This window comes from Apus apus, chromosome Z (assembly GCF_020740795.1).
Source record: "Apus apus isolate bApuApu2 chromosome Z, bApuApu2.pri.cur, whole genome shotgun sequence".
In the NCBI taxonomy this organism is placed as follows: domain Eukaryota; kingdom Metazoa; phylum Chordata; class Aves; order Apodiformes; family Apodidae; genus Apus; species Apus apus.
Genome location: NC_067312.1, coordinates 54,152,429 through 54,296,607, shown reverse-complemented (window position 1 = coordinate 54,296,607; position 144,179 = coordinate 54,152,429). Strand labels below are relative to the sequence as shown.

The window sequence follows — 144,179 nt, the reverse complement described above, 5'->3', positions numbered from 1 at the left end:
GAGCCAACCAGAAGAAAATGGGGAAAAAAAATTGTAGGAAGAGGTAATTGCAAGGTGCATGAGGGAGAGCAGATGCAGCCTGAAAGCCTTTTCAAACTTGAGAGGTTGTGTTTAGGTTATAGCACTGCATGTCTTCTGCTGATCTCTCCGATCACAGAATCCTTTTGGTAGTGGGCAAGGTTTGCTTGTGCAGACCCTGGTGTAGTGCAAAAGTTGGAGAGTTGGGGGGGCATCAGCAGGAGAGATTAGTGAGAGAGGAGCAAGTAAGAGAAATAGATTGCTCTGCTACATCCCTCCAGCACAACCAGGTCTTGGTACCCAGCAGGAGCTTTATAGTCTGAAAATGTGTAAAGGTTACTTTGGGAGGGCAAAAGCCTCACAGCTGTCTACCCAGAGGAAGATTGTGACTTTTGGAGAAGGATTTGGATTTCTTTTTAAAATTTGTATTGAGATGGTTTAATTTTCTCAATTAATTACTTGGGGTAAACAAGTTTTTTTTATTTTATTTGTCTTTGCAAGTGGGGAAAACCACTTCAAACACCAGAAAGCTTAGATTAAACATCACAGGTTTTGGGAGAGGTCTTCAAGCTCAGGCTTTTTGCAGTGAGCCTGGTATACACCATGGCAGTTACTGAACCCACACAGTCATCTCCACATCAGAAGGAAACAGGAGACAGCAGCTGAGAACAGAGGGAGAGGAACAATTAATCAGTTCCCCAAAGAAACAGAAAATATTCTTTCCAGTTTTTCCAGTTTTTATAGAAGCCTTTCCAAATCTATTTCAATCATGTCAATACATTTTGCCATCCTGCTGCAGTCAAGCCAGGCAATCTGATGTCTGATCCTCTTGTGCAAAATACCAACATAGTCTAAAAAAAGAGAACAGCAAAGCCAAATAACTTGGCAGTTTCTGTTTGGTGCTCTAAAGATGCTGAAATCTTTGAAAAACATTGAAAAAAACCCACTTGCATAAGAAAAACATCTTTAGGAGTATGGTTCCCTGACCTCCACTTTTACCTTGGCTGTAGTGGGAAGATGTAAATACTCAGTCAGCCTTGGATAAGGATGATGCCTCCATTACATCTACCTTTGCATCACAAAACTAGAAGGACAATGAATTATATGTCCAGTGGCTTCATATTATTTCAGTGTAACCAAACACATTCAGAGGTTATCTGTGCTGCCACAAGAAAAATAAGAGCTTGGTGGTTTTGTTGTTTCTTCCTTTAGAGTTCAAGCTCCTTCTTCTGCAAAATTGTTGCTACCAAGTTACTGCAGGGGATGCCAGGCCTGACATAGCACCAGCTGCTTCAAGATGGAGTTGTCCCCTCCCTTGGGCACCAGTAACGAATGCACTGAAGCCTCGTGCATCTTTTCAAAGTTGTAAGGTGCATAGGAAGATCTCCTTAAGCCACAGAGACTGTCCTCAAGGCTTATTAGGAATGTGTGCTGAAGGGCATCTTAAAGTGGAGACTGCCTTCCCCATTGTTACCAGTCAGCCCAGTTAGAGTAGCATTAAATACAGATAACTCAATTACTATTAGCTGGGCTGTTGCAGACATTGTGGAGTTCCCCTTCACTTTTAACCAAACTAAACGTTCCTTGAATTACAGGCAGTGGAGAACCTGAGCTACACTGGGGCTGTGCAAGCTGCTTGGCTTAACCCTCTGTTCTTAGGTATGCAAGTTGCAGTTTTTAATTAAGAAAAACAAACAAAACAAACACAAAACAAACAAACAAAAAAAGGCCAAGAGGGTGGCTTGGTTTTGATAATGGTGACTGCAAACTGAAACTTAAGAATGAGCACTCTAAATTCCAACCAGTGCAAATCATAGCTTTTCCTGTCCTGTCTCGAGTGCATTAACAATTGTGTATGTTTTTATCCCTCCATTTTTACAAGTTTATGAGGTTTGTTCCTGTAAGTGAGTCTGTATGGCAACATAAGGGCAAGCTTGTTTTTACTATTTCCTGTAAAGCTTAAAGAAATTATTCGCTGATCTGCAAAGCAAAATAAAGCCCCTTTTGGAACCTCTGGTACAAATCAACATGACCAGCCCCGCAATAATCTTATCAGGCTGTCATTGTACTTTGCACAAGCAAAGAGGGACAGCTGGCATTTATTTTTAAACTTAGAAATGATCATGAGAGATGGAAGTGCTTTGGGAGGAATTAGTCATGGTACACAATGATGATCTTTGTTAATGAAGCTCCAAACAAGCTTCTACCCAGAAGGAGCAAATAATGAGGTGCAGAAATGTTTACAAGCCCATTGAGGATTAATTATGAAGAGCCTCTAGTAAAAGAACTGGAGGAGTCTGCAGCATTGGAAGAGCAGTATTTATACCAGGGACAATGTTGAAATACCAGGCGGGCAGAGCACACACCAGCAGGAGCTCAGCTCTTTGGAGGATTGCTGTTGATGGCTGTAAAAGTCTTGCATTCCCCCAAGTGACCTCTTTTGCTGCCTTTTGAGGAGCAGGAAGAAAGAATGCAAGCTTGTGGTTGAAGTTACCTGTGACTGGTAAATCTCTGCCATTTATTCTGTGACAATATCACTTGTGATCCCATTGTGTCCCCCAGTGCCAACACCAATGCACGAATCCATGGCTTAATGAGCAACTGCAAACCCACAGTAAAAGGTTTCTTCCTGAGAGTTGCCCACTCCCACCCCTGCTGCTCAGTGATCCAGAAATCAAACCACCTGTGAGACTCCAGCAGCCCCAACAGGGACGTTATGAAGAAGTGCTGTCTGCACGTGGATCCCCACTGGTCACAGATGCACGTGGGTGGTTGTTTCTGAATAGCAGAGGGGTCCCCCCTTACACAGGCATCACAGAGGCCTACAAGGTGTTCACACCCAGAAGGTGAAAACTATTAAAAAAACCCATAGGATCTCATGCCCTGGGCTCACAGTGACAGATGGAAGATCTTCCCAGGGGACTTCTGGCTTACAAGGGACAGCACATTGCAGAGGCAAAAGGCAGTAGACCTTGGACATTTGGTTGCTGCTAAATCACTGCACGTAACTACAGACTCTCAAGCCTGGTACAGCTGTGAAGGCTCATGGATGCAGGGATCCCTCAATGTCAGCCCTGTTTGTGGTTTTGAGGAAAACTCAGAAGCTGTGTGACATGCAAGGAAATGCATAGATTTCTGTGCTACTTGCTGCTTCAAGATTTGAGGTACTGAGCCTCATTTGGCTGGCAGAGACACACAACATTAAAATTCCCTGTCCTGGATTTCTTCCCCAGGAACAAACCCTTCCTGAAGTCTACAGGAGTTTTGTCCAAGGGCTGACCATAGGTCTGAAACACAACTCCCAGGAATTGCCAAGTCCCATGCCCAGTTCTCAGACCTCTCTAGCAGTGATATAAGAAGCCAGACACAGCTCTGCCCTGTGCGGGGGTTGGATCCTGGGCAGGGGAGGCAGGGGAGCACCATGTCCTCTGCAACTCCTGGCCTTACAATCAACACTCATCTTTCCTGTCCTGCTGTTGCAAAGGATCTGCCAGCACCAGAGCCAAGCTGAGACTGCCAATGACCTGAGGTTTTTTTCCTCCTGTCCTCTGTGAAGCCCCTCGCATTTCCTAGGCAGGAATGATCATGGTATGCAGGTGACCCCTTGGTCTTGCAGCATGGTCTCCTGCTGTGCCCCACACCCGTGGCCCTCCCTGCTCTTCAACAGTTTTATGACTTCAGTTTTAGGGCTGTACAGGCAGAAACACAGCCAGGGTGCCGAGGGCACTGATTACTGCCTTCTCTGCTAAACATAGAGGAGGATTGTGAAGAAGATGGAGCCATACTCCTTCCAGCAGTACACAGAAAAGCCAACTCAAAAAATTGCAGCAAAAGAAATTCTGGAGAGGCACAAAGGTAAAATAATTTTCCATGAGGACAGTGAAGCACAATACTGAGAAAGGCTGTGCAATTTCCCTCCTTCGGAGCTTTCAGGTCTGGGCAGAATAAAACCAGATGAACCTGACCTGGCACTGAAGGTAACCCAGCTTCGTACAGAAGGCTGGTAGAGAGCTTCTTAGTGATCCCCTTCTGCCCAAACTAGACTGTGTCTGCAGTTTTTCCTTCCTGAAATTCTGAGTAGCTGCAATAATTCCTCACAAGATCTCTCAGACCAGGAGAAAGACTTGTTAGGAATGTTGTGTTTAAACTAGAAATGCCAGCTTGCAGCAGATTTGCTTCTTCAGGAGAAGGAAGAAAATTTCCAGTTTCCCAAAGTTTTTGGGGCCATTTCCATAGAATACAGCATAGTCCAGATGCTTTTAGCTTATTTTGGGTAGAGTTCTGGTCCAAGCAGGGTCATTTTTGCAAAAATGCTTGCCTAGATTCTGCAGAAACTGATTTGCTTTGTCCTTTTGTTTTTTCTTCTCCCCCTTCCCCCCCCCCCCCCTTTCAGATTTCTGAAGAGATTTCCATACAGAGGGGCTGGGGCAGGGTGACAGGACCCCCATGCACTTGGGGCAGGAGCAGTGTGCAGGGCAGGCAGAGCCTGGCAGCAAGCTGGTGAGGTGGGAGCAGCTCCATGCCCTGGCATGTGGCAAGCTGGAGGTCACCAAAAGCTTTTCTCCCTACACAGACAGCACTGGGAGGTGATACCATCCCCCGTCCTTGTAGAATTCCAAACTTCAGCTGGATGAAGCCCTTGTCTGATCTCCCATCTGACCCTGCTTGGAGCAGGAGATTGGTCTAGAGACCTCCCAAGGTTCCTTCTCCTCCCTGCTACTTTTGTTTTATTTTGGTTTGGTTTTTTTTGTTTGTTTGGTTTTTTTTTGCAAGTCTCTGGAGAGGATCATTACATAGATACAGAAGATATGTCAGCCTTATCAAAAGGCTGGGGTGGACATTTATCCTTTTCAAAGACCTTGTTCTTCCTGTGTTTTGTCAGATGCTCACAAAGAACAGTAAGCTGAGGAAAACAAGCCTCTAAACAAGCCTCTAAACTGTGGTGTCCTTCTCAATTCAAGTCTGGTTTCTTTTGAATGTCATTGTAATCCTATACTCCTAGTTCACTGGACATCTGGAAGCATATAGAAGCAATGGCTTACACAGATGGAATTCTATCTTTTTTTCAGAAATATGCAAAAAGTTCACACATTAAAAAAGAAAAAAAAGGAAAAAAAAAAAGAGAGACCAAAAAAGTGCCATTTGCAACTTCCTATAGGAAAACTGCATCTGGACTTTTTTAGCTTGTAAGAATAGTTCCTTTCTCCAAGGCAACAAAGTTATTTTCACCTTTCTAGTTAATTAAATTTTTCTTTGCCTTTTTCCCCATAGGATTTTATGCAGAAAGTCCATCTTGCTGTAAATACAGTTCTACGTGTACAATTTTTTTTTGCACAACTGCCAAAGATGCAACAGCAAATTACTGGAGCTCTACAAGTGTTTTAAGATTACTTTCAGGAAGTGATCACATTGTTATCATGGCCTTTGTCAGAGAGGTCTTTGGGGAGTTCTCAGAGCTTGACTCAAAGAGAGAGGGAGAGCATCCCAGCCCGCTGATACACTCACAGCTGCTCTTCCCATCTGAAAAGTATTAAGTGGCTCTTTCTGTTGGCATGTTTGCCATTTTTTAAAAGATGTTTGTTTTGCATAGCTCAGAAGCTGAATCAGAGAAAAGTAAAAGACCAGGGAGGGTTTTTGCCTGGACATGGGGCCTACATGTTTCCCAAGGATATCTCAGGCTCTGTCCCATGCACTGCCTCTCTGCTTCCAGCACCACCACACCCAGACCCTGCACAGCCCAGGTGGTGGGGGCAAAACTATTGTCATCTTCCAGGGATGCAGACACTGTGCAGCCACCAAGACACAGTGACTTTGCCTCCTGATGTGGGAGCTCAGAGCTGCCCATGCCCTCTCATGACGTATTTAGCAGCATTACCATGAGTGCCCTCAGTGGTGTGATGTCCTGGTTCAGTCCTCCTAGGTACTTTCCACAAGTCACACTGTTTACTCCTGAGATTAAGCATGAGCACATGCCAGTCCCTCGACAGCAAAACGTGATCAAAAAGTGCATGCACAGTTTGTGTCAGGAACAAAGCTAGAAATCCCGAAAAATCAGCTGAGTTAGCCAACATCTGCTGTGCTGCTGGGTGCTGGAAATAACACTGCTGAAACAAATGCAGCCCAGGGCATCAGCTGGTGTGGGATGGAAGCAGAAGACAACTACAATGACAGGATGCACCACTGGCGGGCAAGATGTTGAGCCAATGCTTTTCAAAGGTGCAGCCATTGCAATCTTGTCTGTGCATTAGGAAATGAAAAAGAAAAGGCCATTTAATGTAGAAACATAAAAATTGCTGAGACAGCTCACTCCCCACCCTGGGGGAATAGCAGCAGCGCTGAGATGCTGGTGGGACACAGGAACATCAGAAGTCAAGGGAAAGCCAGAGAGGCAAAACCAAATGCATCCCTCCAAGCCTAGGCTCTCATGCTGTGACTGCAGACTGCTGCTGAACTGGCACAGAATAGTTCTTATATATTAAATACAGGCGTAGGGACGTCAACCCACCAGGAACAGGAGAGCATCTCCAGACAAGGAGCTGGGTGCTGACAGCACACAGCTGTGGCTCAAGAGCTCCTAAGCCCCTCATGACTTTGCTGCCTGGCCATACTTACAATTCATATTTATTTTATTCTTACGTAATGTAATACTAAACAATGAAGGTTAAACAGCAGATCTGCTGACTCTCCCCCTGCAGCCAGTTCAATTAAATAGGAAACCAGGGAAATTTTCCAGCTATTTACAGAGCTAAGAGAAAAAAGCTCCACAAGGTAAATTAGTTACTTCACATATTTTATGCTAATGCTTGCTCTGCTGACAGGTGATAATTTGTTAGCCTTTTAATATAAACAGCACTGAAAAGCTATCAGAAGGAGTACTACAACTGCCTCAGCAATTATTTATGCTTTAAATCTCCATAATTTCTGCAGAGGGCAAGTTTTGTTTTATCTTGATTACTCAATGAGTGCCTTAAGGTTTGCCTAATCTCCATATTAATTCCAGTTCCTGTAAAGAGATGATGTAGATTTTTATTACTCTAAACCTAACATAGGGACTGCAGCTCTGAAGGTTGGAAAAGCTTCTTTGATATTTGCTGGGACTTTCCATTTCACACAAGGGACAAAACATGAATTCGGCTGTTAACACTCCCATTTAAGGCAAAAGCTTGTTACAGGACTCTCAACAGCTTGTTCTAGCATAAGAAGTTACTTTCTGGTGAGCAGCCGCAGACTTCAAGCTGTCTTGAACATGAGCAACTTTCTTTTCTTCTCAGCGTGTTTCTCTCCTTAACCTCACAAGACACGTGGCTGAATCACTTGACTGTCTGCAGACTGGACAGGCTGTCCAAAGTACAGCGTGACGTACTTTCAAAGATGCCTCTCGTGGGAGCAAAATGCTCATCCTTAGATCACTCAATGCTGGACGTTGTTTGGAAACCTGCTGGCAAAGGCAAACCAGTCTTGCAGCAGGGGCTGCCCCCTCTTGGCTCGCCAGTGGGTTGTACAGCTTACACGTTTATACGCGCTGCAGAGCCCAGCTTGAGCCTCGGCTGAAGCTCTGTTGTGTGAGCCAGAACTGCCTGGAAATCTGGGGTTTGATTGGGGCTACTCCCTAAACTCGCACTGAGCAAATTTCCCTCATTTTTTTGTTGAACTTTATCTCCCCAGAGAGTGAAAATCTAGTCATTGCCTTATTTTATGCTGGTTATCATTAGATTATTTAGCAGAAAAAATTATGCTTTGTATACTCTTTATAAAATACCTGTCAATAATTAATTAATACATTGTCAAATAATTTAATTTATCTAATTTATCTAATACAAGAAATAACCCAAACACCACACAAACTGCACAGCAACAAGGATAGACTTTTTTTTTTTTTTAAATCTTAAATTCAGCTGTGTGCCTTGGCAGCAGAGTTCCTCACACAGGGCACCGATTCACATCCTATCTCCTGCAGGAGATAACCGGCTCAGATACCAGGAGATACCAGATCAGCTCTGGATCATCAGGGCTTCTTGAGCCCTGCTTGTGGAAAGGCCTGTCTCATATCTTAATTCTGATTTCTGAAGTTCTCTCAGTTGTTAAAGATTCACAGAATCATGGAATAGTTTGGGTTGGAAGAGACCTTTAAAGGCCGTCTAGTCCAACCTCCCTGCCATGGTCAGGGACATCTTCAACTCCACCAAGTTGCTCAGAGCCCATCCAACCTGGCCTTGAACACTTCCAGAGAGAGGGCTTCAACCACCTTGCTGGGCAATTTGTTCCAGTGTGTCTCCAGCCTTACTGTAAAAAACTTATTTCTTCTATCTAGTCTGAATCTTCCTTCTTTTAGCTTAAAACCATTACCCCTTGTCATACCTCTACAGGTCGTATTAAAAATCCACGTAATTCTTACAATTCTTATAATTCTTATACCCTCCAGGCACTGGAAGTCTGGTCTCCCCACAGGCTTCCCTTCTCCAGGCTGAACAGCCCCAACTTTCCCAGCCTGTCTTCATAGCAGAGATGCTCCAGCCCTCGGATCATCTTCATGGTTCTCCTCTGGACTCACTCCAACAGCTCCATGTCCCTTGTTTGTTGAGGGCTCCACAACTGGACACAGGTGGGGTCTCACGAGAGTGGAGCAGAGGGAGATAATCACCTGCCTTGACCTGCTGGCCACACTTCTTTTGATTCATCCCAGGACACAACTGGCTTTCTGAACTGTGAGTGTACATTTCTGGCTCATGTTAAGCTTCTGCAATACCTCCAAGTCATTCCCCTCAGGGCTGCTCTCAATCCCTCCATCCCCAGTCTGTATTGATGCTGGGAGTTGCCCTCACATGTGTAGGACCTTGCGCCTGGCCTCGTTGAATCTCATGATGTTCACATGGGCCCACTTCTTGAATCATCCAGGTCCCCCTGGATGGCATCCTGTCCCTCATGCATGTCAAATACACCACTCAGCTTGGTGTCATCAAGCTGATGACTTAAATCCCAATAGTTTGCTGAACCTACGTTGAGTACAGCTACACGTTCTGTTCTGCTAAGCTGTTGATAATGCTGTCCTGCATTGTTTTTGGTGTTACCTGTGTAATACTGTGGGGCTTATTAAAACAGTTAAGAAGAATAATAGGTGTCAAAAACCATGTGTGCCACTCCTTTGTGAGCAAGCAGGGAAACACTTTATGTTTACATTTTGCCTTGCTCTAAAAAGTTATATTTATTCAAGCCTGTGGGTTTTCCCTCCTGCAGCTAACTCCCAGGTGTGCCCCTTGCTTCTTGCCCCAGGGGTGGTTGTGCCCTAAGCTCCAGAATCTTCTGTTTCTCACCATATTAAAATGCCCGTGCTGGTGAGTGCCTCTCTGTCATCATGAAAACTGCAACCAGCAAACTCTTCCACAACCTGACACTACAAGGAATTAAGATGATTTACATACTGTTTGCTTTGGATGGATGTTTCACAGAGGAGAAAAAAGGCCAAAAAAGAGTGCTGAATTTCCTCATGCCTCTTAGTTGAAAAAATCACCTTGCTGGATTCTCCCTGACTGAATTTCCCTCCTCCTCCCTGGCCAGGTGCCTTTATCTTAGTGCATGTGAAGAGCTGTTAGTCCCTGGTGCCACACATCCCCTCTGGCAAGTTCTAAGTTGTGCCAAACATGCGTGTGCTCTGCTGAGGCCAGGGGGAAGGCAGCAGTGATGCAGCACAGTGCTGCACCCCTCTGCCCACCCAGGTGAGGTCCTAGCATTGGCTTTGGAAGCGGGGAGGGAGCAGCGGTGGTTGTTTGCAGGGTTGCAGCACAGACCACTTTAGCTGAGGTTGGGATGCTGCCCACCAGGTCCACACTCATGGAAACACCAAGCATGCCCCCCTCCCAACACCCTGAGCAAATAGCACCAGCTTCCCTTCTGCAGGGAGTCTCTAAATGCCTCTCACTGGGCCTGCAGAACAGCAGGAATGAAAACTGAAGTGTTCCATATGTCCAGTGTTTTATATATCTGACTTTTGTTCCTAGAGATCACACGGGAAAGGTGCTACAGGAAGAACCACAGGAGATGACAGCAGATGACAAGCCATAGAAATCTTCAGGTAGTGATGTGCCAGGAACAATGGCTCAAACCAGCTCACATAATCACATGACAGGAGAATTAGTTTTAAAAAAATAGTTCTAGAGTGAACAGAAATTAAAAAACAAGCTGACCATATGCCTGCTCTCCAGTCCTGTCCTGGGACTGTTCTCCCTATGCCTCACTGCTGCAGACCTGGGTTTTCCACCTGCAGGGTGGGGAACTCCTAATGGTTGGGTTTTTTTGGTGGTTTTGTTTTATTTGTTTGGGGTTGTTTGTTTTGTTTGGTTTGGTTTGGTTTTGGTTTTTCTGTTCTGAAGCTAAATATCAAAAACATGAGCAAAAATTATCCCTTCCTGGCCATTTGTTAGTGTTTCTTATCATATTGGGGCACTTGACACAGTCTGGCTCTGATCTCATCCTGTTTTTCCCAGGCTTGCTGCAAGCCCACTTCTCCCTGGGTGAGTTTCCAAGGGCTCTACCCTTGGAAGCCTCACAGCATCACTCTGTCAGCTCTTCTGCCTCGTGGGCAGCACAGCACCATAATAAAAGCTGGACATGCCCACACACACAAAAAAAGAAGATGCAGGCAGATGTGCTTTTAACAGAGGAGTCTCTGGCAGCCTGCGCAATGCTGCCAAAACAGAGAGTGCTGTTGGAATTTGTGACCTGTCAGGAGCAGTGCTGGGGCAGCTAAACCCTCTCTCACTCATTGTCCTTCACGTCTAGGTACAAGCTTCCAAGACTTCCTGCAACACAGGCCCTTGGCTTCTGTTCAAGCCTTGGGTCAGCTGAGGCACTCACACTCAGTTGTGATCCTGTCCCTGACCCCATGTCCTGCCTTGCTGCCCCCTAAATGTACTCACCATTCCAAAACTTCCTACAGCTCCCTTATTGGACAGTTGCTGAGAAAAAGTCAACGTGTGGCCAGGGGGGCTCTTCCCTTCGAGGGAGGCTCTCGTTTTCAGTTTGCTCTTTTGGCTGCCCTGGGTGACCAACCTGGGACCAGCTATGGTCTGGGACCTGGCTGCAGCAGGACCTGGCTGCTGCAAAGCTGCAAAGCTGCAGAAGTAACAGTAGTTTTCCAGCTACCCTGGAAAAACCCGGGGAACACTCAGCAAGTCACACAATTTTTAGAGAAACTGCTAGGGAAGTTTGAATTAATATAATTATTGAGATTCAAACAAACCAGCAGTTTACGTATCTTCTTTTTAATTTCTTTTAATAAGCTCATTTCTTGTTTCTGTTCAATACTGTCAGCTCTTACTTTTGCAGTAAAACTTGTTATCTTACTGCGTGCTAGCAGACACCAAGTATGTAGCTAAGAACACAGATATTTGGGGCCTGAAAGGCACCCAGAAAACACACATTTAAAGCCTTGCTCCTGATAAACACTGACCAGCTCCTTTTCTGAGCCATTTTAGGCTTTTGCTAACCCCCTGGGATACCACATCCATTAGCCCATGACCTTCTTTGCTGATAAATCACAAATTACATACACTGGTCAATGTACACCAAGGCAGGCAGGGTCACCTTCTGTGTGCAAAGCACCATGCACCCTGTGAAATCCCTTTCCCTGAAACAAGCCAACCCAACAGGTTGGCTGTGGCTGATGCTCACCTGCTCCTGCCTGCCCATGGCAAACCCCGGCCTCAATGGATGGCAGGTATTTCTGTACCCTGGATGCATGAAGATCCACATGAAGCTGGGGGCCTATCTTCAGTTTTGCAGATGTAAATCCAAAGTTCTTATGTCACAGGCACAGGAGCTAGCCCTGAACTGGAAACGGGAATAGGTGTAGCTGCTTTTACCACCATTTTGATGTTTTTTTCCTCCTGTGGTTAAATAAATCCTCTTTTCAGTTGCACCACTGCCTGCAGGTGCTCCCATTCATTGAGCCTTGTAGCTTAGGAGCTACACTAATGTATGGATCGTTGGGCTAACAATTCATAAACAAGTCTGGATAATATCTAGTGCAAATGGGTGACTCACAAGGGGTTATAAAAGCAACCCAGTCTTGAATTGCTTTGAGGCACTATCTTTGTCAGAGATGACCCATGGAGAGCTGTGTTCATAGCTCAGCCCTGAGTTGTCCATAAGCCAGAGACCAAACAGGGTGGTGCTGCATCTAAGAGCCAAAACCTGAGCTGAGCCTTGAAATCCCTCAACAAACACCATGCCCTGAGTCTCAGTCCAAACCACTGTTTGGTTGCCTCAGCAAGTAAAATAAAGAGAAGCTGGAGGGTTTTAGTTTCAGCTTCAGCTGACAACACCCAAATGATCACAAAGTCAGCAAAAGAGAAGTAAAAAGTAAAGCATACAGAAGTAAACCTCACCCATGGATGAATAAAGAAAGATGAGGGGAAACTGCATTACACCATTACAAGATAAACATCCCAGACAGTATAATCTGCTCAGGCATTGTCTTGACCCCAGTCTCGTAAATGAGGCATTAAACCCCCTAGGATCTGGGCTGGGAACTGGGAGTCACTTCTTCAACTACACAGCTGGCCTGTGTGCAGACCCTTCACCCCTTGGCTGGGACACCAGCCAAGGTCACTTCTCTGGGATTGAGAGCCCTTACCTGGAGGGGAAAGCAAATATCTTGCATGCTGTAATTTTGTAACTGTGGGCGATTAACTAACACACCTATAATATTCAGTATGCTTTATGGGTTGGAATAGTGTGCTTCGTGAATCTTCACAGGTTGTAATAGTGTTTTCTTGCTTTTAAGTTGCAATAGTGCATTCTTCCATTGCATCCATGAAAACCTGCAGCAGCGATGGGTTCAACATGCAAGTGCACTTCAAATACATTGTATGCTTGAACCTTGCAGTCAGTTCTCTCTCTGTGTCAATGAGGCAGAAGATGAACACGATTTGCTAGGGCACTGACACTGCCCTGGATCTCCCTGGGACACAGAGTTTATTTCCAGCCACAGGCCCAAAGAGGCTCTGTTCTGCTTCGCCTTACGAGAGCCATGGGTGAACAGTTTGGCTTTGCACAGCTCAGGAGAACAGGACCTTTGGCAAACACCACACAATATAACTGTGAGAGGACTCCTGAGGAAAACTCCTTGCAGAGCTGATTCATGTGCTCAAGGGCAGAGAGTGAAAATGGAATTGCTGAAGGGTGCTCATGTGGAAAGCAGATGTGTGAAACGCAGGCTCTTCCAGGATGCTTTTGCTGTGGCTTGCTTTTCTGCTTCAAAAGGTTTCTCTGCCCTCACAATCTGAGCAAGGGAGACTCTGCAGCCCTACAAAGAACCTCCTGTTTGTATTACCCATGATATTGCACAGGACTCTCCATCCCTTGCCAGCTTCACTGCACCCTCTGGGGCTTTGCAGGGGAAGGAGCCCACAAAGCTGTTCTTGGAGCTCTTTCCTATCCAGAATCCTTATTTCTCCTTGATGCCCAAATATGGTCTGCAGCTTGAATCAATGCCAGTTCAGACCTTTGCTCTGATACAGGAAACATGTGATGGTGCACAAGCTGGCTTCATGTGTGCTGTGTGGCTGAGATTTACATTAACTTGTGGGCATGGTGGCACTTGATGGTATGCTAAAGATGGAGAGGTCCCATTCAGGATCTCCAAAACCATGTCTCCCTGCTTTTATCTTTTCTTGCACTCCTAGGACCATTTTACTTCAAAGACATCCTGGCCCGGGGAGTATTTTCCCTAAGATAAAGGACTTTTTGTAAAGCTGAGTTCAGTTTCACACAGTGCAGGAGCCCAACCCACAGAAGGGAAGGGACACCACTGTAAGCAGAGCTGTGCCTGGCTGGTGGCATGAGCTCCCTTCCCGTTTTTAGTCTGCTTCATTGAATTCATACCTTCCCTGTGATGAACAGAATGGTGTGACATTCAGCCACAAATCAGGGGAACAAAGGCTGCAGTCAGCAGAGGGAATCACATGAGAGGGATTTCCAGAGATGACCAGTTCTGTTGCCAGATACAAGTTAATGTGGGCTGAGTTCTGAAAAAAATTCAACACAAAAGGTCCAAACAAACCAAACTCATACTGTGTTTTGTTTTTGTTTACTGAAGTGGAGTTAGCAACTTCTGTGTGATGCTGGATGAACTGATGGAAGATGTGACAAGTGTGCTCTTAGCCTGGATGTTGCAGAAAGACTGGCTGCAGTTTGAAGAGGACCAAGCCTCCTACCCTCCTGATGACTTTAGCTAAAACCCTCTTTCCCCCGTGGCCAGTATTACACAGTCTGGTTGTCTGCAGATCCATCAGATAGGCTCACCCAGTGGTATTTCCTGAACCAAACTGAATCAGATTTACCATAGCAATTAAAAATAAAGAAATAATTAAACAAACAAATAAATTTTTATGGACACACTGACCCTCTTCCAGCAGAGCTACTTTGCATCAAGGCTGATGGGGGTCATCAGGCTCTACTGGCCTTCATGAGTATTTCCAGGCATTCTTACCATGTGAAGAAAGTGTAAGACCCTCCTGCGAGTCTTCTGGGATACATTTTTGGACCTGAAAGTTCACTGAGGCAGCACCTCTCAAGGGAAAAGCATGATTTCTGGCCACAGGACCTATGCAAGCATCTGTCTTCAAATAAATGCTTAATGAGTCTTCATTTCTGCACAGCATAGCTTGTGGCTACTAATAGGGTTTTCCTGAAATGTTCCCTTTGCTGGATGCATGAAACTTGATGATCTCTCCATGTTTCTAAATGGCAAAACATATGCCTGTGGAACGAGCCTGTTTCCTAATCCAGAGGGTCTGAAGTGCTGCTTTTGACAGACTTTTGTGCCACATACCCTGCTTCAAGCCTGCTTCCTATTTTGGAGTTCACCCACTGCAGTCAGTGGGCTCATCAGCCTGCTTGTATTGTTGTCAAACCTGCAGCACTGAAAAAGATGACATTCATATTCCCAAGCTAGTATTTGCTCTGTGAAAAACAATATATACACAGGATTGCCTCAACCCTGCCAGAGTCTCAGTGGAAGAACAATCATAATCACTCATGTTGCACTGAGGAGGTATGGAGACAGTGAGGCTACAACACCTACCCTAAGGAAGTGAGAGCTGAAGACTCAGTGACTGCTCTGCTGGCACAGGACTCACAAGTATCTATTTCTACTATGTGCCTTTAAAATCATCATAGAATCATAGAATGGGTTGAGTTAGAAAAGACCTTAAAGATCATCTAGTTCCAGCTCCCCTGCATGAGTAGGGACACCTCCCAGTAGATCAGGTTGCTCAAGGACCCATCAAACCTGGCCTTGAAGACCTCCAGGGAGGAGGCACCCACAACCTCCCCAGGCAACCTGTGCCAGTATCTCACCACCCTCACAGGAAAGAACTTTTTCCTAATGTCCAACCTGAATCTCCTCTCTAAGCTTCAAACCATTGGCCCATGTCCTGTCACCACACACCCTCATAAGAAGTCCATCCCCAGCTTTCCAGTAGGCCCACTTTATGTACTGGAAGGCCACTATAAGGTCTCCTCAAAGTCTTTTCTTCTCCAGGATGAACAATTCCAACTCTCTCAGCCTGTCTTCATAGGAGAGGTGCTTCAGCCGCCTCATCATCTTCATGGCCCTCCTCTGGACTCGCTCCAAGAACTCCATGTCCTTCTCATGTTGAGGACTTTAGAACTGGACACAGTACTCCAGGTGTGGTCTCATGAGTGCCGAGTAGAGGGGCAGAATCTCCTCCCTGGCCCTGCTGGCCATGCTTCTTTCGATGCAGCCCAGGACACAGTTGGCTTTCTGGGCTGCAAGTCCACCTCGCTGGCTCATGTTGAGCTTTTCGTCAACCAACACCTCTAGGTCCTTCTCCTCAAGGCTGTTCCCAATCCATTCTCCACTCAGCCTGTATTTGTGCTTGGGATTGCCCCTACTCAGGTGCAGGACCTTGCACTTGGCCTTGTTGAACTTCATGCAGTTTGTAAAAGCCCATCTCTCAAGCCTGCCAAGGTCCCTCTGCATGGCATCCCTTCCCTCCAGCCTGTCAATCTCACCACACACTTTGGTATCTTGCAGCCTTGCTGAGGGTGCATCAATCCCACTGTCCATGTAGCCAACAAAGATGTCAAACAGCACTGGTCGCATTACCAACCCTTGGGGAACACCACTCGTTACAGGTCTCCACCTGGACATCGAGCCATTGATCACCACTCTCTGAGAGTGACCATCCAGCCAGTTCCTTATCCACCGAGTGGTTCATCCATCCTTCATCCACATCCTTCCAATTTTGAGGCCAGGATATCATGTGGGACAGTACTGAAGGCTTTGCACAAGTCCAGGTAGATCACATCAGTTGCTCTTACCTGGTCCATGATGCTTTCTAACAGTAAAGTGTTTTGAGTTCTTCAGGAAAAAGATGTTCTATCAAGAACAGGTAAAGAAGGCAGGAATAGATTGTCAGGGGAGGAGTAAGATAGTTATCTACATTCAGAACCAGAGATAAGCTGGAGGAAAGGGATGCCACCCAGAGGGACCTTGACAGGCTTGAGAGGTGGGCTGGTGCAAACTGCATGAAGGTCAACAAAGCCACATGCAAGGTCCTGCACCTGGGTTGAAGCAATCCCACACATAAATACAGGTTGGGAGGAGTAAGGATTGTAGACAGCCCAGAGGAGCACTTGGAGGTAGTGGTGGACCAGGTGTTTAACATGAGCCATCAATGTGCACTTGCAGCCCAGAAAGCCAGCTGTATGCTGGGCTGCATCAAAAGAAGCAGAGCCAGCTGGTTGAGAGAGCTGATTCTCCCCCTCTACTCTGCTCTGGTGAGACCCCACCGGCAGTACTGTGTCCAGTTCTGGAGTCCCCAACATAAGAAGGACATGGAACTCCTTGAGTGTGTCCAGAGGAGAGTCAGAAAGATGATCAGTGGGCTGGAGCACCTCCCCTTTGAAGACAGGCTGAGGAAGTTGGAGTTGTTCAGCCTAGAGAAGAGGAGGCTCCATGGTGATCGTATAGCAACTTTTCAGTATCTGAAGGGGGCCTACAAGACAGCTGGGGTAGGGCTTATTACGTGTGTGTGGTGAGAGAACAATAGGCAATGGTTTGAAGCTTAAAGAGGGGAGATTCAGGTTGGACATTAGGAAAAAGTTCTTTCCTGTGAGGGTGGTGAGACTCTGGCACAGGTTGCCCAGGGAGGTTGTAGAAGCCCCCTCCCTGGAGGTATTCAAGGCCAGTTTGGATGGGGCCTTGAGCAACCTGATTTAGTAGGAGGTGTTCCTACCCAGGCAGAGGGGTTGGAACTAGATGATCTTTAACGTCTTTTCCAACCCAAGCCATTCTATGATTTGTTGCACATTTCATTTGCTGATCCATTGATTAAAATTCTGCTGGTGAAGATTATCTCAAAAGTATCTGGTAACTGTTTCTACCATTAGAAAAGATCAATAGCCATGAGTCTTCAGACACAGACTGAGAGTCCCACTGAGAAATGCAAAGGTTAGATACAGTAAACCCTATGATTGCAGTATTTCTTATATTTGGTGGCAAGCACCCTAAGAGTCAGCAAGGAACTGTGACAAAGCCAGATCCAATGACTGGCAGCAGAGGAAGAAATTTCTTTGCAAAATTCCAACTGCAAAAGCCAATTACTTTTGGGATGGTGTTCCAAAGCAGTTTGGGATAGTCTGCCTCTTCACTGTACCTTTAAAATATAAACTCTCTCTAGGATTTTTTCTTAGATCAATTATTTATTATGAAGAATCGGTGAGGTTTTGTTGGTGTCAGAATGCAAGAAAAGTATTGAGATTACATTAACATGCACTTCTTTTTCTGTCTTTGGTTTTCCTGCTGATGTTGAAATCTTTACGGATGTAATTTTTAACTTAAGAAACAAAAATAAGTGATGTAAATCACCTCTTGACAACACAATGGGGTAGAGGAACAAACAGACCTAAATCCAGGTACTAGAAACTTTAGCGGGCTGGTTGCCCAAGAAGTTTGCCCATACTGCATGAATCAGCAAAAATGTGCCCTTTAGGTCAACTTGACTAATTACAATATCAAAAGCACAAATCCAGAAGCTAAGATACTCACCTCTGCTTGAAGACCCTCACCCACTGAGCTTGCACAGTAAAATCAAAAGATACTATAGCTTTAAATGAAGACAGAGATACCCTACACCAGTCAGCTTTATGACAGGGGATTGTAAGAACCAGTGAGAAACTAGTGAACAATGAATATGCTAAACACTTTAATTTACAAAGTGTATTGTATGATTGTTTCAAGGCTGTGTGTGCTGGCTTTGTGGGAATACCCTCTAGCATCCCTTTCTGCACAGAACTGCTAGCAAATTGCTGGTGCCTCGACACTGTGTGTTACTGGCTTGCACAACGGTAAACAAACCCTGTCTTGGGACAACACTGCTGCTGGACAGAAAGTTCTGAATTTGAAGTGTATCCATGAACCTTTTCTGCCTTGATTTTAAATCCAAGAGGAACAGTGCAAAAGAGCCAATGCCACAGCAAGCACACGTTAAATCTCTACCTCACGCAGGAAGACCTGTTAATACAACATATTTCCTAGGGCTTTAACTGATAATTTTTTTCTTTTCCAACAGAACAGAGTCATCACTTTTCCCCTCCCTACAAAGAGGAAAATGCAATCATATGCTCCTACAGGATGTTGACTCCATGGGGAAAAAGACAAAGGCAAATAAATGTAACTTATAATAGAGGAGAAAATGAATACAAGATAAAAGGGTATTGAAGTGGAAGTCAAAGAATGGTCTTTTGCTTAAGGATGTCATAGGCAGGAAGAGAAAGATTTATATCCATTTTGAAGGCTGCTTATTTACTTGGAAAACCTAGGGCTGATTATAGCCATTTGTACTTGCGGATGGCTGGAAAGAAGCCTGCTGCTTCTGCAGTTTCAAGACTTTTATCTATAGCCTGTGATTTCCCAGCAGGCAGTAGCCAGATTTCTACAGCTGTAAGAAAGGCTAAGACTAAAGTGGAAAGAGCAACCTCTAATGCAGTGCCTGAGAGATCAAGGCACCTGCAGACTCAGTATAGTTCCTGGAAAGAACATGCAAAACATGAAAATGTGGTGTGAAGAGAATGGTTTTAGAGACTACCTTTAAAACTCCACTGTGAAATTCTGAGACTCAAAGGCACGTAACTGAATGACTCTAGTAATTGTATTCCTTCAAATTTAAGATCTTCTACACTGCTCAGTTCATTACAGCATACCTACATAAACCTGTCTGCTTCCTCTATTCGTATGATCACCAAGATTTGGCGTGTAAACTTTCTATCCGCTGCAAGTTCCTTGGATGTTTTTTGTGCTGTGCCCATCTTTCCCAGAACACTGGGAAAACATGTTCCTTGAGGAAGCCTGAGTCCACCTGTCACCTCCTTCTGCTTACATGTCATCACTCTGGACTAGCAGCTATTGTATAAGGCCTGCTTAAGGGATGTAAAATCCCTTGCATTGGCATTTTTTTTCTCTTCAATTCACAGAGATGAGCTCAGGAAATGTCACTGCTCTTTTCTAGTGAAAATAACTGCTGTGGTTCTCTATGACAGCCACCTTCAGCTCCACTGGTTTTCCAATGCTCATAACAAGCTTTAACAGACTGCAAGTAAGTGTTGAAAATAACAATTGCTCTACAATTGTTCAAATGTATCGGCAGTGAACACATGCTGAAAGAGTTCAGATAACATGCAGATCTGCGAACACTGGGCTCACCCAGCCTGGTTTTCCTTGCATTTGTACCTTGTGATTCACCTGAATTTCTAACAGAACTTGAGCATTGCAGTTAAATGAGCTCAGATCTTAGCAGAAACTGGTGACTAATCACTTAGTAAGCAGCAAAAGATTTTCATTGCTGTTTGCCTTCAAAAGACAGAAAGAACTGATTTTGCAATGGATTCTTTTGTACTGCATGTTTCCTACAGCATGGACAGAGCATCTGTAACTTTGTTTACTTGTGCAGTGGATTCTCTGGTGTCTGACAACAACAAAGGCTGGATTCTAGTCTGTCTCAACTGCCTGCTTTCAAAAAACTCACAACTTGACAACTTTGTGATTACTGTTAATCTTGAATGTGCCTATGTGCAAAGACATTTTTATGGAAAAATGGTGAGAGTTTGTAACAGGCTTGTTTCTTTAGAAAACAGTAAAACTGTGGAACAGGTACTTGCAGCTAGTAATGCAGAAGGAACGTTCAATTAACATAAATGATCTTGGACAAAGACAGACTGATCCCAAGCATACACGAGGGTGTTGGAGGGGAAGGTGCTGATCTTCTCTCTCTGGTGACCAGTGACAGGACACAAGGAAACAGAATGAAGCTGCATCAGAGAAAGTTCAGATTTGATATTGGGAAAGTTCAAGGAGCATGTAGACAATGCTCTCAGCCCTATGATTTCATTTTAGGTACTCTTGCCAGTAGCAGAGAGTTGGACTTGATGATCCACATGGGTCCCTTCCAACTTGAGATACTCTATAATTCTAAATATTTACTGACATGTCATTCACAGGAAAGCATACCTTAACAATGGAAAGGGATAGAGAAGTTAATTCAGGGCAAGTGCTCCAGCTTCTTCGAGACCACAAAGCTAAGGTTTTAAAAAGGGACTGGAAGGCTTAAAAAAAACACAAACCAACCAAACAAAAAACCAACCAAACAAAAAACCAACCAACCAAAAAAAGCACCAAATATCTAGAGAGTGAGGACCAGCATTGTGAAATAATATCTCTTTTAGGTATAGCAATTTCCACAACACACTGTATCAAAGCACTTCAAACAATTTTCAGCAGGCCTTTACTCCTATGGAGAAGAATATCCTGACTGCAAAGCCTTTACCCAGACAGAAAGAGCATTTCAGGATATGACTAAAACAGGAAGCAATTACTCAATACTCAAGGCAGACTTATGAGTAAAGTATCTGGGAAGGGAAATTCTAGGTAACAGATCAAATGGCTGGAGGCAAAAGTATTTCACTATCATACTGATTTATTATTATGTGCTGAGACATGTTTAGGATAAATTTAAAGGTGAGTGACAGCTAAATAGGATTAATCTGCATAACCTCTCATATTAAAGTAGTATTCTTGCTTGCTGAACTCTGGGTTCATCCCCCTTGTCATTACAAAATCATTGTCATTTAAGCCTTACCTTGTCACTCTAAATGCAATCCCTTTTCAATGCATGAACTCTGCCTTTGTTTTGAGGGGTGAACCTGGACAAAAACAGAACTGGTGTTTGCATTAAGTTCTATTATCTGTTAAGAAATACTTGTTATACCTGTCACAAAGAGCATGGCTTTTCATTGCAAAATACACAGAGTCAATGCACAAAAATGTGTTCAAACAGTCTGGTCTGTTTGAAAAACATTTATCAGTCCTGCTGTGGTAATTATCAGGATATGGGATGAAAAAAAACAAACTCCGAGGAGCCCCAGCAGAAAGAAGAAGAGATGAAGAGGCTCCTAACCTAACTCAAACTATCCTATTTAATATCAAATGCTGTTAGACTGACCAACTTTTTACAAAAGAAAAAAATATAGGATGAAATTTGATCTTTGAACAAGAAAGAGAATCACCACAAAGGCAGCTTGCAGCTGCAAAATTCCTGTTTACCTTACTTCACACCATCCTCCTGTGTAGACATAGAGTGGAACAAGTAACTCTGCTGCTGAAGAGTCTTTGGATACTGCTGTGGCCATACTAGGAAACATTCTCACAGTTACTGCTTTCAATCTTATCACAAAAAGCACAATGTGTTTGTCTTTCTGGTATTCTCTTTCTGAAGACAGTTAAAACATAAGTTAAAACATAAGCACAGGTTCTAAACTAATGTAAATATGTTATCATTGCACTATATTGAGAAAGAACAATGTTAAGTGGCATCCAGGGTGACCCCCTGGATTATTTCATAACTTCAAGCGAGTTTCATTGAAATCTGGGGCAGAAAGCTGAATTCTTCAGACTATGTGGATGTATGCCAAATTTTGAGCCTGTTTTACTGTAATAAAAACAAACATCTGGCAGATTAAAGCCATGAAGAATGAGAGGAGCAAGGTAGTATTTAAGAGAACTGGAAGGATCCAGATTTCATTTAATCACAAAACACTCAAATTCTGAAACATGCTACATGATTGCATAATAATAATTTTATTCATTTTCTGGTATGAGACCAGCTTACAGCAAAAATGCAGAACTGCTGTTGAACAACTATTTCACTGCCTTTCAGCAGATATTTACAATTGCTACTCATCTGGATATCCACAGTCACCTGGCTCTGGTTTTGTGCGTCTGAATCAATATTCCACACTATGGGAAAGGACTGGCCACATGGTACATGTGGAAATAAGATAGCTAGAATGGGACAGAATTCACAGGAATGCAAAACCAAATGGACCTTTCTAACATTTCATTAGCCAAGGAGCAAATCGAGTAGGTCATTCGACACAGCTAAAAGGGAAAGCTGAGAACTGGTTCACATCACACCTATGTTCTTGTTATGTTAGGTTTTATCTAATGTATTGGCATGGCTGATTTGTGCCCATTAGCTTAAAACACCTTCACCAGACTACTCCAGGCCATTTTGCTCTCTTTTCACCTTTCCTAGGATGGCTGCAAGGGACACTTCTATATGAGCAGTGATCAAAGGCAAGCTAGAACATTCCAGGCTAAATGGCTCACAAAAATGTGGGCCTTTGGAAATTGCCTTCTATGAAGAACTGCCTTTATAATCCTTTCTCTGTCGCTTTCCAGCCTATTCATATATTCAGCCCGTTTTCTCCTGTGCTATTGGTTGTTACTAGGGAGAACAGACCACCTCCCCCCAGCCTCCTTTCAGGCAGTTCTAGAGAGCGATAAGGTCTCCCCTCAGCCTCTTTTTCTCCAGACTAAACAACCCCAGTTCCCTCAGCCTCTCCTCATAGAGCTTGTTCTCCAGACCCTTCACCAGCTTTGTTGCCCTTCTCTGGACTCGCTCCAGCACCTCCATGTCTTTCTTGTAGTGGGGGGCCCAAAACTGCCCACAGGATTTGAGGTGCAGCCTCACCAGTACTGAGAACAGGGTCACAATCACTTCCCTACTCCTGCTGGCCACACTGTTCCTGATACAAGCCAGGATGCCATTGGCCTCCTTGGCCACCTGGGCACACTGCTGGCTCATGTTCAGCCAGCTGCTGATCAACACCCTCAGGTCTTTCTCTTCTGGGCAGCTTTACAGCCACTCTTCCCCAAGCCTGTAGCATTGCATGGGGTTGTTGTGACCCCATTTCACTTCTTAAGTTAAATGGAAGAAACAGAATAAAGTGTATCTATACACACAAAACACAGTGCATACAGTTTTTCACATGGAGATCCAAGGACACCAGGGCACATAAAACATGAACTGTAACTGAAATACATTAATTGTTCTGCCTTGAGGTGGGAAAACAGCAGGAAAAAGCCATTCTTATTCAGCTGTGAGACTGCAGGAAGAAAAGCAGTATTTCTGGGGAAAAAAACACCCACACTTGGAACAGTGAAAAGAAAAACGCACTTTCAGAGCAAGGCCCACTTTTTTGTAATGGTAAAGGTGCCATTTTTGTTAACCTCAAAATGGAAATAGCTTCATAACAGCCATACCACAAATACTGTCATCACGCTCTGTCTCCTCAGACCTTCCTGCTGCCAGAGGCAAAAGGAACAAGTGTCTGTGCTCTCCAGTGTAATTTCTCCTGCTGCCAGGAACTGCAGTTACAGAGGTGCTTTGCAATGTTGACACTCATTCCTTTCATCTAGAGCTCAGCACTGAGATCACCAGCTGATTTCACAGTGTCCTCGGAATGTCATCCAAAGGCACCAGCTTTGTCCTTTAAAGCAATTGCAATGGTTCTGTATTTCAGAGACTTTGATAACTTCCTAGCAATGCTGCCACTAGGAACAGAAATACTTCCATCTGTCCTAGAGATCACAGATCTGCCAGCTCATGCTGGACTCTGGCTGATTTCTGCTGAATATGAAATGGCCCTGCAAAACAATGCAGGACCTGGGAAACAGGTGACTGATAACAGTTAAATCTGAGCCCAGAACAAAGAAATCTAAAAAAAACATTTAAAGGACCCATTAGTGACATGTAGTGGAAAGTGCATTTACAATAAAAGTTTTTTTTCATTTTATTAGCAGTTCCAATTATGAGCATAAATGCTGGACTGAATGTTATCTCACTATTACAGAAAAAAAGATTAAAAAAATAGTTCAACATAAGCTTACACAGAATTGTTTAACCAGGGCTAACAATCTCCTGCTTCCTCTGCAGACAAAAACACTTGGGAGATAACTGGTACATATCTAAACCTCTCAACATAGCCCCATGAATGGGGACAGATCCACAGTAAAAACAGAGAAGCCTCAGTTGGCTTTACATTACTTGGCCTGGTTGTGAAACATGTATCTGAGGAAGCATAGCAAAAAACATTGGAAGAAAAAAGAATAATTTCTGTGTTAAACGAAGGAACAGCAGTGAAGGATCATTAGAAATGTCTCTAGAATTTCTTGAACTATGAGTGTGTGATTATGTCAATGTTGCAATTAGCTTGGTAGGATTCTATGTGTAAAATACAGAGCTGCTGTGTCATTCCATAAACTTGAGTAAAAGGATTATAAATCTCTGTTACAACATCACACCTACAGACACACACCTCTAACTCCAAAGCCCCACTCAAGGTGGCACCTGCTAGGACTATCTTTTCCTAAGACGTATTTTTGGAAATCAGCTATCTGGATCATAAGTCTAAAAGATGATATTTGCAGTGAAACCCTTTCTAGCATAATGGCATATTTCCCTCTCATGATATGTCAGAAAACTGGCCTTCATTAGCAGTACTCCAAAACCGGATTGATTTCACTGCACAAGCTTGTTTCTGGAACAGACAGAAGTAAACACAGCCAATGTATTTTCATGCTGTCCTTTTGGTTTAGCCCTGCAAGGGCTGTTCTGAGTAGAACTTTTCAGATCCTTCTTCTATCCTAGCTACTCCTTTTCTTCATTCTCCCTAAAAATTAATTTAAAAAATATAATTGGAAAGCTTGGAAGAAACAGAGCAATGTTTCTGAAAGACAGAGGGTCTAACAAACAAACTGTTAACATGTGCACAATTATCAGAGGAAGGCATGGCTAAATTATTTCTCTATGCTTTCCCACATTAATGTGAAACAGATGTAGATGTAAGAAAGATAAGTACACAACAGATGAAGACAGGCTCACAGCCAGAGGTAGGTCTGCCAAGAGTGACAAAGGAGGCAGAGGGAAAGCGGGAAATGTGCATGACTGTAGCTGTTTTTGAGAACTTAGGATGGCAGGGAGACCTGCCTCATTGCATCTCCCTTATGGATCCATTCCTGGCCATTAATACACTGCACTGGTCTGCTGTGCAGAGATGTCCAAATGAATCATTAAATACATTATGTAAGTCCCAGCAAAGTGTGGATGTTTTGTAAGAAGCAGCCTTGCTCTAAAAACTATCATTATGAAATTACAAGGTAAAGAAGAGGCACACAGAAAAGAAATTCCTTGTTGAAGGTCATATGAAGCCACTGGCAAGATGGGCTTTATGTTCCTGGTCCTGCATTACATACTGTAACACTGCTGGTCTTAAGTAACAGCAGCTGAGTGTGAACAGTTAAGTTTTTCTTTCTCAGGCAGTGAAGGAAAACAGTACCAACTGTTAATCACTAATGCAGACAAAGGTTTTCTTACTCAGCTACTAACTACTGAAAACTTACTAACTTGAAGGGCAGATTTAGCTAGACTGCAGAAATGCCATCTGCTCAGGCCTGAAAAAAGCACCCCCAGTAAGATGCAGCACTTACAAGCTCTCTCATGTAACTTGGATTGTAATTCCTCTTGCTACCAACTATGAAGTCTGCTGTTACACTTTTAAATACCCACTTTTAAACACCTATCCTGGTTTGAGCCAGGATAAAGCCAGTTTTCCTTTTACTGACTTTTTTTTCCTTCAGTAAGGTCTCTTACCTAGCAGCACTCATTCCAGCCAGTGGACTGATAATGCTGGAATTTTTATGTTACTGCTGAGATGCCAAGGTCACTTCACTTTGCTGCCGCAGAGGCTACTGGAGCAGAAGAGTCATATGTGCAGCCCTCCCATAGGGAGGAGTGGACTAGATGGACACCAAAACTGACCAAAATATTCCTCTCCATGTACGTCTACATAAGCTCGGTGTAAGGTCAGGCATCACCGAAGTCAAGCCCATTCCTGCTTCTTCCCTTCTCTTCCATCCATGGCCAGCACCCAGGGAGGACTCCATCCATCCATCATGGTTGATCCCCAGGGTCATGCATTTCTGACCCCTCACCACTTTCCCCTCAGCTCCTGTCTGCTCTGCCACTCCCTCTGGCAGCTCCAGGAAATTTTGGGACTGTTCAGCTCAGGAGATGCAGGGGCAGCTGCTGGGGGTGGGGGGAGGCAATAGGGTTTTGCACATTCCTGTACATACTTGTATATAATTGTACATCATTTTATTTTGTCATTAGTGTTTAATTAAAGCTGTCTAGTTCAGTTTTCAATCCAGAGAGTCTCTCTCCATAATTCTCTCTCTCCTTCCCTACCTAGTGGGAGGGGGAGGAGATCGAGAGCCCTGCAATGTTGTCACTGGTGCCACTGGTTCAATTGCCCATCCTGAGTTAAACTGTGACAACATCAAAAAAGAAATTACACAACGTAGAGAGACAGAACATCTAAAATAATAAAGCTAGCAGGAATCAGAAACATTTAGAATTCCAAAAACAGGCATCATATATCCCAAGTGGTAAAACACAAAACTGAGACAAAACCAAAACTCTTGCTTCTTTATTTTACCAGTTAAGAGAACAATTTTTCTAATATAACTCATAGCAACTTTTGAACAGGAGTGGAAGTAATCAAAGGCTCTTCATTCTTTCTTACAGAAGGAAAAAAATATTAATTAGGAGAAATCAGTTAATTGGACTTTACTAAGTGACTCTAACCAGATGTTCCACACCAGTTTGTTAACGAGAAAATTATTTAAGGGCTTCACTCAGCTGTAATTATAGAGATTAGCAAAACTGCATGTAACACAGGTAGCTCCCTATTTAATTTAGTTTCACATGCCATTAAATCTACTCAGCTTTTTGGCAAACTGCAGTTTTATAGATTGATGTATTATTTGCAATTATTGCTAATTGCTATGAGCAACGATTGCATTATCTTTGGAACACATCTGTTGCTGACACTATTTATATGCCACAATTTCATGGCTAACAACTCTGTACCTGTTAGTGAAGTACCAGTACCCAGAAGGGACTGACTGAAGTCTTCTACCTTTAAACTTGGAAATCCAATAGGCACTCTGACTGATATAAGGGTTGATCTGTATCTTTCTCATAATGGGCCAGTTGATCTTCAGTCTCCATTGGATCTTTTTATTCACATAACAAAGTACAATGCAGACACTCGTTATCAGGCATTCCTGTGTTTGGAATAGCTGAAAGCCTGTGGCCAACATGTGGGACGCATGATAACGTCTTGGACAAAAACCTGCTTGTGAGGGAAGGTTCTCCTTTGTATACCATAGCACCTGAGAACAAGGGGAGACAATAAACTCCTCACTTCTAGTAACAAACACATTTCAACTGCCCATGCTATAGTATGTATGTGCTGTGCAGGTATGTCCATACCCCACAGATGCTGGCTTTGGCAAGAAGAGTGCATTTTCTCTGTGTTGACTTCAGGGCATAGCACATCACAGAAGAGAATCATTTTCAGTCTCTAGGAATGATGATGTAATCCCTGTTTGTGCCATGTCCATTGTAGCAGACAGATGTACAGCCTCACAGGCTACAGCAGCAGGTGGGGAGTGCACTGTGCTGTGGAGATAAGAGCTGGAGAAAGAAAAAAACAACAGTTAAAAATAAAAACAAAAAACCTAAAAATCATTCAAGACTCATACATGGACCTGACAGAGATCTTGCATCACTCATATTGATGAGATAAATGACAGTTTTTTTAAGACCTAAGGTGCTGGTATAAATTATGAACATTACAGCCAGTGCAAGATGGGTAGGAAGCAATCCCATAGGGTCTGAGCACTCCCTGACCTACGCTAACCTTGGCATCAGCAACCTTCATGCTCAATGCAGATCTTCAGAAAGCTGAAGTCTTGGCACTGTCCTTATGCATCTGAATAGGTATCACATGTAAAAGGAAGCAAAGGATTAGGAGGATTGAAGCAAGGTAGATGTGCGACAGAGCACCTTAATAATAACAATTATAGCCTAATGAATTTTTTACTCAAAAAAAAAAGTACTATCTAAGGACATCAGCAGTCAGGCTGGATGTTCTGTGAATTCAGGGTCAGAGTTCAACTCACTGTGAAGCCATTAAAACTGCTGCCAGCACCATGCTAGGGGGAATTCACAATCTGTCCCACTGCAGTAATTTAATCCCTGAGGCAACAGACATGTAGCAAGCTGGTAAGTACTTGAATAGAGTGGTTCTTTGTGACAGAAGCTGCAGAACAGGAAAGTTTACGGGGACCCCAAGAAATACTCCAAGACCATTCACCTGACACCGTGGCAAGATCAGCTGTAGATGCATGATTCCTGGCAAATGTTTGCTTAACCTGCTCTTGCAGACCACCCAGAAGCCACAGTTTCACAGCATTTGCAACAATCTGTTCCCATGCCTCCCTCTCCTACCATTCAGGAGCACACAGGTATACTGCCCATGGATGGTACCTGTACCTTGGGCATTATGAACGGGAGAAAGCAGGTCTTTCTATAATGGCATTTTATATATTTGTATATCATGCTTCTTGGCAGTCTCTTCTCTGCCAGGCTAGCAACCCACTGTGAGTCCACCTTACTTGCAGCTGGATCAGAAGGATCTCATGTCACTCATTGAGCTTCTCTGTCTCTTTCTTCCAATGGGCTACACATTTATTTGGAGAACAGTGCCTCATACAGGACTGTGGGTTTACAACTGGAGGGGGCAGAATACTGACTTCACGTGATTTTTTCAAATTATGCTTTTAATCAGAAAGGCATTAAGCTGATGCTTATTTAAAACTACAAGAGTATTTGTTATTTCTGAATGTTATGGTTCCTTCTTTTGAGCACTATGAAAGGTTTTCTCACAAATGACATCTAGGGTTTCCCATCTCTGCCTCTTACTGTGATGGGGCAGCTTTAATTTCTGCCTAAATCTCTCTGATATTCTCTAAACCAGAATGGAGTCCAAATTTTTTCTGTAGGTGGGATCAAGGGCCTAGAAGACACTTGTTGAATTATCAAGTCTTGGTCCTCAACACTACATCACATTACAGCATGACCCCTGTCAAATGTACTTAATGTGCTCAGCTCCAAAAGGATGTCACCTGAGGTTTTTTTGCTCTCACTCCTTTTAAAAGAAGACTGAAATGGGAGTTCAGGACTTAATCTCTCTACTTATTCACAACTGGTTCATATTCATACATGATTCTTCCAGGACTGTCTATTATCTTAAATAGTTCTCCTATCACTGTGATTCCCATTGATTTGACATAGTTTCAAAAACTACTTTTATCCCTCTCACATTTTTGCCAGAGAAACTGAAGTAACTGAGAAGCCTTTCACACCATGACAGCCTAGAAACACCTTTCCTCCTGTAATAAGTAAGTCCTTTGCCAGGACTGCTAGCTTAAACACCAAGACAGTTACAGCCCATTCTGCCTCAAATGTCAAAGCTGATTCTGACAAGGTTGTTTTTTTTTTTTAAAAAAAAATCAAAACTGTAAGCTTAAGTTTACCACTACATACTATTGGCAAGGAAATCCTGGGATGCCTTTCCTTAATTACTTATAGAAAGACACCATGGAACCTTTATTTTGAAATTCAGATTGTAAGAACTGATATTTAGGTAACTACAAATAATCCAAGTAATCCTACTTTCTCCAGCCTTGTATAAGACTAGATTCTCTTATTTCTGAATGTCAAATAAGCAGCTTTAACTAATCAATGCTCTATACTCCACATACCTCAAGTGGAGACTTCTGGCCTTTTGAGGGACATAAGTCAAAAGATTATTCTTAGATATAAACATATTAAACAATGTCAAAGATTTATTTTTTACTCAAGAGATTTTAAAAATACTTAGATATTCAGTGATTGCTTAAAGGCACATATTTGTTTTATCTCTGAAAGGAAGACAGTCTTAAAGTTACTGCCTCTGCACAATGGATCATGAAACAGAGGGAACCAATTTCTTAAAAATTTCTAGGTCATTTTTATTGTGGCCTTTAGCTGAAGACCAACACTATTAAAAAACAATCTTTTTAGGCCATTTGGACAGACTAGAAATGGGGTCCTTACATCAGAAAAATACCTCAACATTTCTGTTGGTATGACTTCACTTTTAGAGTAGCACAGAATATGAACTTTGTTACCATTAAATCAAAACACCTCTCAACTAAATTCCTAGTGCTACTCACTGTCTGAATCTTTTCTTTACTAAGATGAGCCCCATACTTTTCAGATGTTTTGCCAGTGATTGCAAAGATATCGTGAGCATCACTTCAAGCAGTAGTGGGCACTGAAGGAATTCTTGACAATAGCTTCTAACAAATCAAGAGGCCTAAACCAAGCAGGTTGGCAAGAAAAACTTATCTGAAAATAAAAACATGTAAGCCTTGTGCAGGAGGACTACAAAACTGGTGTTAATAACAACACATACCGTGCCGCAGAAAACGACAGGAACAGTATAAGGCAGACAGCAGCAACTGACCCTAATCCAACAGCAGTCATGTAGTGCAGAGTGGGTGATAAATCTGAAAGAAAAATATAAAACAATTCAAAGAAATACCAAATACTGTAGCAACTGTAGTCTGGTGACTAACCAACTGGTTCTGCTCACAGCTGAAGTACTGTAAAAAAACCTAAGAAGCTGGATTTCCTGCTCAGTCAAGTAGTAGTTACTGTCCAGTTGACAAAGTAAGATTATATGGTGTGTTTCTCAAAAGTCATTATACTTCTCCATTCCTGTTTCCTGCATTTTTTCCCCTCCAAATATCAACAATTGACTCAATGTCAACATCATTCTCTTATCACTGGCACTTTCATTCAATTTCATATGCCAAGGTGGTCTCTGGTTCCAGAAAATTCTCATTCATTATTAAATGGCTCAATGCATCTCCTTCAAAATCTTTACAGTCTGGGCATGATTTTTCTCTTCTCTCTTCCCTTCCCTTCCCTTCTCCCAAGTGACAGAATAGAAATAAACCCAGCAATTGCAGTCTTAGACAAACCTGTAATACCAGAAGCCACGGAGGGATGGAACAGGCAGCTTACAGCAATTTGCTGTCAAAACTTAAATTACTAAAAACTACCGGTAAACATAACCTGAAGAACAGAAACTCAATCCCTTCCAGTCAACCCCATCCTGTTTTCAGCATTAGTCAAGGGCTACTTATTTCTTATTCAATTTCCCACTGACATCTGTGTTGCTGGATCTTATTTCTGCAAGATTCCACAACTCTACCTGCTTTCAAACCTTGCAAGCATGAGTACTTGCTGTTTAAGAAAAAAAAAACCCACAAAAAAAATTACTTCAAAAATGGTACTTATTCAGTGAACCTACTGTATATGTCCACAATGAGAATTCAAGTGCTTGAACATCAGAAGAGCAACTTCTGTTATTTAAATTGAACTCTTTTTTAGGCTCATCTGAATGTACAGAAACAAAACTGCCTGGCCATTCACCCAAAACACACTCAACAATTGATCTGAAGCAGAAAAAATTATACAGAGCCATAAGGAGAATCTGACTGGCTTACCATCTTTGTTAACAGTGCACAGTGAAGCATGGTACACTGAAGCAAGGCTTCTATCTGTGTGCGGCACTTCTCACCTGTAAACTTGGTGTGATTCTGGCAAAAAAAGGAATTTAAGACAGGGACCCTAAACTGAAAATCTATTTAACCTACCAGCATGTTCAGTTTTGGCAGAAGTTACACATGGCCTTATATGGCTGCATCGTCAGTTACCATAAGCAAGTTATGCATCTCTAGAGTAGATGTCAGTCCTCCATAAAAATGAGAGAATTGTCTTCCCTACACATTGTAGAGTATAATTGGTGAAAAACCCTCAAAATTGCTTGTACTTATTTGTGACAGAAGGAAACATGCCTCTAACAACCTTCTGCCACTTTTTATGACAACAATTTATTATACAAGGTGTAGCTTTGTCTAGACAGCATCTGAAACAAGCTCATTTGGTTTAGATTTAATTTACAGGTCTGCCTTCCACACAAGTTGAATTAAGAAACACTCCTCACAGGATTCAGTGACCCAAAAATATTCTCAGCATCTCCAGCTGCAAAGTACACTAGGCCAAGGGCACTGTTTGGCTAGAAGTCCATTAAAAATAAAGGCAAATGGATTTACAACAGAAAGCCAAAGGCCTGACCTGTCCTACTCCCATCTTCCAATGCCTATTCTTCTCATCCCAAAACCAAAATCCCCCTACACATAAGACAGCCTCTGATGATGCTCTATAAGCTGAGAAACAACAAATTCAGGAGAGGACAGTTTTCTGTCTTTCCCAAGTTATTTTACAGCTCTTGCTTATAGAGCTTTAGCAATAGAACCTTCAAACATAGGAAATCCTTGATCTTAGCTGAGTCTCCACAACCACAAACTTCCTGAACTATACTCTAATTGTGGCAGTAAATTAACTGAGTCACAAGAGTAAACAACAAAAGGCAACCTAGAAATAAAGACATGATTGTCACCAGACGATCAGTAATAGCAATAGTCAGATGTGGATTTTGTGAACAGTGGGGAAGATGCACCTCAAGCACTCCATGTGCCACATGATTTATCATCATTCCAAAGTAGTGTCTTACTCTTCAACGTTACTGGACTTCCTAACTCAAATTTGTGTTGAGTTCTCTAAGCCAGAATTTAGAGTTTGTAGCTGACCACAGTGGTGCCACCTTCTTTATCACAAAAGGCAAATGTCAGCTTTTTGCTGAAACATGAAGAGAACATGTTCTACCACAGTGGAAAGGAGGGAAACTTGAAGTCTAGTGGATTCCAAACTCCTCTAGGTAAACTCATTCACTGGAAACATTTTATGGACAAAAAGACAAAACCATGCTAAGAAATTCACCCACTTTTAAAGCTATGCCATTATACTTTTAGAAAACTGTACAAAAGTACAAAAACTACCCACATTTTCCATTTTTCAGTATGTTTTTTTTAAGTTCATAAAAGGACTTAATTTTACAAGGACGTCTTGAATTTAAAAAAAACTAATAATATGCTTCTAAACAATAGAAAATGTTGATTTTTTTGTTTTGTTTGGGTTTTCAAAAATTATTTTTTCAAAAATAATTTTATTTTAAGCCAGTATAGAATCTTAAAACAGGCTTCTGAAATGTCACATCTTCTGTGCTTCAAATACTTTGGGCACAAAAACGGCTGTAATGATTTGGATGTGATGCATACAAAACAGTAATATTGAAAACCAGGGAAAAAACAGAGAATCAGTTTTTGAATGGATTTCTGAATCCATGGAATACAGAAAATTCCTGCCTCTAGTCTTTCCAACCCTCAAAGTCAATTGACCATTAATGGCAAATGAAGAAAGAGCCACAACCATTATTAGTTTATGTTGCCAGGAAAAGCCATGGAAACTTCTGTTTTCTCATTGAAGGAAAATTTTACTTACTTTTAATTTGTGCCCAAACAGCACAGGACTGTGTTGTCACCTGAAAATGAAAACATAAAAATCACTGTTTCTCATGAGAGGAATTTTTTATCACGAACACTGTGTGCAAGAGCAGTCATCTGCAACATACTGTATTTTATTAGTATTGAGAATGGAGTTTGTTATTCCCCTGGTAGCAGCCTCTAGCTTGCCTGAAAAGATTAGAAAGATAAGATTAGAGATAGAGGTAGAACTGTAACGAAAAGCTGTCTCTATAGCCTTTTAGTTCATCACTCTTCCTTTCTTTCTGCAACCTAGGCACACAACCAACATGGAATGGTCTTTGAAGCTGCCTGGGTAGGAATTCAGAATTTATGAAATGCTAAGATAAGGCTGAATATTCTGTATTAACTCTATATCCACACAGAATGTGTAAGTAAAATACCTGCAAAGATATTTTCTTTCCCCAGTACTTCACACTCCTACACAGGAAGTTCAGAATGCAACAATAGACTAGTTCTATTGTCTAACTGTGAAGTCAATTCATGTAGTGCTTTTATAAGTACTTTCCTCCTAAATGACTTTCTTGGACTTTCACAGAATACACACACATACATTTTTCATGTTTTGGAAAAATATGTATTAAGTTGCTTTGGACAACAGTATTTTTCTATGAAATTGAAGGCTACATTTTGAAGCATTTGTATAAAGGGACAACTGCATAGCTGTAGGTTTAATCTTACTTTTGTGTGCCTGCACACTGAATTGTGGAATCACAGTCTTTCTTGAACTCCTCTTTAATAAGGAATTTTCTTGTTATTTAAAAATACAAGACACTGACAAAGATAACCCTCCTGGGAGAGAAAGAGTAAAGAACCACAGGTAGATTTAAAAACTCCAACAAATGCCAGATTCTGGAGGTACTGGTGTGACTGCCATCATTGTGAAATAGCTACCTCTGTGACACTCCAATGTGAGGAAATCAGTCATCTCCTATCAGAGATGTTACACAGCTCTCAGGAATCTCAGCAACAAAGCTCACTTGCCTGTCCTTTATATTAAATCCAATTATAAATCCCTTCCTCTGACCAATTAGCACCTTTCCAGAAAGTTATCAGTGAAATTACTCCTCAACACGCTCAAGTTTCCATGGATCTCAGAGTCTGAATTTCAACTTCTGGAGCCAGAAATCCCTTCTACAGTTGCACACTTAAAGGAATTCTGGCAAAAAAAGATTAAATGTTTGCCATGCATATAGACTTTTCTCACAATTTTTTTATTATGCTAATTTTAACAGACTTTTTCTCACAGCAGTGGTCATTATGATTTTAATTTTCACAAAAGCCCATAGCTTTTTTTTTTTCCTGAAAAGCCTGTGTCTTCTCTAACTTTCACAGTCCTGCTCTTACTTCTGCTAGATGAACAGTCTGATCCAAAAAAAGCTGATGGTGACACTGAACAAAAGCTTTACTAAAGAAATTAATCTCAAATAAGCTTAAACTCCAAGTACCTTTTTTAGTTTTTGCCCTTCACTGGGAGCCTTGGCTCTCTGCACAGTATGGAATCCATAAAGTAATCACTGGAGATTAAAATAGGTACCAGAGATGGGGCTGAGTTATTTAATTAGCAGTATCTCTCATGGAGAAGGACACTTCCAAGGGTGGACAATTTTTTCTACTTAGGCAAGGTTTTAATAATAATGATGAGTAAATTTTCATTTGTTTCCAAATCCTCCTGTGGCCTCCATCATCTCTACATTCCATCAGCATAAAAAATGGTCATTTCCGTTATCTCTGAGCTCCTAACTGCTTTCCTTGTACATTCCCAACAAACTTCTCAGATCATGTGACCAGCCTTTTAACACATCTGAATGTTCTGCAGACAGGAAATATGTGTTTTAAATCCTCTACCTTGAAAAAAAAAGGAAAAATTAAAAAAAAGGAAAGTGAAAATCGCTCAGCGGGCACGTTTCTCAGGACTGTAAAATCTGAGCAAGGAATAAATGAACATGGACTCAATGAAACAAAACAGTTTACTTGTCTCAGCTGTGTCCACACTGCTGTTATCTGAACTGATTTTCCCACCCTTACCACAGAGAAAATGTGTCAGGTATCTAGAAGAGTAAGAGCAATAAGAAGTCACCCCCAAGCTGTGATTTTGCAGCATGTATGATACAAATTGTACAGCTCCTGGCACAAAGGGAGGTCTGGAGCCAGAAGGGACTCTAGAGGATGCCAGAACATAAAAGCACAATAATGAGAACATTAGACATTAGTTAGGAGTCTGTAACATATATTTTTCATGCATCTGTATTCCAGTGGAAATGTGTTCACAGGTAATAAACACTAGAGAAATGCTGATTTCACGTGTATGAATAATTGGGGATAAATGAAATAACAGATTTAATTTTAAAATTTATTTTTAAAATACTTATAAATATTAACGCTTGAATCCAAATTCAGTTGCTTAAGTAATCAAATTTTCAGAAATTCTCAAAACCCAACAATTTATCGTTCTGAATTTCTTTAATGTCTTACTACCAACAATGCACAAAATACAAGGGCACGAGAATTGAAGATAAAACAGTACTTTTGAGCCACAGGACTAAGCTCCATTTCGAAGAAGCAGAGCTGGGAACCAAAGCTGTTTGGTACTTGCAATCCTAATGATGACTTATAAATGTCGTGTGTAGCTTTCTGTATTTTATCAAGCCACAAAAAACATACAGGAAAGTATGTATTAAGGAGCTGATAAATTCTAAATGGAAAGAAGTGAAGAGTGACTTCTACAAATAACAGTTACAATACCCCATTAAATCAGTGGCCTAGAAAATATACCTGGAAATGCTACAGATGAAAGATCAGTAAATAATCTATGTCAAAGAGAAAGAGTAATGAAACTTGGAAGTTTAACAAACAGGTGACAGACATTCATAAGCAATCTGCACTGTTCTACGCAAGAAAAGCCTCAAAACAAGTAGCAGTAGGAAATGCTCCCCAGTATCAGAAAATACTGAAGAGAAAGGCTAGGGAACATATAAAATGCATAAAAATCAAAGATACTCCTAAATACATCCTTGAACTTGGTTTCTGTGCTTAAAAAGGCTAAAACTTACATACATTCAACTCATTAACAATCTTGCTCCACAGAGCAAATTTTTCTAAAAAATACAGTTTGTTGTCCAAATTCCAGGATGTTTTTTGCACTTAAAATTATTTAGGAGCTGAATGCCTTCAAATTTTTATTTCATTTTAAAGACTGTTACAAACAACTGGCTTATATCAGGACCAGAAACCACTTCATCTGAGCTATAATGACTTCTTAGACTATTGTTAAAGTATATGTCACACAACCGTATGTTGCACAGATTAGTACCAGTAACAGGTATTAGATGTACTCTTCTTTCAATCATTTTGGACTGAGGCAGATACTTCTTCATAGAAACTGTTCAAACTTAGTGAGATTTGCATGTTGGCTCCCAAAATTGTAGAGAATTATTTACAAGTGACTCACAGACCAGTTTTTGGCATTTTGAAAAAAATTCTGCCTCCTTTCTTCATGCTGTACAAACAAAGCCCTAAAACTATAATTCTATTTCTTTTTTTTCTTTTTTTCCTTTTTTTTTTTTTTTTTTTTTTTTTGTTGGCACTCCAGGGCACTGTTTAGGTGTTTTTTTTTCTTTAGTAGAGGTTGCTTTGTTCTGTTTTTACATGTAACATTCAGGACCTGTATGCACATGAGAAGTCTATCATCTGGCCCATATAAGAAAAACTTTCTACTTCTGAGACTTATATAATGAAAAAATTATGAGCTGTTGACCTCTGAGATAGTAACAACTGGAAACCTAGTGGCATAATGGCATCATGGCAAGCAAGACATAATAGAGTATTAAACAGTTGAGATGCACATTCTAGAGGCTTTTTGTTTCTAATTAAAATACATACTTACTTTAAAATTACAAAAAAATAATGCTAGTAATACACCTTTTTTTCCACAAGGCTTTCCAAGGGAGCTGGAATGACATTCACTGCTACATGGATAGTAAACACACATGATAAAATATATTTCTCCTTATCATTTGGAGAAGTGGAATATTTTGCTATAAAAAATTAAATTAAAAATTAAAATGGGTCAATTTTTCATTGCTGAGGACATATTTTCAGAGTCTCATACTAATCTTTTTCACTGAATTCTGACCCAATAAAGACACCCTCAATTACTCAGGACGGCACTGGCTTTTCATTTTTACTTTTTTCCCATTTGTCTTTTGGCATGCAGGGTTGCTCCAACATTATGACGACATAAATATCTGTAAGGAATTACAAAAGCTATTTAAAGAGCTTTAGATTTAAACTAATTCTGTTGCCTAGCAGAACCTTGCAATATCATAAAACATTTAACACAAAGCTAATATTTTCCTCTTTTTTCCCCAGCAACATTTCATTCAACAGGTGTAAAGAAAAGGTTTAAAACATCCATTACCTTATTCCACTCACTTATTATTCTCAAAAAAACACAATACTCTTCTCCCAGCTTTAAAGGAGCATTATAAAACTTCCCGTAGTAATGTCTGTCTCCAAGAGCAATTGACATGTTATCAGCAACATCCTTCGCCTGAAATTCAGCTGCCACATATCCTTTAACATCAGTGGTGTTACTAAAGAAAGTTGCAGCAGCAAAGGAGTCACAAATAAAAGTGTTTTGCAAACCCAGAGGAAGCACAATCACTTGATAAAGACTAGAGTGAAACAAAAAGAGTAAACATTAGCCCTCACTTCAATGTACTAAGCATCAAACATTAATTAATTCACATTCTCTTTACTATTTGTAGCTTCATAACTGCTTTTTACTATCGACCTCCAGTATCACAGAATGACAGAATCACAGAATCTTAGGGTTGGAAAGGACCTTGAAAGATCATCCAGCCCAACCCCCCCTGCCAGAGCAGGATCACCTAGAGCACATCACACAGGAACACTTCTGATATGAACACTTTTTATAGTCAAATATTTTTGTGTGTTCCATCGTGCTTTGAACCAAAAACACTTGTATGCACTGCAAGACCTAGTTTTTCTCATCACAAACACATTAACTTGACACGTTTATTATTCAGAAGAGCATAAAACTGAGTTACTGCAGGCTCTCTCTTGCCCCTGTAACACTTCAGTTCACCTATGAAACAATACATCATTTGCCTCCAAAAATGATCTGTAATTTCCCAGAAACAAGACTTTTTCTGGTTAAAGAAGGAGAGGATTGGTACCATTTGTAAAAAAATTAATCAGATCTGTCTTCAGACCTCTCAAAACAGTGTTTAGTCTATGGTATCCAACCAAAGGAAAACTAATTATTAAGGCTGTTACACTACTCATTTGTTGAAACATTATGAGCTTTCAAATCTTTTCTGCTTTGTAATGTTGAATTACAATTACCTTTTCCTTCTTTCCTAAACATCACTTAGTAACCTGTAAATCCTTTTTCTCTAGAAATATATTTGGTAATAATACACTAGTATGTAAACAGTACTTGAGAACTTGCATAAATAGAGAAACTGTTTACCATTTCCTCGGGCTCCTAGAAAAAAAAAAACAACTGGCTGCATGAGTTTATTGGAAAAGAAAAATCACACGGGTAAAGCTGTACTTGGAACCGTCAATAAAAATTTACCGTGACTTCACTGTGGATAAAGGAAAAAACCAAGCCAAAACCAACAGTGAAATCTCAGAATTATCAAAAACAGAATTTTGTTCCAGAAAGCAGGGAAGAGTCTGAAGCCAAGTATTACTCTACTAAGGGAGGAGAAACTGGGAGTTACAGCTTAAGTTTTCTCCCATTGCTAAAAAAATAATCTAACTGCCATAAAAAGTTCCAATATCTAAATAACATAAGTCTGCAAAATGTTTTTTGAAAGGGTGAAGAGTGCAGAGAGACAAACCTGATCGGTCCATTTCGATCTTCTGCTTTCCGGAGTCTGAGCAAAGGTGCAGAACCTTTGACTGCAACAAATTTTACATCTGGGAAGGGGGGATCTGAAAAGTAAACAAATACCAGTGTTTCAGAAAGATTTTAGAAATACTTCAGGCATGAGGGTTCCTAGCTATTTCTTCCCAAAAAACTTCCTCTGGGTTTCTGCAGTCTTATTTGTTAGCTGGGAAAAAAAGAGATTCCCAAAAATGATAGCAGACTACAGAGAAATGAGAGAGCAAAGATTTTTGGGAAGAAGCAGTATTATTTATTATACTAACTGAAATGGTTAAGGGCAAGAAAAAGATGAAACTCTGGACACACAGCCCACAACAAAAAATAAAATTGTATGAATAAAGGAGTATCTATTAGTGACAAAAGCACTTTCAAGAAGGCAACTCCCTTAGTTACTGCTCACAGTCACCTAGCAGTTCCAGTCCCTTAAACTGGATTTCATTAAGGGTACAGTGCTCTAAGTGGGAATTTACATCAAGGCCAGAACTGAACAAACTCAATGGCAATGATAATAGCTGCACAGACCCAGATTGGTGCTATGATAATGGGAATTATCACTTTCACTGGAAGCAAAAATGGGAAGAGCTTCAGCACGCACAACCAAGGGGGCAGAGCATGAAGTATGGATACTATTTATCCAAGAAGTCTGAAAGAACTAGCACAGATATTTACAGATAAGGCTAGGCTGTTTGAAAACTTGTCTATCCAGCTGCTAATGTGATTTCTGACTGAAAAGTAACAAATACAGTGCTTCCGTGAAGAAGACCTGGGCTACACAGCATGTAGACAAACAAAAGCCAACCAATGCAGATTTGGCAAAGTCACATCAGGCAAAATGTGGCTGAGATGCATGGATTTTTGAAACAGCTGGAATATGTATAGCTGCACATGTATGTTGAAACATAGAAAGTCATTAGTTCAATGGAAGAAAATGAGACATAGTAGAAAACTGTGGAGTGGGTAAATAATTGGTAAATAGGAAGCTATAAATAGCTTTTCTATAATTTGACGGAAAAAATGCAAAACACGAAAATAAAGAGCCATTCAGGACTGGCAGCCATAGAAAGTAGGCAGGCAGAGAGTGCAAAATCTGAAAAATCACACAGTCTTTTGCCATTTCTAGTTGCTGGTAAGAATTACTAATTACTATAAACATTAAGCACACTGAAGACAATCTGCCTGTTTTAGTAAGAAAAGTGAAGAACTTGCAATGATGTGAAATAAATAATAATCATAATTAATAAAAGGAATGGATTTAATTTTTGCTTCAGTGACCAGGAAGGACACTCTGAAGGAGTTATTCCATATACAGTATTTGGCCCCTATGAGTAAAAGAAGCACCTTTCCAGAAATTTAACACTAAGAAAAATATAGTCTGGTGCAAGGTCATAATTTTCAGATTTAAAAAAACACATTAAAAATACTGACTTAACACCATGTAAAGAAAAGGGAAAGGGGGAATACTATGGAAGAGTTGAGGACCTGCACTAGGCGGTCTGTGAGAAGAGGGCAAGATCCTCCCATCTGTTCAGGAAAAGTTAGCACCTTGCCTCTGTTAAAGCTGTGGGTTTTTTTAACCCTTCACCAGCAGAAGAGGCTAACATTAACTGGAGGAGCAACAGGAAAACGCAGAAAACCATAACACGAGAAGCAAGTATATCCAGAGATAATCTCATTCTAAGCACTTCGTCTTGGTAGTGCTATGTTACTAACGTGGACATTTCATATACAGGCTTATTTTCTGCAAGAGGTATCCATCTGCTGAATCCCCCTCTGAACATGAAGGTTGGCTACAAGAAAGGGCACGCCAGGAAGCACCTACCATTGCCACAGCAGAGGGGAACAGCTCATGGCACAATGATGGAGAGAAAGCCTGCTCCGTGTTCTACTGCAATTGTGCTCTTCAGGAAAAAACCAGCATGTTGATAGCAGCTGGTGTTGGCCAATCCTGTTTACTGCAACAGTCTGAGGACTTCACAGGCAAACTGCCGCAATACAAGGAACATGGACACTTTTGTGGCACTCTTCAGTAGTGAGAACAGGAATACTTAACTCCTTTCTTGTCATTTGACCTTTTGTACAGCTCTGAAGCCGTAACTGTGGGACAACATTGTGCTACTTACCTTTGCATATATAATGCAGGCAAGAAAGATTTTAAGTCTCCTATGCACAGATGCATCAAAAACAAGCGCACAACTCCATTTCTATCCCACCATACATATGGCTATGCACAAAACCTGTTAAATTGTATTATTTGTTCCTTATTAATAAACAATTGCTGGTGCCAGCACAGTCTTCTTCATGGCTTCCCTTTATAATTTTGTGCTAGTGCTAAACCTCTAAAAGTAGTAATGGAGTTGAACTACAAAGACCAAAACCATATGGCAACTCTACTTAAGTTCAGGGAAGTGAAATCAAAAGATTCTTCTTAGGCCAAGTTTTAATTGAAATCACCTTTTGCTAAAATAACACCATTTGTTTGACTGTCATTTCCTGCAAAAAAGGGACTTTTTTAATCGCTGAGGGCTTTATGTAAAAAATTCTTCTCACTGAATTTTAAAACAAGGAAGTCAAAATGCTGCTGTACAACTTTAAAAAAAAAAAAAAGTAAGGTAGAGATACTGATATAATAGAAAAAAAATTTCACCATTTGTTTTACTGTCTGAAGAGTAAGTTCACTGTACATATTACAGCATAATTACTTTAATAAAGAGTGAGAAGAAATTTTAAGACAAAGACATTGCTGGAAGAAGGGACAGACATCGCCTGAATAAAGTAAGATCACAACTACAGAAAATTATCATCTAAACCTTCTATGAAGATTGTATCTTAAAAATGGAAATACTAGCAGGGTGCTGTGGAGAACTGGCCTCCAAAAAGTACGTCTCTCACTGAAATTGACTGTAATGGAGAGACGAAACAGAAAAAATAAAACAAAAATAAAGGAGAAAGGGTGGCAATACTGGGGGCAGAGGCTGTGGCTGCACGCAGGCCTGGGAGCAGCGCCTAAGCCTGCCCAGCAAGGAATGTCAGTAACAATGATCATTTGTGGGTCCTTGCTGCGTCCATTGCCGCTGCTGCTGGTGCAAAGCAGGGAGAAGAAGACAAAAGAGAGAGAAGGAAAACCAAGTAAAAGGAGCCGAGCTGAAGCAGCCCTGGCTGAGACCACCACAGGCTGTGACTTTGCCACCAGACCCAGGCCCAGTGAGGAAAAAAACACAACTCGCCTCACCCCCCGGCTCCAGGACGGCGTGAGCACAACAGCACCATCCAAACCCTTCACCCCTAACTGAGCACAACAGCCCCAATCAAACCTTTCACTTCTAACTGAGCACAACAGCACCATCCAAACCTTTCCCCTCTAATGCCTTCTCCTCTCACTCACACACACCACACACACTTACAAAACTGTGTGTGTGTCTGTGCCCCAAGCCAGGGATGGACCCACTAAAACAATTAAAAGGCTCTCCTGAATATGTCATTTGGTGTCAGAAAATCCTGATAAACAAACACAGCGATTGTGCCCTGAGATAAGGCAGCTTTGACCCAAAACCGGGTTCGGACTGCGACAGGTGCATTTGTGATTTTTTAATGTACAAATTCATAGCTGAAAAGAGTTTACAATCTATCTTTCTCCCCATTGTAGCCTATTGTTGTATTGGCTTTTTTTATTTTTCATTTCAGTCATTTTACTTAATGCTAATTAGTCTAACTAGTTGAGAACATCCCAAAGGCTGAGGCAGATACATAACTATAAATTTCTGTGAAGCAATACTAAAGTACCTGCAGTTCACACTGGTGGTCCCTAGAAGGAAAAGACTAGAAAGCCAAAGAATTTTGTTCAGCATGTAAAGCACTGGCTACATACTGTGACACGTGTATCAAGTGCTTTGTAAATAGGATTACAAAGGTGATCAGAATTATTATGACTTCACAAATATTTCTGAAAAAATTATTGCTATAAGGAGGTCAGAAACATAATGGAGGAGTTTGTATCAAATATCATGCATTGGAATAGTCTCTGCATAAGAATACGAAGTGCATGCATCATCAAACATATGCAAACGTTTGCAGGATTGGCAGCTCTAAAATAAAAAAAGAAATATATCTTTCTCAGGTTTTAATAATTCCTCTTCCCCCATTATGTAAATCAGAAACTCCCTTCTTTGTAATACTCATGCTCTGAACCTGTACTCTATAATGAACTGTCTCTCTGGAGGTACATCATGTGCTGTCATAGTAAGAGCTGTCAGATCATCACAGTCTTTCACTTCCTCACTAGAAAGTAAAATTGTTCTTTCCCTCCTTTTCCAGACCTTAAAGAAGCTGGTGTATGAAAAAGTGAGTGTTAAATCTTTTCCCTCATAGAGTGGAGCAGAACAAGAAAGTATCTTATGTGTGTGATTACATTCACGGGTGGGCAAACAAATTACACTGCTTATGAGTCTGCTTTTTGACTTAAGTGTTCATAGGAAGAAAGAGAGGATACACACACAAGAATATGTGGCCTGCAGGTACATCCTGAACTAAGACCAAAATAGCAGCTGAGAAACATAGGAACCACTACAAAAGTCCAAGGTACACAGGCTTGAGGTCAAAACTACCCAACCCCACTGGGAAGTGCATGTGAAAGTATGTAAGCAATGGCAGCATATGTGAACAGTAAACATACAACTCAAAATACACCTTAATTCTAAGAAAAAAACCCAACAAACAAAAAACAAAAATAAGAGGAGGAAGAGTAATGAGAAATCATAACTGAATCTAATATGAATTGTTTTACAAGAAAGAAATGTAATCTAGTTACTCAGTGTTCAGAAAACTTTCTGTCTTTAGAGTATGATGTCTTAAGTCATAGTGGTCTGCTCTGAACTAAAAAAACACTATCCAGACACTGTAAGTACATAGGCATTAATGAACTTCCCAAAGACCACAGTTCTGTCACATCCATCATAAATAATCTATTCCAAAGCTAAGCTTGCAAACATATTCAAGTATCAACAGTATTCAATGTAGTTCCGCTGAAGAAGTTACTCTTATTTAGGATATTAGAAGTTAAAGCAAAAGCATTAGCTCTTCATCTATGATTCTGTTTGCCAAACACTTGAAAGTGGTTATGAAACTAAGTCATCTTAAAAATCACATGTGAAAACAGATAATGAAATTAAGAACAATGCCTTGTCTGAGCATGCCTTCGTAAATGATCTTCAAAAAGGAAAAGTAAGTAGCATAACCCCAACAGAAATAATGAATGAGAAAATGCACCCACAAGACACTCCTCTCCTTCCTTGGAAACAGACATGAACTCCCTTCTTGCTTAAAAGACAATCTTGCTACCTTAGAACTACAATAAACCACTGCCTAGTAATTTTTCATAATTGACTCAATTTCTGATTTCAAGTGGACAGGTGCAGAGAGCTTGTGTAAAACAAACTAGTAAGACATAAAGTATTGTGCAAGATGCCTCTTACTGGAAGTATGAAAGGAACAGAATTTCAGTGACCCATGAAGCATTTGCTAGACTATATTTACCATCGGCAAGATGATGGGCAAAACCAACTTTGTGCTCAGCACAGAACTATTTTTAAAGGATGCTATTTTCCAGGAAGAAAAGCAGGATTTTAAGTCCCAAATTCTTGCTTTTTTTTTTTTTTCTTTAGAAATACTGTGGATATAATATATCCTCTTTCAGGATATGCAGATACAAATATAGATATAGGTATTCAAGATTTCAAGTAGGTTTCTTAACACACATTTACAAATCTTCCTTTTCCAAATTTCCTGCTAGCATTTATATGCTTATTGTATCTTGAAAGAGTCTTTAAGAATTACACAGATTACTATCCTTGTCAGGAAATTAAGTCTGTTAGGCAGCATTCGTTCAATAATCTGGGACATGTCTCTTCACAACTCCAGAGCTGAGACTTCCCAAACTCTCAAAATGCAGGAATACAAGTAGAAGTCAAGGAGTTAAAACATCTGATTTGCCCCAAGCTGGGGAAACAGACCAACTGACTGCATTCGTTAAAGATGCCATATGAAACCTTCGACAATCTATGAGGCCACCTTCAGTACTGTCATGGTTGGGGACAACACAACAACAAAGGAACAGCCCCGTGGCCACTCACTCAACTCCCCCCCGCACACACACACTCTGGGATGAGGAGGACAAAGCTCACGGATTGAGACAAAGGACAGAGAGGGTTCTTCACCGATTAAGGTCCTGGGCAAAACAGACTCACCTTGGGAAAAAATTAATTTAATTTCACACTGATCAAACACACACAGGACACAGACAACACACAGAGCAGGGCTTGCACATGTTACCCCCACCCCTCCCTTCTTCCTGGGCCCAAATCACTTTGTTCCCAGCTTCTCTCCCTCCTTCCCCCCAGAGGCACAGGGGGACAGGGGATGGGGTTTAGAGTCAGTTCACAGGCTGGTGGTTCCTGCTGCTCCTTCCTCCTCAGGAAGAAGGATTCCTTACAGTCCTTCCCTGCTTCCCCACGGGGCCCTTCCCATGGGAGAGGGTCCTCCATGAGCCTCCCCTTCATGAGTCCTTCCCACGAGGTCCGGAGCTGCTCCAGCCTGGGCTTCCCACAGAGTCACGGGCTGCTTCGGGAACAAACTCCCCTGGTGCCGGGGCCTTCCAAAGCTGCACAGAGTCCACTGGCAGCAAATCCTCTGGCCACAAAATCCAAGTCCACTGACCAGGTTCACCCCTCCTGGCGCCTTCAGGGAATGTTCCACCATGTTCCCCCATGAGTGCAGAGGGACAGCTGCCATCTCGCCATGGGCTGCAGGGAAACTTCTGCTTGGGCACCTTCCTCCCCTTCTTCCTCACCAACCACCAGCACCGCTGTACTTCTCCAGCACAGCTCTTCCCTTTAGGTGCCCCTCTGCTCAGCTCTGGTCTCAGTTCCTTCATTTGTTAATGGCTGAGGTGCATCTATTGTCCCTCTAATGGCTCCTTGGCTGGGTTTGGAGCAGGGGGAGCTTCTCAGCTTCTTACCAGAGCCACTCCTGGGGCCCTTCCCCCACTACCAAAAAACCCACCAAACCAAACCAGAACAAGTACATTAACAGTAAAACACGGTTTTAAGTCTCAGATTGTGTAGTGCCTCTGTAGTCAAGGCTTATCTTATATTTTTAGACGGAGAACCACCAGAGCCAAAAAAACACTTTTCAAACTTAAGCTAGCAGATAAATTGAGATCAATTCACCCACCATGGAAACACAACTGTCTGGTTTAAGAACCTGTGTGATTATAAAATACCTGCACAAATGAAGCAGCAAACTATAGACCTACTCTAAAATGACAAATAGTTTTTATATAAATTAAGTTACTTGTACAAATACTGCAGTTCCCAAAACACAAGATACAGAACTGAAAGGGACACTGCCAGAATTATTTTAACTGTATCCTCTTAGATAAGCTGAAATAGCAACAAATTTAACATCTTACATAAATTATAATTGTTGGCTGAGCCTTGCAGTACAACTGCTGCTTGTTTGCTCAATTTCAAACTGCAAGAGACCTTTTTTTTTTTTTTTTTTTTTTTTTTTTTGCTTCCATTAAAAAAAAAAGGCACAAAATGGAGTGTTTGTATGGCAAGGTTTGGATGAAGATTCCTAATAACAGAGGAACTGAAAAATGTAAATGGCTCATGTAGCAAGATCTTCCAAAATGGAAGAGACCTAACTTTTATGCAAAGACCTTTTCTGGCATTATGCACGTACATTTGTTAAGCACTAACTCAGTGGAGAGTAAAACATGTCAGCTGCCAAGGCACAAATACCACTTCACACAGCACCTGTTCTCCAGAGTTGTGCTGAGCAAGAGACCCAATCCAGTCCTGCCGAGTTTGGGAAATACCACAATACCACAGGATGATGTAGTAGAGGGCTATGCCTTTACTCTGAGTAAGTATTCAAAAATTACCTCAGCCAAACAAATTCTGAGACAGCTTATTAGTTTTTACAGAACTACATGTAGTCAGAAACTCCTGGTTGTTACTTCTGAGTGACAGCTAGGAAACTTCTGGAAATTATTTACGAAATTATTACTGTAATTAAAAAAAAAATAAAATCCAGGTTCTAAACAGTAGATTTAGAAAAGAGGAGCCTTTCTGCCTTTCACGATACTTTAAAACCTTAGCCTTACTACTAAAAATACTGCAAAATGCCCAGTTCTTCATGAGCAGTCGAAGAGAATTGGTTCCATCTAGTGGCTGAACATAGCTACAGACACTCGAGAGAACTTCCCTATTTCTTTACCTATTCCATGTTGGGGATCCAACGGGAAGAACGGTAGCAGCACCAGACACTGCACTTCACAGTGTCACCCCATTACAGAAAATCTGACAGTACAGGGATGGTGCAAAACTGTTCTAAACACAAAATGAGCTAGAAAATGACGGGTTTTATCACAGCATTTTAATGTCATACAAAAATCTTGCTAAGCAGTGATGCTGAGGCTCTCCTTACCAAAACTTACTTGCTCAAATGTCTTTTATGTTTTGTACTCTACCAGTTAGAGATGAGATATCTGTCTGAGGCACTAGCAGCTCCCTCTGTAGTTTGGATTCTTACAGACTTTGGTGATAACTCAGATTAAGTGCAGATGTGATACTATCTCCATTTCATAGTGGAAAGAGCCCTTACTGAGAAAGTAACTCAGCCTCCCATAGTGCAGGAAGTTTAACTCAGCTCCCCTGCATACCAATCTTGTGTCTAAAACACCAAACTATCTTTCCCATGCTGTGCCAAAATGACACTTAAAAATACTGCACCCCCATTATTCTCCCCCTCTGCTGCTGGACTGTCAACCCTAAGAAATCTGTGAAAACAAATGACAATGAACAATTTTGAACACAGAAAGAGCACTTTGACAACCCACCATACAACACTGAGATAAAAAATGCTGTTTCACTTCAGTCTCGTGCACCCAATAGTTGCTTTAGTAAATACATAAAAGGCAGGACCTACCAGTGATTTGTGTTGTCATGGAAACAAGCAGTGAAAAATTCAAAGCTACCATGGAAATATTAACAGAGTAATTGGTGCCTGGCTGCAATTCAAAACAAACTTCTGGAGCCTGCTTGTATGTGGTAAGGTTGAGGGTCATTTCATGGAAGAACTCCTTCTGATACCAACGCTGGCCTTGCACATGAAACTGTAACCAAACAATCACAACATGCAAATTGCAATGTTTTAATATATCTCTTGCATTCAGTAATATCATGCTCTAAAATAAAAGAAACAGAAGAACATATCATTGCATACAAAGTGCCAAAAATGTTGGCACTGACAGTTACTCAAATGCAAATGCTTCCAAAATTTTATAGGAACTGCAGTTCCTCTTGATCAGCTCTTAAACTGTGCTGGTTCTTCTACTTTGCCTCCTCCTAGTCTATCTTCTTTTTTATTAATACTGTTATTGTCCCCAAGTCTTGATTACCTGCTAATATACAGGCTTCCAGTAAAAGCACACATTCATTGCAGTATAATCTCATGGTGCAAAGTGATGAGTTATAAAAGTAAGCTCACATGAACACCTTTCTGGTTTAACTCCAAGGATCAACTCGTCTTGATCTCTGTCAAAATGCCAAGTACTGTCTCAGGATCTGCCTATAGACAGCTATGATTCCAGGCAAATGTACAGACCCATGGTTTTTTTGCTTCAGTTGGATTTTGTGTGTTTTGTTACTGATGTCCCAAATTATCAAGAAGTTATTAACTTAAGGCCTCTCCTGATCACTCCTCTGTTAATGAAAACTAAAAAGCTTGCTGTATTTTAATCATGTGCTAATTTTCCCTTAAATATATCCTGTGCCTATAATCTCTGAGCACCTCTCAGCACACAGATATCTGAGACAGCAGCAGGTGGTCAAGAGTCCTGGCAGAGACAGTTCATGTCGAAATGCCCTGCTGGGACAAGGGAGCATTGGCATGGAGGTGTATCATCAGGCTGAGTGGACTGACTCTGAGGAACTGGAATAAAGTTGTCCATTCAATTCTGTAATGTTCAGATAGTGAAGGCAAACCAGAGTCAAGCAGGGGAAAAATTAAGCAGTAAACAGGAGATTACAAAAGAGTGTGGTGGTTTCTTCCTTTTTTGAAGGTTCCTATGCAAGCTTAATCCCTGGGTTTTCATGAGAGACATTATTAAAATGAGGAACAGTGCCAGAAGTGAGAGTGTTTGAAAAATTACAGGTTTTTTTCACACAGGTGATTGATATATATTTTTTCTAGATTCAAAATACAGATTGTCACTTACCAAGTATTTGTCTTCCACATCAGTTCCCCTGACATTTCTCCGCCATTTCAAGCAGGTATCATTAAAAATTAATACATTATTGAAAGGTTCCTTTACTGTAGAGACAATTAAAAAAATGGAACAACTTATTACAAAACCTTCACATTTTTCAAATTCATTGAATACAAGTAGCTGAATTTTTTTTTTTTTTTTAATATTTTAATTATCTTCTGAGAAGGAAGTAGAATCTCGTTTCTTTTTAAATGACAAATACAAGAAATAAAGCATGTACATTTTCCAGAGAAAACAGTTTTTTGGAAAAACCCAAGCACATTATTCAGGAAATCAAGATTGGATTTATTTGTCCAGGCCTAGGGAGGTTATAATAACAGAACAATTCAAGGGTTCAGAACTTCTGATGGAAATAAAGTTACAATAGAACAATTTCTCACAGTTGATGCCCTTTAGCAAAAAGCACATGAAAAAAAAAGCATTTTTGTGGACTCCAAAGGATTTCTCATAGTCTGTTTCATCAGAAATAGTGTGTCAGAAGGCTTAAAGTTTCCATGACCAAAATAATACAGAAACCTGCTGTTGGAACATGCCCTCTCTACAATTACTGAAGAACTGCCAGAACACTGCTCATCACTGCTAAACATAGGAACATAATCTATAATGCTCACATCACTTAGATTAGTACCACCCAGCTCATCAACGGGGAATGCTCCCACAGGCAGGTAATCAGTTTTCAAGGCAAGGAATGGAAACCAGTAAGCCTTGTAACATGGACTGAAATTCCAGTATGTAGCCAGGAATGCCACTGCACCAATCCTGCCTCAAGCAAATGACAAAACCTGAAGAAACAAGTTTGCCAAATCTTTCTGAAGGTCACCAACTCACTGCTGTTTGCTCCTAGATTCAATGGCTACAGTGAGCAGAAAGAAAAAAGTCTTGCAGAAAAAGAGGATGCTGATGGTGGCTACACGTGTAGTCAGTTTAAAGATACAGTCTAGGTGACCGACTCAAAACAGTGAGCCCTGCAGCACAGTAAGTTCTTCTATAAGCACAGAGAATACAACACATAACCTACCCTTTGTCTGAACTGCTACTGTAACTGAGACAGTGATGTTTGTGGTAGAGACGGTAGTAATATTCACCACGTAGTTACTGCCAGAGTTGAGATCTAAACACACCTTTGGATTATCTTCACTTGTAGTGATGTTAAATACTGCATCTTCTGAGAATGTCTTCTCATCCCATCTTTGGCCCAGTATGTGAAACTATTGAAGGATTAAAAAAAAGTGATGGTGCAATTGATTTGGGCTCTCAAAAATGCAGAATACTAGTTCAATTAAGCCTTGAAAACCTCGGGTAACATCTGCTTTAAAGTATCAGCTAAATGAAAAAATAGGTTCATGAATAACTGTTTTGGCACAACAAAATGGCTTAATAAATTAGGTTATTTTCTTTGGGCTATTAAAATCATGAGTATTTTTCATTTCTACAAAAAATAGAAGGCATCTGTAACAGGGATCCTAAAAATACCTCCAATACATACAGTAAAGTCTGAGTACATATAGTAAAGTGTGAGTAAATGTTCTTTTTAAGACACACAGACAAGCTATATCTGCTTGCTACTTGCTTTTCTTTTTTCTAGTTTTTCACCCTTGCCTTGCAGAATCAGCAGTAAGACTGAATGACCAACAGCAGTAAAAGCTAAGCTTCTCTAAGATCATCCCAGTGCAGTGAAAAATAAACCTCCTCTTTGTACGACATGAAGGGATAGACAAAACTTACCTAGCTCTGTTCTGAACTTCATTGCATGCACCCTATGCCCACATAATCCTCATTATAATATCATCTCCTACTCATATTCTGAAGTGTCTTGCAGGCAGTGGAATTCAGGCAAAAGCACATTACACCAGAGATCCACAGCTTGCAAGTTACCACTGGGTACATGAAAAACTGTTTTTGAACTATTATAATAATTGGGAACTACTTTTTTCTTAGCAGTGCTAAATAAAAGCACTCAAACTAAAAATCCATTGTTTTATAGCACAGGGGGAGAAAGGCAGATTGTTTTCCAAAATAATAACCCAACCATGAAATTATCTTCTACATTAGCCTATCCATCCTGGGGATCCTAATTAATTCCCTTTTTATTTTTTCCCTATTTTTGCATGCCCAAATAAACAACCTTGCTTGGGATGTTGTCATTGTCAAACCATGGGAATTTTTATCATGTTGTTTTGGCTTTCAGTAACACTGAACTACTTGTTTCTGAGAATTCGTATCTTAACTTATGTTTACAGTGAGGGGGGAAAAAAAAGTAACGACCAAGGTTGCTTTCAATTTCCATGAAAACCAGTTCTAAAACATTCACTTTAAGTCGGTTGAATCTTTTGAGCAAGGCACAGTATTTCAATATACCTTGCATTTCTAGAACAAGTTAAATCCAGTATCTGCAAGTGATACACTGTTTACTTGAAACGTTTGCATCACAGACAGGGACAGAGCCCAAGTTTTGCAATGTTTTCTGTGTCAATGTGACCTGGAGCTCTAGAATGGAATTTCATTAAAACCTAACTTGTGTTGAAATGCTTATTACAGTTTCAAGCAGGTGTTTAGGTGATTTACTGGAACAGTAAATCAACAGCTCTTCAGTTTTTCACCAAACTTTAAGACAGGGATTTGTTTCTTTCCTAACCCAGAGCAGGATAAAGCTACTCCCAACCTCAAATATAGCCCCACTTACTGTATAAATCTCTTGCACCCCCAGTCTTCCAGTTTTCCTTTGCCACTTCACACATGTTTCATTGAATATGGACAAATTACTGAACAATTCCTCCTCTGTGAGCAAAAACAGAAACACAGAATGAAAACAATTTCTACTTCTCAAGCTAATCTTAGTATGTCTGGAGCAATGGTTTATTTCTTCCTTTTTCTCTGTTGTTTTTTCAAACAGAAAAATAAAACAAGTTAGGCAGAATTTAGGTAGTAAGTCTCCCCTTAACTGTGTCAGCTCCTAAATTAAAATACTTTGGCGTTAAACAAAGTCTAACTGAAGAAGCATGTTCTGACCTAGTGACTGTGAAGTCCTTAACCACAAAGCCAGCATTACATAAACTACTACAAATAATGAAAACAAAATACTTTGCACTTTAATGTAGAACAATCTTAATTTTATTGACTTTACAGATATTGAAAACAACATTAAAACTAAGTTACAGTTCCCTGAAAGCAAAGTAACAAGCTCATTAACTCCATCTGATGACTAACATCTCCTTCTATATAAAAACACACATATACAACAGCATTGCTTCTTACACAAGTAACATCAGTATACACTATACTAAAGACTACAATCTTTCATATTGGCTGATTAATCCATTCCAAAGAGCCAAGGAGAAAAGACCTTTTGCTCTGCTTTGGACATTCCTCCTAGTCATAACGCACTAAATATGTACTATGTATCTGTATTTCTGTATTCCTGGTCTAAGTCTTTCATTAAGGTGTGTTTATGACAGTATCACACCACCAAAAATGAAGAGCAATAAACTGTGCCCTAGTTCCATTACTTCTGTCACTCCTATATTGTCCTTGAACTTGGGTGCCAGCATCTGGATCTTGTGACATGCAATGCTCTGTTGTCTGAAGAAAGAGCCACTCATAAATCAACTTGAAGTCTTTGTAGACCATTGGATGTTGTGGATTAGTGGTGGCAAAAAACTGCAAATAAAAAAGTCAAGCAGATATAAAAGAGCTGTCTGTAAGATAAAGAGGCTACCAATAAGCCAACAAACTTAGATAAAAATGCTCTTCTGAATACAACAACCTGCATTAAAGCTTTTTAAGAAAGCTGCTGTTTTAGATGGGAAAAGAGGTTTTTTTTGTAGCTGAATAAATGACTTGGTTCATTATTTGAATGGGTTGCTTTTTCACAGCTGCAGTAAAACAATTTCCAGAACAAAAAGTGGATTGACAGAATGAAGCCCACAGAGTCAAACATGCAGGGAGTACCATTGTAGCAACCAGAGATAAATCCCTCAACACACACTTGTGTTCATCTACACACTTTCAAGAGCTGGTTTATTCCCCAAAGAAAAAGCACAGCCGGAAGATCAACTCAAACTGACAAAAAACAAAAAAGTGTTCAAGTCGGGTATTCAGGCAAGGAAAGAAATCTTACCACAGTGGCCTCCTTGGAAGGCAGAACCAGTAGTATGTTTTTCTGTAACTACATCTGTCATGCTTTCTGAACTTTCAGAAGGATGAGGCCACCCTGCAATTAGCATTCAAACACAGAAGAGCTGGCAGACTTTTTCCTCAAAAGCTTCCACTCTAAATGAGCAGGACTGAAGGAGGATGAAAAGCTGCGAGATGCACAGAACTAACACCACAATGAACTCCTGGGCTTTCAGAGGAGACTGCTCATCTTACTGCTCACAGGTTCTTTGTTCAGATAATCTAATGTACATTAAGTGCTAGGTTTAACATAGACCCCAGTAGCATAGATACACTACCCAATAACAGCACGAGGTTTCTCTGAGAAAACTACTCTTGCACCTACAAGGAAACAGGTTTTTTGACAGATTAGTTCTCTAGTGAAATCTAACAGTGCCTGCATCTTCTAGAGCTTGGGAATTCCCAAAGTGAAATGCAGTTTATGTGCCTGGCCTCAGGATGACATCTCAGCAGACAGTAGCATCCAGGTGGTTTTCCAACTCACCTGATTTTGATTAACACCTTTCACTCAGACTCAGAATGAGACAGGAGAAATGAAAACCCTTCATTTCTCCATACTTCACCACTAGAAATTTCAACTTGTGATTAACCAAGAATACCACTGGATGCCACTGCTGCTCCACTGACCTCCAGGTTACCCTCACAGACTCCTCATCCCAGCTGAAAAGGACCTAGAAACAACATGGAAATATCTTGAGACCAGAGCAGAAGCGTGGAAAAAGATCCTAGAAGGGTCAAATACTGAAAGGCAAACCTGGCAGAGAGTAGAAAGATGCAAATGGCAGCTGGCTACTATCATCCAGGAAAGACAGCTGCTGGTAAACATAACACAAATGAGAGAAAGCAAAAAGTGGGCAACAAAGTGATTCAACAGCACCAGCCAGTGCTGGAGAGAAAAATTATGTTAAGAAAGCCAAATAAATCAATTCTCGGAAGGAAAATACTGAGTGATGGTCTCAGGCTCCTTTACTTCTAAAAGCTCTGCTAGGAAGGAATGCCTCCCTCTGTGCTTGAATATGTGGGAAAATCTTACATACTGCACAAACACCTGCACTCTCATGCTCCTCTGCCTTAACCCTGTGCTGTGCAGACAAACCTTAGTCCCTCAGTTACTGAGTTCAGGTCCCAAGTACTCAGTGTTATTATTTGCTGACACAGAAAAAAATGTGACACACACAGTTCCCTGTCTAAATGGTCTTTACAGCAATGTAATTTCTTCACACAATCCACTAGTCCTCAGTTGAAAGAGCACTTGACTACCAACTGACCTCAGCTTGAGACACACCTTATTAGTGAAGTATTTCAGAACTCGCACGAAAAATCAGTATTTATCAAAAAGCAGACAGAACCAGTTCCAATCTGATACTCTATTTTATGCAGTAGCTAAAAGAGCATTCAGAGCTGCAAATTCACTTCTCATCAATCCCTGTACATACATAAAATTTAGGGGGAAAAAAAATAATCAAAATATTAGCTTCTTTGTATGTTTTGCCTGTTCAATTATGTGAAAACTGTGACTGATGCTACAAATACCATCTGCTACTAACAAACAGCACACATGGTTAGATACAGAAATTACCTATGAGGAAATTACATTTCAAAGAGGACTTCTGCTTAGACTGTTTCAAGGCACCTGTTCCACAGCATACAGGAAAACTCCTCTTGCACAGTAACCTTTGTAAGTGCATATGGAATTTATTTTACAAAGATACATCACTAGTATTTATACCTTTTAGGGTAGCATAATACATTTGTTATTAGGTTCTTCACATTTTGAGTAACATACTTGCTACCAATTTCACTAGGATTGCAATATTTCAGCAGGTATTTACTTCCAGTCCCAAATTTCACACAGGGGAAACCACAAAGAAACAGCAAAACCATAAGCAGAGACAGTCATGCAGGAAGGAGCAGACAGATAGCTAATGATTTACTACTTCCTTTGATCTAAGAATGTTACCAGGAGACAGTCAGGAGCAGAGTAATTCATGTATTGAACCAGACTGACAAAAACATAAGAGATGCAATTGTGAGCATACTTACAAGGGAAAGATGTATCAATCTAGGTTGTCAGACTAGATGAGACTAGAAGGGCCTGGATTAGAAATACACAAGATCTACTCCCTAGCTGAAATAAGTTGCAAGACTGGAGACTTGTATTTGCCATCACAAACTGGGTAATTACTAATTCAAACAAATAAACAAGAGCCTAAAGCCACACTTTTTTGTTTAATTGGCAATTAAAAGAAATTACCAGATTACCAGATACCTAGATTTAACATACCAAATTAATCCTTTACAAGAACTCAAGAAAACCAGATTCTTTTCACTGATGATTATAATTATCCCAATTGTTCAAAGGGGTTCTTATTCCTATAGAACAATGGATTTTAATTCAATGCCCACAGATGTGAGTTGCACCTCTTCTGTTAAGGTTGTAAATGTTGACACAAATTATTTACATATGGCTGTGAATAAGAATTAGGAGAGTGACAGTTAACCCACTTATTGTTGTGTGGTAATAACTGATCCTGTCACCAAAGAAACGTTCTGGCTGTTGTTCTGTATCATCTCTTATTGTACAAATGAGGATGTAAAACCGGATATCCCAGAGAATTCTATCTAGAGAGGAAATCAGTCACTGGGAATAGGGATGAAGCATAGGGGAAGAAGGGAAAGGGAAAGCAGAGGGAAAACAACTCTGGATTAAAAAGAGAGTAACTAGACCCTCTCATTTGCATGGAAATTATCTTTGCTACAGGTCTTCAGTCAAATGGCACCTGAAGGAGGTCAAGACATGCAGCTAAAACCTATTTGTGGATGCAGAGTCACAACACAAATAAATTTAAGCATCCTGAAGCAGAAAATTAACCTTTAGTGAAGGACAAGACAGTTCACATTGCATTCAGTGAAAGGTAACGCACAAAAAGTCATGCGCACTCAAACAGAATGTGCACTGGTGTAAAGAAAGACTTTTTCCCTAATTGAGTTCCAGGTTCACAATATATTGGGGATTGGATCACCTTTTCCTTTACATACCATATACGTGAAGCCTACAAGCTGCTGACAGTCCTGACCACCTAACACTTCAGAAGGGTCTCAAACTGACAGGTGAGATTTCTGTGGTGTCAGACAGCATTAAAGGAAGGCAGGGGACAATTTTCCCTTTTGACTACAACAGCTGTTCCCACTGCCTGAGTTCTGGTAAGATAAATAAAACTACCAAAAAGCTCTGGCTGACAGTTTCTTGTCTGAAACTCACAATGGGAAAACCAAGCTTCTTTTTTCAGACTATCCTGTACTCCACAACGGCATACTATACTGCTTTATAGCCAAGGCCCTTCCCTGAAAAAAAACAAAAACATTATTCCCACAGGGAGATCTTGTTTTCACCCCGGAAAAAACTTTCCAGATTTACCACGAAACCCCACCAGAGCTCAACACAGTCTGTGCCTGGAATAACAGCACACTATTCCTGCACTGGAAATAAACGAAACCACACATTCCTACCCTGCGGGGGAAAAAGAAGTTATTTCAGAACAAGCTGTGCATGATGTCCAGACTCACACATGGAGGATACCAGACAGCAGGTTAATTGCTGCTGTGTTCTCTGCACTTGAGCCTCTTGAGTTTACGTAAATATTTGGTAAAGAAAGACTGCAATCTAGCTGACTATTGTAGACTTCACTATGGATGGCTTAATCCAGTCAGCATCTCTCAGTAAAATGAATTTTATCGGCAATCTTTTTAAAATTTAAATGATCTACTACTAAATGTACTTAAATATATATATAGACACACACACATTTACTATATACCTCAACAGACAATGCATCAGACAATGCAAATAAAGGGCATTCCACATCAATCACTGCCTAAGAAATGGGAACATGCTCAGGGGCAATTCTTAACTTTCTTACTTCTAATGAGGTTTTTCATACAGTAGGAAAAGACAAATGGTTTTCCAACTTCTATCATAAGTTATTTTCAAATGGTACATGATTTTCTCTCATTCTAATGGGAATTGCTGATTAATTACACACACCCTTAGGGTCACATACATCTGAAACGCATCAATCTGAAACAGAAATTTCACTTCATTTGGAAGTAATTTGTTACCTCAGTAAAAGTGAAAAATGAAGGAAAGAAGAAAAAGTAAAGAAGCTGAAAACCTTTGTAGTTATTTCCTATTCAGGATTTATCTGCTGTTTGGTTTTTTTTCAAAGGACTAGTTAGGCTTGCCTGGATGCATTAGGCTATTTTAGAGCTTTTTTTCCATTCTATTTGATCCTGACTCTGACTTTTTTGGACATCCGATCCAACACCTAGAGCTGGAATCTACTTTTTTGCCTCTGGCAAATATCTTTTTGAAATCCCTGGTAATCCTGTGAGTGCAGTCTGCAGGTTCAGGCCCTTCAAAGCTTCATAGTGTTCAAGACAGGACTCTTGACACTGCAAAGACTGACACACCTGATTAACTTATCCATTCTACAATGCTAGCTTCAAAACCAATTGAGAAAGCAGAGCTATACAAATGGCCTAAATGAAGTAAGAATTATGACTTCTAAAAAAAGCAGTTCCATTTTTATTGAGAGACTACAAAAAATGAGAGAACTGCTGTTCTGCATGCTCATTTTATTTTATGTCAGCTGTTTTATATTTGCTATGAATGCTCAAGACATCAAGTGAGGCAAGAGAGGCATCAAATGGCAAGTCTTTGTATAAAGGCTTGGTCTGTGAAGTGATAGCAGTCAGAGACACGTTTCCAGTCCTTTTGAAAAACACATGGATATTGCAAAGCTACAGGAACATTACCATCTGCAAAAGACAGCACTGCTACTTAAGAACAAAAGATGGACAGTCACAGAGCTATCTTGTGTCACCCCTTTCTAATGACACAGAAGAACACTAAGGAGTGCAACAGGCAGAGTCCAAACCCTCTGCCATTTTTTTGCTATTGATAAAATGTCACATATCCAGTCTCCAAGCCCACTATATGATACCACATTCATCACAGAACTCCCATCTCAGGACTCACTCTTTTAGAAGAAAATCTTTCAGGACTGAAATTCCAACAACTAGACCTAGACTGGAAAGGCAACCATGAAAAAAATTGGGCATTGTTAGAGAATTAAAAAAAAAGAAAAAGGAGTTTTGAATTCCATCGCTCCTACTTTAATTACAAGGCACTGTATGGTATTAGGCCCATACCAAAATGTCATTAAATGCCTTCTGCTCATCTGATGATGTTCCACTGTCTTTTAAAGCTGAAGGTTCTCAGAGCAGCAATGAAACTTCAGTTGCATTAGCCCATTTTTGTTTGAAATACAAAGCAAGACAGCTACAGAAAGACCTGTGGCATCCACTAGAAATCGTTGCGTGGTTAACATTCTCTTCCATGACCTTTCCATTCAAAAGAAACACCATGTTCCCAACACTGTAAATCAGAACGGGATTTCTTGCCTTCATCCTTCCTGTCCCTAACTTGAGAACAGGAATGACGAACTCTTTAAACACCACATCCCGCTGCAACTTCCTACAGCAATATTTACCTTTGCATACGTATGTGATATTTTCCCATGACTGATCCATTGTGCATTCTGAGTAATTCCTGTCTCCATCAAAATAATATCCTTCTTTACACTGATAGTACACTCTGCTCCATAGATTTGTAGAGTTGTACCAGATCATTTCTGTGTGTGGAATCAGCAAAGGTTTGCCACAGTCTATTTCTGAAACAGAAAAAAAGGGATAACAAAGCCTGAACATTAAAACAGGCAAAGCATACAGAAGTGTTTAAGAAAGAGAGATTAATTGTCCCACCAAGTAACACTTTACTTTTTTTTCACTTCCTTGTTATTTCTAGCAGGCAGTCCAGCCATTTAGAACCCAGAATTTTGGGACTTTGGACTTTCTAGCAGTGGGGCATTTAACCTTCTAAGATGAGCCATCAAATAAAACAATATCCTGGTTAGACATAGAGAACAAGGATCTCTAAGCCAATTTTTACAAGTGGATCTGTCTTCCCACAACACTCTCTTGTCCCCCACAAGCTATTTATTCCTATTTATTCAACCTTTCATTACTAACAATAGATCTGAAAAATGACACAAGGCCCAAGGAGTGACACAGAGGAACAGCATCAAGAAGGTTATGTTCCTTTGACACTGCATTTAATTCAAGCTTTGAAAAAAGGAGAAGCTGCTACTGACAAGCAGAAAGAGCACTTCTGGGGGAAAATTTGATGGGTTATTCAGACCAGTTTAAAGTTAAATAGAAAGCTGGAGTAACGCACTTATCAGTAGTTTTCAGTCTTCATAATAAAATTAGGGAACGAAAAAGGAAAAAGAGCAAACATCAAATAAATGGAAAAGTATTATTTAGGGTTAAAATTCCCTTTCAAATCCACAATAAACATGATGCCCCAACAAAAGATTCTGTGCCACTTAATTTATAAGGAGTAGACAATGTATTAATTAAAATATTACCTTTACTAGAATTTATATGCAGAAAACAAGTGCTCTGAAAACTGTTCAATAAATAATAGTAGATGATTCTGAAATTCTACTCAAAAAAGGCAAAGCAGTAAAAAATAAAATGTATAGAATCATGATCCAGGCAAGCTCTCGAGATATGTACTGCAATACATCTGCCATCATGACTACTTCTATTTTCACAGGCTTATGTGTATGAATGTATGTATCTATTAAAATCACAAGAACAAGCTTTAGAATAACTAATGCACATGCTTAACTTATAGAAGGACAGTATGTGATGGGATTCAGTAATTGCTGCTGCTTAACTCCAGCTATCTGCCCATGACCATTCTGTAATGTGACTGAAAAGCAGAAATGCAGAATTGCATTTCCAGGTACCACGGCAAACCTTCCCTTTAGTCTCGTGACCCAGCGTAACAATATTGAAAAGATTCTAAAAGTAGAGAGTGGTTGTAACAGACACATGGCACATTAAGAAGAATGACAACATTTGATTGCAATGACCAAAAGACTCCACACCGCTGGATCAAGCTCAAAAGATATTAATCATCCATGGAACGGAAAAGTGTTGTGTCACTGTAAAAACTGACTAAAGACTGTAATTATACTGTGGTCACATAAATTAATAATATGAGCTGAGAGTAACAATATACTAGAAATTCTGTTGGGCTATTTTTATTTTTTTTTTAATGTACCTTTGTGATTTTTCTTATCAAAGAACTTGTTAGGCTATTGCTCCAACTCATAGTAACAAGAGCAATTTATGAATCATGTAAAGTAACAATAGCATGCTTGAGCAGTCATGGTTTGCAACTGGAAACTGTCTGAATATGGGAATGTTACGAGGATGCTAACTGCTAATAGTGGTTCAAATTCTGAGTACTGGCTTCAACCACAGAGTAGATATTGAGCTGCAAAACAGCAGCAAATTCAGCTGAATTTTCATCTCATGGAAATCCCATGCATGCACGGGGATTTTTTCCTTATAATGGTAACTTTCAACAATTGCAACTTCATTAGCAACAAAGAGTAATAAACCATTTAATATATGGCTTTTTATTTTGAGACTGAACTTCAGGTGTCAGAAGACTGTATAAACTGCCCAAAAAACATGTCTCTACTTGCCGACTGTTATTTACCATGGTGGCTGAAACAGTATGCTACATAAAACTGAAGACTGATTTGACTGACCTTTGCACACCAGATCTGCACCATCCCACTCTCCTTTGGCATTACAGACTGCAGTCTGGTTGCCACTTGCAATAAAGTAACCATGAGCACAGCCGTAAGTAACTTCACTTCCATAGGTCGTCCCACTCAGAAATGCTGGATGTGCATTTAAGACAGAAGGTGGAACCCCACAATCCACACCTAGGGAGAGGAGAAAGGAAGATAAATTCAGAAATGAAGATAAACTCAGCAGAAGTAATGATGGCTGCACACTCATGAGTATTTATTTCATCTTTATCAACTAACCCTCTTTTCCTGTGGTAATCTTCCCATGACACTAGTATGACTTTTTATCCAAAGACAACTCTTTTATTAATATTCAAGGAAGCTATACTCTTCAAAGACATATTGCATCCAAATATTTAAATACAAAAAGGGGATCTGCTCCACCTACTGTACTCTGGTGTTAGAGACTGATCTTACCAAGTTTGACCTAACTTCAGTGGCCAGCTTCATCATGACTATTTAAAATAAACTGCTAAATTACCATAGGAAGGAACACAAAAGACAAACTTACTGATTTTGCTCAACAAGAAGACACTACACCTGGTCAGGAGAAAATCTTAAATTAGCAATTAAGACTTAACAGGGAAACTCTCAGAGTTTCAAGAGTAACTCAAAGGTGTCTTTGCTAATATTAAGAAAAAAAAATCAGACTTGCTGTTTTTACAAAAGGAGAAGTCTTAGTTGAAAGCCAGGAAAAGAGCTTCCAATACAAAGAGGAAATACGTTTGCAATGTTAGACTCATGGGCTGTTCCTGGGTACTTGATGTATTTTATTTCAGCTAACTATAACAGACTATTACGGCTCAAAAACACTAGCCTGACCTACTGTTTGACTGTAGAATTTAAAAAATCTCGCGGAAAAGTAATCACTGAAAAATATTAATAAAAAGCAAAAATACTAACAAAACACAAGGACTGCATTTCACAAGCTTTCTTTAGGGAACTCTTTAGATTTTGGGCACTTTCTTTTTGTTTTCAAATTCATTGTCTTTTACTTATTTGGGGGCAAAAACATTATTCCTATTGCTTTATTTTTATGCCTATAATCTTGTATTAAACTATTCTGTCTTTCCCTTCCTATGAATCTCCTAGCAATATTCAGTATTGCGCTCTTCCCTACCACACTGGTTTAGCATCATTTATTCTAGTTTATTCACTTCCCATAGACACACATACAAACATTTCATTCTATCCACTCTCAAAGGAAAAGAGGGGGGAAAAAAAATGAGGAAATAATTAGAAACAAAGAGAGCTTTTGTATTTTGAGAGAAGGAACTTTCCTCAGTAAGGGATAATTTTCAGGATGACAGCTCTCTCCTGTAGAATAGTTATACACAGTATAGCTTCTGCTAGCTAGCACTTCAAATAGCATTTAAGTAATATACAGACTTTCTAACTGCTCAAAGGAACACAAAATCCTGCACTGTTAAGCAGCAATACTTCTAAAGTAGGGCGATTAGAACATCCTGGCAAGTAAAGTTTTAAAGATCCTCATGGGAAACTTTACACTTCAGAGCTGTGAAAGCATTTTCTCATGCACAAATGCTCTTAAAATAATGAAGACTATCCACGGATGAGGGGTGATGTGGTGCCTCTCTTTTGCATCTACAGTCAACCTTAGGAAAAAACTTCGTAAGCTGTCAGAAAGACTTTTCATGAGATGTCACTGATGCCTTCCAAGTCAGCGGCCTTTCCCATGAAACGCTGTAGTGATCTAGCTGTTTTCTAGGCCTCGGTTCTCAGGCACAGCAAGTTACAGTGTCTGTAAAAATGCAGGGATCAGCATAAAAAATGACATAACACTAACAAGTAGAGGTGGCACAATTTTATAACCTGTCCTTTTTTTTTTTTTTTTTTTTTTTCAAATAGCTGGATCTTGAAAAATTGTCCTTCAGACTGAGGAAACAGTCTATTGTCTTTCACAAACACTTACCCGTGCTTAAACCCCCGTAATGAAGAATTTAAAACTCTTTTCACCTTTGCAGCTTAAAGTGGCAGGTTCCCAAGTTTCATTTCCAGTGCAATATGAGAACTTCCCCTCATTGCTGTAAAACCCTTCTTTACATTCGTAATGAACCACACTTCCTGGAAGCAAGCTGTAGTTTCCCACAATGTAGCCATGCTTCATTCCAGGAGGTGAACCACATCCAATTTCTGCAAAGAGATTGGGTTAAAAGACCTCACAGTACAAAAATCACAACATAAAAACACTTTAAAATGAGCCGAACTGTATGGTCACGTCATAAAATACACCGCATCTGATGAATCTGCAGGGCTGCCAAAGTGGCAGAAGGTGAGAGTTGAAGAGCTGTACTGGCCACAGCTGGAGGAATACAGTGATCCAGGTACTGAGCTGCTTCTTTACTGACATAGAGCTGGAGGCTTTCACAACACCAAAGAGGAGATACTGCAGTGGGATGGTGCTTTCCGTGTGCTAGTCTCTTTTCAGCAATGGCTGAATGATCCTTCAACAGAGGAAAACTTCAGGCCACAATGTACTCTGATGGGAAAGGTGAAGCACTGCAGGTGGGCTGAAATGAAATGCTCTACCCCTCAGTTCCTCCATCTCACCGAACCAGCCTCCATACAACACCTGCATTCCTTCAGCACACATGCTTGACAGGGCTCCCGTGTCCTGACTGCAAGTGACACAGTCAGTACAGACGTGCTACTTCACCACAGCACAGGGAGGGGAGCATCAGTGAGACAAGCAAGGTTATCAGCAGCTCTGGCAAAATGAAGCAGAGCACTCCAGTTCAAAAAACTGGCCAAACTACAGGCAGTGAGCTTTACTGATGGTTCTTGTGAAAATTCAGAAAGGAGAGATAGATATAATTGATGCAGCTCCTTCCAACTGGGATGCCTGTGTTGATTGCATGTTCTGACAACTACAAGTTACCCTGCTAGCACTTTGTGTCTGTGAAAACCTACACTAGAGAGGAAAGGAGGAATGGTTTCAAATTGAGTATTTATTTTATTTATGGCAAGATAAACAGAAAAGTTTATTGATGTAGGTGGCATAGTATGTAATAAATAGCTAAACTGTTATTTTATTGTTCCTCTCCCTAGGCTCGTCTCACTAATCTGACCTCTCTTACCTGCTATTTATGTTCTCCCCCTGCTTCCTTCATGCAGCATGACTATATAAGCAAGTGGATTATACAGCACTTCCTTCCTATTCAGAAACTAAATACATCACATTAATGACATTATTAAGGTTCTCTGATGCTGCACACCTGAACTACTGCTGAGAGCCTGCAGAAGTCATATTCACTTTCAACTCTATCACCCAGACATCCCTGGAACCAAATGAACCCAAGAAGAAAAAAAAAATCATATACCAGACAAAGTCTACAGAGAGGGCTTCTGCCCTGCAAATCTAAAAGCACAGGTGAGAGCAGGTACTACAATATCATATAAGATCTGATTTTATCTGCTAGCAAAAAAAGCATCCAAAGACTCTCACCTTTGCATGAAACTACGTTCCCATCTGGATGAAAGGAATGCTCTCCATTCTCTAATTTATAACCATCATTGCAGTAACACTTGTAGCTTCCTTCAGTATTCACACATCTTGCATTGCGACCACACAGCCCAGACTCCTCACATTCATCTATATCTAAAAAATCAGAGAAAAATAGAAGCACTTCACAACAGTTTATTTGTAATTAATTAATGTAGGATCCAAGATTAAAACAAATACAGCATTCCATGAAGTGTTCTATCTAGCTTCTGATGGCTTTTCTGTGAAACAGAGCAGCTCAAAATTGCCTAGTGTTCGGGCATCTGAAAGAAGATTCTCACTTTTGTAGCTACGTATCTTTAAACTCTTTCTGATTTACAAGACAAGTAGTTTTCAATGTTATCTCCTGCTACAACAATCTTTATCAGTTACAACATTTCATTACTGTAACAAGGAACTGGGTAATAGTCTACACTAAACACAAACATTCCATTCTGTGGGAAATATCTGTATGATCTTATTTTCCTTAAACTAGCTTCTCCTTCTAGAAATATTATTTCTTGGATGAGCCTGTGAAGCAATTATTTGTAACATGGCAAAGAACACAGAATGTAGCAGATTAATAGCTGTGAGAATCTAGACATCAAGTGTGTGTTTGCATCTGTAGCAAAAAGTGCTCTGATAAAGTTTCAGAAGTTGTAAAGTGATGGAAAAAACCCCACATTTGTATAATAGAAAATTAAGTTCTGGACTCGTGATGCTCAAGATTAGTTGTGATGTCTACCTGTACAGTTAGTGCCATCATTGGGAATAAATGTCTTGTTGTTGTTGGAGGCTCGGTATCCATCAAGGCAAACACAGTAAAAACTTCCATGTGTATTATGACACAGTGTATAATTTCCACAGATCTTGCTGGCTCCGATCTGGCATTCATCTTTGTCTGTCAGCACATTTAAAACACATCAGAGAGAGACTGAGAAAAGCAGAGTATCCTCTGCTTGTCATTCATTCTTGTGTAACCAGACTTCATCTTAAGTGTTTTTCTTTCTAAGCTGTGTGGGATGTAAACTCTGCAAGTAAGCCGGCATATTTACACCATCAGAGGCTGTTGTCCCTGGATGAAACTGTAAATTAAGTTTCATGACACTGGCAGAGAATTAACACAGCAAAATATGCACCTCGTCTTCACCATAATGAGAAAACTTAGCTCCGTGCAGGGCCCAGTGGGTGCCAGTGCTTGTGAAGGAAGGGGAAAAAATGGGGAGTGGAAGAGATCAGAGGTGGAGGACCTTCCCCTTTAAGCAATGGTAAACTGCTAGATATGCTTACTCAGACACAGCATTTGACATCATCCTTTGATTCACAAATTGATTTGTCATATATGAGATAGTATAAAAAGGACACTATCAGCCACATGAATAAACCAAGGCTGAACACCTTCATGTAACAGACATTCGTACTTAAGAACTGTGTATATATGCACAGTATATATACTAAACAGACCTCTTTGAATTATGAAATTAATTTTTAGTTAACCAGTAATCTGAGGTCACAGGAAAAAATCAGGAAAAAAGCATTGATTTTAACTGTTGGTTTTATTGTCTAGTTTTCAGTTCAATGATGCCTAGGTTGAAAAGAAAAATAAAGAGAGGCCCACCACATTTAAATTCTATTTTGGCTGATGCTAGGAAAAAAAATAAATAAACCATACAAATTATACTTTTTAAAGTAAATGTTTGAGAAAACCCTACATTTTTAAGACAAAATTAATTGTAATCCTTCATTAGATATCAGAAACTGAATAAAACAGTTAAAAAACAAATACAAAACAATACTTGAATCAAGTGCAAGTAAAGTACAGCTCATATCTACTGGTGAAAAAGAAAAAAAAAAGGAAAATAAATTCACACATATTCTAGGTTTTGGAAACTCCGCCAAGAACATACAAAGCTCTTACTGTGTTTTGAAGAATTCAGTGATATTACTCAAGAAAGAACAACTTAGGATTGTACATAGTTTCTTGCCATTTTACAAAGAGGCAGCCTACCTTGACAATGGGTTCTTCCATTGCCTACAAACCCGTAGTTACAGATGCAGACACTTTTTCCTTCAATTTGATGACATGTAGCATGAACATGGCACGTTGCACAGACATCTGAAACTGATCTGTTCACAACAGCTTGAAGAACAAAGAGACATGATTTTTTTTTTTTTTTTTTTTTTTTTTAAATAAAGGACCATAAAGGTGGTCTGGTATGGGCAACTGGCACAGAATTTTAAGTGGAGATAAAATACAGACTGAAAAACAGAACAAAATCTCATCTCCTTCCTCCTCCCTCATTTTCAAACTTGCAGGAAAACCACAGCCATAGTATTAAGAAGCCAAAGACAAATAAACAGAAAGGATTAAACAAAATAACTACACAGAACCGTTTTCTCCATCCATCAAGCTCTGACAACAAATGAAACAGCTTTAGAGCAGTTAGCAAGGTTTACAAGACATAATAAACAGCTCCATCCAATATTATTAATCTTTTCCCCATATTCATTTTCTTTCCATTTTGTCTTGATTTCTCTTTCCTCATTTATTGTATTAATTTATTTCTATTACATACAGATAATAATGTGGGTAATTTTTTGCCTCCATCTTCACTGGCTATCTCTTTCCTCACACCTCCTGACTTGAATGACCTCAAGACAGGGATGAGGGGGAGGAAGTCCTTCCCACTGTAAGTGAAGACAAGCTTTGGGATCACCTAAGGAACTTGAACATACATTAAGTCTAAGGATTCCAGAATGCTGAGGGAATTGGCCCATGTAGTTACGAAGCCATTCTCCATGACATTTGAAAAGTCATGGCAGTCAGGTGAAGTTCCTGTTGACTGGAAGAAGGGAAACACCCATTCTTCAGTAGTTCCCAGTGACAGGAGTAGGGGCAACAGGCACAAACTGGAACATAGGAAGTTCCATCTAAATATGAGGAAACATTTCCTTACTATGAGGGTGACAGGGCCCTGGGACAGGCTGCCCAGGGAGGTTGTGGAGCCTCCTTCTCTGAAGATATTCAAGACCTGCCTGGATGCAGCCCTGAGTAATGTGCTCTAGGGGATCCTCCTTTAGCAGGGGAGTTGGACTGGATGATCTCTAGAGGTCCCTTTCAGCTCTGACAATTCTGGGGTTCTGTGACTATGAGGGTGTTGAAGCACTGGAACAGGTTACCCAGGGAGGTGGTGGAAGCTGCATCCCAGGAGACACTGAACGTCAGGTTTGACAGGTTCAACCTCATCTAGTTAAAAAGATCCCTGTGCACTGTAGAGGGGGCTGGACTAGACCACCTTTAAGGATCCCTTCCAACCCCACACATTCTGTGATTCCATGATTCTATTTATCAATCTATTTTTATTTTATATCATCAACATGTATATGGTATATATGCTGTTAATAAAAATGATGCTCAGAATGCTGCCAGTAGGAAAATAACTTTTAGATAAATTTTAGAAAATATTTTATATTAGAAATAGTTAAGCAGCATATGACACAATCTAATTCACTGCCATTTCATAGGCCTATAAATGTATATGAAACTAACATAAAACACAAACTTATTCCCTCAGTTGTATTAATGCTTTTAGTGCTCTGTGTGCATTTATCTCAATTTTTTAAGCTCTTTTATATCTTCACACATGCACTGCCTTTCCAAATGATAAACCTCAGAGCAGACAGCTTGAATGCAGACAAAGCATGTATATGCTTACACCCTTTTTACGTTTTAAAAGAAATAACAAGTAACACACAAGCTGATGTTGTCTCATGATGCTGGACACAGAAGTATGGAATTTTTTACTCTTCTAAGACAGCAAAGATTGGCAAGTATAGTGTGGCTCTTACAGAATACAAAACTTACTGCATATATGACAGCTCAGACAACATTCTGCCTGCCTTTACATGGTGTCTGGGTAAGTAACTGTACCTGGAAGAGAAGGCAGCTGCACACTCAGGCCAGTTTGTTGTCTGGGTTTGTTTAATGCACCGAATTCACCCGTGTGATCAAACTGCCCTTCCACATGCCCAGCGCCTCGATCCTACCGACAGTGCATCCCCCGATGCCGTAAGGCTTCTGGGAATCAGCACAGATTCCTACTCCTAATTCTCAATGCTTGCGCATACTCGTGCGTGTGTGCGTTCCTCGTGAAAACAGAAAACAAAACCTGTAAGCACGCAATGGCAGCTCGCGTAGGTCCGAGAATTAAATTTTAAAACTGTCGCCGTAAGTAAGAACTTCCTCACGATAGTGCAATCTTCTGGGAAGGCGTGGGAGCGCCCTCCTCAGATTGCGGCCACAGGAGATAAAGAACGGTTTTCTTCCCTCCCTGACCGCTGCAGACGAGGGCTCAGGACCCGCTTCTCGCCAGGAACACCCCGAGCGTCGCTCCGGCTCTGCAGCCCCGCACGGCTCCCGCAGACAAGACCCCCCTCTGCCGCCGGGCCAGCCCCGCTGCCCTCGCACCGCGGCCCTTCGCGCCCTCCCAGCTCCGCCGGCGGGCGCTGCCCTCCCGCCCCAGCCCCGCCGCGCCCCGGGGCCCGCACTTACCCCCGCACCGCAGCACCAGCAGCAGCACCAGCAGCAGCAGCGGCCGCAGCGCCCGCCCGCCCCCGGGCCTCATGGCCCCGCCGCCCCCGCGCCCCTCGGTGCCGCGCGGCCGCGGAGCCTCCGCATCCCCCCGCGGCTGCAGGGCGGGCAGGGCGAGCGGCCCCCGGCTCAGGGCGGCACTGCCTTATCTCTGCCGCACGCCCGGCTTTCCCTTCGGCGAGGCCCCTTTCCTCCTTTGCCCGCAAAACCCTCTGTTCTTCTTCTTCTTTTTTTTTTTTTTTTTTTTTTTTTTTTTTTTTTTTTTTCTGTCTCCCTTTTCCCTGGCACAACCTCTTTCCTTCCCCAGGACGCTGACCCTGCCCGGCCAGCCGAGTGGCAGAGCTGATAAGGGCTGTTGCTGCCTGTTGCGTGTGGGGGAGAGGATGGGTCGTTCCCCACAGGCCCTCACCTTGGGCTGTGGGGGACGGGGGAGAAATGGAGGGAAGGATTACTTATGATTCCTGGGAAAGGGGAGGAGAAGGTTACACCTGTTTGTACCTGGCAGCTGTGCTGCTCCTGCTCTTCCAGCAGTGTCCCTGTGCGTGCAGGGGAGTTGGAGCTCGGTGATCTTTGGGGTCCCTTCCAACTCCAAACACTGATTCTGTGGTTCTGTGTGTGCACTGATTGGCACCTCTGGGTCGGCGGTGTTGAGGAAAGGAGGCAGATGGCGGGTCCCGGGGTGGCAATGCCACAGCCCCAGGTCTGGAAGAGGCGTGTGTCCCTCTGTGCAGAGGAGAGAGTTGCCCAGGAGCTCTGCTGGAATCGCCCGCAAGCTTGCTTCAAGTTTGCGCGTCAAATCTACAGATGTGTAACCGTGTACCACCAGGCCTTGCAAGTGGAATAGCCCTTTCTCGTGAGCCTTCACCACAGTACAGGTGAATCCCAAAACTTTGGTTTTAACCAGTAGGAGTAGCACTGTCTGAAGACTCTTCTACAGCAGAGTGGTAGTCCTCCCAAAGCTCCTGGTCTGCAGTCAGGCCTGAATTTTAGAAAGCTGCATAAACATGTATTTTAATCTTCACATGCTGTTGCCCAGTTATCACAAACTGCCTTATGAGAATGCCAAGGGGATGGAAGGGGTTTTTTTATTTGAGCATATTCAATGTGCTATAATGAGCTTGCTGAAGAAGTTCTGCTCATGTGCGATGTTGGCTTTACATTAATGCCTTTCAATGCTAACACAGGGAAGTCCTCTGCAGTAAATGCACTGAAATGACATAACCTGATCTTTTACTGCTGTGTCTGCTGTGTTACAATGATAAAGACCAAACAATCTGTATCTGTTTGCAAGGGAAACAAAACCCCGTTTCATAAAACTATCAGCCTTATTGATTACTTTTATTTGTTGGTCTTTTTCAGTGTTTTTTAATAGCTGCTCGGCCTACTTAGGCATGTATACATTTTTAAGCAGCTTCTTCTGCCCTTGTTAATCTTGGTCAGGACATGAAGAGACCTGATTCTTCAGCAGTAGCCAGTGACACGACAAGCAACCCTGCTTCTGAAATAACACACTACAGATGTCAGTATTGCATATTTCTGTCTTAAGTTACTGAACTTAGAAGCATGTGTTCTCAGTGGTGGTTAAATAGTTTATCCCTATACAGAATGATTAAGAGAGGAATTGTTCTGCACGACATATTAAAATTATTTAGCAATTACATTTTTTCTCTCCCTTCACAGCCCACTAAGTTGCAGACACACTAGTCACTAAAGTTTTTACTCTTCCTTTCATAAAAAATAGTGGGAGCTACGTAACAAACATAAAAATATTTTGGCAGCAAGCCTGAAAGAATATATTTATAAAGAGAACAAGATAAAAATGTAATTGTGCTGGTTGGTTTGGTGGGTATTTTGGTAGCGGGGGAAGGGCTCCAGGGGTGGCTCCATTAAGAAGCTGAGAAGCTGCCCCTGCTCCAAACCCAGCCAAGGAGCCATTGGAGAGACAATAGATGTGCAGAGCAGAGAGAGCAGTTAAAAAAGCTGGAGGGGCAGAGCAGTGCCTGTGGTTGGTGAGGAAGAAGGGGAAGAAGGTGCCCGAGCAGAAGTTTCCCTGCAGCCCTTGGGAAGATGGCAGCTGTCCCCCTGCACTCATGGAAGAACGTGGTGGAACATTCCATGAAGGCTCCAGGAGGGGTGAACTTGGATTTGCTGCCAGTGTACTTAGATAATGCAGCTGTGAAAGCGCCAGGGGAGTTTGCTCCTGAAGCAGCCCCTGGCTCTGTGGGAAGCCCAGGCTGGAGCAGCTCCGGACCTCGTGGGAAGGACTCATGAAGGAGAGGTTCATGGAGGACTCTCTCCCATGGGAGGGACCCCGTGGGGAAGCAGGGAAGGACTTCTTGAGGAAGGAGCAGCAGGAACCACCAGCCTGTGAACTGACTCTAAACCCCACCCCTGTCCCCCTGTGCCACTGGGGGGAAGGAGGGAGAGAAACCGGGAACAAAGTGATTTGGGCCCGGGAAGAAGAGAGGGGTGGGGTAACATATGCAGGCCCTGCTCTTTGTGTTGTCTGTGTCCTGTGTGTGTTTGATCAGTGTGAAATTAAATTATTATTTTTTCCCCAAGCTGAGTCTGTTTTGCCCATGACCTTAATCGGTGAAGAACCCTCCTTGTCCTTTGTCTTGGTTTATGAGCTTTGTCCTCATCCCAGAGTGTCTGTGTGGGGGGGGGGGGGGGGTGGGGGGCGAGTTGAGTGAGTGGCCACAGGGCTGGTTCTTTGTTGTCAAAACCTTGACAGTAATATAAGCATTCTTGAAAGAAAATAACAAGTGTATCAGTTGAAGGAAATGATAGGGAGTCCTTTTTTACAAGCTCTGGTATGGAAAAGATGAGGGGTAATGGATTCAGGTTACTCCTGGGAAGATTCTGATTAGACACAAGATGAGTATTTTTCACAATAAGAACAATCAGCCATTCAGATAATCTCCCCAGGAAGTGCTGTATTCCCCAAGTTTAGACAATTTTAAGCTGGGCAATCTTGTCTAGATCATTCTTTTGTCAAGAAAGGCTGGATCAGATGATCCTTAACATCCTTCCAACCTGGTATTCCATGATTCTGTGAGTGGATGAAAATGCAGGACCCAGATTGGAATAAATCTCCCTGTTTTGTTCCAGTCTAGTATCTCTTAAACAGCTAGCTAGTTGCTGTTTAAGACATACTTCAGTACCATTTAATTAAACTATACAGAAAGCGTAGTTTTAATTACATATATATAGTTTGTGTGTCTAAATTCAAAGCACAGTCATACAAAGTGTCTAGCCTGATCTTTATAGTGAGAGTGGTGTGGAATTCCCTGCATTCCCAAGCAGTCTGTTCCAGTACTTTACCCTCAGTGATGTGAAAATGGTCACCTAAGGTTCAGCTTACCTTTTAGTTAAATTGTTATGTTGGTTTTTTTTAGCTCATAACAGACTCCCATCAGCCTTCATGATCTGGACCCAGATTTTAATCAGCCACTGAAAGGGTCACAGGTCATGTCTGCTCTGAGGTCACCTGCCCAAGTCCTGAGCTGGTTTATTTAGAAAAACAATCAAAGATTTAGGAGGGTAAGACAGATCAGTGTCCCAACATGCTGATTCTTACAGCTGATGTGAATGTAGCTTACTTCATACAAAAATCCATCTAATAAAAATACAAGGATCCACATAGATTTTCTGTTCTGGATAGGATGAGATTTTTAATCTTTTCACTGTCAAAGGACTGAATTTGTAATGACAGTGTTTCCTTTGTCCCTAATAGCATTAAATCTCACTGCCCAGAAGGCATCTGCACCAGTATTTTCTTCCATTCCTCTTCTTTGTGATAAGGAAACAGTTGGGATGGTCAAAGTAATTGAATGAATCCATAGACATTTGGAAGTTTCCTGTGGAGTTTTTCCTTGCAGCTGTCTAGATGGAGATAATCTATCATTAGAAAGGCAAGCAGGATTAAACATCTCCTCAGACATCTATATTTGTTGTCCCCTTTGCAGATAGTGAAAGTTACATTCCTTTTGTACGGATGTTTGGCACAGATTATACAATTTACTCTGACTTAGAAAGACAAAATATTTGGTACCAAAGGCTCTTCCAGCAAACAGATTTTTAAGAATGCAGCAACCATCTTCATCCAGAGTGACTAAATAATTCACCCCTTTTAACAGATCTCTCAGCTATTCATAACATAGTTGCATTCTCTACAAGCTCGCTATCAAGTGCTTTTCAGCTGGCAGTGAAAAGAGTAACTGCAACTTGATGGAAGGTTCCTTCTATCTGAATTCTGCCTCTCTTGCCTACTTGAAATAAATTGGGCTAATAACTGTTTTCTGGTTATCCACTTGATTTCCAGAATAAGCAACAGGACAGGCCCTGCATGAAGAGGATGTTAGAGCATGCTGTATGTGTCTTGTAGCAAGAGCTGGTAGGTGATAAAGTCTGCTGACAGTTGCTGCTAATCAGAAGAGCGGCCCTGCAGGGCAGAAGGGCGGCTCTCTGTGGGTTTTAGCACAAAAGCAGGAGCCCAAACTGTGCTTTGCAACAAACCCACTGTTACCTCTGATAAGATAAGTCCCTTCTGCCTCTCTGGGCTTCTCCCTCCCACTTGGTTGTGAAACTGGGATAATATTCCTACCTAGGTGTGCAGAGGCTTAATATCATAAAAGGAGGTCTGAGATGATGCAATGTAAACTTCTCTGATAGAAGCTTTGTTGTCACTACAATCTGCCTCAATTTTAAAACAAGGACTTAGAATCAGTTTATGGGGCAGCATCCTAATGTAGCTGGATCGTAGAATATCATACAGGAAGGCTGATGACTGGTCATCACTTCTGATTGCTCCATGCTGTTTCATACAAGCTGTGTTGTTATTTGAGGGCTATGCTGACAGCATGCAATAGTTGAGAGAGGTGGAGAGTCAAAAGGGGAAAGTAAGGCGGAAAAAGAGAAACAGCACCTTCTTCATACATTATAAAAACACTTGAAAACAAGTGTCGTGAATTCCAGATGGATGATGAAACATCTTTTCCTTTCTGGTCAGAAAGGAAATCAGAAGAGAGAGGGCTGGGCAACAGGCTTAACGCTTCTTTCTCTGCCAGGCTCCCTGAGCTCACCCACAGGGGTGCTGCCTTCCTATCACAGCTGCACAAAACTCAACAACTTATCGCTAATGCAATGAAAACTGATAGGTGCAGGAAAAAGACCAAATCCCACTGACTGTATTATGCTTCTATAACCATTAGCTTTGGTATATTTTGGGGCAAGATCAGTGTAGAAGCGCTATAATTGCTAGTTTCTCTAAGATCCACATGTAGCCTTGTGCATCAGGGCTCAGGTCACTCAGCTGATCTTAAATTAGGAAGTGGAAGGAAGGAGGACTTGTCTTACCCCAGCAGCTGAGATCTCTTCTAAAATCACACAATCTTCTTCAGATTAGCTGTATCCATGGCGGCAGCAGGTGATAGAATAATAGACTCACAGAATGCTTTGGGTTGGAAGGGTCCTAAAGGATTATCTAGTTCTAACCCCCCCCTGCATGGGCAGGGACACCTCCTACTAGACCAGGTTGCTCCAAGCCCCATCCAACCTGGCCTTGAACACTTTCAGCAATGAAGCAGCCACAGCTTTTCTGGATAACCTCTTCCAGCATCACAGTAAAGATTTTCTTCCTAATGTCTAACCTAAATCTCTCCTCTTACAGTTTGAAGACATTGCCCCTATACTTATCACACTGTGTCCTTGTAAAAAGTCTGTCCCCAGCTTTCCAGTGGGCCACTCTTCAGATACTGGAAGGCTTCCCGAAGGAGCCTTATCTTCTCCAGGCTGAACAACTCCAAGTCTATCAGCTCATCTACATGGGAGAGGTGCTCCAGTCCTCTGAAGTGCAAGAGGGTAAAGCATGAACATACCTTGAATTTCATCATCTGCTGAAGAGGTTTGCTGAATCCTGATCTGATATTAATGTGGAAGTTTTGTCTATTTCTGAACATTCAGTAGCATTACTTCTTTGACAACATAAAAGCATCTTGTGTTGAGAAGCAGCCTTTTCCCCCTTCTTCTAGTTTTACTTCATAAACTAAGTTTCCAGCAGTCTAAAACAGTTTCAGCAGGGAAGTGCTGTAAGAATTAGTTGTTGCTGCAGCTGCAAGCAGATGGTGGCAGTAATCCCATCCCACCACTTCTACTAGACCTGGGACATCCAGTCACACTCCAAGAATACAAACTGCTGCTGTTTCCTTACCATTTCTTGTCACTTAAGTAACAGCTAATCCACATTGAATACAATTCTAGACATCGCCTGCACGTTTCTCAATCTATTTAATGGAGAACAGATGGTTTAAATCAATGCAACAAGTAACTGTGCACCTGAACCACTCAGGGCAGTCCACAGACAAAATTAGCTCAACAGTGGAAGTGCTAAGTTCTAACTGAGCAATAATAAACTCTTTACCCATAGCACCTTGATCCAAAGAGACTGCAATCATGCCTGGAGGTGACAGATACACTAGTAGTGCTATATAGGCAAAACATTTTTCAAGACAGAAGCAGCTACAATAGCAATAGCCATGACATAACCTCAGAGGCAGCCCACAGGCACGAGGCTGTGCCTTGTGGCACAGCAATTCATACATAAATGCTGCCAACAACAAGCCTTTAGGTAGTCCTTGGACTAGAAGTTATAGAGGTTTAGTAAACTTCAAGTGGTAGTTTACTTTATTGCTTGTAGTATCACACAACCTTAGCCTCTTCAAGGTTGGTTTTGATTTCTTACTATTCTGAAGTTGTGCCAGGGGAGGTTTAGACTGGATATTGGGAAAAATGCCTTTACTGAAAGGGCTGTCAGGTACTGGAACAGGCTGCCCAGGAAGGTGGTGGAGTCACCATCCCTGGAGGTATTTACAAGACGTGCAGATGTGGTGTCTAGGGATATGGATTAGTGGTGGACTTGGCAGTGTGCTAAGTTAATGGTTGGACTTGATGATCTTCAAGGTCTTTTCCAACCAAAATTATTCTGTGATTCTATGATTCTAGATGGGAAATATGGCAACTTATCAAATTGTTTCATCAGAAAATCAGAATATACAAAGTTAGGGTACATGTCCTCACAGTCTGAGCTTTGCCTTCAGTTATCAAACTAGCTAGAAGAAATCTGGGTGCACTTATTCCCAACATGTGTGCTAGTAATGGCAAATCTAGCTCAAACAACTTGAGAGATCTGTCTGATGATGCAAAACTATGCATGCAGAATTCCAGTTTCTTGTTGGAAGTCTCACCCCACTCAGTTGTTAAGACATTAAATTATAATGTGTTCCTTGCGTTTTTGGAGCCCTCTGCTGCTGTTCCAAATGTATTTTGAAGGTAGCCCTTTATTGAACTGGTGTGTTTCCATGATCAGTGGGAAAAACCTGTAGGTTAAAAAAAGCAAACTAACAAAAAAGCGCCAAACAACCATGTTGTGTTTTCTTTTTTTTCTATTCCCCTGAGGACGGGAACGGCCAAAGTTAAACACCTGCAGTTTAGACAGAAAGATGTTCTCACTATCACCTGTTCTAGAACATAAATCTTTCTTGCAAATATCCCATCAATCAATATCCTGAAAATGAATGATTGTTCAGAGCCTTCAATGTTTTCTTCTCTTAAGGAAAAAAAAAAAAAAGCTTTTGAAAACTGGTATGTGTGAGTTTACAGAAGACAAAAGGTCATCATACTTGGTAATGTGTTATAAGTAATTAAAAAAATTACACCCTCCACCTAGAGTCATAGAATCATAGAATCATAGAACCATTCAGGTTGGAAAAGACCCTTGGGATCACCGAGTCCAACCATCATCCCTACTTTACAAAGTTCTCCCCTAAACCATATCCACCAACACCACAACCAAACAACCCTCAAACACATCCAGGGATGGTGACTCAACCACCTCCCTGGGCAGCCTATCCCAGTGTCTGACCACTCTTTCTGCAAAAAAAAATTTCCTAATGTCCAGTCTAAACCTCCATTGTTGCAGCTTGAAGCCATTCCCTCTTGTTCTGTCACTAATCACCTGTGAAAAGAGACCAGCACCAACCTCTCTACAATGACCTTTCAGGTAGCTGTAGAGACTGATGAGGTCTCCCCTCAGCCTTCTCTTTCTCAAACTAGACATTCCCAGCTCCTTCAAGTGTTCTTCATAAGATTTATTCTCTAGGCCCTTCACCAGCTTCGTTGCCCTCCTCTGTACTCACTCCAGCACTTCGAGATCTCTCTTGAATTGAGGTGCCCAAAACTGGACACAACACTCCAGGTGTGGCCTCACCAGTGCTGAGTACAGGGGGACAATCACCTCTCTACTCTGCTTGTCACACTATTTCTAAGACAAGCCAGGATGCCATTGGCTTTCTTGGCCACCTGGGCACACTGCTGGCTCGTGTTGAGCCTCTTGCCAGTTAGAACCCCCAGGTCCTTTTCTGCCAGAAACTCTCCAGCCACACTTCCCCAAGCCTGGAGCGTTGCCTGGGGCTGTTGTGGCCCAAGTGCAGGACCCAGCAGTTGGCCTTGTTGAAGCCCAGACCATTAATATCAGCCCAATGATCTAATCACTCCAAGTCTTTCTGTAGAGCCTCCCTATCCTCATGCAGATCAACACTCCCACTTAGCTTGGTGTCATCTGCAAACTTACTGATGATACACTCTATGTCCTTATCAAGATCATCAATAAAGATGTTAAACAGAAATGGTCCCAACACTGAGCCCTGAGGAACACCACTTGTGACTGGCCACCAGCTGGATTTGACTCCATTGATCACCACTCTTTGGGCCCAGCTGTCCAGCCAGTGCTTGATCCAACAGATTGTGTGCTCATCCAGGCCATGAGTAGCCAGCTTTTTTATGAGAGTTCTATGGGGAACTGTGTCAAATGCTTTTTGGAGGTCCAGGTAGACAAAATCCACACCCTTTCCCTCATCCAATAGTCGGGTCATCAGGCCATAGAAGGAGATCAGGTTTTTCAGGCAGGACCTGCCTTTCATAAACCCGTGCTGACTGGGCCTGATCCCCTGGTTATCCTCTACATATCTTCTAACGACACTCTAGATGATCTGCTCCATGACCTTCCCTGGTACCGAGGTCAGACTGACAGGTCTGTAGTTTCCCGGATCCTCCTTTCTGCCTTTCTTATAGATGGGTGTTACATTTGCTACCCTCCAGTCCACTGGGACCTCCCCTGTTAGCCAGGACTTCAGGTAAATAATGGAATGTGGCCTGGTGATCACATCTGCCAACTCTTTCAGCACCCTTGAATGTGACCCATCCGTTCCCATAGACTTGTGTCCCATAGACTTGAGTCCTGCACTACGCTGAGTAATTTTTCTTGCTATCTACTACATCAACTCACTGTCTAATTACAATTACAGAATTTTCTATTTCATACCTACTTGATGTACAGCTTTTTCTTCTGTGACATTATACAGCTACATGAATAAAATATCACAATTTTTAACTGGCTTAATAATTTAACATGGTGCATTAACATGGCATGAAGATCCAAGTAAGTGATTTTACACTTCTAGTGAAGCTGAAGGTACAGTCTCATTCTTGGGAAAGTGAGAGGATACAAATATTTCAGTTTAGCAGTATAGTTATTTAGATTGGATCCTAGACTTTGGAAGGGAAAAAAAAAAAATCAAGATTAGCCAGCAGGATATCTCAACTTGCATTCAGCACCTGAAAAAGGCACATTGTTTCTATGCAATTGATCTGCAAAGTTATCAGTAATTTTCCTGTTAGATTACATGAGACTGTAACTGACCAAGATATCCCAGGCAAGACAGGATGTTGTTATGAACATCTTTTGGTTGTATCAGAAGTAGTATCTTCCTTATCTCTTTTCCTGCTGATGAGTGGCAAGAATGACTTTGAAAATATTTTTCAAGGGCTTAATTAAAATCTGATGCATCAAAATAACAAGTAAGTGAAAAGTGTAATTGTCCCATAACATAAAGTTGGGAAACTCTAAGCCCCAGATAATAAGCATCTTGTGTAACAGCTAAAGATACACAGCAACTGAACACCTTCCTCAGAGAAAAACAAGGTACAAGAGCAGCATAGTCCTGCACTAAGTGCTGAAAAAAGGGCTCCATTAAGAGTTCTGAGAGGCTCTTTGGGAATCTCACAAGCATAGATAGCATGCCCTGGAGGTGAAACCAGCCTAGGCCATCTGTGACAGGCAAGCTGTGACCACCCTCCTATTAAAGAACTTCTTCCTAATATCCAACCTAAATCTTCCCTTCTCTAGCTTAGAACCATTACCTGCTGTCCTAGTCAAACACCATATTCAGGAATGACATTGTGCTGACTGCACTGTACTGCTGCTGTTAAATCTAAGACTGCTTTTGGCCAGTCTTGCTATGGGAGACAACTGGAAATAAGAGGGGAGGGAAGGAAAGGACAGGTTAGAAATGCTGAAAAATCATCCAGTGACATTGCCATGTGCTTTGATTAGAACTAAACATGAAAATTTCAATTTTTTGCCGATTCTTAACTGAAAGGTTTTAATTAGAAAAGAACCTACAACCCTCCCTCCAAGCACCCATCCCCACTGCAGTGACTAAAATAGTTTGCGGAGCTACAGACAGTTCTTCCCAGATGTCTCAGTGTAGTGGTCAGGGCAAACCAAAACCCAGAGAACAGAATTTATCTCTATTACTACTCTCAAGAGAAAATAGAAGGGGAATAAGGAAAAGAGACTTGGAAGTTAAACCTAGAACAGGTTTACTGGCAAAGGGGAGGGACTGTAACATGTAGGATGAGGAAAAAAAATGCAAATATATACCAAACCCCATCTTGATGATTGCAGATATAAATGTCTGAGGGTTCCTTGCAGCAGAGCCAACTTGGGAAAAAGGTCTGTGGCTCTTCCAGCACCTTATGGATTCAGATCCTGCAGAGCATCTGGCAAGCTAATGACAAAAGACCAGAGCCTCACTCCTACACCTCAAAGAGCAGCAAAGCAGCAAGGAAGAAGGGAGCAGAAAGGGGGGCACTTCCCATCCTCTTCTATAGAGGGCAGCAGGAAATTGGAGGAACACTGGCCCCTCTCTGTTCTGCCCCCTGTATCCAAGAGGGTCCTAAACACTCTCTCTCTTAGGTTCTTGTATCAATACCATAAAATTAGCCTTGGCCCCCTCAAACCATAACACCAGATTATCAACAGAATTCATAGTATTGAACAGAAGAGTTTATTTATTTTATTTATTTATGATATATTTTATTTTATATACATATAAAACATATTTATAGTATATTTTGATTTATTTAGTTTTTGAGATAGCCTTAAGTGTCTTTTTTTTGTGTGTTAATATCATATTTTTTTAAAAAAACAAATGTAACTTTTATTTTCACAGGCAGTGATACTCACAAAACAGGGTTTGCAAGTATATTCTCTAGATGTGTGCTGGGTACCATCACAGCAGGGCAGAAATAGAAACTGCATCCCACCACAGAGCTGCAAGCCTGCAGCATCATGCCATATCCTTCAGTGAGTTCTTTTTTAAAAAGAATGGAACAATGTGGCTTTCCAGACTGAGATGGGCTCTGGAGGGGGAAAAAAACCCCACCAACACAAAACCCTCAACAAAAACTATTGTAGACCCTTTATCACACAAGCAATATGCACACACAAGAGAACCAGTTAAACCATATGTGAAAAAACACTTTACACAGTACATTTGATGCAGGTACTGCAAAAGGTGTGCCTTTGCTTTTCAACGAAATGTGTTTTAATGCTTGCATTAAAAGCTAAGATTCACTGAGATGGACACTGGCTAGCTGTACTTCAAGCAGACTGAAAGTAAGACCCAGAACCTAAAAGCATTACCCTGATAAAGCAGCAAATACTGAGGAATGGGAACAATCATTAACTTCAGATTACTAAAGTTTTACTCTCCATACAGGAGCTCTTTTGGAGTCAGGCAACCCATGCTGCTACCCTACACTATCCTAAAGAGGCTTGTCCTCATTGTCTGTGGAAAACTTCTCTTGTTTTTTGGAGCATCTGAGGTGTGTTGATGGGTATTAGCAAAGGCATGGATCTGGAGATGGTCACTGGGAGGATTCACTGCTCTAAAATCTCTTTTCCCCCATCCCTTGCTCCCTCCCTCCCATGCCTCCTCACACCTGCACATTCTACCAGATGACTTGTGTTCAGTTCTGGGCCCCTCGCTACAGGACAGACATAGAGTTGCTTGAGCGAGTCCAGAGAAGGGCAACAAGGCTGGTGAAGGGTCTGGAGAACAAGTCCTACGAGGAGCTGCTGAGGGAACTGGGGGTGTTTAGTCTGGAGAAGAGGTGGCTGAGAAGATACCTATTGCTCTCAACAGCTGCCTGAATAAGCAAGTTGGAGCTAGGTGGGTGTTGGCCTTTTCTTGCAAATGAATAATGAAAGGACCAGAGGAAATGGCCTGAAGTTGAGCCCAGGGAAGTTCAGACAAGGTATTAGGAAGAATTTATTTACTGAAATAGTAGTCAGGCACTGGAACAAGCTGCCCAGAGAGGTGGTGGAGTCACCATCCCTAGAGATATTTAAAAACTGTGTAGATGAGGCACTTCAGAATACAGTATAGGAGGTAATTGATTTAATTTTTAAAAAATTCTTATTATGTTTTTAATTTTTCTTTTTGGAAGATAGGGAGGGTTGACAGTTGGACACAGTGATCTTAGAGGTCTTTTCCAACCATGACAGTTCTGTGATGCTGTGACTTCTGTATCTTTTGTTTAGACACCCTTGTACTCCTCTGCCACAGTCTGAAGAACTGAAGGCCAAATACCCAAGTGCACTTAAGAAAATATAACAGGTGATTTTTATTTTTAAAGCATATATTATTTTGTTTCCAGCTGTATAACTGGGTGAGCCCTGGGACTGTGGAGTAATCTTTTGGGATGGGTCCAAACCATATGAGATCTTATCTAGTGGCGAAGTCACCAGTTACTGCCCTTTCTGTTTCAGCTAGCAAGTAACAGCAAGTTCTGGTATCAAATATTTCATATTCATGGCATTTAAAAGTGGTTTTTCATTTTCCAAGAGGGACACTTACATTAACTAGAGAAACTATGGAGAAATAATTACTTGTGATTGTATCTCAGGGGTACAACAAGAATTTGTGATGGGATTTATTGTTTGGTTAAGGAAGAGAAGAAGAGAGGCAGGAATTCCACTCTCCTGCCACATTTGTTCAGGCAGACTTGGCCAAAAAAAAAAAAAAGCCAAAAGTTAGGATTTTCTCTAGAATGCTCATCAAGTATTTAAGTATCAAGGACAAAATCAAGAGCTACACTTGGGGACTACATATCTAGTCTGTGAAGAGCAAGCATTTTCCTGAAAGCTGCAATCATGTCTAAAGTGAATTAGATTGTTCTCCCTATGGTAGCACCTGAAGTCAGAGACTGGTAATCACAGAGTTTATGCAGGATTTGCTCAGTGTCCTGGTCTTGAGACACAGGCAGTCACTAAGTACATGCATGAGACTTCAGATTCTCCAAGATCTGCTAGGCTTGACTCAGTAGAAGACAATTAAATCCTTGCCAGACTGGCTGAGCTCAGAAAGGGGCTCTGCACTCCCTACAAAACCCCCACACTTCTCTCTGTTGCTTTAGAGTACTGTCCATTTACCATCAATCCTGAATTTTGGATGCAAGAATAAAAGGGTCTACATTAGTTTTGTGTAACACAGAAGGACAACCAGATGATTATGATGGAAAAGCAATCAACTAGAAAGCTAAGAAGCAGGAAGCTGAAAGCAAACCATCTTTTCCAGCTAGTATTTACATTTTGAAAAATCTTTGTGCAAATTACACAAACTTGAATCCTAAAGGTAGAAGAGTATAGCATGCTAAAAGAGAAAACAATAATTCTCACTGATGAGGCTCCACGGCTTGAAGGCTTTCACCCCTGTCTCAAGGAATGAAGCAGTCTTCAACTGCTGCAATGGCTCAGGGGGGCTGTAGAACAGATGTCCATGCTACTGAAAATGGGAATTTTTACCCTGCTCAAGGGAAAGTTTAGGTGCTGCTGAACCTCAACTGCTGTGCATTAGTCCTTTTAACATATTTTTTATATAAAAAGATTTTCCTTCAATGGCCATTTATGCTAAAAAAATAAAACACAGTGTGACATCATTAGCTGAACAATTGCAAGACAAGAAAAAACCCAAAGCGATAGATGAAACACAAAAAAATTTAAGACATTCGTAAATTTATGACATTAAGACAAGCATAAATTTAATGACATTCATTAAAAAGGCACATACTACAACAATTAGTTAGGAAAAGATTTAGGTATAGATACTAAGTAATCAGCAAATACACTAACCTAAAAGATATATAATATATTGCATGAAGAAAATCAAATTAACCATAGCTACACAGTCAGAAAATAGGTTTCTTTAATATTACATCTTCAATCTGAATATTCATTCATCTTATTATTACATAATCTTTTCAGTTACATCATCTCAGCAGACATGGAATCCTTTTAATGCAATGCCACAAAATGCTTTACAAATCAAAACTGTTGCTTATTAAAATATACAAGACATTTGTAAATATAACAACATTTTACACTTCCATTTGTTCCCCAAAATGCTTTTTTTGCCAGATTTAAAAAAAAACCCAGACAAACAAAAGACAAAGAACAAAACATGATGTTATATATATTTACAGCATTTTCTCATGTCAGATGAACATATTTATAAACTGAAAGGGAACTTTTGGGATCATGTAAAATGAGGGAATGTCAGCAATTTTAAACTATTCTTTGTGTGTCTTGCATACAGTACTAAAAGTAGTCCTCCATTAATCTTTTGCCTTAAGTCACACCATTTCGTTGACAGTACAATCTCATTTTCCACTGTGTTTCATCCACCAGCAGTAGTCTTTAGCAAAGTCCACTTTGCATTGTGTCTTCCCATCAGAATGGAGCAGGAGAGAAAACACAGGTTTTCCACAAAAAGTCTCAGTAAAACTGTCAGTCAGTCTTTGGTCAGAGAATGAAGTGACATTCTGATGCAAGAATATGCCTGGTTAGCAACCTTTGTCTTGTGTTGCTGCAGTTCTAGAGAGAACCTTTGCATAAAGTGGGTAACGTGCTCAGAAAGAATTTGAAAGTGCTTAAAATGAAATAAGTACACAGGTGGTGGCATCCCACTTATACATAATGCACTATTTCCAAGAACTGGAAAACTGCTTAGAGTAATTACATTAGTCTGCTCAGGTAAAAGCTTTCTTCATATATCAAGGACCTTCAACTGTGTAAGCATTTACCTTCTTTAGGATTCTCCAGGCACAACATATTATTACTACTGGAAGCTGAAAATCTGTGGGTTATGTTTGGATTCCTGTGTATTGTAGTACAGAAGAAAAAAACTGAAATGGTAAAGGCAGGATAATTAAATCTGCACTGAAACAGCTGTAATTCACTTATTGTATAGTCAGTGGACAACATTCATTTTTAACAATATAAATATCCCATGTTCAGGAAGGAAAAAGTATTTATTACACTTAATAGATATGAAAAACCCTACAAGTAAAACTACTGAAGGCACATAAACTTTGGTCCAGTTTTGTTTCCATCCCCCATCTCCCCTGCAATAAAACCCTGAAGTTAAATACCTCAGAAATTACCAGGTCAAAAGGTAAAGGCAAAACAGTGCTTTTTGTAAGAGCTGACTTCTTTGAAAAACAGCAGTACATGCCAAAAGTATCCAGTGACAAGAAATAGGTCCACAACCCTTATAAAAAAAGAACTCATCGCTTTCCTACTGGCATCAGTCAGAGGGGGGCTGGATATTTGATCACACAAACTACACTGGCAGTTTTATCATCAAAGGTGGGTAGTTTTGTCAGCATACAAACACAGCTCTGCCATCTGTAACCAGAATACGTCACATACAGGCAATGCTTTATGATGGGTATGTGGAATATCTCAGGCAGAAAAAGGGCTGTCCTGGTTTGTCAGGGCCAGGATAAAAACTGCCTACAGCCATAGTGACCTGAGCCCTCCTGGGCCTCCACCAGCTGCTCTGGGACTGTGGCAGTGACACTGGGGGGAGCAGGGGTGCCTGTGGGGAGGAGAGGGGCTCAGGTGACCCAAAGGGACTAATCACAGCACTCCTGCCCATGGTGCTCAGTATAAAAGGGCTCCTCAAAGAGCCCTCCCCTGGTCTTTCTGGCTGGTGAGCTGGCTGGGTGGGGCTCGGTTGGTTTGTCATTCCTCCCCGTGCAGGTATTCCTGCAGCCTGTTTTAGCCCTGGAGAAGAACGTCAGCCATCTAGATAGGTTTCCTTCCCCTGCATCCCTGAGTAGGCACAGTCTGGCTGCTCTGAGGCTTTTGTGGCCTGTCACTGGGACCCTGGACTCAAACACCCCCATATGCAGCTGCATCCAGTTTGGGACTTTCCTGGTTGGTAAGTAATTACCAACTCTGGAGCGCAAGTTTCATATTTACATATCTGTATATATTTGGAATCTACCGTTATTATTAGTACTTCATTAAATCTACTCTAGTTTTTTCCTAACCTTAAAGTCTCTGTTAATCCCCTTTTTATCTTCCCCTTGGACAGTAATGGGGGAATAACACCTATCACCTTTTTATTGGCTAAAACTGTGACAAAGACTCAGTCTATCAATGTACCACAAAAAAGTGCAACTGAGAGCATCAGGAGACAAGGCAACCAAGTCAAATTATGAATAAAAGTTTCAGAAATTTGTTTTCATGTCCAAAGATCTGAAGAAATTCAAAGAAGCAAAAGTTGTATCCTTATGCAACAAATAAGAGGTTGCTTGAAAAGGCACTACACTGTTCCTGGGTTGCTGAAAAGGACGTAACTGTATTTGAACAAAGTGTGCATCCACCAAAAAAGCCTGAGCTACAGGCAACCCAGAGCTGATTTGTGAACTTGACATACACAGCAGCAGAGAATGCTACCCTCAACCATTTCCAGTATCTGTAGTCAGGATATAAACACTAGTGTTGTAGAGTACAAGTTCCAGGCTACACTATGGACATCACCAGCTGCTTCACAAATTACTTAACTGAAATTAAGAACTATGTCAAAGAAATTACAAAACTAACAACTTCAGGCCAACAGTGTAGAGAGGTTGGAGCCAAAAACTACTTTGGAGTCACACAGTTAACAGGAACAAAAGGCAACAAACATAGGATGCAGTCTGTTAAAGCCTAATGACATAGTAGGAAAAAGAAAAATCACAATGAAGGCAGTCACACATTGAAACAGTGAGAAGAGCAAGAGAATTTGTGAAATTTCCATTCCTGGAAATACTGTAAACGTAACTAGACAATTCTCTGGACAATTCAACTGCTCAAAGTTGGCCCTGATCTGAGTGAAAGGTAGGGTTAAGGCCTCCAGAGGTTCTTTTCCAACCTACATCATTGTGAGAATCTGTAGAATAATCCCATCCTTTCCCAAATCCTGCTTTTTTCACAGATACCAAGGGGTCTGCTCAGACATGCCTTAAAGAACTAACATGCAACCGTGCTTTTGCAGCCAGGCACTAATGAGTCAAGCACAAAGTATAAGAATTATTTCTTCTGTCCTGAGTCTTCATAATACATTATAATGAACAAGGGGTTTTTGCTTTTAATTATTCAAGGCAAAATACTGAAATAAACTAGCCTTAACTACTGCTTTCATTCTGCTATGCAAACGCTAAGATGTACTGTAGTTTTGAAGCTTGTCTCCACTCCTTGTAAAAGCAGATCTCCCTCTGAGGAAGCGTCTTTAAGATACACAGAAATCTAAAAGTAAGTTGGCAAGAATAATTCAACTGCAGAAACAGAACAACAAGAAAGGATAATTTAAAAAAGATATATGATAGATCTATCACAAAACCAAAAGCAAACATCATAAATATCTACCACCTAGATCTTTCTTAAATTATGAATTTATAAATCTCTACTGACTTAAACTGTGGGCTTTTCAAACTGAAAAAAGTCCAGAGCTGACATTAACTATATACTAAGTTAAAATTGAGAAATTATTCCCTTCTCGTTCTGGCAGCATGTCAGAGGCTCTCATCCCTTTATGTTTGATAAAGCTTTCCCATTTTTTCTGCAGTCGGAGTCAGTAAATTAAAAGAGATGCAATTCACTTGCTTGTATACACATATACAACACAGACACTATACATAAACTGCTTGTGACATTACATGTGCCAATATCTCTCAAATTGAAGGTTCCTTTTTTCCTGCTTTATAGTTTCATTCAGATCTAATACAATTCCTTTCCCTTGTAGCTGCAATTCTTAAGAAAAGTGACACAGCATATTTTATGGATACGCCTAGTATTATCAAGCAATTTATCTGCAGTAAACAAGGAGCATTCCTAATTCAGCAACAGTCTCTTTAACTGGTGGTTATCTGTGTGACTGCTAACAAGGTAAAACACAGACATGAATTAAGAGTTATGCATCTTGGTGAAAAAGGGTCTGTGCAAATGGACAAGTTGCTTACAATTGCCCTTTGCTAAAATAATAAACGTGTAACTTTTAACATGGTGCTCTGGTATCTTACAATTGCTTATTTTCAAAAATTAAAAAAAAGAAAAAAAGATATTTGGTTTCAAATGTCACCAAAACTGAATTAGCTACTTCAGAAGGCAGAAAATGGAAAGACTGTCTCAAATCTCAAAGATAACATTGTTCATTATTCCTAAGCCAATTACATATTCATCATGTACTATTTACTGGAAAGGTGACTTGTGTTTTACAGCAATCATTGCAGCTACAAGTGCATTTAGTCAACGATTTATCTACTGACAATAGCACACTTCTGTTGCAGTAGAGAGGTCTGGCACCATCTTATTTATGAATGGCTGCTGCACCTCTAATTAATTGACATAAGTGGAAAGAAGGCAAGTGAGTATCTTGCTGATTTTGCAAAAATAATTCAGAGAGAAAATTTGAAAATGCTTACTTTGGAATACTCAGATCATGGTAGAAATATGCTTTTTCTTCTAGAAAGACAAACATCACACAATTAGTAGATACCAATGAAAAAGCAAAATGAATGTCAAAACATTACAGCAGAAACAAATTCTGCAGCAGTCTGAAGTAAATAAATGCTATGTTTAAGAGCAGTTGTTAAAACATGGTTAAGTAAATACTAAAAAGAAAAATGTATTTAAATGAAATTTAACTTTTCAAAATACAATCAGAAGTCACTGAAGTCCGTATGTTCTTTCAACACCAAAACTGACTGCAGCTCAGCTCATTCTCCAAAGAGGAACACACATTCAGTATCCAACATTTTTTTCATGCTTACAAAGGAAAAAATAATAGTTCTTTATTACCTGAAATTTTATACTGAGAGAAAAATGCAAGAACCCAAAAGAGAATATTCTGATACAGCCAGTGTCTCTCAGAAAGTTAGAGGAAGTCCAGAAATTGCAGTGAATTTGCTATTTGGTCTTTCAAACAAGTTTTTTTTAGTGCATTTTTCTGGGTGTTAATTTTCTTCTTAGCCAACTACTGGTATCAGACAACCTCAACTAGGAAAATTTGAAGAATCCTTACATGATTATGCAGTGAGTTAAACCTGATTCTCAACTTAATCCAATCTCTATATCAAAGCACAATAGACTAGAACTGGGAGCATTACTTACGGAGAAAAAAAAAATAAATTGAATTATCATGGAAAACATTTCTAAATAGAAAAAAAGAGAACTTTCACAAAGTCCAGAATTATTTTCCAAGATACTTCAGAGAAAATTCTGAGCTACTGCATCTTAAGCACATAGTAAGGCACATGATAAGAAAATAAGTCAATACACAGAAATTTAAGTATTAGAGATTACAGTGGTACAGAAAAAAACAACACTTGAGGTTTAATTTTTCTGTCTCCAGAGACAACCTTAACAAAATAACTTCTTAAAAATTTGTCAAACGATCGTAGAACTGAGTATTTGCCACAGGATTGTAAACACTTTATTCTTTAAAGAAATGCAAAAAACCCCTTTGAAACCCGGACAATTTTCTTGTCTTATTTTCTACAAGGTGCTATTACAGAACATCAACTCATAGCAAAAATAAGACATCAAACTTCCATTCTGTGGTTAGGTCAAGCTAAGTCTCTGATACCACATCCTGCAGAAACTTGTCAGATATCTTTTATTCCACAGGGAGAAGGCAATGCCTTTTCTTTAATAATTTAAGCCATATGAACAGTACAGACCTTTTAAGAAAAGTTATTTGTAAAAATCTGCCAAAGTATGAACACATACCCTGGTAACATAAATGCTTGTTTTTCTTAAAGAAACACAAGCACTATTTCACATTCAAATTAGTGTTTAATCTGTGTAGAATAGATATACTATTTTGTTAGAAATAGTCTTGTAAAAGCACTCTGAAATATTTTTTAAGGCTGATTTTGAACAAAAGCTAAAAGGATGTTCTCAAAATATACATTTAAGTAGGACATTTGATGATAAATATTGTTGCTAAAACTATTTCATAGAATAATCTTTCTACGGATGAATATTAAACTTTGATCACAAACAGGCAGCTAAAATAAAAAAAGATCATCACTTAATTCTTTGTGTATGAATGAGCTTTTTCTTTTAAGAGACAGAGCTGGTCACAGCTGTTTTGGTCTCTATTTTAAGATCTTACTAAAACTGTGATGCAGTCTTAAAAGAAAACTTCACAGAAAAGTCAGATTGTAGATTTTGAGAAGGAAATTCGGAGGTGATGCTTTTCTCCCAGATCATGATTGTGAAGCTCAATGAGAGCTTGAAGTGCTTCTTCCACAGAGCCCAGTCGGATAAGAGCCATTTTATAATCTTTCCTGCAGTATAATAAAAACAATTATTAGTCCTAACTGAATTTTCATTGCATTAGCCAACACAGAAAAGTGACACAATTTTTTCATCCACATCACATACACTGAACAGTGAAAGAATTAAATCTAGTATGTGCCTGCTAAAGTGAAGAGGTAACAAAACTATATGAATTTTGGACATCATTGGCCTACAGCCATGCCATTCTTCCATTACACTGCACTTCAAAAAACAGAGTCAAAATAAGGCTTGAAGACCTCTAAGAAACACTTGTATTGTCTATATATATGGGATTATTCTAGGAGGTACGATCATACTAAAATAATGCTGCCAGGCAACTTTAATGAACCTTAGAGCAGATTTATTGCCATCTTTTACATGACATTTTACATAAACACAGCTTGTACTTATTTTTAAGGAAGAGAGTATTTACTTTCCTTAAACTTACCTTATTTTGAACACACATGGAATTTGTCAAAAGGCTGATTATTTTCATTTAATTATGCTTACCTAGTATCACATTGAATATTTTAAATGAGAATTATCATTAAAAAATATCATAGCTGTACAGCTTTTGCCTATGGACATACATATGCTGTTTTGCCTAAAGTTAAACAGCATGTGGAATTAAAAAAAAACACAACAACAATTAGTCATCTTCCAGGATTAAAGCTTGCTCAGCATTTTTACATGACAACTTACTGGAAGAATCTGAAGGCTTTCACAGTAGATCCCGTATTTGCAAAAAGCTTCTTCATTTCATCAACAGTAACAGAAGTCCTATTTAAAACAAACAAAATAACCAAAACAAAACCCCCTCAACTTGTAAAAGACCACAGAGTTCTGTAGTAGTATCAGAATTCTGGCTTCTACATTAAATTTGAACAGCAAAAGCTATCTCCATCCATGCAAGCCTTGTCAACACCTTAGCCCAAATGTCTTGGCTTTGGCACTAAGACTTAGCACCACAGCGTGTTACAAAAATATTTCAGATACATTCTACTGCTTTTCATCTTTGCCCATTCCTCCTTCAGTTAAATTCAGATTGCATAAAATCATTTAAGATCTCAACCTTCAGGAATACCTTTCATCTTGCAACGACTGTAAGGGTGCTTCACATATTTTCAAATTTTGGAAGCCATTTTCTAAGTGTCATCGGGTTTTGGTTTTTTTTTGTGTTTTTTTTCCTTATTTAGAAAAAATCCCATAGTTTTCTCTTTCCCCTCTCTGTGCAGCTGCTAAGCAAAAGAAGCCTGTAAAAACTTCTGTTTGGCTGTCACTCCACACATTTTGTACAACATTTTAGATTGAAAAAAAATTGTTTCAGTTTTTAAAAGCATGCTTTAAGACACTTTTTTTCTAAAACTTCCCCTTGAGATGAGGTCTGAATTCTGTAGAAACTGTTCTTTAAAAAGTGCTAGAATGTTTAAAAACTGTATCTACATTAAGTAACAGTCCTAGTGATAACTTGATGTAATGTGACTTCTACATTATATCAAAACTTGTGTCTTTAACCTTGGCAAAAATGTATAACACAGGACTTAACAATATGTGAAAAACAAATGCATATTCTCATAAAAATGCATGCTGTCTTGAAACTCATTAAGAGCAGCAATCAATCAGTTACCCTCTTTGCTAACGCTAAAAAAATGAAAGTTAAAGGATTCACTTAATTACACAGCAAAATTACCCAAATTCTCAGGAAACTGTAAAAGGCCAAGGAAATGTAAAGCTTCTGTCAGACTTTAGAACATAAGCTAAAAACATCTTTCCAAGAAGATCACACAGGGATACTCACGGGATATTGGACAGATGCAGAGTGTCAGATGGAGGAAAGATATTTCGGAAGTTCTTGGAGCCAGGCTTCTTAAAACGATGTAAAGGGCTGTGGCTGTAGTCCTTGGTCAGGCCATGGTCCTCTTCTCCCTCACGAGGAAGCTGAACTGTGCGATGTTTTGAAAAGGTAGCATGGAGGACCCTTCCATAAAGCCTCTGTCCATTCAAGTGGCTGATAGCTAACCAGTGGAAAAGTAACACGAACAGGCATGAGGGGAGCGGAAGAAAAAAAGGATTCTTTAAATACTGTCTTCTCTTCAGCATCAGATTTCACATTCTAAATTTAAACAGCAACTTCCATGTCTACCAGGTGGGCTATGCACTAATATTATATTTGAAACAAATATAAGGATGTAATATAACCTCCAGTCCAAATGCAATAAAATTGCAAACCAGCATTTCAGTAAAGAGCAGCTGATTATTCTTAAATAGCTAGATCTAGGATAAACTACAGGAAAATTATATGTCTTATTAAGCTAAACTACAGGAATATTGTATGATATTTTAATTCTAACATTTACTAGATGGAGATCCATAGGATTTATTTTTTTAAAATCATCATATGAAAATAATTTGTTTACACAAAAGTACACAGATCATTAGCAACATGTACAAGAAGAGTTTCTATGTAGTAAAGCATCACAATGATGGATTTGTTTATGCTTCTCACTGTCAAATGTTCCTCATCAGTATCACACTCTTGCTAGTTTGCAACATAACTGTGCCTTAAAAACTAGTACCTAATAGAGCCTGGGCTGCATCTGCCATCTGAACCAGAGCATTTTCTTTTTTCTTAAACATGATCTTCACACGATGCACGTCACCATATACACCTGTGGAAATCCAGAAAGAAAATTTGTCCACAGCATTACTATAAACAGCACAAGGGCAAGTGTGTTTCTTTAGACTAACATTAGTGTTACAAAGAATAATCACCTCATTGAACAGGTAGGTTAGAATAATGGTAAGGAGAACTTTAAAATTTGTGTATTATTTTTTGAGGCTTGGAAATGGGGGAAAACCCCAAGATCTCAGTAATAGAATTGCATGTTTATGTTCAGCTTTTAACTAATGCAACAGTGTTAAAATCCTCTTAACAGAGGCATATTAAAGTATTACTGTGCCAACATATATCCTCTGCAACTCATGTAAATGCCAATTCTGTCCTCCCTTTCTTCTGATGCAATCTTTGCTTCCTCCTCTTATTTTGCTTTCCCATTCTTTGTAGTAAACAAATTGGACCACATACTGAAATTCTTCTGACACTGTAACCATTTTGCCCTTTTGGTACCTGTGGCCTACAACTACTGACTCAAATTATTGTAATTTTAAAACGAGCACATTCTCTTATGTGTTTTCTAGACAAAGACAGAACAATGGAGTTTGCATTAACCAGCATGTGTCAGATAAATCAAAAGAATGCTAGCCCTGTAGTTTCTCAAGGCGTATTTGACATATCTTACCAAATAGGATGAAAAGTCCATGTGGTGTGATGACCTGTTTAAATGACAAAATGAGCATATCATTTTTAAAGCCATGCAAATCAACATATCTATTCTGCAAGTGCATGGTAAACAAACAGAATGAATCTGTCTCTCCATGCAATAAATACAGTGTATAGCAATCTTGTTAACATATATTTGCTATGCACATATGAAATATTTAAGCAAGTTAAAACTTCAGCTCATGATTTTTCATCATTCAGGACTCAGTCTGTCATGCCAAAGAAGTTACTAATATTTTAAGTGCCTTGATTATTTAAACTTATTCTGTCCAAGCTACCAGCTTTGTATTTTCTATAGAGCAGAAAACACCTATGAAACTAAAAATAATTGATTCAAAACATGTTTGCTTTGTCTTCAATTTTGTTCCTGTCTCTGTACATGACCATGGCATACTTAAGTGCTTCACGTACCACTTAACTGTTTATACATGAGACATATAGAAAGTAGTATTAAATTGTGTTTGATTAGAAGCTGTGAACAGAAAGCTTAATACTGAATTAAATCTTCTTCAGTAATTTTTAATTAAACACTTGTGTATCAAGCACCAATGAAGAAAATGTACACCCTAAGGCAGCCAGATTTTCTTGAACTGAGGTAAAGGCTTTGCCAATAACAAGTACTAAAACTACCTGGGTATGAGAAGCACTAATCACACTAACTACCTCTATTCCTTTTCAAGTCACAATGTTTTAAATGTGTACCCAACAGACCTAAGTTATACAAAACCAAAAGATACTGCAGCCTAAGTGTAAGCTCCTGCTCTTTGATTGTCAGCATCTAGTACATAGGAACAATTACTATATATATAACATTTAAAGGCTTCTAGAGTTCATATCTCTGGGCCAAATATTTTAATTCAGCATAGAGTTTATTTAAAGAAATTTCTTAACCAAAATGAGACTGCAGTATTTCTGCTCAAAAAGTTTTTTGGAGGACAAAACTAGCTAATTTAAAAGTCATGAGGGAATGTTCAAATGCACACTTAAACCCTGCAGCAAGGGAATATAAATTGAAATAAGGCCAACAGGAGTTTCTATACAGAAGTGACAGGGCTCAGACAACTGAAGAACAAGTGTTACACAGTCACCAATACATTTCTTTACAACAATTTGTATTTCCAACAATTAATGTTGTTAATTTTTATTTTGTACCTCCTAAGAAGGCAGGCATTATTTAATGCATTTATGTTGTATTATGTTGTGTTGCAGCACAAAGTTCTACATGTCAGCTTCTTAGATATGATTAGTGTTAAATAAAGAAGCAGTGTCCTGAAAATAGCTTTGATCTAAGCTTCACATGTGCTTATTTTTAAAAAACACACTCTCAAGACTCAAAGTATCATCTTGAAAAATCAGCTGCAGAAAGCACATCCACAGCAACCATCAGAATTAGATTCAGCTAAGTGAATCTAATGAGTGTGCAAAACAATAATTTTATACTGCTGTAAAAGATGTGCTTATCAACAGTCAGGTAGACCTGTGTTTTACGTCATGCCCTTGGTAAAACCTAATTTTTATTTTTTAAGAGATGTGCATTGCTTTTGGTTAAGCACAGATCAATGTGTAATATTTGAATAACAGGAGTAAGCTTATAGAACAATCTATGTAATTCCCACTATGAAAATAACTATCCACATTGTCCTCAGCAATTTTACTGCCAACATATGAAAAAAACCCGTATGGCATTATGAAAAGTGAACATGCGTGTTTATTAACTTTTTAAAATGGATTTAGAGTGAATTCATTAGCAAAGTGCACCTGTTTTGTTATTCTGCAACCTGGGAAAAGTTGCAAAACTAGAAAAATCATATCAGTGTTTTGAAAGGTACTTCATTTGGCATGATTGTATCTCCTTTTCTCTTCCGTCTTGTTTCTCTTACTCCTTGTCTTTTGTAATAAATGAAAAATTCTTTGGCTTCTTTAATGATAAAGTAGAACACAGAGGAGTCACATTAAAGAGATACCAGTAAGATTAACCATAATATATGTTGTTTACCTCTTCAAACATTTCTTGTGTCTGACCATAGACTTTTTTCTAATTACTAACTACACTGCTAACATACGTTTCCTAAAATAGTCTTAGGAAGCTTTTAACTGCTCACCAGTTTTTAAGCCTCATCATTATTGCAAACTATCTTAAACAAGAAAAGAGCTGTCCTGCTTTTCTACATCATCAGCATGGAGACTTCCTCTCTCACTCCTTCAGCTGATGTCAATTTGCAAGAAGGATTCTGGCAGTTGATGCAAATTGATACTTGCATCATTTCCACCAATCAAACGTACTTCAGGGTTCAGATTGCTGACTAGCAAAACAGAATTTCCTGGAATACCAGCAACACCAGTAACAGTCATCTGTCCAGACGCGGCAGACGTGGGGACTGCAAGGGAACCCAGTGCTACAGGCACAGCTGGAACCGGAAGACCTGGAAGGGTATTGATAGCAGCACTTGACATATCAAAGTGGAAAAGACATTTTAGAAGACAAAAGCAGGTTACATCTGACAAAACATCCATATTAAATAAAAATAAAAATAATAATTAAAAAAAGCTTGTAAGGAATGTAATGATTCATAGAATCCCAGAATTGTCAGAGCTGGAAGGGACCTCTGGAGATCATCCAGTCCAACTCCACTGCTAAAGCAAGATCCCCTAGAGCAGATTACCCAGGGCTGCATCCAGGTGTGTCTTGAATATCTCCAGAGAAGGAGACTCCACAACGTGGGCAGCCTGTTCTAGTATCTGAAAGCAGGAATTACCTCCTCTCCAGAAATGAAGAAATATTCAGCTACACCAATAGACCTCAAAAAATGGGAATATAAATTGCAGCCCAACGAAGAAGAAAAATAAGTTAGCACAGAAGTTTATCTTGTGCTAGAAAGGAAGTGATCACTGAGTCTAGAAGACTATTTATTTCTCATTTTATAGCCAGAAAAGGGGAGACCTCCTGCTTTAGGTTTGAATGTCACTGAAATCTTATGATTCTTAGAAAAACAAATGCTTAGTTTTTTCTCCTGCAGGTAAATCTTTATCATGGCACTTAATTTCTTTGCTTATTAAATTATAAATTACATCAGCATATGCTTTTATTACAGAAAGTAATTTTACTGAATAATATGAGAAAGAAAATCACAATTACTCAAATGAACATTGTGTTCTGACATCTGTATTTGAAGACAATTTGCTCTGAACATGGGTGTACTCAGATAGACCACTAACCCCAAACACAAACACTGTATTTTTAGAACATGGACACTTACCAGTACCTTGAGCAAAGCCCATGGCTGGGGCAAACCCAGCAGCCCCTGCATATGATGGGAAGATGATATTTTGGGTGCCTAGAGAAAGAAGAGACATAGAATTAAAACATATTAACATTTTAGAAAATAGAAGAGACTTCAGCAATGAAATTCACCTTCCAGTGTTCCTATTCTGACTTCAGTCTGTGATTACGTCTTCTATAAAACATTTGGGTTAAAAACTCTCATTGAAATCCAAGATTCTATGTTTTACAAAGACAATTTTCAGCCATTTTTGAAGGCAAATATTCTGATCAGCCTCACTGTCCCTCTCTAAAGTGAAGACTGGGGAAAAGGTAATTCAGACAAGTTTGAATAGGAGAGTACATAATGGATTAGTAACTGTTAGATTTGAGACACCTGTGGTGCACTGTCCAACCCCTTTTATTCTGCAAGAGATGTGGATTCTAGAAATGTTATGGAAGTAAATGCACTCCAAGACATTTTGCAATTATGAGATACAACGAATTCCTAGATGTTTCTAAAACAAATACAAACAACTATAGAGAATCTGAGGTTCTGAATTTTACTAGCTATTGAGATGCACAAAGTATACACATTTTGCTTTTTAAGGGGATGCACTTTCCCAGCTTGTATTACTTCATAAATAACCAGTGTTTTTAATGGTTCTCGTGGAATTCACAAGCATTAAACAGATTTGGAATGTTATCATACGGAGAGTCCCTGCTTCAAAGACAGCTGAGTGATTTTTGCATTAGTCTGTGGGCTTAAGCACTACCTGGGCAGCACATAAAAGTGTGTTCTAACATGCAGTTAGAGACAAGCTTCAGTTGTGGATTCTTTCATGTGTTAGTACACTAGTTTTTTTTTACACACTGTATGTATAATCAGCAAATATGTCCTGCAAGACTGGCAATATGTTTGTTTTACTACTCAAACTGCCATCATTGACTAAAACAGCTACATTCACTAACAGACAGCTATTGACAGGGATGATACAGTACCATGATAAGTATCTATTATGAATTACTTAACAAATGGAACACACAGCAGATCAAGTATTCATGAATCCTGCATCACATTACACCTCATCTTATCTGTACCAACAGTCTCCTTCATACAAAAAAGAATACATTTATCACAGCAAAGCAAGTAATGGTGTAAATGAAATACAGGCACTGGTGCATTATGCTAACAGGCTCTGGCAATACAGGTATTAATCACTTATTCACAATCAAAGAATGGTCATAGAAACATTAATGAAGACACAGATAAAGCGCTTTTATTCTGCCAAGTAAGACCTGTATGCTGCACACTGATAGCAAAATCAGACGTAAAAAATGTCAAACTGCTAATGCAGAAAGATCTGTAATTCTTTGCTGCATTTTTTTATGTGTAAAATAATTTGCTTCGTGGCTAGCAGCTAGCTTCCAAAGCAAGCCAATTCATGCATCTCTGCTTATGCTGACTGTGTGAGCAAAATCTGACGACTATCAGAGGATGCCTATGGCAACATATGCATGCTGTTACCACAGAAAGGCTAGAAGCATGTGTCTCCTAGTCTACAGCTATTTTCTTAGAAGAAAAATATCTGTGTAGCTGCCTCACTGTAGTTGCACTACAATCAGATTTTGATACAGACATCAGACTCTTCTCTACACCAGCACTTCTGCAGTTCTTTCTATTTCAGTAAATGTTCAGACTGAAAACAAGATTTGCTAGCAATAACAAGCTTGAAAGGAAATTCTTCCCCAGCTCTTACTACCGTTCTAACCAACTGGATGGCATTTGGATACCTATTCAGTAGCTGAGACTGTTCTTACCTAGGTATTATTACTAATGGTTGTAACTGGAGAGAAAAAAAAATAGCTAAAATTGCTCAAATTGCATTGTGCCCCTCAGTCAGGTCATCAGATTAACCTGTTTTGTGATTAGCATTATTACCAAAGCTGATTAAATGAGGATGCCTGAGCTATTTATGCCAAAAAGGTTTCTCCAGTGCGGCTTCCAGCAGACTCTCTCTCCTCTATGCCATGACAGGGACTTCTAAAATTCAAGAAAATTTCTAAAATTTTGGTTTTTGGACAGTGACTTCAAAACATAAATAAGTAAGTGTAGCTTTTCTAAGTTTCTTATGGTTTTGTTTGTTATAGCAGGCAGTTATCCTAAAATATCAACAATTAAGAGCTAACACCCTTAAAACATTTGTTTTCAAGCAGCTTTAGGCAACCAGTGTCACTCCTTTGGATGACTGCTATTGACTGGTCTGATAGGGAACATTTATTATACTACCAGTACCAATTATGCCAAGGCATTACATCACAGCATTTTTCAAATGTAGCTTTTTGACAACACTTTGAATTTGCCCAAAAGCATGCCTTGCATTTCAGTTTCAGATATTAATTTACCTTGAGTTGGGCTTTCTGCTTTCCATACAAACTTTATTGGACCTAACACAAGTGTAGGCAAAATGTACACCTCTATGAACCTGATAAGAAGCCAGAGCATAAATGCAACATAAAAAACCTAATGATCTTATTATGGATTTATCACTAAAAGTGAAGGTTTCTTACCAAAGGCAGCAGCTATGGGTGGCTCCAGGGCTGGGTGGCCATCACCAGAAGGGAGGTCATGACGAGTGAAATCTCTGCTTTTGTCATTGTTGTACCTTACCTTAAGGTTAGCTAACCTGGAGAAATCAATGCGCAGAGTGCAGCAGCCAGTGTAGATACTTTGGCCATCCAAAGCCTGAAGAATAATAATCATCTTTTCAGAGACAAAACACATAGTAGCAGCCACCATTGTAGGTTTATTTTTTTTCCCACCCCACAATTGTATAAACAGAGATTATTCTTCTCTTTTTAAGGTGCTGCATTTAACACCAAGTAGAAAATACTGCCATTATCCTTACTTAACCTCTATAGAATGCTAGTGTAGTTCACTAGTTAGTATTATGTCACCTTGTGCCAATGAACAAAACATTAGCTGTAAAGTATGACTTACCTTTCTAACTATACTTCTAATCTTACCTGTCTCCCACTCAACATATCAAATGCTAGTAGCAATACTAATTTGGAGATTTTTATTGTACAGAACTGTCTGCTGGTGAAGGGTCTGGAGCACAACAAGTCTTACAAGAAGCAACTGAGGGAACTGGAGGTGTTTAGCTGGAGAAATGGAGGCTGAGGAGAGACCTTATCACTCCACAACTGCCTGAAAGGAGGTGGAGGTTGGTTTCTTCTCCCAAGTAGAAAGTGACAGAACAAGAGGAAATGGCCTCAAGTTGCTCCAGGGAAGGTTTAGATCAGGTATGAGGAAAAATGTATTCAGTGAAAGGGTTGTCAGGCACTGGAACAGGCTGCCCAGAAAAGTGGTGGACTCACCACCCCTGGAGGTATTTAAAAGATATGTAGCTGTGGTGCTTAGGGACATGGTTTAGTGGTGGACTTGGCAGTGCTGGGTTAACAGTTGGACTCGATGATCTGAAAGGTCTTTTTGAACCAAAATGATTATATAAAATACCTTTTTTGCGAGCGTCTATGCACGGAAAGATCACTGAAGCAGTATCTTCTGCCCAGAATCACACAGAATCACAGAATGTCCCTGTCTGGAAGAGACCTCCAAGATCATTCAGTCCAGCCCCAGACCTAACAGTGCAAGCTTGCCACTAGACCCCAGGTCTATGTGCCATCTAAATGCATCAAGAGATCGTGACTCCACCACTGCCCTGAGGAAACTATTCTAATGCTTGACAACCCTTTCAGTGAAGAAATGCTTCCTAATATCTATCCTAAACCTCCCCTGGCGCAGGTTGCACCCATTCCCTCTGGTCCTATCACACATCAGCAGGGAGAAGAGGCTGTTCCCCTCATCACTCCAGCCTCCTTTCAGGTAGTTGTGAAGAGCAGTGAGGTCTCCTCACAGCCTCCTCTTCATGCTTCATATGACTGCCATGCCAGCCATAAAAGAATTGAGACAGATGAAGGGGGAAAAAACACCCAAGAGATACTGGTTTGTTATAATTATTTAATATACTCTAGACTGGAATTTCTGTGAAATCTTCAATAAGGCATAATTTATTACTGTTCTTTATGAAAAGATGCTACTGCTAACCAACAGGGTGTAATCCCAGCTCCTTTTACTGATTTCCAATAAATGCTTAATCTCTGAAACACACAGTGAATTTACTTACTGGGCTAAAGTTCAGGCAGCAGTAGATAACTATTCTATGGCTTTAATTTTGAAGATCAAAATAAAGTCAATTTCTTTAACAAAAGTACTGTAAAAGTTCCATTCACTCATCTTTCAGTAATTTTCTTAGAAAAAATTAGTGCTAAATACCACTTAATCCTTAGCAACATCTATTCTTCTGTGTACCTTTATGTGAACTTTCTAACTGCTTTTATTTAACCCACCACAGAAAAAGTAATTAAAGTAGGTGAGCTTTTCTTCATTACTGAGAACACACATTTTAAAAATCAGGGTACAGCTGCTCTGAAATTAAGACGTTTAAGGTGAAAACATTAATTTCTGTAAATTTCTCACCAAAATTCAAGGAAGTAAAACAAGTAACATTTACCTGATCTCTGAGCATTTAACTACCATACTCTCACTGAAAATACTCCATTTCATTTGGAATGCAAAATACTTTTTTGGTCAAATACAGGTCGAATAGTCACCATCACTAATAGCAACTGATAGCTTCGATTTTTGTTTTGGCAGACTCGTGCAGGTCGCGGGGTGTGTGCTACACATTTATGTTTGCAGTTGATAACAGAGTTATCCTCTTAACTAATGAGGGATGTTGAAGTTATTCATGTGCAACAAGAATGTCAGAACGACGAGAAGTCAAAGTTAATGATCAAGGTACTCCTAACGTTGCCCTTTTATCTGGGGAAAAACAACAGGAAAACAACAACAAGAAAAACATCAGGCTGAATACACTACTACACTTACCATTTTGGCATAATATGCATTCATTGGATCAGCATACTGTAGCAGAGCTTGGAACTGATTGTTCTTAGTGAAGGTGATAATCTTCAAGACAGATCCAAATTTTGAGAAAATCTGAGAAAGAAAAAATTTGCCATTTCAGAAGCAATGAATAATTTATGCACAATAAAAACTAGCCTTTTAATCTTCATAAAGATTTCTGAAAATCATATATTTTGCGAGAGCTTAACAAAAACCGAGTGAAGTCAGAATTTTGTTTATGGTTAAAAAATATTTTTAAAAGAGACTACAAAAGATGTGGAAGAAGGATAACATTTCCTTAGAGATTTAGCAATGACTGTTGAACTAAGAGCAGGGAAGGCCAGTCCAAAGAGATGGCTGTCCAGTGTCTGTGAAGAAATTTTCATTTAACCAAAGTTGAGGTCTGAGAAATAGACTTTTAACACATCAGTTGAAAGTGGAACTGCAAACTGCAAGGTATCCACCTTTACATTCTGTACTTCAAACAAATTCTGCAAATTTAGTGACCAAAAATACACCTTAAATAGTTCATGTATCTACAAATTAATTATGCAGGCCCACAGTCCAAACTAGAAGACAAAGAAGGAAAGAAGCAAGACAAAGGCCTAGTCTGGGACCTACCCCTGTAATTTACCACTGAGTATTATTTGATTTATGGCAAATGTAAGCATTACAGAAAAAAAAAATTAGAAGGTTGAAATTAAATATATATACACTCAATATATTAATGTGTCTGTGCAAAAGCAAATCCACAAAGAATGAGGACAGAAGTATAACTACCATGCAAGTGCAGAAAAACAATGTTCAAATCAACAGTAGAAGAAGAAATGAGTTTAGGAAGTACTAACAGTTCTAGAACAAACTGTAAGACTCAATGCAAAGTCAGAAGAGCTCCCCAGACAAATATTAAAGCCTGAAATGGAAAGAAAGGCCAACAATAAGGATGGGCATCTAATGCCAGCCTATTAGGCCTGGAATAATGAGTACAAGGCACAGTCTCCTCACCCTTTTGTGCCCCGTTTTTCAGTCTCTCAGGAACAAGGTTTTTATGCTGCAGTAATTGTTTCGTGGTAGAAGACAGAACAGAATCCTTTTTCACAGCAATTTAAAATTAGCCATTAAGTTCGTGTTCACAGGCCTTAAGAAAGGCCTAAAAATAGAACTGCTGAACATACGCTTTTCCATGCTTAACCACAAGACCAAATATACCTTTCTTAAGATAATGAAATTAAATGTACTCCTTTTTGGTTTTAAACCTAAAATCCACTATATATATAAATTTTGTTCCTGCAAGGGCAAGAATGTTTGTTGTAATAAATATTTTAAGGTGAACTGTGGTTAAAAAAGGGCTAGTTTCTTGACAAACAGCTGTAACTTATAAAATATAATAAAAGTTTTAGATGAAAGCTTGAGTACTAGTATTCCATATGATGCGAATCAGTGAAAATCTTAATTTCCATAAACCTTAATGTTACATTGAAGCTATCAGGCACAAAGTGCTGAAGTAGTTAGAGAAGACTGTACTACTAAGAACTCAAAATAAGCTCCCTTTTCTCAGACTGCTTAGTTTTCTAGACCACAAAAGTAGTTGAGTCAGGGTCATTGGGCAATTCAAGGTTTGAAGATACAGTTCTGCTGTACTGAAGCAAACATTAATCAAATTAAAGTAAATTAACATGAATCTCCTCTTCCACTGCCTCCTTAGTAAAAACAAACAAAACAAAAAACCCCCACACAAGGTTAGATCCAGGAATTGCTGTTGCACTAACAAGCTAGTATAGATCCCATAAGCACAAAAGTTTCTTCTCAGGTTATTCTGAGCTCACTAGTAATCCTAAACAGTAGACTTAGTATTTATACAAGCTCAATAATGAGTGAACAATAATCATAGATACAAAAATAAGTTCATATCAGGCAAACTGTGACATCAAAGTGACTACTAGTATACTAGTTAATCAGTGTAACAGGAGGGAGATAGAGAAAGAGGAAATGTTAAGAGGTAAGAGGAAAGATTAAGTGTTGGTAACAATCAACTATTGTTTGAGATGCCAGTAGAGCTGCAAAAATCTTCTTCCAGGACTGCAGGTTCTTGTAAATACACCCCAATGAAACTCAGATTTGAGCCATGCTTTTTTTTTTTTTTTTCCCTCCAGAAATTTACTAGTGATTACAAAAGCTTCAAATATCAAATATTAAATCCTCTGCAGTATCTGAAAATAGTATTGACAAATCCTTCAGGCACAAAGAAAGTCTAATGAAGTTATTGTTTTTAAACTTTGAGTTCTCAACAGCATAGCACACCCCTAGAAGGAGTTATGGTAATGTCTTTCATAGGTGTGGCACACCACTAGTTCTGGCTTCCAGAGGTGCTTAAAGTACATAACATTCTAACAGCTGATGAACAATACATTTGTCCAGGCTACTATACTTGGACATTACATCAGTTTTATCAAATTATTAAAGTGAATAAAAAACCTTAAAATATAATCCAAACTACAAAAGTTGCTCAGTACAAAGAGCACTACAATATTGGTCTACAAGTTCAAAACAATCAGTATTTCACTAACTCATCATGTGGGCATAAATTACAAATAACACCTCAAGTTTATTGCTGCTTCCACAGAAACCAAATAATTAAAAAAAAAAACCCAAAACAAACAAACAAACAAACCCAAACAAACCAAACAAGCATGAAAAGCTGAGCACAGAAGCTCTGCTTACTTTGACTGTTTTGTGCAAAACTGGTTCAAACCTGGATACCTAAATTGCAAAAATTAATTTTAGAGTGATAGTCCTCACTCAACACTTAAGAATCCACAGGTACTTTTAAAAAAAGATATACAATGGCAACATTGAAACAGATTTTAACTATTTTTAGCAGTCCTCTTTACCTGAAACAGCACTTCTAAAGTAACAGGATAGAAAAGATTTTCAACAATCATGCGAAGAACAGAACCTGGACAGAGCCCACCATCAGCACCAAGAGCACTTGTGACAGTCAGGTTTCCAGCCTGCATAGCATTCACAGCTTGCAGAGCAGCTTGGGATCTCTGAAATCAGGACACAGCAGAGAACACAATTAACTTACACACATACAAATTATGCCATATCTAAGCTAAGTTCGCTTGCAAAGAAAAGCATGTACAATATATTTAAAATGCAGCTCTTAAAAAATACATTCCCCTTATCTGATTATCAACTCAAGTATCATGTTAATAAGTAAACCATACATCTTCCTTTACTCTTCCCCAGAAGTCAGATTACACTTTCACAGATTTTTATTACTTTCTTTAGTTAAAATGTTGCTACTTTGTTATGCCATATAGACACAATTTTGCTTTGATTCAGCAAGATTTTGTCATTCTTGACATTTTCCATCAAATCAATATGATGACAATATTGCAATAGACTAAGAACCAGTCAGTGTACGAGAAACTATTTGCTTGTGCTTTATTAGGATTTTGCTCTCTTTAGGAACTAAGTTTTGCTGGGAATCAGCTTTTTTTTTTTCTGAGCCAAGCTGCCAGCCACAAAAAAACACCTTTAAATCTCACTCCTTAAACTGCCTCACTGCGACTTTGAAAGTCTCTATGCTTGTTTTTTATGGGCTTTCCTCAAAAAGGCCTTCACATGTCTCAATAACAAAATTGCCTTGGCAGATGGACTAAACATGACACACAGTAAAGTTGTTACCCAGTTTCAGAACCTTGTTACCCTGCAAAATAACCTGTACTTCAGGTACTGAACCTAGGCACTAGGTCAGTAATGTAGTGTTTGGCTGCTCCGTTAGCATCCCTAAAATTTAAATAAAACTCAACTGTAAGAGTTTATTGCAAAAAATTAGGGTTTTTTTAAGCAGACAGTGTTGTTTTTACAGAAGAAAAAAGCGTCATGCACTGAGTTAAAAATACTCTCAGAAACAAATACAAGGAGTCTTATTTGCAAATATGATTATAGTTTTCCTGAGGCTGTTACAAACATCACATCCTTAAAAATTCCCTAAATCTTCTGTCTGTTGCTGGTACACTTTGAGGAGCTATTCTTATTGCTGTTCATAGCCATCACCAGCGCCAATTCCACATGGTCTTTGACTTCCCTAAACACATCCCTGCATGTTCAGATAGTGCTCTGTATTCCTCCTGGATCACATGTTAATGATTCTACCTTTTCTATGCCTCTTTTTAATGTCTGAGTTGATTCAGGAGCTCCTTGTTCATCCAAGCAGCCGTCCTGCCACCTTCACTTGATTTCCTGCTCATTAGGATGAACCATCCTTGACCTTGAGCTCCTCCACAGTAATTTTACAGACATTGAGAAGTCCTTGTCTGAAAGAAGTTACTGCTTAGATAAAAAAGGCAGAAATAGTATCTGTCAGAATGGTGTCACTGGTGTAGTGGAAAGTAGTCTATTTTTTTTACTAATGTTGTGGTTTAACCCTGGTAGGCAGATAAGTACCACACAGCTGCTCAGCCACTTTCCCCCAGCAGGATGGATGAGAGAATGGGAAGGGTCAAAGTAAGAAAACTCATGGGTTGATACACAGACAGTTTAATAGGTAAAGCAAAAGCTGCATCTGCAAAAGCAGGGCAAGATAAGGAATACCTTCACTACTTCCCATTGGCAGACAGGTGCCATCAGCCATTTCCAGGAAAGCAGCATACGTAATGGTTACTTGGGAAGAAAAATGCCCTAACTTCAAATGTGTCCATTCCTTCTTCTTTCCTCCACCTTTCAATGCTGAGTATGATGCCATGTGGTGTGGGATATCCCTTTGGTCAACTGGGGTCAGCTGTGTCACTTCTCAGCTTCTTGTGCACTCACACTGGGAGGGCAGTTTGAGGAGCAGAAAAGGCCTTAATGCTGAATGAGGCTCACAAGCTACTATGAGGAGGATTAACTGGTATCCTAGCCAAAGCTAGTACACAACTCATATGCAATTCTATCTTGTTAAATGGAAATAGTATACTTACAGACTGGTTAGGTAGATTGTCAGTCTTAAGTTCTCTGTGATTGGAATACTGAATATAAACAGGCTGACTGCGGAGGTGAGGTGTAGTAGGAGTATAGTAGTTCATCATAGTAACAGCAGCTTCTTCAGAAGCCATTTCCAAAAGTGCCTGCAACCAACACACAGCAGTTTCCAGTGTTGTATTGTTTACAGAAGAAAATAAACATCAAAGCAGCATTCACTCCCAATTCCACCCCCACAAGAAGAAGAGCACGTGAAACTAATTTGCTCAGTATTAAAATGCAGTTGTGGGTGTGTTTATGGGGATATATTTGATATAATATGTGGGTTTTCTTAAAATGTTTTATACTGTAAGTACAATAAGTTGTTAAAAAAGAGACTGAATAAGTATCACATATGGGAAGCAATGCTGGTAAAATACCACACTGCTAATGAATTTATTAAATTCCTGAATCCAAGCACTGTTAATGTAAGTAGCAGATACATATACTGATTGAAAAAGTAGGAACAGGACACTATACATCAGTTTATGCATTATATTAACCCAGCTCAGTGCTCTACACAGTTTTTAAATTAATGTCTACTATTTTTAGGAATTCAGTGTTTATTAATGATGTGAACTACACATCACATAAAAAAGGATTAAAAAAAAACCTAAACAATTTATTTCAAATTAAAAAACAACAAGCATGTTAACTATTTAATCAGGCACATTATTTCAAGACACAGGTTGGCATCAAGAGGGACAATGTGGCTTTTTATCATCTATGTATTCTTATATAAAGTGGAGATAATGTTTAGCAATATTATTAACATGTTACTAAGTTGTTATTTAATACAAAAGCATATTAAAATTTAAAATAATTATCCTTTACTGTCCCTAAAATAATACATCCTTTCACATTTGAAAATATGAAAATCGTGAGACACTAACAGACATTGCTGCAATTACTTCAGCCAAATGCAATACTCATGAGGCTGCACTTGACTCCTGAGTTCAGTTCTGGGCCCACTACAAGATAGGTATGAAGGCGCAGGACCATGTCCAGAGGAGAGCTACCAAGCTGCTGAAGGGTCTGGAGAACAAGTCATACAAGGAACAGCTGAAGGAGCTGGGGTTGTCAACTCTGAAGAAAAGGAGGCTGAGGGGAGACCTCACTGCTCTCTACAACTGCCTGAAAGGAAGTTGCAGAGAGGTGGAGGTTGGTTTCTTCTCCCAAGTAAAACATGATAGAATGAGACCAAAAGGTCTCAAGCTGCTCCAGGGGAGGCTTAGATTAGATATTAGGAGAAATTTATTCAGTGAAAGGGTTTTCAAGCACTGGAACAGGCTGCCCAGGAAAGTGGTGGAGTCACCACCTCTGGAGGTGTTTAAAAGATGTGTAGCTGTGGTGCTTAGGGACATGGTTTAGTGGTAGACTTGGCAGTGCTGGGTTAACAGTTGGACTTGATGATCTTAAAGGTCTTTTCCAACCAAAATGATTCTATAACATGAACCACATCTTCAGCTTTGCTCTTCTAGTTGGAACGCTGAAAATTACTTACCTGACTTTTTCCTTTTAGCATCAAGAAGTTGGTTACTCTACCAAAAGGGATGCCTAATGAAATGACTTCTGCTTCAGTAGCATCACTTGGAATTTGACAAAGATGAAGGACACGTGAAGGGCGTGGTGACCTGTCTCCTTTAAATGTCTTCTTTTCAATCCCATTATCTAAAAGATTTTAGGGAGGGGGATGGATATGCAAACAAGACAAACTTAATGCACAGTGTAGATACCAAAACCTAAACTGCTGTCCCAGCACTGACATTGACTAATCTACAGCTCTTTGAATTCTAGGAAAGGACAGTCAGACAGCAATTAGGACTTCTCTCCCCAAAATGGTAGCAGGATCATTAGTTCAGCTGAAATGCATCCACACCAATGCACAGAGCATGGGCAATAAACAGGAGGAGCTGGAGGCCACTGTGCAGCAGGACATCTATGACATATTTGCCATCACAGAAACATGGTGGGATGATTGTCATGACCGGAGTACTGCAATGGATGACTATAAGCTCTTCAGAGGGGCTAGGCAGGGAAGGAGAGGCGGTGGAGTGGCACTGTATGTTAGGGAGTGTTTTGATTGTGTAGAACTTGACAAATGTGATAATAAGGTTGAGTGCTTATGGGTAAGGATAAGGGGAAGGCCAACAAGGCAGCCATCCTGCTGGGAGTGTGTTACAGACCACCCAACCAGGATGAGGAGGCTGATGAGGCGGTTGGCAGAACTCTCCAAGTCAGCCCTTGTTCACATGGTGGACTTAAATTTACCTGGAAATACAATACAGCAGAGAGGAAACAATCTAAGAGGTTCCTGGGGTGTGTGGAAGATTCCTGACACAGCTAGTAAATGAGCCTTCCAGAGGAGGTGCCTCACTAGACCTACTGCTTACAAGCAGAGAAGAAGTGGTGGGTGATGTGGTGGTCAGAGGCTTAGTGATCATGAAATGATAGACTTCTCAATTCTTGGTGAAGGACTGTGATCAGTAAAAACACTTCCATGGACCTCTAGAGGGCAGACTTCAGACTGTTCAGGACACTGGTTGGGAGTGTCCCCTGGGAGACAGTCCTGAAGGGTTAGAAGCCCAGGAAGGCTGGATGTTCTTCAAGAAGAAAGTCTTAAAGAAGAGCAGGGGCAGGCTGTCCCCATGTATTGTAAAATGAGTTGTTGGAAGATCACCAGCCTGGCTGAACAGAGTTCTTGCAGGGGCTCAGAAAAAAAAAATAAAATAGAGTATACCGCCTTTGGAAACAGGGACAGGCAACTCAAGAAGAGTACAGGGATAAAGCTAGGCCATGCAGAGAGAACATCAGAAAGGCAAAAGCGAAGCTAAAACTCAACCTGGCCACTGCTGTGAGGGATAACAAAAAAGGATTTTACAAATACATTAACAACATAAAGATAGCCAAGGAGAATGTCCACCCTTTAGTGGACGCAGGGGAGGGACCATTTCTGTCAAGGATGAGGAAAAGCCTGAGCTACTGAATGCCTTCTTTGCCTCAGTCTTTAGTAGTCAGACCCATTATCCTCAGAGTATTCAACTTCCTGATAGGGATGGAGAGAAGCAGCAGCAACTTCCCAAATCCAGGAGGAAGGAGTTAATGACCTGTTAGACCACCTGGACACTCACAAGTCTATGGGGCCAGATGGGATTCACCTGAGAGTGCTGAGGGAGCTTGCCAAGCCACTCTCCACTATCTATCAGCAGTCCTGGTCAGCAGGGGAGGTGCCAGATAATTGGAGGCTTGCCAACATGACACCCATCTACAAAAAGGGCCAAAAGGAGGATCTGGGAAAATACAGGCCTGTCAGCCTAACCTTGGTATTGGGGAATATTACAGAGCAGTTCATCTTGGGTGCACTCACATGGCAAGCGCAGGATAATGGTGAGATCAGGCCCAGCCAGCATGGATTCATGAAAGACAATTCCTGCTTGACCAACTTGATCTCCTTCTATGATCAGGTAACCTGTCTATTGGATGAGGGGAAGGCTATGGACATCATCTACAGGGTGGCAAAGGATCTGGGAGTAGTTGCCAGCCAGCTGAACATGAGCCAGCAGTGTGCCCAGGTGGCCAAGAAGGCAAATGGCATCCTGACCTGTGATTGTGTCCCTGTACTCAGCCCTGGTGAGGCCACTGCTTGAGTACTGTGTTCATTTTTGGGCACTACAGTATAAGAAAGATATTGACGTCCTGGAGGATGTCCAGAGAAGAACAACAAGGCTGGTGAGGGGTTTGGAGGCAGTATCGTAAGAGGAGCAGCTGAGGGAACTGGGGTTGTTTAGTCTGAAGAAGAGAAGGCTGAAGGGAGATCTTACCGCTCTTTACAACTACCTGAAGGAAGGTTGTAGAGAGACCAGTGCTGGTCTATTCTCCCACATAACTAGCAATAGGACAAAAGGAAATGTGTTTAAGTTGTGCCAGGGGAGGTTTAGGTTGGATATTTAGGAAAAATTTCTTTATTGAAAGAGTGGTGAGGCACTGGAACGGGCTGCGCAGGGCGGTGGGGGAGTCGCCATCCTTGAAGGTGTTCAAGAAGCATTTACATGTGGTGCTTCAGGATATAGTTTACTGGTTGTGGTAGTGAATTATGGTTGGACTTGATCCTGAAGGTCTTTTCCAACCTTAATGATTCTATGATTCTATATATAAACAAATGACAGTTTAAGACGACCCCTTCAGCTGCTCCAGATCTCCACTGCAAAGGGGGTGTGTGGTGTGTTTGTTTCTCTTTGGTTTGGGTTTGTTTGCTTGACTGCTTACTTACTTGTGTTATTTTTATTGTTTCAAGTCTTACAGACTAGCAAATAACATCTTCCCAAATGCCTTGTAACATATTGGCAAAATTTTAATTACACAGAAAAAGGGCAATTAGTAACTGGGAGATACTACATTCCTTTTTTTTATTACTAACTTCTTTTCCTGCATGGTATGTTCCTTAATTAGGTTCAGTTGCTACCTCAAAACTTTTTTTTATTAAAGAAGCCTGCTGTTCCACATGATTTTAAGTTTCAAAAAGTCTGAAAAGGACAGACAGCCGTGAGGCATGAAATCTGTACAGCAAACTGCCTTTTTTTAACATATGCCTATTTGTATCCTGTAACAACTAACTGACCAGTGGTTACATGTCAAGGAGATGACTCAGAGTCCTTGACAGTACTTTTAAGCAGAACACCACATTTGGAACAGGCATATTGTTCTAGAAGCTATGAAAATGGAGTAATAACTTATAGTAACAATGAAATTCATTAGACTACAGATGTCAGCAAGAGATTCTCCTAACACAAGCGAAGGAGGCTTATGAGACTTGATTAAAAAACCCCAAAAAATTAGTGGAGAGGGAAGAAAACATATTTGATGGAAATAGTATTGAAATCTAACTGCAAGCCACTTAAAGGAAGAAATGGCATACTTTTTAATTCCATGCTACAAACAGCTTCACTCCAGCAAGACAGACTGACTTAATGTGTTGCATTTAGCCTTCTAATGAGAATCACAAAAGATTAGGAAAAAATAATCTGTATGAGCTTAGTAAATAATTTCAGATTTTGCTGTGGGCTTTGAGTAGTGTCTAAAGCTGAGAACCAGTTCACACAAGTCATTCTGTAAAAGGGTCTTTATAGAGTTTTGTTTGGTTTGGTTGTTTTTTTTAGTAGTGGAGGTCTGTAAAACTCCAGTTAGATGCTTTAAGTCTTAAACATGGCACACTCAAATGAAATTAACTAACTCCTCCACCTGCAAAACAGAAAAGTCTGTTATGCATTGGTTTTTCAATCAAGAAATTTTAAATTGCATCGTATGCTCTGTGGACACAGGGCACAATAGTTGGAATTAGACTTTGAGTCCTACTCAGAGGTGATGAGATGGAGCTAAGTCACATGCACAACACTTTCTCTCTACATCTTCAGTGCTCCAGAGTTTTCAGGTCAGGCACTCAGCAAAAAAAGTAGAGTGTTTACCAGAACAGTTTCAGACTATCTACACAGAGTGTGCATCCTGTGTTTCACTGTCTACCCATTAGCAAGCACGTTAGCTCTAGTTGATCTGACTTCTGACCAGTGACTAATACTAAAAATGCTATTAAAGTGCTTCTTTTCCTGATGTAATTATATTCAGTTATGTGGAACTTCAGCTAAGTCACTAAATCAGCAATGAAAGCTAGCAGTTCTTCCACTCCAAGTATAAATACCTCAGTATTTTTTAAACTGTGCTTTGTTCTCCAGCAATTTTTTTTATATTAATTTTGATGCATAGTGATAATCATCTGTTTTTTTCTGGCATCTAAATTTCAAAATTTATTTGACAATTCTTTACATCATGCCCAAGGGAAACTTCTTCCAAATTCCACACTCAAAGGATTTTTTGCTTTCACCCAGTTCAGACAGACAAAGATAAGAGAAGCCTTATGAACAAAGTGAAATCTAGGGCCTGTGCTACCAAGGGAAGTTCATTACAGTCATGATTCATGCCTGGTACAAATGTATTTCCCAAGCAAGTAGCCTCAGATCAAGAAACCCAAAACATATTTCAGATATGTGACCTGGCAGATGATAAAAAACACTGCAGAGATAAAGAGATGCATCTGAGTAGAGATTAAATCAACTCAAAATTCAGTACAAAGTTCTCAATGAGAATTAGAAGCTTTTTGGATTTATTAGGAGAAAAATACATCTACCTTATTAAGAGTTTAATATAATGTAGACACCCTAGATTTTACTATGAAGGATCAGTGGTTGCACTGGTAATTAATAAAAGCCACTTGAACTCACTACAAATTTATGTTCCTTGACAGATGGTTTCTTCTCAAAAAAATACTATCTACATAGGCTTGATATGTATTTCAGCTATTAAATTACTGAGTTATAAGATAAAGCTGTTCCAAGTCAAACAGATGTCACACTGAATCAATTAGTAGAAGTATGAGCAATCTGACATATGCAAGTCAAAAATCAAACCAAAAAATCTTCAAGTGAGCTCCTCAAACTCTCTCCTCCCCTTACGGAACTACAAGTAAATCTTACATGCTTAAGAAGGTCAACTGCTGTCTCTTGACCCATTATAAAAGTAACTATTTGGAAACCACTGCTCACAGGCAATTGTCTGTGTCATAAGCTAGTTAAATTACTTTACTTAAAGTTAACTTATGCAGCCATTTGCCATTAATACTTCATGCCCACCTAAGCTGAACATACTACTAAAGAAATCACTCTCACCCTTCTCTCAGTTTTTTGGTAGGATCTAAATCTGAAGATAACCAAATTTACTTACTGCATCCTTCTCAACACATGCAGTGGGGCAGAGCATAAATTTGTTTGGATGGGAGCACTAGTGAATCATAGAACCATTCAGGTTGGAAAAGACCCTTGGGATCACCGAGTCCAACCATCATCCCTACTCTACAAAGTTCTCCCCTAAACCATATCCACCAACACCACATCCAAACAACCCTTAAACACATCCAGGGATAGTGACTCAACCACCTCCCTGGGCAGCCTATTCCAGTGTCTGACCACTCTTTCTGCGAAAAATGTTTTCCTAATGTCCAGTGTAAACCTCCCCTGTTGCAGCTTGAAGTCATTCCCTCTTGTTCTGTCACCAACTACCTGTGAGAAGAGACCAACACCAACCTCTCTACAATGACCTTTCAGGTAGTTGTAGAGACTGATGAGGTCTCCCCTCAGCCTCCTCTTCCTCAAACTAAACATTCCCAGCTCCTTCAAGTGTTCTTCATAAGATTTATTCTCTAGGCCCTTCACCAGCTTCATTGCCCTCCTCTGTACTCGCTCCAGCACCTCGATCTCTCTCTTGAATTGAGGTGCCCAAAACTGGACACAACACTCCAGGTGTGGCCTCACCAGTGCTGAGTACAGGGGGACAATCACCTCTCTTCTTCTGCTGGTCACACTATTTCTAAGCCAGAATGCCACTGGCTTTCTTGGGCACCTGGGCACACTGCTGGCTCATACTGAGCCTCCTGCCAATTAGAACCCCCAGGTCCTTTTCTGCCAGAAACTCTCCAGCCATATTTCCCCCTTGTTGAAGCCCAGACCATTAACATCAGCCCAATGATCTAATCTATCTAAGTGTCTCTGTAGAGCCTCCCTATCCTCATGCAGATCAACACTCCTGCCTAGCTTGGTGTCATCTGCAAACTTACTGATAATACACTCTATGTCCTTATCGAGATCATCAATAAAGAGGTTAAAAGGAAATGGTCCCAACACTGAGCCCTGAGGAACACCACTTTCCCAGCATCTCCAAAAACAACAACAACAAAAATTCTGCTGAAGAACAATCTGTGAAGAAAAAAACCTAAATATAATTTTTCCTACTCCTTTCCTTGCAAAACCACTACCATTTACCTCAGCCCATGCAAAGACTGTCTGGGAACAAGAACAGGCAGAAAAATATCTGTAAGCAAATCACAGAACTGTGCTGCTGCTCAAGAAGCTCTGGAGGTAAGGCAGAAAGCGGGAACAAGAATACCAAAGGGAATCAGCTGAACTCTTTATCCACAGAATGTGCCCGATGTTCCACCAAAATGAGACTGGTAGAGGACGATAATCTTCCATTTCTGTAATCCTGATAGCCTTGAATACTTCAAAACAAATTTCTTTCAAATGCACAACTACAGGATAATTGAGCAGGCACTGTACAGAAGATTACTTGCTTAATGATTACTACAGAAAATATTTTTTTCCCAGTTCAGCTTATCTGTTTTGGAGCTCCTCAATATTGTCACTGAATTGGATGGACTCCATTAGCTCTTATATTGTAGTCAGATTGAAGCTCAGGCTTGGCAAGGCTGCTTATGGTGATCATAAATACCACCAGCATCAGCACTACCATTTACAGAGAAAACACACTCTGTTAAAAAACTGTGATAAAAATATTTTTTATGTATACCTTTAGCTGGAGTAGAATTGTTCATGGTAGAAGTCCTGTTACTGACACCAGAAGAAACAAGCTTGTCAGGTCCGCACTAAAAAGTAAAAGACAAGATTACTAGTAATGTTGTAGCTGTTCCAGAGAAAGAGCTTGATACAAAAGTGAAACAACTGCTGAAATTTATTCTTCCCAAAAACACCCCCCTCCTATACACATTATTCACTATTGCTGTGGCCTTACGCAAAGCCAGTGAGTAATCCCAGTGTCTCTGTCAAGAGAAGAAAACAAACAAACAAGAACAAATTGTTGTTGAAAAAAGATCTCCTTATGCTAATTAAGTTTAAAAAAAAAAATAAAATCAAACATTTCTAAGATGTGATGCCCAGGAAGGACTTTCAGAAACAAACATGCAATCAAGAATATTTTCTCAAAATCTTCTCCCAGAACCACACATACATGCACACAAACACAAGTTAACTGAAGTAGAAAAAGCCACAAGATCCATACCCAAAAGCAAGAATAAACATTAGAGATAAGAACATATCAAACACTTAAGTAAATGGGTTAATGTAGTGTATCCTTCACAGTAATGACTTATGCTACATGATGAAAATCAACATCTAAGTAAAGGAATAAGTATAAATTACATTTTTGTAAAAAACAATGCATCTGTGAACAGGAATAAAAATATGTTATTAATTATTTAAGTTATTCTGAAATGCCTAGCTAATTCAATCAAAACTTCCCTTTAGTGAGAAACTAATACCAATAGTCAAATAATGTATACCTACAGAAAAATTCAGTGCAGAATTCACTGATTTCTAGCTGCCTTCCCAAATGTTACAGCATTTACCCTACAGAATAAGGTTATATGAATGTACAAATCAAGCTCCAAGTAAAAAACCTGTTTATTTCTGGGACATACATTCCTTAGGCATTCCTTATTGGTTTTGACCTTGTGAAACAGACTGCAGGACTAGAGGATACAGGGATACACACAAGGTCAGAAAACGTTTGCAGACAAGGTTTTGTCTGCTTACATAATACATGTCTATTTATCTCATTATTTTCAGTAATTGTAGTGACCATTTTGACAAATGCCAAGCTGTTTTTCATTGTATGGTAAGTCAGAAAGCCACACTTCTCCGTTCCTCACAATACTAACACAATCTTCAAAATATTTACCAAGAACAAAACCTTAAAGAAGAAGATCGTATCACTGAGGCTCAAAGTAAAGTGGTAATGGTTTCAGCTTCATAAAACACACATTTCAAAGTTATATGGTGTCACAGTTTATGTTGTGACAGATTAAATGGATTAATCAGCACACATTAACTGTTTTTTTTTTATTATTATTATTCCCTCTGTAGAAGAGTGATTATTAATTCAAAGAACACTGAAGTGTGGTGTTCTGTGGAACACTACAGAAAAGTGCTTTTCACTACTTCCCCCTTCCTTGCTGAACGGAGTAGTCTGTACTGTAAGGTCAAACTTACAGGCCTGCATTACCCTAAGTGCTTGGGTGAAGTCAGCTCTGTAGGCCGAGGTACATTTCACCACTGCTTGACACCTCAGCAGCACTCGTTCATCTGACAATAAGTAGTAAGAAGTTACTCACGTCTCAAATTCACACTTTCTCTTCTGCATTGGTTTCCAGATCTTTATATACAAGACTACAACAGCCACAGTTAAGATTACAAGTGCTCCCAACAATACAACAATGGGAAACCAAGAAGGCAGAACAAAACATTAGCATCTGTACTCCAAGCAAGGAGTACATCTTAACCATGTGCTTCAGCTGCAGTGGATACACTGTGAACAGTCTCAAGTCTTCCCATGTTGATGAAGCACTTTGATTTCTATCACCGGGTGAATGTCTAGGCACCCTAATAGTTTTCTGATTTGTGTCTACAATCCTGGCTAGTTTTGCAGGATGCTATTCTGTGAGTCCTTCAAGAAACAAGTAGCTGCCATTTATACTCCTAACCAAGGTCTTTGTTGACTTGTGTGATCTGTGCTGCCTGGTCATCTTCATGGTTGACAATCTGTTTCCCAGTGGGGTCTTCCCTTTGCAATATAGGCATTGTCATGTTGCCCCTAAGCACTGAGGTCTTCTAACATCCCTTGTGCTTCCTCCCCACAAGTTAGCCATTCCCAGTAGCTTTCCTCATTTCTGCTAATTCTTCCTTCCAGTGTGTGAGCCAGTCCCAAAGGGCAATGGCAACTCCCCAAGCATCATCATAAAGGCATAATCTGGGCCACTTCCTCTGTAATGTTACATTAGTTTGGCTTCTACCACACAGAGCTTCTGCTTCCCTCTGGCAACCCCCTTAATGGTGACTTGTACCTTTCCACTCAGTTTAAAAAGGGAACGGGATGCATTAAACTCAAGTCCACCAAGGCTTGATCTTTTCTGGCTCCTAAATGGGAAAAAAACCCACAATAATAAAATGTTCCTATTTATACAAAGGCACTGTTGATTTTTCAGTTATTATAAACTGTCCATTACTACTATCCTAATATTACAATAAAAAGCAATTTGATTACTAAATGCATTGCACTTGACATCCTTCTCTCCTAATGATGATATCCTGCAAGACAACCTGAGAGACTGTTCTAGGCTTAAAGATGGCTACATACAGAAACCAAATTCTGCCTGTTCCAGCTTCTGTGATAGTGCTTATATGTACTAGAAAGTGAGTTTGCTATCCCAGGTTTACTGGTTTACTTGGTCACCCCAAGGTAATCTTCTTTCTCCCCTTCTCCTGGAAGTTACACTACAGTTACCTCCACAAATTTAAGAGTGAAGCTCAGTGTTTTCACATCCAAGAGTCTACTTCAGCCTTCACTTACAAGGGCTTCAAATACATATATAGACTTAGGCTGGACAGTTGAATTCACATGAAGAGCTATTAAGCAACATTTTAAATTATGAAAAGCACCATTCCCATTTTTTCTAGCATGGAAAATAACAATTTATGAAAAAGTAAGAAATTATATTCCTGAGCCATCTACTTTTTCAGCTGAAAGTATTTATACATATTAAGAACTGACTGTTTTCAGATATCTGCATGGCTATCCGAGTAAGTTAAAATACCACGTAAAATAGAGTCAGCATGTTAGCTTGAGCTCAGAGAAAGCTCTATGCAGACTATCAACACAGTGTATTTCATAGACTCTAATGCTCCTGCACAAAGATCCCTGACATTTTAAATACAAATGTCAGCTCTCAAGGTGTTCTAAAACTGGAAGTATCATACTGTACACACCTCTGCTTTATATAATGATACAGACACAGAATTCTCCACCATTTAAGGTCTGCGAATTTGTCTAAGAGAGGGAGCAGGAGAACAAAAGTACATTATTACACAGAACTGTTTTTCCTTTTGTTTTCTCATCTGTAAGGTAATTAGTAATTTGCCTTTTATTCTGCACCTTGTGACGAAGGCATGACAAAACCAATCTGCATGACAACTTAGTAAAGCACATCAATACCACTGCTTTCCTTTCCCAATCCTGAAAACTACACAGGGAGGCAGGTCAATATTAAACTTTCACTTTACGTTTTGCTGCCTTTAATAGAATGACAGATAGAAACTTTCCTGTTTCCCACAGGTTTTGGAACTACTGTTGTATAAAAAGTAAACTAAGGACAGCTTAATTCTCATCAATGTGCTCCTAGTGCCAGGGTGGAGTTCAGTAGGCCACTAGTACTAACCAGTAGAACAAACAAAGAAAAACTATTATTATCTGGACTTGTCACAGAGCAGCATGTGAGGGACCAGCCCTCAGGACCTGCACTCAGTGTTCAAACCCAGTTGTCACCCCTTGAACAAAGCCTCGTTTGCATCCCAAAAGGCCTGCCTGAGAGGATGGAGACAACGCTGATGGCCTGCATACGGCTGATACACACTGAGAAAACGACAAGGATCGAGGGGAGGAGGGGGCAGAGGTTCACTACAGCTGCTCAGCTTTATGACTCAATCTTACATTTCCTTGGTAAAAAGGAAATTAGGCCTATAAACCCGGGGGCTGCAATGGTGGGTTTTGGGAGCCTCATTGACACAACCCTCCCCCATTGGCTGGCCCAACCCAGGACTGGTGATTTGCTATTATCTGTCTCTTAACTTTTCTTCTCCTTTTTTCTCTCTTCCTTCCTAAAACATTAAGTAATGCAAGGCCTAACCACGATTTTTTCTCAGGACATGCAGCTTGAACATGTATGTATTCTACTCTTGTGATCTAAATGTCAGCCTTTATGATCATGCAGCCTAAGATAATAATTGAAGTATCAGTATTCCTTCTTCAGCTTTAATTAAACCTAATATTCACCTTAATCTGATCAAGGGGTACCTAATGGTCGAGCATTTGCTCTGATAGCGACATGTTAATCACTCTCCCTGGGATAGCCAGGTCTGGCTCCTTTCTGCGGAGGAGTTTAGAAAAAAAGGGGGTCCAATCTGAAGCTCCCTAGGTTGCCCTACCCGGGTCTTCACACAGCATCAAACAGTTTCAGGAACTGACTTGATTCTTTTGTATCACTATTAGATAATGTGTTTGGGATAGAAGACCACACACAGGGAACCAAACAATCGAAAAACCCATCAAACTGAAGGCATCTCAAAATTAACGGTGTGAGAGTGAATGGAACAGTTTTTAATACAGGTTGTTCTCCCCTGACAGGGTGTGTTTATACAAACGCTGCACTGGAGCATTTGCATTTTAAGAATACTTTATTAGTAAATTTGACTTTGGAAAATTTAGTAATTTGCACAAAACTCCAGTGGGACAGACATATCACCAAAAACCTTTTCTACACTTCTTATTCATGCAACACTTTGCACACTTACTCAGCTTTAAATAAGTTTGTCTTGCACATCCCTGTTGTTATGTTTCCCAGGGACTACAGCAGCGGTAGCCCCCCAAGATTGGCTCGCAGCACACCTTCATACTTAAAAGCAATTAAACCAACAAGTCATTTAAAACCTAATTTCTCAAATTCCTTGAGATGCATTCCCACTTAGAGAAGAACAACTTTGTTACTGCAGCAAAACAAAAAGCTTTCTGGTTTGTACACTAGGAGAATCCTAAATGAGCATTGCCAATATCAAAGACATTTGCCTCTCCTTAAGTATATTACAGTCTGTGAATAAGCATAATAAAATGCAAGGTCCAAATATTGCTCCACTAAGTTTGCACAAATGTGAGTGAAAAAGAGAAGTGAAAATTACAAATGACACTACTCCCACATCAAAGAAGTTTATACTTCAGTGAGGACATGGTGTAGAATTGTAGAACAAACTATTCACAGGAGTTACCAGCAGAAGTTGTCATAAGCCACATGTAATTATTGGTCTGTTTGCTGTTCACTTAAACCAAACAATAACATATAGACTTTTATAACTACATCTCTTTTATTACTGAAGAGAAAAAAAATCAGTAATGCTAAGTCTGCATCCAGATGTACAGACATATTTGTATTTGCAGCTGTCACATATAAGACTGACTACTTCAGAATTTAAAACAAGATACACTATTACCCAGTGTATCAAATCTGCAGTTTGATGCAGAAAGTCCAAAACAGATATCATGACCTGACTGGTCAGAACATTGAAACATCTACTTTGCATTTATGCTAGATAAAAGGCAAGAACTAAAGAAACAATATTTTTCCTCTTGAAATTGCTTATGTCCCATCAATATGCAATTTGAAGATGCCAGGAAGTAAGTAATTAGCTTATGAAAGACATTACAGACTTTTTATACCAATCATGCCTTTCTAAAAATTCACTATAAGAGGTTTGTTCTTCTCTTCTAGGTCCTCCCCTCGAACATATGTCCAGGCTGCTCAGCTGAATTGCAGCACTGAGAGAGGCTGCAGTGGAGCAAGGAGGGCAAAGTAGTAAAATACAGTACCATCAGCAAAACCAACCTTGAGAATGTGATTATCAAGAGCTGTAAAATTAGCATGACTAGTTAAGTTTTAAAATTAACATAAAACATGCATTTTCATTCTTAAAGTATGAAATAACTCCACTTACTATGAAGGCTGTACATTAATCCTAAAGGACAGGAATCCATATACAATTTTGAATGTTTCAGACACCAAGCAGGCATCCATGGCACAGAATCAGTGCTTCCTTTGAAACTGCATCAAAAAGAAGATGGCAGCTTTTCTTTGTAGTGTCATCATCAATTTAGGATTTCTGATAATACCGTTTTCTGATAGTTCAAATACAGACTTTACTAGCAATAGATATTACTTTCTGTACTTCCTTAAATACATGAACTTGAAAGTTTTCCTCATGAATTAACACAGGTTTTTTGTTTTAAGAGGAAGTTACTTCAATATATTCCTTTCAAATATAATCCTTTTACAAAGAATAAACAGGACATCAAACAAAAACCTTACTAAAAATCTTCATCCTAATTCTGAATAAGCAATTGAATGTGTGAGCATGTCTGCAAATAAACCCAACACAGAATGAAGCCCCATGAGAAGATACTTTGCCTTAAACTTAAGGTTTTTGCTTGAAGTCACAAATGTATCTGTACAATGTTATATTGAGATAGTTTTGTGCCATTTTATGCTTAACAATGCAAAAGTGGCAAGATGCTTACATGATTTAAACATCCAATAATGAAAATAAACCAACAGTAAGCTGTCTCTTTTGAATTTGGCCAGAAGAAGTTTACATAGCCTTTAAGTGCAACCCAGTTTGTAATCTGTTGTTATTAAACATTAAAATTGAGAAAGAAATATGGCTAAGAGAAACAGAGCAAAACCATGAAGCTTATGACTATCATTATGATAGCAGCAAAAAACAGGCAGGGTTTTAACAGAAGTAGTAAGAAGTGTATGTGAAAGGCTCTATATAGATTCCTACCTTTAAACCAACTGCTAAGAAATTTGCAATAGCACTGCATGAAAAAAAAAAAACGAAGACAGAAAATGAAAGAAGTTAGCTAATTATTGCAAAGGTAATGGTAAATAGCTTAAAGGAACAAAGGAAAACATTGTTAAAAAAGTGATGAACCTAGTAGGATCACAATAGCAATCAAATAAATTTCTGCAAAATTTCTGTATGAAACACACACTTTTTACCATTAATTTTTAATCCTAGCTCCTTCTGAAAACGGAACAACACAAAAACAGAATTCCAGGATGCAGAGTTTATCAGTAGCTTAACCTTGTGGCATAGAAGATATCTACTTTAGTTACTTCCATTTCTGTTGTACTGCAGAACTAAATATACGTAACTTAGTTTAAGAAAATAATATTGGGGAAAAAAATTACCACTTCCCATGTATCCTAAACCCACTATGGATTCACAGAAAGCCACCAAAAAGATCTGTCTCTCAACTAATCAATCATTCGATGTAAAAGCATGAAATCAGTTTTTCTAACTAGTTTTTCTAACTTTCAGAACCTTACAAATGCCCACTTCAAAAAAAATTCCAATTCTGAACTTAACCATGACACTCTAAAGAAACGTTTTAGATTGTTTGCCTTTCGAGTATTTATTTTTCAGCTTCATATTTAAAGCTTCTCTGTACAACAATTAAAGGCAATTTCTTTTTTTTTTTTTTTTTTAAAGGACGATTCATGTTCTCAAACAACCACATAGCTGTAGGACTAAAAGCTCTAAGAATTGCACACTTGCAGTCAAGTGGCTAGAAAGTAATAAAGGTCTGCATGGTGATGTGCATCACAAAATAAGTATTACTTCAATAAGTTTGTCCTAATAGATGAAAGATTTGCATTAAGATCAACAATAGAGTGTAACGCTTCTATTCACAAGCTGACTTTTCAATTACTACTGTATTTTCTAGGAAAGTAGTGTTGTATGCAGGAAAAACATGGTCACACTTATGATACCCATGCTTCCTGTCCTTTTTTGGTCTCATCTGTGTTTTGTTTCCTCTCCCCTTCCTTCGCAATATTTCTTATCAGTTTCTCATTGCATGACACTTTCTTATGCAGCGGTCTTTGTTCCTCATCTGTTGGAACAATCAATAATATAACTAGCCACTGTAAGAATCATCCCTTATATTAAAGCTTCAGTATTAATACACCAATTATATAAATTAGGGCAAAGTCATAATCTCAGACTGTCTGGAGACTCAGGAGACAGCACAGCATTAGTATATCCCTATTTTTGCTTACATTCTCCCGTGCGTCCAGAAAGCCTACATCTTTTCTTTAAATGAATGATCCATCTTGTTGGTAGACAACTCTTCTCTTCTGTTACTCACTCCCCTAAGTCTCACCAGTCACATAAAATGAACTTTTGCCTTCAATATTACTTCACAACAATCCAACCTCTAACAGTCTTCATTTATCCAACTCTGAACAGAAAGCACACTTTAGCTGGCAACATAATAATTTTCCCTTATGAAAGTTTTAATCCCACCCTTTTGCTTACAAACATACAACCAACTAGTGGAGAAACAAGATTTGGAGAAGAAAAACCTATAAAGCAAATAAAACTCCTGAATTTTACTAATATTTAAACCCATGCATTTTGTTAATATTCACTGTGTTTATAAAATCCTAGTAACTAAATGAGCTACCACCTTTAGGTGGTCTATGGTTTTACATTAGATTGCTTTGATTACACATCAGGTTATTAACACTTATTATTCTAGAACAGAGTTTTAATATAGTCTTTGGATTGCATGTTTTGAGAACTCAGGGTCCTGGTGAGACAAATCCTGCTTTTTTCTTGTTGTGTGTTATGAGTTCCTGTCCCTATCTTTCAAAGTACAAACTGAAACAGCAACTAGTACTATGATAAACAGCTCCTCCAAGGGAACATTGATCACAACATGCCAGGCTATGCTTGTCACAAGCAGGCTCTAAAAACATCAACTTTGTACACAAAACTGATAAACCCTATGGGTCCAAAATGAAGTTCACAAAAATAAAAAAATCATAATTAATCATACCCTCGTTTCTTTATGATTCTACATTAAAGACAATTTATGTTATTACTGTCCAGTCTTTAGCCCTATAGAGAGCAACCGTTACACAGCAAAAACAAGTAGCAGAGAGCAGAGGCAACAGGGAAACACAGCACAGACGGAATGATTTCGCATTTACAGAGAAGTCCTGTTAGTGTGTGTGTGTATATATACATATATAAACATACACACATACACTTCAGACTTACTTCACCTGATGAGAAGAATAAATTGCCTTTGGCAGTGCCATTAGCAAACCAATTTCCCTACAAAAAGTATATTGTTAGATTCTGCAGGTAAGACTTTGCAATCAAGAGTTATTTATGTTCAAGGTACTTTTACATTTTTAAAGCACTTCATTTTACTTCCATACATTTGTTTTCTATTTTAGAAAACAAACCAATTTTATTACAGGAGCTCTATTTCAATAAATTGAAAGGCATGAATTAGTAGATAAAGCAGTAGATAAAGCACTTACTCCAAACTGGTAAGGCATGGATTTGATAGATGGACCACTCGGTGGATAAGAAATTGGCTAAATGGCTGCACCCAGAGAGTTGTGGTCAATGGCTCAATGTCCAAATGGAGGCAGGTGATGAGTGGTGTCCCTCAGGGGTCAGTGCTGGGACCAGTGCTGTTCAACATCTTTGTTGGAGACATGGACAGTGGGATTGAGTGTATCCTCAGCAAGTTTGCTGATGATACCAAGCTGTGTGGTGTGGTTGACACCCAAGAGGGAAGGGACCATCCACAGGGACCTTGACAGGCTGGAGAGGTGGGTCAATGTCACCTCATGAAGTTCAACAAGGCCAAGTGCAGGGTCCTGCACCTGGGTCAGCACAACCCCAGGCACAAATACAGGCTGGGGGGAGAATGGCTGGAGAGCAGCCCTGAGGAGAAGGACTTGGGGGTGGTAGTAGATGAGAAGCTCAACTTGAGGTGCCAGTGTGTGCTGGAGCCCAGAGAGCCAATTGTGTCCTGGGCTGCATCAAAAGAAATGTGGCCAGCAGGGCCAGGGAGGGGATTCTGCCCCTCTACTCTGCTCTGGTGAGACCCCACCTGGAATACTGTGTACAGTTCTGGTGCCCTCAGCACAAAAAAGATATAGACCTGTTGGAGAGCATCCAGAGAAGGTCCGCCAAGATGATCAAAGGGCTGGAGCACCTCTGCTATGAAGACAGGCTGAGAGAGTTGGGGCTGTTCAGCCTAGAGAAGAGTGAGACCTTATAACAGCCTTCCAGTACTTGAAAAGGGCTACAGGAAAGCTGGGGAGGGGCTTTTCATCAGAGAAGATAGTGATAGGACAAGGGGTAATGGTTTTAAACGGAGAGGGGAGATTTAGGCTAGATATTAGGAAGAAAAAAAAAAAGGAAAAAAAATAATGTAGAACTGCAAAGAATTACAGACACTAATTCCTTTTGTTTGTCAGAAAGTGATGCCTACAGTCATTAACTTTTCCTTTAAACACTACCTTAGCTCAAGAATTAAGTTGACCTGTAAGACGGAACAATATATCTAGTTAGTTCTGCCATTCATACCTTCATTCACACTTTGGTAACCCATAACTATAAATACTTGGTTGCCTGGAGAAGGAAGACCACGGGGAAAAAAAAAAATTTAAAAACCAAAACAGCTCAAGAGACTGTATGTCTGCAGCTTGCACATCTTCTGAAACTGACCAGTTTTACATGGAAAACAATCTTTTTTGTACCTCTTCCAAGGTTTAATACACAGAAACAAGTTTGCTAGCATTAACAAAAAAAACAAAGGAAAAATTAATAGATCACCTACTTTTTAGTTCAAGAAGTTTCCTCCACAGAAAACAAGCTTTGCACTACGGCTTCCACCACATCTAAGGTCTTACACTGTGTAATGAGAAACTTTACAAAAAATCATTACAGATTTGAAACTGACTATGTTTTGGGAAAGGCCAAATAACCAAAACAATAGGGAAGGACCAGACATGAAGCTAAAGTAATTTTCCTGGTAACACTAGATCAGAACAAATAGCTTGTCTGTATATGTGGAGTAAGAAAAAGAAATAAGAGACTACACAATAGAAACAGGTGAACTGAAAAAGCAGAAAGAGTCAGAAAATTAATGCGCTACAGTGAATAGTAAAATAAGAAAATGAACAATGAAAAACCCCACATAAATGGAACCAGAAAGAAAATCCTAATCAAGCCAAGCAAAGCTAGGAAGGAAAAGAAGGCCTAATAAAACCAAGAGGGATTATGTGTAATTTACAAATTAAACTAAGTCACCTGGCAATGTTACAAGTCAGTAAAATACTTAGATGCTATATTCATTTAATTTGCAGTGGTCTTTGGCATCACTGTGGCAACATCCATTTCATGCTTGACTGCCAAACAGTATTTTAAGTGCTTCTAGCCTAGAAAATGTTATGGTTAAAAGGCTGAAGGCATATAGAATCATTTAGGCTGGAAAAGACCTTTAAGATATGGGAGTCTGCATCTCATAAAGAGCTGAAGTGTAGTTTACACACTCAAATGCAGCCCTCGAAGCATGCTGTCACTCTGGACAAGTACAAAACTATGCTTTGAATCCTCCTTTTAAAAATGTTTATGGCAGTCTAGGAATTACCTAGTAAGCAAGAACCTTAGTTTGGAGCAATAGCCTTCACCAAATACTGCAAGGTGCAGTGGAACAGATTGCAGTGGCCTGCTCTGTGTTACACACGGAGGTTACTTCATGACCCTCTCACATGCCACTGCACGTGTAGCTACCATGCCACCTAAAGACAAGAAAAGGGTTACGAGTCCTTGATTTCTTCTATATGATCTGATCCCAAACCAGAAAATATGGGAAGATTTTATTCCTGCCTACACAAGAACTGGTTTTGGATCATCCTTATTCCCCTGATTAATGCAACCCATCTCCTGAGAAATAGCAATACTTGGTGTAAACGGTAAGATCCTAGTGGGGAGTACTGCTCACACCATGCCCTTGGTGAAGTATGCACGCTTGCACACAGTGCAAGTATGAAAACATTTTGATTCCTTTGCTTCTGATAGTCACTATTGAGAAAGAATTATCTGTCTCCTCCTTGACTTTAAATGCCACTATGATACACTATGGCTTCTAATGTGTAAGCATGGCAGCAAGTTACATTACTTGTAGTACAGTACAATTAAGAAAGTTAATTAATTGTCTTTGCAATGGTTAGGCTATTGAATCCTATGAGCTTTCATTCCATTGGCTTCCATATGAAATTTAGGTGTGGCTTCCTGGCCAGTTTAAACTGATTTAGGCTGCAGCGAGCAGAGGCAGTCACACCATTCCCCCCCTCCTGTTTCCACGGGTCCCCCCGCAGTCAGTAACAACCGCAAGGCAGCGCGGTACCAGGATAACTTCCTGTGCATTCACACAGGGCAACTGCTACACCAGGCGGGAAGCGCAGAAACGTTCTGCCAACAGTCTGGAGTTTGAACAGCTTTACCCAACAGTGAGACAGCAAGAGCAGGGAAGGGTGGTATCAACAAGAACGGTCAAAATACTTATTTCCTTCTCACCTACTCACACTGCACCGCTGACAAAAATGCTGCCTCTTACTCCACTGTAGAAGCCACAACCACAGACCTGAAGAGACAAGCTCTATTTTCACATGCTGAAACGTGGGGAGGAGGGGGAGAAGAGTCTGTCAAATCCAGTCTTCCACAAAGATTATGCAGCACAAAATTAAAAGGACAAATGACCCGCAATTATAGAAAAATCAAAAGGGAGAGTGCAATTCCATGCAACACTTAATGACTGCAAAATAATTAAGAACTGTACCTTGAAACAGTGGCTGCAGGCATGCTTTTATTACATGACTAACTCATCCTCAAATTTTGACCCAGTGTTTAATCAGGATATCCTTAAAAATACATCAACCTAAACACACTTGTGCCTAGCACTTAACACTTCCAGAGGTATTTCAGCTAGTACAGGATTAGTTCAGCAGAAAACATGATAAATACTCCCTGGTAGGACCCAGCATACTTAACTGCTGAAATCCCCCCCCCCCACTGGTACCTAAACAGAACATTTGTCTTAAGTACACACCAAATCAAACTAGCAGTCATTTGACAACTGGTAAGGAAACCATGAGAATGACTTTTATTTTGCTATTTTCATATTTCTGATTGTGTCAGATGATTCCCATTTCTGATTATATCAAATATTAATAGTAAGCAAGTTTGTTCAGTGAACAGCAAGCTCATAAGGAGATAATTTCATTAATGCTAAGACTACATTACATATTTTTGACAAGCACATAACTCAAAGTGGGTTAGAAACAGATACTGATGAAGGAACTACACACAGGATAATGTAAGCTATGTCATTCTATTCTATGTTGAATACAAATCTGAAAAAGGCTAGTGAGCCAGAAACCTAAGGATAATAATGTGCAAGTGGTTGACGTCTCCTTAGAAGCCTTGCTAATGCTGAAGATTTAATCTGGTACTAGAGTGGCTGAACTGAACTTGCAAATATAAATTCAGTTGTTTAATTTACTGCCATTCCTGATTTTTTCCTCTTGGTAATCCCCCAAGGAAATCACTAACCTCAGTTCAAGAAAAATACACATCTGTAGAGATATCAGGGCTGCCCGCATCAGTCAACAAATCACTATAATCTGTACCCTTACTAATTTCTTTGCATTTAATCAGTTTAACTTGAATCACACTTTCCTCTAGATGCTGTAATCTATTAATTAAAGACCAAATTTCTTTGCCAAAAAAGTGAAATTTTTACAGCTTTTTAGAGAATCTTCCTGATCCTAGTAAAAGTTGTTTCTCCGAAGGCATTCTTACCCTCACTAAGTACCAGTTTTGGATCTAAATTACACTCAGTATCCCACAGAAATAAATTAATCTCTGTATTAAACTTCCATTTTAGTGCGAATAAAGTGTAGTTTTACTTCTCTTCCTATTTTGAAGACCATGTCATGGAAAAATTACAAATATTCACAAGCTGGTTTATGAAAAGTTTTAACTTGTTTTACTTTAAATTTTTCATTCTATGACAGTTTTAACCAATCATGGTCTTAACAAGCTAGCATTTTCAGCTAACAGTTCGGAGATCTTCCAGTCAAGTCCAATTCTCAGAAAGTACTTAGCAACTTCTTACAAAAAAAAGAACATCCCCAAACCATCCCAAAAAAGCCTTCCTGAAGCATCTAACAACTCAGTGCATACTCAAACTTGCAGTTATCATCAACCATCTGTATTGTTACTGCATCATTTAAAAAGCAATACTTCAGAAAATTTCTCAGAACAACACTGTTGATTCACCTTCAATGCATCTTGCTGTCTGACAAGCAAGCTTATTAGGAAGGTTCTACTTAGTGATGTTAGATTTGAACAGCTTGAGAACTACATACATTTTTCTTATACTATTTCTACTCAAAACTCAAATGAATGGTGACCTTATGCTATCTTTAGTATCAGCACTTCAGGGCAGTACACCAACCAATGCATGCCTCTTTTTCCCTCCTCTCTCAACTGAAATAATAAAACCTTTGTAAAAACTAAAAAGCAGTTTGCAAAAGAAACCCATCGTAGTTGAAAGAGAACAGGGAGACCACAGGAACCATACAATCAGCTTAAGACACCCATTCCACAAGGTAAGAAAAAAACCCAAAAAAACGAAACTGTATTCTCAAATGAATTAAAAGAAAAATAAAGTGCAAGTTCCTCCTAAGCATATTTGACAGACTAAAATATATAAATAAGTAATAATAATGCAAAAATTCTCACTCCAGTGAGAACTTCCTTAATTTTCTTTTGAATTTTCCAAAAAGCAGTTTCAAAGCAAATGTGAAAAATGCTGATCATAACTAAAGTACTGATTACATTACTGAATGAAGTTCTCCAAAAAGATCCTTCTTAACATTATTTGCTTTTATTTGTACAAGTGTGATCTTGTCAATCAGTTTCCCTGTTCAGGCTTCCACTGCCACAGTGCTAAAAGATGTCATAAAAGCTAGGGCTGCACTGCTTTGAGCCATCAGAAAGAAAGAAGTTCTCCTAACTTAGGTTTCACAACTCCTAGGTTTCAAGACCTGCTAAGCTTTTACAGGTCACTGATGCACAGGATGCACTTTATGTAAAAAATATCTGTGTTTCTGCATAAAGTTAGAAGCACTGTCTTTAGTGATCATTTCCATTTCCATGTATGTGTATTGTTACAATGAAAAAAATAAAAGAAACTGTACTTTACTGACATTGGGCATAGCTGTTTCCTGGAACAGCTGAATTTCCCACCACCGTCAAACTTGCCAGACTGTGGATTTTGAATTGCCCGTAGGCAAAGGAAAAAACACGAGCAATCATGTTTGCCCTTATAGAGGGGGAAGTTCTCAGTACACGTAATTAACTTGGTTTTATTGCTTACTTCCAAGTTAAGCAACTTTACCAAGACATATGAGGAAGTGAGTGCCCATCACACCGCCCAAGCAGTGGGACCACAGTATTTCCAACCTGCTGGAAATCATCCTCCGAGGACCAGGTACTGCATCGACCTTATCCCTGTAACAACTCACCGTGTACTTAAGGCCTTCAGCACGGTCTATAAAAACGCGTTTAGGACGACACGAATAATCGTTCTGATTATTGATTAACCTTGCAGAAGGGATGTCAGTCAGTCCAGCTCCACAAACGCGCTCCTGCCCGGCTCCAGCGACGCGGCAGGCAGCAGCCCCCGGCTCGCTCCTGCTGCGGACCAGGCTGGAGGCACAAAAGTTGAGTTACCACCTCCAAAAGCTCGTCGCGACCCTCACTCACCGTTAAGAACGCAGTGCTCCAAAAGGCTCTTCAACGCGTCGGAAGAGGTAACTCTACAGCCAGGTTAGACCCGCCAGAAGCAGCATCCGAGAGGCGTTGCGGGAGGGCAGCCCGGGCTGCGCGGCAGGCAGCGGCGGCGGGGGACAGGCAGCACCTTCGCTGGGAAACAATGAGGAAGGAAGGGGAAAAACAGAGAAAAAAAATAAGAAAAAAAATAAGAGGGGCGAAGAAGAAGAGGGGAGCGGGGAGAAGAAGAGGGGAGCGGGGAGAAGAAGAGGGGAGCGGGGAGAAAAGGGGAAATCCGCAGGCGCCCGATCCCTCGGAGCTCCCCAGGAAAGCGCGGGCCCCTCGGCTCCCGGCCGGCAGCTGACCTTCCATCAGCACCTGGCCGCGCAGACCCGGCAATATCCCCACCCGAGCCCAGCCCCTTCGGAGCCCGCCCCTCGGCACCCACCTTTCCCCGGGGGCACCTCCCTCGGGCCTCTCTCCCCGCCCGCGGCGCGGCAGCCGCCGGTCCCGGGAGGAAGGAGCCGGCCCGGCCCCCGCCCCGGGCGGTGCCAGGTGAAGCCCTGCGGGGACGGGCGGTCCCCACGGCCGCGGCCCGCCCTCCAGCGCGGCCCCGGGGCAGGGCAGGGCAGGGCAGGGCAGAGGCGGCCGGCGCTGGCCCGGCCGCGGGGCGGGATGAAAGGGAGCGGGGCGGGACCGCAGGGCGCGGGATCGCAGGGAGCGGCCCCGCCCCGCCCGCCGCGCACGCGCACCGCGGCTGCCGAGGGTGCCCCGCGTCCCGCCATCAGCCAGGGCCCCGCAGCGAGCCGGAGCCGCGGCAGCTGCGGGCGCTGCGCTGCCCTCCTGGCCCCGCAGGGGGTCTGGGGGGAGCGGGCAGCGGCGGCCGCCGGCGGGGAGCGGGGGTTTCGCTGGGGCCGCTCCCAGCTGGGTGCCGGTGCCTGCCCCCCCGCCCTGAGTGCGCGTTCTCCGGCTTCAGAGCTGCCTGCTGCCTTCGTGATGAAGGCAGTCGGTTCTCGTTGGTGTTAGAGGTGGTTGTGTGGGTGATGGGTTCCCTGGGCCGCAGGCGGGGCAGTGGGCAGAGGCCTGGAAGAGCGTGCGTGAGGGTGGGAGGCAGGCGCGGGGCGCAGGGTCCCGCCGGGCGCCTCGGGTGTGTCGGTCGGGGGCGGCAGCGGGCGGGGCGGGGCGGGGCGAGATGCTGCGGCCGCGTTTCCCACCCACAGAGCGGGACGTTTAGTGGAAACTACGAGCTGAGGCATCTGCGTGTCATGAGACTGGGAGGAAGCGTGTTCCTCTAGTTCGTGCCCCACGTCTTGCAAACTGCAGGGACTTCTCCGCGCTCGCTCCTGTTCTGGGCTGTGTGGCATTACAAAAATGTGCAGCCTCAATCAAATGGATGAGAGTCACAAGACAATTCTTGGCATTATCTAAGTCCTGTGACTCACATGGGCATCAGAGGGAAATAGAGACCTGCCACAGCTTTTGGGATAAAGCTCTTTTTGTCTTGTGTCTCTGTAGGAATAAGAGGTGTGGAGGTTTCTCATGTCTCTCTTGACACATCCAAGACCATGGGAGAAGACGGCATCTTCAGTGCAAAAGGGTTGAAAATTCTGTGTGAGCTGTCAGTGCTTCACATGATAGGGAAGTTACAAGTGTGATAGTGGTGGGAAGTGTGTGTGTAAGCGTTGAAGGGGGACAGTGGAAAGAGCCTGCGTTGATCTCTCCACTAAACCCCTGCCTGGAACAGCAAGGATTAACATATACAAAAAGTGTCTTCGTTTTAAGCCTGGCAGAATCCTGTGGTACAAAATGAGAGAAGGCTTGCGTTTTTGTTTGTTCAGTTCCTAACACAATCACAGTGCATGGGAGAGTCTTTAAGGGAAGCAATGGGATTTTATATTTTCATCTCCTGGAGGTCACTTGGTGCAAGACTTAAAGACTTAGAATTTTTTGATTATTGCACACAGGTCTTGATGATTGCAATTCCCAGCCCTCTTTAGGTAATAAGAATATATTTGGTGAGTGAACTGCAAGAGTTTTCTGACCAATGGGGACCTGTCATTTGTGTCCTGTCACCTCGCAAAAGTATTTACATTGCATGTGACAATACACCTTTTCAGCCTTGTTATAAGGAGAACAAGGGTCATAATGACTGGAGAGGAAGCTGGTAGGCAGCAAGTTCGCCAAGTACTTGGCTCAATCCCTATCTGCATCAAGGAGCACCTAGGAAAATTAGTGCTTTGGAGTTCATAGAACATACACACTGAAATGGGGGATTGAGCTTTATCAAAGGCTGTAGGTTGAGTGTCCTGCTTCCTAAAAGCAGAATTAAAACTTTTCCAGCTGAAGGTCCATTGTGGCAAGACACTGCTGTCTCATCCTTTTCCTCCTTTTATTTATTTTTTTTTTCTCCTGTCAAACATGCTGACATACCAGTCCATCTTTGCTATCACAGCTGCCAGTGTGGCCAGGCCATACCCTGTTAAAAAATACTTAAAAAAAAAAAAAAAAACAAAAAAGTAATTTGTCAACAAGGTTGGTCCCCTAATCCAAGTAAAAAAGTGTGTCTGTAAGCTGTGTTCCTAGTTTGGGACTGTTAGGACAGGAGGCAAGAAAAGCATCTGGTAGAGAGCAGGAAACTTCATTTCCCCTGTGTGCCTCCAAGTTTTTGTGGTTTGATAGCACAGCCTCATACGTCCTTTAAACTCAGCCTGAATCTGGGGACAGTTGCACTTTCAAGTGGAAATTGTGGGAAAGTTGTGGCTTCATATAGTTTTCACCCTGGACCAGGTTTTGGTTTAAAGGTTATCATCATTTGCACAAAGAAGTGAGGTTATGAGTGTGTTGTTTCATTTAATTAGTCCATTTCCAAGAGTAAGTTCTTGAAAGCAGAAGATTTTGTTAGGAATGTTTAGAAATGTTAGGAATGTTTGTGAGTTTGGTTTTCTGTTCCCCTATGAAATACAGAAGCAAGACGAATCACCATGATCAAAAAACCCAACCCAGCATATTGGCAGCTGAGGTAAGATTTGGAAGTACTTTGTTTAGTGTTTGTTTGAAAAATTAATTTACATCATAACACTAGATTTAAAATTGACGATATTTGAATCAGTTATGGTGAGAAAAGGAGAGGGTGAGATGCATATTATATATTCTAACATATGGGCTAATATATATATTTTATTTTAGAGTATACATACATATAAGAATGTACTAATGTATTTGATATTTAAATATGTTAGAATATATAATCTATGTTAGTAATTATGTATTTTTAAATATAAGCATAAAATTGATATTTTTTTTAATCCTTTGAGAAGTTTTTTCTTTAGAGGTCAGACTGTGAAAAATGCCTTACAGTTTCAACCCTTGGCACATGTGTTTCTTGTTACAAGTTAAACAGACAATATAACTTAAAAATGCTATGAGAGTTCCCCTGTAATTGGTCTGTATACTATAAAAATAGAAATAAGTGTGTTTTGCCAATGTTCTAGACCTTGCTGCCATTGAAGAGCACTTTTAAATTAATTTCCAACTGTTATTCAGAAATCAATGGGAATAGATGGTTATGATAGCAAAAGAATAACAAATATTTCGTGACAGGTCCTGTGAGCTGGTTGTTAACACATGCAAGGAACAACAGAAAGGGAGAAAAACCATAAACATTCCCTTCCTAGGAGGGAAGGAGTAAAGAGAAGAGAGAGAGAGATAATGTGAACAAAGCCTCTAGGAAGAAAAGTTGGGCTATGGGACTTACGTTGCCACGTTCCTTCTGATGCTTTTAGTGTTTTGTTTTGGGTTTTTTTCGTAAGTGGTCCACTTATTTTACTCATTCTTTTCTACATACTTCCCTTGTTGGTTGTGTCTGTTCCTTTTTCTCTTTTTCCAGTTTCTTTAAGTTGCATTCTTCCTGGTCCGTGGCAAATTAATGTTTCCTGCAACTTCAGGGAAGTTGGTGGAGTTGTGCTGTCTATAAACTGGGTGTGAGTGGTTGTGTTGAATGGATGTGTTGTGTTTCAGCTGCCTCTTTTGTAAGAACATATAAACTGAACTATGGTCATGTTTCCATTAAAGAGGTATATGGTGTAATTTTATTAAATAGAAATTCAAGCAAGAACAGAGGTCTGTGTGCACAGATCCAATTATAACATCAGGGCTCGGGTGCACAATAATTAGCTTACTTAGCATACAAATATGATTAGAAAGGCACAATCAGTCAGCATGATCTATTCTGAACAACTGTGTTTATTTGTTCTCAGCATGTCCTGGTTTGGGACAACACAACAACAAAGGAACAGCCTCATGGCCATTCACTCAACTCCCCCCCCCACACACTCTGGGATAAGGAGGACAAAGCTCATGGGTTGAGACAAAGGACAAGGAGGGTTCTTCACCGATTAAGGTCCTGGACAAAACAGACTCAGCTTGGGGAAAAAAATAATTTAATTTCACATTGATCAAACACACAGAGGACACAGACAACACAAAGAGCAGGGCTTGCATATGTTACCCCACCCCTCCCTTCTTCCTGGGCCCAAATCACTTTATTCCCGGTTTCTCTTCCTTCTTCCCCCCAGCAGCACAGGGGGACAGGGGATGGGGTTTAGAGCCAGTTCACAGGCTGGTGGTTCCTGCTGCTCCTTCCTCCTCAGGAAGAAGGATTCCTTACAGTCCTTCCCTGCTTCCCCGCAGGGCCCCTCCCATGGGAGAGAGTCCTCCATGAGCCTCTCCTCCATGAGTCCTTCCCACGAGGTCTGGAGCTGCTCCAGCCTGGGCTTCCCACAGAGTCACGGGCTGCTTCGGGAACAAACTCCCCTGGCGTCCGCGTCTTCCAAAGCTGCACAGAGTCCACTGGCAGCAAATCCTCTGGCCACAAAATCCAAGTCCACTGACCAGGTTCACCCCTCCTGGCGCCTTCAGGGAATGTTCCACCATGTTCCCCCATGAGTGCAGAGGGACAGCTGCCATCTCGCCATGGGCTGCAGGGAAACTTCTGCTTGGGCACCTTCCTCTCCTTCTTCCTCACCAACCACCAGCACTGCTCTACTTCTCCAGCACAGCTCTTCCCTTTAGGTGCCCCTCTGCTCAGCTCTGGTCTCAGTTCCTTCGTTTGTTAATGGCTGAAGTGCATCTATTGTCCCTCTAATGGCTCCTTGGCTGGGTTTGGAGCAGGGGGAGCTTCTCAGCTTCTCACCAGAGCCACCTCAGGGGCCCTTCCCCCACTACCAAAAAGCCCACACAAACCAGAACACAGGAGCACAGTGTTTTATTAAAAATTACTTTTCCTTCAGGTTGTTTCTGTCAGATTTAGAGAAAGTAACACCTACTGTATTTTACTTATTCATATCTTATTGATACTCCTATTGTCCATATTACTAATACTTACCATCTGAAATAAAAGACAAACTTGGCCTGTTTTTCTGTTTCACAGTTTTGTTCTGTCAAACTTACTGCAGAAGTCCATTCTGCAATTTAGCTGATCTGTATCACAGATGAAAACTTTTTATAGAATCTCAGCACTGAAGGCAGTGTCTCTTTTTTGATTCAGTCAGTTTTTAGTATTTGGCACAAAGTCAATATGTAAACTTCAAGTCATATTCTTGCCGTATGCTGTAGCCAGGAACGCAACATTCTTTGTGTGCTGATTCAAAAGAAGATGTAAACCCCTTGGTTCCAGACCTCTGCTTTCTTCACTGGGTCCGATCTGTCCTGACTACCTACCATTCCATGTTTTACTAAAACACATCCATAAGGCAGAAATTTTGCTTATGAAACTCAGGAAAATTAATTTGTCTGAAAAAGAATATGTTCTGTCTTTTCAGTGCTCTTGCCAGGTTAACAAGTTAAAAAAGTTTTATTTCCGTCTTTTTCACAACATCTACTCTTAAGTCACCTTAAACAATACACGTGATTACTGGGAATTGTCAGCTTTTGTTATTATCTTCCAAATTGTGTGGTCAACATAGTAAATCAATAGTTTAGACATCTTTGTTACATTTGGAACAAACTCATTACCATATGGTGTTAAGAAGTTTTTCTACATTTAGTAGTAGTTGGCAGCTAAAAGGTCTTCTAAACTGCTTTTTATTTAACAGGAAAATAGCCTGTTCTCCATTTTATTTAGCTCCTATTTATTCAGAGTAACTTGATACATTGTTGTCTTTCATGTGATTGCTTCCTATTAAAACTTCTCAGTTCTTTGCAAAATGTTACATGTAAGGAGTCAGATATGCCCTTTCTGGGAGTACAATACAATGCAGCTTCTAGTAGGAACTTCTTTGTTTAGTTTCCTGGAAAAAAAGAAGGCCAAACCCAAGAGAGACTATCCAAGAGATACCAGGGTAGGACATCCAGCTTTGCTCTTACATGACAACTCAAGGCCTTCCCTTGTCACTTACTTCAAAAAATAACAGCCCCAAACTAAACCTGACAGTGCACTCAGCTCCTCAGCTGTTCTGACCCAACTACGTGGCAAGGTCATTCCGCAAGCTGGATTTTTAAAAGTAGCCTCCTCCATCCTTATGTTGGAATCAATCCAGTTGGCCAAAGTGGCAACACAGATTTCCAGTAGTGAGGCGGAGCAGACATCTGGAGAGAGCAGCCATGGTCTTCCCATGGGCCAACCCTCGGCTGACTCACCGTGCACTGGGATGGCTGGTAGCCCCTGGTCAGGAGCTGCACTAGGGCTCAGCAGTGAAAGTTGCATCTTTGATTCTGCTGGTGGCTTCTGGAGGGAAACTGAACAAGATGCTTCCTTTGAGCACACCAGTTTCTCTGAGTGAACCACAAAAAGTGACAGCTAGACACGGTGATTTGCCATGCTGTGCATTTCACAAAGGGGCCTGATGCATTGCTGAAACTGGCTGCAGAATCTTAGCAGAATTTCACTGACAGCAAAGAAAAGGGAGAAACTGTTTTGCTAGGCCACTAAAAGCTGTTATCAAAATGCTAAGTTTAATTTAGACTGAAATAACTGTGTGGCCACAGTTCAAGGGCAGATATATTTTAATTTTTATTTTTTATTTTTCCCAAGAGATAAAGTTGATACATTTCTGTTCAGCTGGTAAGTCTGAGCATGTATTAAAATACATATGCTATTGCAATAGTCATACATAAGGTTACTTCTAAAGATTTTAGTTATAGCTGCTTCACTATAAAGTCTAAAATAGCCTCATATGGGTTTGTCTCCTGATTTCAATGCAGAATCATTCTAAAACCTCAGTAAACCTAAACAGCATTTGTTGGCAGATGGCAACAAATTAATTTGTCTGTCTCATGGAACTGCCAAAATAATCAATGATAGAAATGACACAGCTAACCTGCTAACTATAGCCTTAGCTGTAGTACACTGCCCTAATTTAGTCTAGGGCTGCCAAGATCTATGGATGCTTTGTAGAGATTCAAGTTACAGAAGGTGGCAAAAGATCTTGTGAGCAGAACAAAAGGCTTTGGCAGAGTTTGGATGTAGAGTTGGGGAATGGTGTGTGGTATTTAGGAATGGCATAAATTGAAAGATATTTTATTTGTGCTTGTTTATACCAAAGTTTAATTTGTTACCAGAGCTTAGAGGAAACTTTGAAGCAAGATTATCAGACTTATGATGTAAAAGTATGCTCCAAAACCAGTATTTGTGCATGTAAATAGAATTGCCAGAAGGTGTAAAACTGTGAACGTATCACCCCCCAGGAAGGCAAATACATTATGTTTTTAAAATAAATAATTGAGAGTGTCACCCCAAATTTCAGTATAAGCTCAGAGGCAGACATTTGAATCACAGAACAGAGGGTCAGGAGACAAAAGAGAGGCACAGAGTAAGAGCAGGGACTTGCTGTTTGTCCTCTCTAGGCAACCATTTGTCATTGCTGATTAAACAGTATCAAACTCTTCCTGTTGAGTCTGGCTGTTCTGAGGCACTCTTTGTCCCAGGAGGAAAAAAACAAAAAGCCAAACAAATTCTCATTTTTCTATGGGGTGGTCAGGTAGCAGCAAGAGGAGGCTGCTACTGAAGGGAAGGTGAGATTTTGAAGAGCAGCCACGAGACAGGCCAGGCAGTGGCCTCAGCATCAAGTCCCATGGCACTAGAGGTAGGTGAGCAGAGCAGAGTGGTTATGACAGCGGGTCCTATTGGCAATCTGGTGAACATCAAGCAAAGAGGAAGTAAAATGCCAGGTTCAAAGTGAATCCAGGAAATCCAAACAATGATTCAGGTGCAGACCTAGGGGCAAACGTACCTAAGATGTATCTCAGGCAGGGACTGAAGGCCAGGTGTGAGGTTAAATGGAGAACGCACTCAGAAGGTGTAGGTGGCAGCTCTGTGAGAGGACTGTCAGGGCAACAAAGGTTCCTCGTTCCTTTCACCTACGTTCCTGACAGGAACTTGTTTCCCGTTGACTTTGTGTAGGTCAGAGGCAGAAAGAAGACAGGATACCAAGATGAAAAGCAGCCAGCAGAAAAGTGAAGAAGTGATGAATGGCTGTTTGGAGAAAAGCTAATGGTCAGAGCTTCCCTTAAGCAGAATGCCTGGTGTGAATATCTTTTATTAAATGTCTTCCCAAGCCCTCTGGATAACACCAAAACACTCTGACTCATGTAGTCCATTTTTTCACCAGACAGAAGTGATTTGACTTAATGATTTGCTTTGAATTCACTTACTGACACGATGCAACTAATGAGAGTATCATGATATAATAATTCTGGTAATACTAATGGACCTCTGAATGTTGGAGAACATTTGGCCTAGGGTTTCTCAGTTGATTTGGTTGTTGAACAAAGAGAAACAAGGTTGTTTTTCTTTTGTTCTTGCCTATTTCGGCCATCCACTTTTCAGGACAGAGACTAAATTATTGTACTTGCTTCTTGACATTTTGTGACCCCAATTTCTGGTACAGCATCTGTTCAGTTCAGTACAGTTACAGATTTTATGAAGATTTGTCATTCAGCATTTGAGAACTGCCCTCTCTCTTTTGAGTACTCTTTTTCTTCAAGTCACGACATCTAGATTTTCTGATTTTTTTTTCAACTGAGGCCACTGCTGTGCCTTATAATAGAGAAATTATCACATCTTTTCCACAGAGAAGCCCTTGTACTCCAATGTGGCAGCAGCATTGCACAGGTAGAGTAGATTTGTTACCTCCTCTAGGTGTTTTCCTGCAACAGCTTGACATAACACATGCATAATCGATGTTAGCTCCCCCAGGTGCCTTTCTGTTACAGCTTGACGTAACAGTACCCTCTAGTGGTAAACTTGATTGATTGATTGATTGATTGATTGCGTATTTGGAAGCTGATAACTCTTATAGCAGAATACTGCTATCACACGATACTTTTTTTTCTACATGAAAAATTTCCTTGGCATTCTTCCACTCTTGTAGATGGGCTTAAGTTTAGTTTCCCATCAGCACATCTTTTTAGTAAATTGAAACACACTTTCATATTACAGATCTAGCATACTTACGTTCTTTTTTTCTTTTCTAATATTAAAAAAAAATATTTTTTAGTAGGTAACCACCTACTTCACCAAAAGAAGATTCTTTTATATCCATGTTATGCCCTTACAGACTTTGATTAATCTTGCATAGTATCATGTTTATGACTTGTTTCTTTTACACATTTTTCATTAGTTAGTTGTCCTTTAGGATGCTCCAGTGTGATTTTAGAGTTCAGTCTCACATTACGCTTTGCAAATTACTATTCCCAACTCCACATGATACTCCACAACAGACACAGAAACAGTACCTCACATGAAATTTGTAAATAACTCAATGTACCAATACACACTACTGGTTGAAGAGTCTTAGCCAGGGAAACATCTGCTATATGTTTCATCACTGGACACGTGGAATAAGGATCATTTGTAACTGCAAATGTTGCTTGTTAATGCAATATCTATCTGTGTTGCTTGACTACAGTTAACAACTCTATTCCATGACCTTTTGGAATTACTTGAAACCAAAGAGTTCACAGAGTTGCAGAGGTCACACTGACATTTATTGATGTATCTTGATCATGTGTGGCCACAAACAGCTCCCTGTTGGCATATAGTGTTTCTGAGATTGCTCTCATGAAGATCCAGCTTTCTACTTGCACTTCTGTGGGTCTAAATAGTCTTTGATTTTAGCCTAAGCCATCTGCCCTAAAGCTGATCAAACTGCTGTATGGTGCAACTTTTAGGTTTTTCTGTGTTTTTTCAGTTCAGTCTAAATGCCTAGAAGAGCACTCGAGCACAGAGACCAGAACTTGTAATTTTGGGCTCAGTCTTAGGCATATTCTATTGGAAGAGCTTTTAATTGCTGCTGGTAACTGTTTATGCCCTAGAGTTAAACCCAGGCTTTATCCTGCATGCCAAATGTTTCCTAGGCTCTCCTGAATGACCTTTGCATAAGCTGTGTCCACTCTGCTCAGCAAACCATCCATATTCCTGGTAATTCTACCATAATTCTTGGTAGAATTATCAGGCTACATCTGCCCTCATGAGGATATTTTTCCATCCATAGTTCTCTTTTACCTTTTTTTTCCTTCTTCTTTTGTTTGTTTGGTTTGGTTTGGTTTGGTTTGTTTGCTTGTTTTTTTGGTGATGTTTTTGGTTTTGTTTTTAATAGTAACTGGCAGGTGAACAAGAAAATCCCAAAATGAACATGAGAAGTGGAATTCTTTAGCCTTCTAGACCCAACTATAACATAATAGAGAAAGTGGTGTCTCCAGTTTTGTTCAAGAGGGTTGCTTCTGCTAGCTCAGATAAAATCCAGTCTTGCAAGCACTTGACTTAGTAAAGCTTAAGAGAAGTTGACATTTTGGCAGGGTATGAACTGAGGAAAAGGGAGTGTCCAATGCAGATTTGGCACAGCTTTTAGAAGCATGCTTTTCCACTCTTTTTTCTTCCTTAATCACTCCTTTTCTCCCTATAATTCTGAAGAATGACAAATGAATTCTGTGTTTGGCTGTGCTTCAACAAAGGTGGAAGAAGGTGCACATTGAGGGAAGTTAGATTTTTCTGAGAATGCTATCAAAAGGTGATCACCATTTGTCAAAAATCAGAATTTGTAAAGCAGTTACCATTTAGCATCCCTGTTGTTAAATGATGACATTGTTGCTCTGCTCTTTCGTGTACCCACCCTCCTGCTTGCCTTCTCTTTGGGATGTCCGTTCTTTAGGGCAGGGCTAGTTGTGGACTTTCTGTGGGCTCAGCAACAGGCCCAGCAGTACTCAGCCTTTAGTATATTGCAGATAAACAGCAAGGATTATTAGAATAGAACAGGATAGAAATGTTTCAGTTGGAAAGGACCTACAATGATCATCCAGTCCAACTGCCTGACCACTTCAGGGCTGACCAAAAATTAAAGAATGTTGTTAAGGGCATGTATTTTCAGAACCTGTCTAATATAACATATGGTCAGTCGTAACAGTGATGAATTTCCCTGTTTTTGAGAAGGCTTAAGTGGCACATTGTGTGAGAATTGAGTTAATTAGCTCTAAGTTCTTGTATTACTCTTGTAAAAGTGGCCAGGAAATACTTGCATGGTGGGAAAGAAAAAAAGAAAAAGACCTACAGTTGTAAACTAATAGAGACAGGGACAAATGGTCTACCTTAATTTCTCATGTTCAGGAGGGAACACTTGGCAGCCATTCAAGTATTATTTCATCTGGTCACTTATGTCTTTTGTTCCTTGCTGTCAAGAAGAACAGTGCCTCTGTGATTTATTAGACAGGTTCAGTGCTGCTAAATGGAAATTAAAAGTTTATATTGAAAACATAAATTGAAAGAAATTAAGCTATGGATGCTACTAATAATTTTTGAAAGCATTTGCCCATTGGGGGGTTGGACTAGATGATCTTTTGAGGTCCCTTCCAACCCCTAGGATTCTATGATTCTATGATTGTACTCTGCAAGATCCCTCAAGCACACTCTGAAAAAGTGCCTTCATAAATTGCATAGAAACATATCTTCAAATTTCACCATTGGAGTTGTGGCAGAGGATAACAATATTTGTCTAAATCTAACCACAATGGGGGAAAAAAAGCCAATTACTGACTGTTCTAATCATTCTACCCAGACATTCCAGTTTCCAAGAGAATAATGTAAGAGAAAGTACCTCTTGAAAAATTCCAGCCAAAGGTCATAAGAAGAAAGAAACTTTTTTAACAGAAATACTATTCTAAAGAACATTAAATACTAACTCAGTTGTTTTTGAGAGAATCCTTACTGCTGTTATTCACTTAGCTCATATTTGTGAGTATTCCAAAACTGAAATCAGTAAGTCTACATATTCAGAAGCAGGAGTGTTGTGCATGAAACAATAGTCATAGGTACGGTCAGGCCAAATCCTACAAGCCTAAAGCAGATTCACTGTTCATACACAGTCAGTTATTTCTTGCTACTCACCCACTCATTTAAATTCCCAGAAGAGCGATGTGCACACATGCTCACAAAAAAAAAAATATTTTGAAAATACTTCCAAGCGACACACTCTAAGGGTCAAATCCAGTTTTCCATGTGTTCAAGCAGTATGATGGGACTCAGTGGGGCCTCCAGCAGATCTTACACAGACAGCAGTGAACAGGTAGCTGGCCTGTTTCTTGACCTGTGAAGCTGACTCATTTCATAAAGACAGGACTGTCCCAATAGTCTGTGCTT

At 40.3% G+C, this 144,179-nt stretch overlaps 2 protein-coding genes across 3 annotated transcripts; both read right to left on the bottom strand.

Moving 5' to 3' along the window:
* Nucleotides 1–27,778: 27,778 nt before the first annotated feature.
* Nucleotides 27,779–70,061, bottom strand: SUSD1 (sushi domain containing 1). Its single transcript, XM_051643572.1, has 16 exons — nt 69,989–70,061; nt 67,445–67,576; nt 66,182–66,337; nt 65,401–65,553; nt 63,912–64,088; nt 61,890–62,069; nt 59,754–59,933; nt 52,712–52,806; nt 51,047–51,236; nt 49,978–50,072; nt 48,687–48,873; nt 39,655–39,748; nt 38,202–38,457; nt 33,741–33,780; nt 30,745–30,838; nt 27,779–27,917 (listed from the first exon to the last, which is right to left on the bottom strand). The coding sequence occupies exons 1-16, from the start codon at nt 70,059–70,061 to the stop codon at nt 27,779–27,781; spliced, it is 2,241 nt and encodes a 746-aa protein (XP_051499532.1).
* Nucleotides 70,062–89,937: 19,876 nt separating this feature from the next.
* Nucleotides 89,938–115,872, bottom strand: PTBP3 (polypyrimidine tract binding protein 3). Of its 2 annotated transcripts, none has more exons than XM_051642577.1 (13): nt 115,785–115,872; nt 108,907–109,073; nt 107,363–107,509; nt 105,284–105,442; nt 102,375–102,485; nt 99,992–100,166; nt 97,419–97,496; nt 96,445–96,584; nt 94,121–94,154; nt 93,398–93,490; nt 92,620–92,836; nt 91,524–91,601; nt 89,938–90,829 (listed from the first exon to the last, which is right to left on the bottom strand). In XM_051642577.1, exons 1-13 carry the CDS (start codon nt 115,834–115,836, stop codon nt 90,697–90,699), a joined length of 1,584 nt encoding a protein of 527 aa, XP_051498537.1. In that variant the 5' UTR covers nt 115,837–115,872; the 3' UTR covers nt 89,938–90,696. The 2 variants fall into 2 exon arrangements, with proteins under 2 accessions (XP_051498537.1, XP_051498538.1); XM_051642578.1 differs by having other exon boundaries at nt 115,812–115,851.
* Nucleotides 115,873–144,179: the final 28,307 nt, after the last annotated feature.

Bases quoted from the DNA above. Each gene is read 5' to 3' on its own strand.
- SUSD1 (XM_051643572.1), bottom strand. From the start codon at position 70,061: ATGAGGCCCGGGGGCGGGCGGGCGCTGCGGCCGCTGCTGCTGCTGGTG. The intron at 62,070-63,911 runs GTGAAAAGAGTT...TCCTCTCCCTAG, and splicing joins TGCCACTTTAAGCTGCAAAG to GTGTGGATTGTGGGGTTCCA. The intron at 50,073-51,046 runs GTAGGTTATGTG...TTGTCTCTACAG, and splicing joins AGTAGCAGTTCAGACAAAGG to TAAAGGAACCTTTCAATAAT.
- PTBP3 (XM_051642577.1), bottom strand. From the start codon at position 115,836: ATGAACAATTCTACTCCAGCTAAAGGTATACATAAAAAATATTTTTAT. The intron at 107,510-108,906 runs GTAAGTAATTTT...TGTTGGTTGCAG, and splicing joins TGCTAAAAGGAAAAAGTCAG to GCACTTTTGGAAATGGCTTC. The intron at 92,837-93,397 runs GTACTAGTTTTT...TCCACTGGTTAG, and splicing joins TGCAGCCCAGGCTCTATTAG to CTATCAGCCACTTGAATGGA.